Below are 144,179 nucleotides of genomic sequence, written 5' to 3'. Positions count from 1 at the left end.
TCTCTGACCCTAGTAATGAGGTATAAGATTTATTGGGCTACCGCATGTGTTATAGCCCCCCCCTATAATATAAGTAAGGCACAAGTTGCCCCTAAGGAGTCTATATGAAACTGAATAGAGCCTCCAGTCTTTCTTGGTAGTTTTGTAAGCCTTTGTTATTTTTAGTTGCATAACTCTGGGGTCATGGCAGGTGCTTGATATGCTTAGAAAAGTATATCACAAAGGGGACATTGTACTCTGGTGGGAGCAGTGGCGAAGGATAGATTCCGATGTAATACACATGTGAGTTACCAGACATCCCATGAAGTCATAATGTTTTTTATGAGTATTCATTCCATAGTAGATTAAAAGATGTTTAGAATTCCAGATAAAAGGAAATGCAAACATTTGGCTCTCCAGACAGATACTTTTGCCATAACTGAGTTTTATTTGGCTTCATTAGAAATCATGATTGACTCCTTTGCTGTTTTATTTCCAGTTTTGCCACTCTTTGATGTTTAGGCTCATAATGTCATGGTCAAATTGGGTCAGGATAATTTAGTGCTAATCAGACCTCTTATTTTGACTTTTGTTGGGAGCACAGAATCTATGTTTGAAACATTAAAAAGCAGTGGTTGACGTTTTGGGAAATAACAGGACTTTATTTATAAAACCTACTCTCTAGAATTTGGTACTAAAAGAAGAGACCTATAATCCTTGATTGAAGATGTAGACACTTAATTAGAAATTACATATCAGCTTTTACAAATAAATTAAAAGAAATATATTCTAATATGGAAAGAGTTGACATTAAGAATGACACATGTAAAAGAACAACTGCATTTCACATATTGCACTATAGAAAGAATTCCCAGACTGGTTTTGGTAGAGCAAGCAGATAAGCCTTCTTGTTGGTCAAATTAATTCCCAAATAATTAGAAATATTATTTGGCAGGTCCAATGCAATAACAGGGAAATGATGCAACCAGTAGAGAGGACTGATAATTGTATAAGAGAAAACTTTATTTCCTTATACAATTAGCAACAGAAAATTGATAAGACATAACAAAAATCATCACTTAGAAACTGCTCAGAGCTGGATATTGGCAACGTTAGTAGTCTGTTAGTGAACAAAATCTTTATAATTCATTAAAGACCTTTAAGAAATGCAAAATTCCAGGCCCAGATAGCTTTTCCTTAGACATCTATATACCTTTTGCTGACATACTGATGCTAAAAATTCCCAGATATAATTTCTTCCATACTTTGTTAAAATGTAGGCCAGATTAAAAGTTATCAAGAAAGATCGACAATCATTAGTGGAGACATCATTACTACCAAGTATCAATACTAAATAATGATTTTAAAATAAATGTGAAGACACTGAATAGTAAAATAATATAATTCCTCATCTACTATGTTACTGTAAGCCAGGTTAACTTTAATCAAGATATAGGGAAGATCAGAATTCACAATGACCAGTATGAGTTTATTTTTGGCAAAAGAATGATATAAAGAACCATTTTGTTGCAGCCATTTCTGCTGATGGCTGAAGATAGTTTCTGTGATCGCTACAAAGCTTTTCACATGATAAATAGGAATATGTGTACAGTTCTAAACTATTAGAAGAGTCCCTGTAAATAAATGCCATTAATAAAGAGATTATATAGAGTTACACTAGCTCTAATTACTGTGACCAGGCTGAATTGGCATTCTTAGAGATAATAACTACAGTAAGACCCTCCAGCCTAACTTTGTGATGTTGATAAATCCTTAATACGTATTAATTATTGATTACATTCCTGGGAGGTGTCTTTTTGGGTACCCTAGAAGATTAATGTGAATATATTGGATTGACAAGTTTTCATATTCCCCATTCTATTTCAGTTATTAAGAATTACTTCAGGCATGAGAAAAAAATGCTTATAACATTTATTTATTACAGGGTTGGGAATAAATACGTTTCCTTGAGATAGAAGTACAATTAGGGAAAAAGTTACTACTAAGAGAGAGATTTCCCCGGATAAGATTTTAGTGTCCCCACATGCATAGTATTTTTGTTCAGGTTTAGCACCTTGCTGACCCTCTTCGAACCCAACCTGGATCAATGGATGGGTGACCGCAAATTCACTCCTGGGGAGGTGTCCATGTCCGTCCTGTACAGAGGAAGTCAATATTAACTACCATAGAGCCTTACCTCTGTGAACTTCACTCACCTAACCACTGACAATTGGAGTAACATGGGATAAATATGGCCAGGCTTGTAAGGGTTCTAAGGCTGTTAGCCTAGTAACATTCTATGAACCCAAGAGCCTACGATATTGTAACTGAATTGATTGATCCTTTTCAGAATCACTTGTCAGAACAGCTGAACAAAATGTTGATGGACTTCTGAAATGTTATTAATCTTACTTAAGATTTAATTTCACAACTGAATCAGATATACCAGATATATCATATTGGAATTTTCACTTATTTTTTTAAATATTTAAGTAATAAGTTTAAAATAAATTTAAATTATTTTGATGAAAAATGTCCTTTCTATAGCTCCAAAAGATGGGGAATGTGTTATGTCAAACCCTCTGGGGATAACTGGTCTGCTCTGTTTAAAAGTTTTTAAAAAAGTATATATACTCCAAGAAATCATTCAGTTTGGTGCAAATGTCTGAATGAGATTCATTTCTAATAGTGTAATAGATGCTGGTTAGAGAATTTCAAATGTTAGCATTGTAGGGAAGTTAATTCAGACATTGCTCAATGCTTGGTGAATGGGTCTAGAAATTTATGACAGCTGATTTAAAGCAATGTCATTGATACGTTTGGCATTGACCACCTATATTATGCTACATCAAGATGCTTTGTTAATAGGTTATATGGATAATCTTCCCAAACTGCCTGAAATGCAAAAATCCTTTTTGGATTTTCATGAGAAAGACTAATGTGATCTTCTCCAGTTTGCACAATTTAATAACACTTTTCTAAATGGAGTCTTACCTTCTCAATAAGTTGTTTTTTATTGTTTATTATTGAAAAGAATGTTTATTAGAGGATGAATTTGAGTAACAGTTGTAACTGTATTAATTCCCCTTTCACTTGTTTTCGTTTTGTTTCCTTTCACTTTGATAGTGTACACCTCCCTTCCGTATGTGGTGTCCCTTATTTCCTTTTTTCTAGTTACTCCTTTTCAGCAGATTTTTGTCATATAGTTTCCTTTGTTTCTAAAGCAATGCCTAGTCGTTCATCATTATATTTTGTTTCAGAAGTAAAAATTTCTGTGAAAGGAATTTAGAAAAATAATTGTTTGAGTCAGTCATTTATATTAAACATGCTTCAAAAACTGAACTGAGTCTCGGTTTCACTGACCCCAATTACAATAAACAGACAGATTTATTAACGCCTTTGTTAACAAAGTTAGGCTGAGTGAGCCTAACAAAAAGGTCCCTTTTCAATGGAGGCCTGGGGAGAAACACTCTAATACATGACATTAATGACAATGCAGGTTTAGGATCGTAGGATCACAGGAGGTTACTAAGATATTGGTCCTGAGGCCCTTATAAGCCTAACCAAGAGTTTAGCCCATGTTTAGACAAGTCAGCAACCAAAGCCCCTGTCCTGCCGGGACACAGGTGGAATCCCAGGGGTGTATTTTCTGTTTCCCATCCAGTTGTCCAGGTTGTGCTTAAAAAGGAATAATGAGGTACTCTGCTTGACATGGAGAGGGAGTCTATTTCACAGATGGGGGACTCTCTAGGGCATAAATCTGTCCTGCCAACAAGTCCTATTGATATCACAGGCAAGGTTGATGTCGCGCTTATGGGTTACTCGAGTGGAGCTTGACGTGCGGATATGCAGCAGTCCCATCAAGGCAGGGTCTGAGATTGCTTTGTAGGCAGACAGAGGTTACCTCTGAGGAGTCTGTATGAAACTGAGTAGAGGGAGAGGGCTTTTAACATATCTGTGTAGGGTAGATGTTTGAGGCCCTGGATCCTCCTGGTGAAGAACCTCTATGGTCTCTCCAGCTGCTGCATGTGCTTTGCGAGGTATATGCGAAGGGGGCATTGTACTCAATAATAGGCCTTATAAGGGAAGAATACAGGGATGTTATAACCTCTTTGTCCCTGGATGAGATACCCTTACGTATGAGGTGGGCCATGTAGAAAGCTTTCCGTACAATGGAAGCAACATGGTGGTCAAAAGTCAGATTGCTATCAACCTGGGTGCCCAAATCCCTCACTACTGATTGTGTACTTAGGATGTTGTTATTAATTTGATAAGTGGGGACGTCACTCTGCCCAAAGGGGATGATAATGCATTTTTTGGCATTCAGCATGAGGCCATGTTTCTGGCACCAATCATTTGTTTGGGTGAGACCCTCTTGGAGGAAGTTCACATCACTTGGGGAATTGATGACCGCACCCAGCTTGCAGTCATCTGCAAACTTGGTCAGCTATAGCCCACTGGTTTTGGCCTGCACCTTAGAAAAGTATATACTGAATAACAGAGGCCCCAAGACTGATCCCTGGGGTACACTGCTCATTATGAGTCTATTGCTTGAGGTGACCTCCCTTATTTTGATTAGGTTTGATTTGATTAGCAGTGAGCCAGTTTACTATCCATCTGGTAACATATGGATTGATGCCTAGTTGAGAGAGTTTATCTATTATGCCCGAGTGGGGAATAGTATCGAAGGCTTTGGCCAGGCCAAGGTAGGCTGTGTGCACTTTCTTCCCCTCCTTCATGGCTTTGGTGACTGTCTCAAAGAGGTCAACCAGATTTAACAGACATGACCTCTCCTTGACAAAGACAAACTGAGTGGGGTCGAGTGTTTGGAGGTTGCCAATGTCCCTGTTAATAAGGTCCATGATAATCCATTCTATGGCCTTGCAGATCAGGCTAGTTAGGCTGATGGGTCTATAATTTCCTGGATCAGTGGACACTCCACATTTGTGTAAATGGATGACAGTGGCTGTTCTCCACTCGGTTGAGACAAGGCCAATACACAGACTTTGGTTGAATAGGATGCCTAATGATGCTGCAAATTCATGTCTGAGTTCCATGTAGAATGCAGCCTGGGATGTTATCAGGTCCCATGGAGGCTGTATTTTTTTGCCTTTGAGATGGCAGTGATGAAGTGTTCCCTAGAGATAAGGGGTGGGGAGCAGGTACTGGGGATGTCCTGATTTATTGATGGGGGGACAGAGGGGAGAAGTTTCCTCTGAATCTGTCAGCCAGTAGATTGGCTATATCTACAGCATTTTTTGTATGTGGTATCTTTGACCACTAGTTCTGAACAGATGTGGGTGCTTCCTTTGAGATTGTGGGCATATGTGAAGAAGGCCTTATGATTGTCTCTAGTAGTTGTGGCCAATTTGGACTCAAAGTTGGCTTTAGAGGATTTCACTAGTGCTCTTATTTGCTTGTTCAGTCTAAGGAGAGATTGCTTCCAATTGGGCACCTTCTGCTTCTTGGTCCTGGACAGCAATTTTTTCCTTTTGTTATATAGTTTATTTAATGCAGATGTCCACCAGACAGATTTACTCTTCCATGCGGAGGATGATTTTTCCTTTAGGCTATTCATGATTCCATGCATCTATATAAATGCTCACATAGTACTTTTGTGTAGATTTGGATATTGATGCCAGTTCCTACAGAGGGGGAGGGGGCTGTGAAGCTGTTTATACTATCCTTCAGGAGGTTTTAATCCGCTTTGGAGAAGTTTTTTTGTTTGACCCTAGCTAGGGGGGGGGGGGGGGGTCAGGGGAGATGGTGACTTCGAAAGTGACAGTTTATGGTCAGATCTTACCAGGGAGGATGATACTGTAGGGATGAGTATCCAGGTAAGGCTGGGGTGCTCTCCGCAGCTTTGAACCAGGTTTCAGTGACTGCACAAATGTCAGCATCTTCCAGGCTTAAGAATGCTTGCAATGAGTGCAGTTTCCTGTTTAGAATCCTAGCATTTAGCAGCATGACCTTTAATTTGCTTTTTGTTGAATGTTTTTATGTTGGTAGTATCTACCTCATGACTTTTCCTAAAAAAGGGGACTATGGAGGAGGCAAGGACCTTTGCCAGAAGCCTGAAGCCCAGGTGAGACAAAGCATTGTGGTCTGTCAATCATATCTTCCCAGGCTGTCAGATACTGGATCCCCCTGGAATGACACCAGAAACTAAGACAATTGTTAAAGTCAATAATTTTCTGTTTGTATTGAGGCATCATTCTGGGTGATGGTACAATGCTGCTTAAGGCTAGGGACATACCTGCCTGGGCCACACATTCAGCGAATTCAATCAAGTCTCTCTTCAAATAGTTCAGGGAGGTACGTCTCAAGTTCTTCATGCCAACATGGACTATGACAGAGTCATAACAGTACCTGTTGTTGGGAGTCTTGAGTGCGTGTGTGATATGCCAGATTCCGGCACCTGACAAACAACTAACCATGCCTTTCTCCTTATCCAGCCTAGTGGGAGGCACATCTGTGTGTCTCACAATGGAGTCTCCTATGACTAATATGTTAGGTTTATGCTTAGGCCTTATCGGTTGTGAGACACTGGTGTGTGGACTATGCATGGTATGTGGTGTGGAGGGTTGTGTGGTTCGCATGTGTTTTTGCCTCTGAGGTCTCCTTTGTTTGGATTTGTTTTTGTTGAGAACCTCCGCATATGTGGGTGTGTGTTGTGTAGTTGTGGGTGGTATTTAAGGTGTAGTGATTGTGCTGACAACCTTCTCAGTGCCTGATATACTGGCTTGTGAGGGAGAGAGCATAGACTCTAGCTTCTTTATGTAATTGCATCTTTCACAAATTGTGTTCCTAGGTTGCTAATAGTAGGTAGTTGTCGATGTACATGAGGCAGTTGCTGTACTATCTCAGGATGCCCATATCGACCATGCTGGCAGGAGAAACCTTAGGAAATTGTCCATCCATATTTGTCAGAATCTGAGGGACAGAGGCCAAGGAAAGCTAAGGGGTAGGCCTAAAGCCCAAGTGCTTAAACCAAAACTAAGAAGCTTAGAATAACACTTAAAATTTAAACAGGCTAAAAACAAGCAGTAGTAATTGCAGCGGAGAAGATGTACTTGAACACTTTAGAGATCAAGTAGCAGAAAAAACAAGAAGTAGTAATGGAATAGGAGGAGGAAACACAAATACTGTAAAAGCAGCTGAATACAGTTTTTTGGACTTGCATGGACATGCACATACATAAACGTTACAGAGACAGTGCTAGATAATAAGAATATTTTGTGTATATAATATCAGAGTATGACAGCATTACACTTAAATAAGATATGCTGTATGTACTAGCCATCCACATATATCTATATAAAAACAGATGTTATTTGTTTCCTAGTTTTTAGAACATATCTAGGAGGAGAGTTGTTGGTAGGATTAGTGTAATAAAAGGTAAAGAAAGTGTAGATGTGTTAATGGATGAAATAAGAAGAGAGAGGGTGAGACAGGTAGTGAAGAAAGGTGCATACAATTTTGTTAGTAAAAGATATATGGAAAGATGAAAGTAGAGACAAAAACAAGTATAACAATGTTGTCTTCCTGCCCTTCCATCTCCAACCTAGTCAAAAACACTAAATAAAACAAAACAAATAAAAAATTCGCTGTTCCGGCCGTTTGCTATTTTGCCAGTTCGACAATGTTCAACCTAACGGCGTTCGATCATCTGATCATTCGCTGAACTAAAGTAGACCCTTTATTTCACTGAAGTGCATTCCGAAGCGTTCAAGTTTCAGTCTTATAGCAGGTCCTGTCATTTTAATTGAAGTTTCAGGATCATTCTGAAGCCTTCTTCCAAAACCTACTCTACTGTCATGGATGAAATATTTGTGTTCTTTCAGCTGCATATAAAGGGTTTTTACTGAAACATAATGCATCTTTCCCAAATGATCTTTTGAATCAGCCCTCTGTTAAGTATTTAAAACACAGTCCAAAGGACTCTCATGCATACACCTTCAGTGCCATCTAAACATTATTCCTTGTTATACTGTCCTTCAGATATTCAGATGACCATCTTTTACTACAACCACCAATAAAGCCGTCCTAATCTTAGCTGGGTTATGGCACTTGTTTGTTGAATTTGTTGTCTAGCCCTTTAAATATATTTGGATACTGAAAGTTTAGTATAATGGAAGCAAATACGCTGTGCATTTGTTGGTGTATAAGTAGGCTCAAATCTTATGTAATGGGCATTTAAAGTTGTAATTTAATTTTTTTATTACAGGTTCAGCTGATTTACCATGAACTGAAATGAAGCATGAAAGTTGTACATACATTGCATGCTTCCTTTATAACAGATGATATGTAAAATTTTGTTAATGCATGACTGGATCTTCACACTTTTAAAGGCAGAAATTAATACTTCTGATGTACAGACTTAATCATAGGGGAAATGTAAAAAAATATGATTATGGTAAAGTACTTTTTCAGCAGCGTAGATAAAATCACCAGGGACATGTACTCGAGTTCATTGTTACTTGTTTTTTCAGAATATAACACAGATGAAAACAAAGGCTGATTTGTGAACGGTAAAGTGAACATTTTCACTTAAGAGAGCTGAGCATCACCAGATGCTATACATAATAGTACAAAGTGACACTACATTTATGTAGTGATCGAATTACCCCTTATGATGATGGAGATGAGCATTCCAAATAATGATCTGTTGTTGTGACTAGCCAGATGGTAAAGACATGGATGGCACAGTGGCGCAGCAGATAGAATTCTTGCTTCAAAGAAAGAAGTTCCCCGGTTCGATCCTCAGCTGGGGTACCTTCTGTGTGGAATCTGCACATCCTCCCTGTGTTGGTGTGGATTTCCTCCAGTACTCCGGTTTCCTCCCACATTCCAAAGACATACACTAGGTGGACTGGACACTCTAAATTGTCTATAGTTGTGAGTTTGCATGTGTGTGTGTGGTGTCGATGAACTACTTTGGCACGAATAGCCACCCGGTGGCGTAAATTTTGGCTGTAGATGATTGTCACTGTTGAAGTGACACCCCAACCACATGGGAAAAAGGGGTTTTGGATGGATTGATGGACTGATTGTGCCCAAGGTAATGTTATCATCCAAGGAGGACAGATGCCTCTCTCTTATTACTGGCATCAAAGGGACCAAGACAGGTCGGCATGAAAAGGAGTGGGTGTTTGGATGATGTCCCTCTCTACATATTTCCTCAAGGTTAGAAGTTTTGTTGTTGATTTCTGGCATTGACCAGAGCTACCTTAATGTGATCTGTTTTGGATTTGGGATGTTAGTTACGTTGGGATGTCTATCAGCTGGACTGTACCTATAAAAGTCACTGGGGGGGGGGCAGTAAGGGCTTTAGCCAGTATGCTAAACCTTGGAATAAGAGGTGTAGAACATCTTTGGTAAGGCAAGTAGGGCTATCGAATCGTTCCATGCTGAAACTTGCTGTATCCCCCTGAAAAGACGCCAACAATTTATCCAATTTTTGAATCCAATTTTCTCTTAGTAGCTAGGCATCTTTCTGGGAGAAGGAAGGATTCTGCTCAGGAACAGAGTTTTGCGTGCAGTTGTGGCATGCATGGAGAGTTCCAACACATCTCTTGCCCGCCAGGTGATTCACAACCACTTGTTCCATTATCATGTCCTAGTCATATTGGCCAGATGAAAGGCCTTAAGGGCACTTGAGACATCAAAGATTCTGGCAACTGAAAAACAACCCATTGTTCAGATTAGTGAGAGGAGAATTGGTTTCGACTATAGTGACACTGATCACTAACATGTTTTTATTTGTAGAGTGGCTCTGTTTACTGGATCTGGGATGACTTTTGGAAGTAGCAGAAGGTGATGTACAGTTTGATTTTTCACTGAGACAGTCTTCATGGATCTAGGAGGCTTTGGCAAGGACATTTCTTACAGCCTCAGTGAAAGACATTTTATGGACTTCTAAGCAGATTGATGCTGGCATCCTTTATGAAGGTTGTCAGATGTCTTTTTTCTTGTTCTTTCTGTCTTTGCCTTGCAAACATGATAGAGTTTATTTGTGCCATCTGGTGAGTCACTTTTCAGAAGCTGTTGGAGCGTGTCTGACGCCTTGATCTTTGTTATTGTGGATGCTTTCTTAGCTTCTTTATTGGCCAACCAGCATTCCTTCTTAGCCAGATTTGTCTTCTCTGTCTCCTTTTTCCTGCACTTATTTCTTTTTAATAACTTCCTGGACTTCTGTATTCCACCACCCAGTTTTAATTATGCACCTCATTACCATACCTGCTGAACCACATATCAGTTCTGTAGTCCTCACATATTCTTTTTTGAGACATTGCTATTCTTTTTTGACTTCAGCTATTTCTACTTCTTCCTGAGGTACCAGAGCCCTGAGTATTTCCTTGAACTTTTGTGATTTCACTCCAGCCTAGTCTGTGTTGACCTTAGAGCCTTCTCTGACAGAATTACTGACAGCAGTAATAACTTTCCAACCGAGAAAACAGTTCTTGACAGTTAAATCTCATATTTAATCATCTCCAAATTATAATTTGTCATACCTCCAACTCACTCCTAACCTAACCTGACCTTAGCCAGGAGGGGCAATCGCAAACAAGCTTCCACGTCACCTATTTTACGTTAACATACTAGCCAGCCAGTAGCATTCTAATACCTCAATGAATTAATAATCAAGCACTCTAGTGAACACAGCATTAAAAAGCTCAGTAAACTGAAATGCTAATAACTGTTTTAATACAGGGAACTGTGTTTTCCACAAGGGCACATGTGCATGACACAGTCCTGCTAGCCTTTAAAAGTTTCATCTAAAATTGGGGGGAAAAAAACAGTAAGAACATGACCAGTCTTGGGAATGTCATCAGCAAATAATACTGATTACACATCCAACAGCAAAGAAACAGAGACTGACATATAAACAACAAGATTCATACATTCATCATATCAAGTAAACACTGGGCTTCAGGATCTCAATTCAGTGCTGACCCTGCCCTTAGATGAGTCAGATATTTTAGGAGCAACTGGAAAACCAAAAAAAGAAAATGAATCATAACTTGATATATTTTAATGATACTGCCTCGCAGTTAGTGTAGGGGATTAAAAGTCTATGCTGCTAAGGTTCCTGGATAAATACTAGGCTAGCTGCCATTGCAGACAATTTTATGCCTAGACCGTTTCCCTTTTTGTGCTCGAATTAACGTGTCCCATTTGGTTAGAGACTGCCCTTACCCATCCCATAGTCGATAATTATATATTCCACCCTAAAGAGAATAACTGGGATCATACCATAGATAGTTTGAAGGGACCCATGCATGAGATAAAGTATTTGTGGGTTGCCTCTGTCCTTTAGTAGTACAGGGGCAATCCTGGGGTACGTTTTCTGTTTCCCATATATAGATCCAAGTTGTGATTGAAAATGGGCAGGGATGAACTTTTTTCTGGATGGGGAGTCTGTTCTAGAGCAGCAGTATCTTCTTTGAGAGATACGGTTATGGCTCCATAATAGTCTGTGTTGGTGTGAACGACTTGAGACGTACCTCTCTGGACTGTATGAAAAGACAGGACTGAGCTCTTGGACTATGTGTCTCAGGCTGGTATGTCCCTAGCCTTAAGCAGCATTTTACCTTCACCTAGGATGATGCCTCACTACAAACAGAAAATAATTAACTTCAATAATTGGCTTAGCTTCTGGTGTCATTCTAAGGGGATACAGTGTCTGTCAGCCTGGGATGACATGATCGACAGCCCTTGATGCTTTGCCAGAGATAGTCTTCATCTGTCATCCCTGGGATTTCGGCTAATGGCCAAGGCTCTTTCCACACCCATAGTGCCTCCTTTAGGCAGTGTCTCAAGAATAAAATTCCCAACGTAAAAACTCCATCTAAAAACAACCGCAAGGTTATACTGCTAAACCCTAGTAGTCTTAACATGAAACTGCACTCACTGGAAGCAGCCCTCACCTTGGAAGACATAGACATTTGCGCAGTCATGGAGACCTTGTGCAAAGCTGTGGAAAGCACCCCAGCCATATTAGGCTGTACCTTCTTCCACGCATTCAGACCACAAACTGAAGATGTGAAAACTAAAGGAGGCAGTGTATTAATATTCATTAAAGATAAATACACCTCCAGAGTGTTTAGACAGCATGATTCCCTGGAGATACTTTAGGTGCAATTACTGTTGGTAGGACACCTATTCAAGTCATTGCCAGCTACAGGACCCACCTCCATGAATCAGGGCACTCACTCTGCCTATTTGGATCTACTTGAGTCTATTAAGATACACCCAAACACAATGGTTTTGGGCAACTTTAACTACCCATCAATTGACTGGGTAAATTACTTGTGCACAAACTCACTTGCCCAAAGGTTCCTCCACTTCATTAACTCCAATGCTCTGACCACCTGGCTGACACCCCCACAAGGGGTGCCAATATCCTGGATCTGTTTTTTACCAATATGGGGACCACTGTAGCACCCCCACTGTAAAGTCTTCCTTGGTGAGATCTGACCACAAATCAGTCTTATTCGAAGTAACTATCACACCTGACCCCCCTAGCAGCAGCTAAATAAAAAACGTTTCCAAAGCAGATTATAACCTCTTATGGGAGTATAAATAGCTTCACTGCATCTCCCCCCTCAGATGGAATTAGCAACTATGCAGAGTTCTACAAAAGTGCTTTATACAAACACCTGTATAACTGCATTGACTCAGCCGTACCTAACAGGACCAAAACAAGCTCCTCATGGAAGAGCAAACCTGCCTGGTAGACAACTGCCATTAACAGGTTTAGAACAAGAGGAAGAAATGGCTGTCTAAGAGTAAGAGGGAGTGATCCCTAAACTGGAAACACACCCTCCTCAGCTTAAACAAGCAAATAAGACTTCTTGTGAAGTCCTGCAAAGCTAACTATGAATCCAGATTAGCTTCCTCAACTAAGGACAACCATAAGGTGTCCTTTAATTACATCTGTAATATAAAAGGAAAGGCCCAGATTAGTGCCGAACTAGTAGTTAATTAGACTACATATACTAATCCTGTGGACATTGCTAACCTGTTATCTAACAGGTTCTGTGAAAAACGTCACTCTCATGTCTCCACCACACGTACCCTATGACATCCCTACCACCTGTCCTCTACCTTGTATCTCTAAAGAGCAGGTCATGAATGCCCTCTCTAAGGTCAAAAACATAGCATCTATGGGACCTGATAACATCCCAGGCTGCATCCTACATGGGCTCAAATAAAAATTAGCAACACCATTGGGTACTCTTTTCAATCATAGTCTAAGCACCAGCTGAATGGGAAAAGGCAACTGTTATCCCCTTGCCCAAAGGTAGTTCTTCCACTGACCCTGGGAACTATAGACCTATTAGCCTGACTAGCCTTATCTGCAAGGAAATGGAGTGTATCATCATGGACCTTATCAACAAAGATATAGGTAATCTCCTAACACTTGACCCTACTCAGTTTGGATTTGTCAAAGGGAGATCATACCTGTTAAATCTGGTGGACGACTTTGACACATTCACCAAGGCCCTTAACATAGGGAAATCTGTGCATACAGCCTACCTAGACTTAGACAAGGCTTTTGACACTATCCCCCACTCAGGTATCATTGACATACTCCCCCAGCTAGTTATCAATCCTTATATCATTAGATGGGTCACTAACTGGCTCACTGATAGAACCCATATAGTCAAAATAGGGGAATCCACATGCAAGGGATCAGTCCTTGGACCACTCCTTTTTGACATTTACTTCTCAGAAGTCAAGGCCAATGTCATTGGTCTCTGGCTGACTAAATTTGCAGATGATTGCAAATTAGAAGCTGTCATTAAATCTCACACTGACACAAATATTCTCCAGGAGGGGCTGACAGACAAATAACTGGTGGCAGTGGTATGGACTAAAACTAAATGCCAAGAAATGCATAAAAGTATTCTTTGGGAAGTCATCCATCCCTGGTAACTATCATATTGACAACACACCCCTTAGAGTTGACCCAGTAGTCAGGGACTTAGGGACACACACAGATAGTAATCTAGGTTTTGATCATCACGTGCCTACAGTGGTGAGGAAATCATTCTATGTTGCGCAACTTATAAACAAAGGTATGGCATCTAAGTCCAAGGAAGTCATTGTTGCACTGTATTCGGCATTCATCAGACCTATCATTGAGGACAATGCACCCTTTGGTATGTACCTAACCAGGCATCTCCAACAACTGGAACGTCCACAGAGTTTCCTTACTAAAAGAATACAGGGCGTAAGTAATATGTCCTTTGCAGACCACCTCAAGACCCTATCCCTACAGGCTTCTGAGAGGAAAGCTATGCCTGACGTACAGGGCATTGTCAGACCCCACTCTGATGTGCCTCCTGCATATCCACAAAACAAAAAGTAGCAGCATTACCCATTCTAAAGACTTAAACCATACTTGTGATATAAATAGGACCTACTGGAGAGATAGGTATGTATCCCAGAGACTTCCCTATCTATGGAACAGACTCCCCATTCATGCGAAGCAGAGTTCCTCCCTAACCCAGTTCAAGTGTAACTTGGACAATTTGATGAGAAACCGGAAATCCATCCATGGTTTGGCACCTATGTCTCTAATGCAAATAGGTAACCTGTAAATGGTTCATCTCCCAGGCCCATACATACACTTATCAAGGGTATCAGAACTTGTCAGAGATTTGGGATGCATGGCTAGGCTTAAAAACGCCCTTGTGGTTGTTAGCCTAGTAAACACCTATGAACGTATAAACAGCAAACCTGTAACCAGTTGTGTTCCACAGGGATCAGTCCTGGGACATCTACTGTTTGGAATCTATTTCTCCGAAGTACAAGCTAAAACTAAAGGTCTGTGGCTGGCAACCTTTGCTGATGACTGCAAACTGGGAGTGGTCTTAGAATCTCCAAATGATGTCAACATCCTACAAGAAGGTTTTACACAAATAAATGATTGGTGCCAAAGTCGTGGCCTTAAACTTAATGTAAAAAATGTGTTATCATCCATTTCAAGTAAGAGCGATGTTCCTGCTAACTACCACATCAATAACAACACCCTAAGTACACACTCAGTGGTGAGAGACCTGGGCACACAGGTTGACAGCAACTTTACCTTTGATCATCATGTCTCCACAGTGGTAAGAAGGGCATTCTATATTGTTCATCTCATAAGTAAGAGCATTGCCTCCAGAAAAAAAGAAGTTCTAACCTCCCTGTACTCTTCTCTCATCATGCCAATAACTGAGTACAGTGCCCTTTTGGTATGTACCTTTCCAGCACCTGCTGCAATTGGAGAGACCACAAAGGTTCCTCACAAGGAAAATTCAAGGTCTTCAATATCTTTCCTTTGAGGATCGTCTGAAATCTCTGTCACTTTATTCTGTTTCATACAGACTACTCAGAGGAGATCTCTGCCTTGCATACAAGGCAGTCTTTGACCCTGCTTTATTGGAAATGCTGCATATTTGTATGTCAAATGGTACACGGGTTACTTGCTCTAAAGGCCTTAACATGGTATGTGACTTTAATAGAACCTGCTGGAGGGACAGATTCGTCTCCCAGAGGTTGCCGCATCTTTGGAACAGACTCCCTCTTCATGTCAAGCAGAGCACCTCATTAGCTCTCTTGCAGTCTGGATGATTGAATGGGTAACCGTAAATTCACCCCAGGGTTCCACCTGTCTCTCTCATGGACACGGGTGATAGCTGCTGATTGTGGAAATAAGAATAAAACTTGGCTAGGCTTAAAAGAGCCCTAGGGTCATTAGCCTAGTACCCTCCTATGATCCTATACCTGTCCATCCAAAGTTGTTCTGTTGATGTTGCAGAAGAGGTTTAGATCCCTAGACTGAGTATTTCAGATGCCATTTGACTTGCTGACGTGCAATAAATCCATCAGTAATGGGTCAGAGGATGCCTTGTAAGCCACACACAGGTTACCTCTTAGCAGTCTGTAGGTTATTGAGTACAGTGACAGGGCTCTGAGTCAGTTGATGTAGGACATTTAGTTTATGCCTTATATCCTTTAAGTAAGGTATCTCTGTGGGCGTTCCAGTTGTTGCATATGCCTGGACAGATGCATGCCAAAAGGAGAATTATAATCAATGACTGGCCTAAGGAGGGCTGAGTAAGTGGGGCAAGACATCTCAAGACCTAGATACAATCCCACTGTTTATAAGCTGTGCAGTATAGAAGGAATTTCTTTCAACAATGGACACACAGTAAAAAGGTAGGTCACTGTCCATACAAGTTCCCAAACCCAAACAGTGGGGTCAACTCTTGGGGCATTTTGTTGATGTGGTAGTTCCCAAAGTAATGCATTTTTTACATTTAGTTTCAGTCCATGATTTTGGCACCACTTATTTATTTGGGGTAAACCTCCCTGCATGATGGCTAAGACATTTGGGGATTCAGTGACTCCTCCCAGCATGCAGTCATCTGCAAATTTAGTCAGCCAAAGTCCATAGGTATTGGCTTTTACTTCAGAAAAGTTGATGCCAAACAGGAGATGTCCCAGCACAGAATCCAGTGGGACCCCACTGATGACTGTTCTCTTTGTGGCGGTAGATTCCCTTATCTCAATTTCCTGCATCACATCTGTGAGCCAGTTGGCAATCCAGCAGATGACATATGGGTTTATTCCCAGTTTATTTAACTTTTCTACTATGCCTGAGTCAGGAATTGTGTCAGAAGCTTAACCAGGTCGAGTTATGTGGAGTGTACTTGATTTTCCTTTAACTATTGTTTTGGTACCCTTTTAAAAAAAAAAATCCACTAGGTCAAGTAAACATGACCTGCCCTTGATGAATCCATACTCAGTTGCGTCAAGTGTTTGGAGGTTCCTTTTGTCCTGATTAATTGGTTCTTTCTATGACTTTGCATATGAGTCTGGTCAGACATATAGGTCTGTAGTTGTGTGAGTCTGTGGAAGGTCCTCCCTTATGCAGGGAAATGACTGTAGCTGTTCTTGGTTACCTATTAGAAAATCGAAGTTACGGATTTTCAAATACCATATGGTCGACACCATATGATCGAAGTTCTGTAACTTCGAGAAAAAAACAAAAAAACAAAGACAACGTACCTTGATGGGTTAAAGTATGTATTTAAGGAAATCTTACCTGACTGCATTGATGTCTGATGAAGCGTTGATTCCAACGTGAAAGCGCTAACCAACTGCAGTTTACCAGTTTGTCCTTCTGTTTTATCATATTAAATCGTGGATTTTATTGACCTGGAAAGTGTTCTTGATTTTGCAGTTCATGGTGCATCTCTCTGTTACGTTTTTACATTTGTGCTTTTTTACTGAGAGTGCTTCACCCGGCAAGTATTGGTTGTGTTTTGGTCTTCTTGGAGGTCAGTACAAAACCTGCTTCTCACATATCCTCTGAGGCCTTACAAATGTCTTCTGCAGACATTAAGGGGGAACCATGGATGGTCATTTCTGAGGGGCCTAAGGAGATTCCTCAAATTCCTGTAGGGGAAGTGGTGCCGGGTACTTTAATCGAATGTAGTCAGGGGTCCAAAACTCCTCATTTTGTAAGAATGGATGTCCCTATGAAGAAAAGGCAAAATACTAAGCATATGGTGGCTACTCCAAGGAATCCACAAAAGGAATGACAGGACCTTACTCAAGGCTTGTTCAATGCCTTGATGGTGTTGACGTCTCCTCATGGGGTTTCACTTACTACTACTCCTTGATCCTGTACTCCTAAGAGGGCTATGGACCCAAAGTCTTCAGATGGGGATTCTGATTCTGAGGTTGACTCCTTTGTCTGTTCCTTCTGATTCTGAGGTTGACTCCTTTGTCTGTTCCTCCCAGTTACCTTCACCTTTAGAATATGAATCTGTCAGTCCTGATTCTTCTTTGCAGGTGCTTTCCTTTGGTGACAGTCCTGGGCATGACGAAGCATTTCAAATGGGGTTGTTCACAAGTTCTGGATGTGCAGAAGATGTATTATGAGTATAACAAATGCACTGCTGTAAACCTTCAGCTGTCCCTCCTGTGTTGGCTGCTGTATTAGATTCTTTTCTACTGCTTCCCTGACACCACATTCTCAGCCTTCATCTCCTAACAAACCTGATAGGTTCTGTAAGATGCCGGATGCCTCCAGGTTTCTGTATAAATGCCCTTCCCCTGATTCTGTTTCTACTAATAAGCCTTCTAGTTGTTGCCTTTAAAGCTCCTTCCTTCAGATAAGGACAGCAGAGCCATGGAGAGGATTGGTAAAAAGGTATACACTTCTGCTGCCTTAGCCCTTCAGGGCCATCAGTTACCAAATTCATTTGACAAGGTACATACAGTTTTTTCTCTCCCAAGTTGGGAAACTTGTTTCGGTTATGCCTGACTCTGAAGGTAAAGCCTCAGCTCTCTGGGTTCCACCTTTTAGGTTGGCTATCACTCTATCAAATGTATCTATGATGCAGCAGATGCATACTCTAGGACTACTCCCTTGGGCTGTGTGATAAGGCACTACTCCTGGCTTCTCCTTCAGGCCTTGCCGATGATATCAAAGCAAAACATCTGGTTGCTTCCTTGGATAACCAGAATTTGTGTGGTACTGCTGTGTTTGATCTTTTCAGAACCTTACAGGATCAAGGTAAAGTTATGAAAGATTTGAAGCAGATCTTTGTCTCCTCTATTCCTAAATTTCAGCGGAACTATCCTAGTAAGACTGTTTTACATAGGTTGCCTATATAGTCTTCCAAAGGTAAGAATGTTGCTAGGTGAGTTTTCTCTGACAAGCCTACTGAAATGCCCAGAGCCAAGAAGCAGTCCTTTCCTGACAAATCTACATCTATCTAACTCTCTACCCTCCCTTCCTTTGGCCAGGTTCTCTTGTCCCTCAGGCTTTCTCTTTCTCTCCCAGTTTGGCTGCTAATTACCACAGACATCTGGGTTCTGTCTATCATCTGGCAGGGTTACTTCTTGCCATTAAGGGCCCTTCTTTCATTTTCCAGAATTCCTTAACCCCCCGACAGAACAGCTTCCTCATTTTCCAGGGGTATTGCAGGGTCTGTTGGACCAGGGTGCCATTCTGCTAGTTACATAGACAGAGAGAGGCTTGGGTTTTATTCTAGGATGTTTCTAGTCCCCAGGAAAGAAGGATCTTTGAGACCTATTCTAGATCTTTCCTTTCTGAACACCTTTCTCATAGTGCCTTCCTTCTGAATGCTCTCTCTTCAGACTCTGTTTTTTCTGTTGCTCCCCGAAGCAGTTCGGGTTTCTTTGGGGTTGAAGGGCACTTTCCTTTACATTCCCATCCACCCTCTATTCAGGCGATATTTGCGTTTTTTGTTTCTTCCTCTCATTTTCAGTTCTCAGCTTTGCCCTTTTGTCTTTCCACAGCACCAGGGGTGTTTACCAAATGTATAGTCCCTGTAGTTGCCTTTTGCAGGCTGCAGGGCATTCAGATAGTTCCTTATATGGACAACCTCTTGCTGCAGCTCCATCCCATTCCAAGCTGGTGCAGGATCTTCATTTTACACAGCTTCTGTTGCACAGCCTAGGGTTCACTGTCAAGCTTCAGAATTCAGTGCTGACTGCATCTCAGGATCACATTTTCCTAGGCTGCAGGTTCCAGACTATTTCAATGCTGGCATCTCTTCCATCCTCCAATGTTTTGACCCTCACAAATTATTTTCTGTTCCTGCTATCCCTGTCCCCTCTTCCAACTAGGGAGCTCTGGGGTTCATGGCATCCACTTTTCTCCTGCGTCCCTGGGACTGGCTTCATATGAAGAAGTTTCAGTGGCACCTGAAATCAGTCTGGCTTCAACACCTGCACCCACTGGACTATCTCATTCCTCTCCTCCCTTGTCTCAAACTTGAATTTCATTGGTAGGTTTGGCAGCTATCTCTCAATCCAGGTGTCCCTTTTCACCCTCCTCAGCTGTCTCAGGAACTATTTACAGATGCATCAGAGCTGGGGTGGGGAGCTGTTTCAGGCACAGTGAAGGTGCAGGGCCTTTGGTCCTGTCAACAGACGGTGGATCACATCGTCAAGGAAATGTGGGCTCTCATTTCAGCCACTCAGGCTTTCCATGTGCTGTGGTTCCTAGGTCCTTTGAAGGCTTATATGGACAACACCACAGTCATGTGGTATATCAACAAACTGGGGAACACTTTGCAAGTTAACATTTCAGGCATGGGAAATAGCCATCAGTCTGCAGGTCACTCTGAAGGAAGTCTATATACCTTCAGAATGCAATCTTGTGATAGATTCTGTCAGCAGGCCCAGGACACAGCCTAACAAATGGATGCTTCATAGAGATGTGTTTCTGGACATAGTTCATTGGTGAGGTATTTCTCAAGTGGATCACTTTGCCTCCCCTCTGAACAGGCAACTCCCTCAGTTCCAGAGTACCAAGTTCTTTGGCTTGGAAGGTGGATGCCATATCATTCTCTTGGAACGGAATGTTCCTGTACCCCCCCCTTCCTCTTCTTCAAAGGGTCCTTCACAAAATTGTGAAGGACTCTCCAAAAATTTTGTTGGTGACTACCTTTTGACCCAGACAGCACTGGCTACCTTTTGACCCAGACAGCACTGGCTACCAATAGTGTTCCATCTGACAAGGGGCAATCATCACAAGTTACCTCACCCCATGGATCTTTTCACACAGGACAAAGGAACTCTCTTTCACCCTCGTCTGTCTACTCTTCAACTGATGCTTTGGGTGATAGGGTTTTGATTCCTTTCTGACGCCATTTTTCTGAGGACGTGCTTCGGGTCCTTCAGGAGTCCAGGAAACCCAATACCAGAAAATCATATTTGTCCAAATGGAAGAGATTCTTTTGTTTGGTATCTTAAACATCATCTGGACCCGTTTTCAGTGGTGGGCCCACTTGGTTCTTTCTTACCTGCATGAACTGCCACATGCTGGCTTGGCATATTCTTCAGCGAAAGCCCACTTGTCAGCCACTTCTACCTGCCACTTACTCTTCCTTTGGCCTCTAGGTTTGAGGTCAAGCAGTTTCTTAAAGGTGTCCTTCATATTAGACCCCCGAGAAAGCCCATTCCTCCTCCTTGGAATCTTAATTTTGTACTTGAAAAGCTGACTTAGGTTCTTTTTGAGCCTGTTGTTTCTTTTTCTTTGTAAAATTGCACCTGGAAGACTGTTTTAATGGTTGCTTTAACTTCTGCCAGCAGGGTATCTAAACTACAGACCTTGATGGTGGCCCCTCCTTTTTGGGGGGGGTTTCATAAAGACATTGTCTCTGTCTATATGAATGCTTCTTTTCTGATCAAGATGGTTATAAGCTGCCCCTTAGTCAGTCTATCCAGCTTTCTTCCTTCTGTGCAGCCTTCTAGTGAGAAGCTTCTTCATAACTTGGACTTGCATAGACAGATCTGATATTATTTAGACAAAAGAAAGGCCTTTCATAAATCTGATCAACTTTGTGTTTCTTTTCATATCAGGACATTGGGTTTGGCAGTTGCTAAGGAAACAGTCTCAGCCTTGGTTTCCAAGACCATTTCTTTTTGTTATAACATTCATGGCCAACAGTTGTCTGATAATATTCAGGCTCATTGCTGGTGAAGGACACCAACAGGAGTGACTCTGGTGGGGCACGAGTAACAACAACTGGTTCTTTCTGTAGTCAAGGGTACAGGGTTTGAGTCCTTGCCATTTGCCTACTATGTGATTCTTAGCGAGGCATTTAACAAGTGAGTGTTCCTGGGTCACCCCTGAATTGTGGGAAATTGGGCTTAACTGGCTAAAAAAGAAAAACCTTGATAGGTTCCTTAATTACTCACATGGGACTATTTTGTCTTTATGAAAATTTCTCACTAAAAGTCTAAAAAATGTCAACCATGGTGTCCAGATAAGTATTATCATAAATTGTAGTCAGTTGTATGTACAAAAAGCTTTAATACAAGCAAGCTCTTTTATTATGCTTGACAGTCTTCTCTTACTTATCTTCCAGCTAACCTGTTTTATAGTCTTGTACACCAGCTAACCTGCTTATAGCCTTGTACACCAGCTAACCTATTTATAGTCTTGTATACCAGCTAACATGTTTATAGCCTTGTACACCAGCTAACCTGTTTATAGTCTTGTACACCAGCTAACCTGCTTATAGCCTTGTACACCAGCTAACCTATTTATAGTCTTGTATACCAGCTAACATGTTTATAGCCTTGTACACCAGATAACCTGTTTATAGCCTTGTACACCAGCTAACCTGCTTATAGCCTTGTACACCAGCTAACATGTTTATAGCCTTGTACACCAGCTAACCTGTTTATAGTCTTGTACACCAGCTAACCTGCTTATAGCCTTGTACACCAGCTAACCTGTTTATAGTCTTGTATACCAGCTAACATGTTTATAGCCTTGTACACCAGCTAACCTGTTTATAGCCTTGTACACCAGCTAACCTGCTTATAGCCTTGTACACCAGCTAACCTACTTATAGCATTGTGCACCAGCTAACCTGTTTATAGCCTTGTACACCAGCTAACCTGTTTATAGTCTTGTACACATCTAACCTGCTTATAGCCTTGTACACCAGCTAACCTGTTTATAGTCTTGTATACCAGCTAACCTGTTTATAGCCTTGTACACCAGCTAACCTGCTTATAGCCGTGTACACCAGCTAATCTACTTATAGCATTGTGCACCAGCTAACCTGTTTATAGCCTTGTACACCAGCTAACCTGTTTATAGTCTTGTACACCATCTAACCTGCTTATAGCCTTGTACACCAGCTAACCTGTTTATAGTCTTGTACACCATCTAACATGCTTATAGCCTTGTACACCAGTTAACCTGCTTATAGCCTTGCATGCCAGCTAACCTACTTTTAGCATTGTGCACCAGCTAACCTGCTTATAGCCTTGTACAACAGCAAACCTGCTTTTAGCCTTGTACAATAGCTAACCTACTTATAGCATTGTAAACCAGCTATCTTGCTTATAGCCTTGTACACCAGCTAATCTGTTTATAGCCTTGTGCACCAGCTTACCTGTTTATAGCCTTGTACACCAGCTAACCTGCTTATAGCCTTGTACACCAGCTAACCTACTTGTAGCCTTGTACACCAGCTAACCTGTTTATAGCCTTGTACACCAGCTACCTGATTATAGCCTTGTACACCAGTTAACCTTCTTATAGCCTTGTACGCCAGCTAACCTACTTATAGCCTTGTGCAGCAGCTAACCTGCTTATAGCCTTGTACACCAGCTAATCTGCATATAGCCTTGTACACCAGCTAACCTGTTTTATAGCCTTGTACACCAGCTAACATGTTTATAGCCTTGTATACCAGCTAATCTGCTTATAGCCTTGTATACCAGCTAACCTGTTTATAGCCTTGTATACCAGCTAACCTGCTTTTATAGCCTTGTACACCAGCTAACCTGCTTATAGCCTTGTACACCAGCTAATCTCTTTATAGTCTTGTACACCAGCTAACCTGCTTATAGCCTTGTACACCAGCAAACCTGTTTATAGCCTTGTGCACCAGCTAACCTGTTTATAGCCTTGTACACCAGCTAACTTGCTTATAGCCTTGTACACCAGCAAACCTGTTTATAGCCTTGTGCACCAGCTAACCTGTTTATAGCCTTGTGCACCAGCTAACTTGCTTATAGCCTTGTACACCAGTTAATCTGTTTATAGCCTTGTACACCAGCTAACCTGCTTATAGCATTGTATACCAGAAAACCTGTTTATAGCCCTGTATAACAGCTAACCTGTTTCTGTTCATAACCTTGTAAAACAGCTAACCTGTTTCTGTTTATAGCCTTTTATTCATGCTAACCTCTTTATAACCTTGTATACCAGCTAACCTGCGTATAGCCTTGTAAACCAGCTAACCTGTTTATAGCCTTGTACACCAGCTTATAGCCTTGTACACCAGCTAACATACTTATAGTCTTGTAGACCAGCTAACCTGCTTATAGACTTGTACACCAGCTAATCTGCTTATAGCCTTTGTACACCAGCTAACCTGCTTATAGCCTTTGTACACCAGTTAACCTGCTTATAGCCTTTGTATACCAGATAACCTGCTTTATACCCTTGTTCACCAACTAACCTGTTTATATCCTTGTACACCAGCTAACCTGTTTATAGCCTTGTACACCAGCCAACCTGTTTATAGACTTGTATACAAGCTAATCTGCTTATAGCCTTGTCTACAAGCTAATCTGCTTATAGCCTTGTATACCAGCTAACCTGTTTATAGCCTTGTATACCAGCTAACCTGCTTTTATAGCCTTGTACACCAGCTAACCTGCTTATAGCCTTGTACACCAGCTAATCTCTTTATAGTCTTGTACACCAGCTAACCTGCTTATAGCCTTGTACACCAGCTAACCTGTTTATAGCCTTGTACACCAGCTAACCTGCTTATAGCCTTGTACACCAGCAAACCTGTTTATAGCCTTGTACACCAGCTAACCTGTGTATAGCCTTGTGCACCAGCTAACTTGCTTATAGCCTTGTACACCCATTAATCTGTTTATAGCCTTGAACACCAGCTAACCTGCTTATAGCATTGTATACCAGAAAACCTGTTTATAGTCCTGTATAACAGCTAACCTGTTTCTGTTCATAACCTTGTAAAACAGCTAACCTGTTTGTGTTTATAGCCTTTTATTCATGCTAACCTCTTTATAACCTTGTATACCAGCTAACCTGCTTACAGCCTTGTAAACCAGCTAACCTGTTTATAGCCTTGTACACCAGCTTATCAGCTTATAGCCTTGTACACCAGCTAACATACTTATAGTCTTGTAGACCAGCTAACCTGCTTATAGACTTGTACACCAGCTAACCTGGTTATAGTCTTGTACACCAGCTAACCTGCTTATAGTCTTGTACACCAGCTAATCTGCTTATAGCCTTTGTACACCAGTTAACCTGCTTATAGCCTTTGTATACCAGATAACCTGCTTATACCCTTGTTCACCAACTAACCTGTTTATAGCCTTGTACACCAGCTAACTTGTTTATAGCCTTGTATACCAGCTAACCTGTTTATAACCTTTGTATACCAGCTAACCTGCTTATAGCCTTTGTATACCAGCTAACCTGTTTATAGCCTTTGTATACCAGCTAACCTGTTTATAGATTTATATACATCATCCAGTTTTATTTTGGCATTAACTACTCCTCAGATGTTCTTTGTGTTTCACTGTTGCAGTCATTACATTTGGGTTATCTACTTGCAGTAGCCCTCAGTTGGCCTGATTATCAAAGTCTTGGGTCCTGCGTCGGTTGCTGTCTCATCTTCCATGACGTCAGGTAGTCAGGAGTATAAGGCATGCAGCCGACGCCATTACATTAGTTTTTCTTGTGTACTGTTTTTGGTCGAAGTTTCAGTATTTCGAACTTCACTTGTACGAACCTAGTTGTTCGAAGTACTGAAACTTTGAAAACTGACTATGGAGATCACAATACAGTGCGGAATGGAAATATTCCCTTTTCCTCATTGTAGTGCAATCTTGGTGTTGGTATATTTAGGTAGGGGGCACAGCCTCTCACACGGGGGTTGCAGGGGGGCTTGCTCCCCTGCAAAAGCATGTTTTTGTTATATTTTTTTTATTTGTGAGGCGATCGGCCGCCTAGACTTCAGCGAAAGTGTACTTTCGTTGAAGTGCACTTTTGCTGAAGTGGGGTTCTACTTTTTATTTTCGGTTGTGACAATCCGTTGTCAAGTAGTAGACCTATACATATATATATATATATATATATATATATATAACAGCTGAGTCAGCATGGAGGGCCAAATTACATCATACCTCACACATTACATCATACAATTACTCACAGGGTCTGAATGGAGAGATGAAAAGTCAGCAAGCAAAGGAGAGTAGTAGTGCTGAAATTGAATTCATCAAGTCTTGGTGAGTACCTTCACGAGGTGGACCCTGTTTTCACAAAATCTCACCAAGGTGACACCGATATATATACTGTATTTATATAGCATATATCATGGACAGAAGTAGGTCAAAAGCTAAAACAAATAGCTGGGTGCACAAGACCCATGATAAAATAGTGCCCAATCCTGATAGGCGCAGTGGTGGCAAGACTGGAAAAGTTGACAGTGTAGAATCCTCAAAATACGGAAACATTCCTACAATGGGGCCAGGCCAGGCCCAGGGGGAGGATGCCCCCACCCTGTTATAGGAGGAAGCAGCAGTCCACAAAAATCACAAAAACTGATAGGCCAAAGAAGAGCCATAAAGATGATAAAGTGGACTATTGAGGATAAGAAAAAAAGTATGTATTGTTACTATTATGCAAAAGCCCAGACTTTCCAGACACAAAATATACAAAACGATTAAGAGAAATTAGAGGAAAGAAGAATACTTCCACAAGAAAAACTGTCAGAAGCTTCAAATGAAAATTTGTGTTCATCATTAATGCAACAGATTTGTGAAAAACAGTATATAGATCAAGAAACCTTGATCTGTTTGGAAAAAGAGGTATCTGAGGAAGTGCGAAAATATAAGCAACAAAAATCAAGAGCTATTTGAAAAGTATAAAAAAGAAATATGGACATGGGAAAGAAAGAGAGATTTGATATGGTGCAATATTTATGCAAAGAAGATAGCCAAATGAATGAATGTAAAGAAGGCAGCCCCAAAGATATTTGAAGAGAAATACAGGCAAAGGCATCCAGATATGTAAAAATTTCACAATAAAAAAATAACACAAAGATGGAAGGTAGAAAAGAAGCTCAATAAGGCAGAAGTAAAAAAAAAATAGAAGTTGAAGTTATAGGTTCATAGGTGTGTACTAGGCTAATGGCTCTGGCGCCTTTACAAGCCTAGCCCATAGGATTACCCTGGCATCGTACCACCTGACCTTAGTTCCCAGTGCCTCTGTCGAGTAAAACCACTGGAGTGATCCCTGGGGTGAATTTTCTATTTCCCATCCACTCATCAAGATTTCTCTTGGAGAGGGCCAGTGAAGTGCTCTGCTTGACGTGTATGGGAAGTCTATTCCATATCATGGGCAATCTCTGGGTTATGAATCTTCCCCTCCAGCACATTCTGTTGATTGTGGTAGTGAGGTTGAGGTCCCTGGAGTATGCGGTGTGGAGGGATTTCTTTAGATGTAGCATTTGTAACAGAGCTGGGTCAGACATGGCTTTATAAGTCACGCAGAGATCGCTTCTAAGTAGGCGATATAAGACAGAGAATAGTTGAAGTATTTTAGTTTGTCCATATAGGACAAATGTCTAAGGCATAGGAGCCTCTCCAGTTGTTGCAGGTGTTTAGTGAGGTACATGCCAAATGGGGCATTGTACTCAATGATTGGCTTTATGAGGGAAGAGTAGAGGTTGACAATGACCTCTCTCTTCCTGGATGCAAAACCCTTAGTAATGAGATGTGCTACATAGAAGGACTTTCTGACCACAGTGGCAATGTAGTGGTCAAAAGAGAGTTTACTGTCAACCTGTGTTCCTAGATCTCCTATAATGCCTTCTATGTTCAGTGGACTACCATTAATGTGGTAATTCATGTGAACCGGGTTTTTCCCAAAAGGGATGATGACAAAATTTTTTTGCCATTGAGCTTAAGGCCATGATTCTGACACCAGTTGTTAGTCTCAGTGAGGCCTTTCTCTAGGATGTCAACATCACTCTGGGAGTTAATAATAGCTCCCAATTCACAATTGTCTGTGAACTTTGTCAGCCACAGTCCCTTTGTGTTGGCCTGGACTTCAGAGAAGTAGATATCAAATAGGAGAGGACCCAGAACTGAACCCAGAAGGACTCCACTCATGACTGGTCGGCATTCTGACTTGAAGTCAGCTACTTTCACACTGTGTGGGTTCTATCTGTGAGCCAGTTTGCAATCCACCTAGTGATACAGGGGTAGATACTTAGCTTAGTGAATTTTTCTATTATTCCTGAGTGGGAAATGGTATCAAAGGCCTTGGCCAGATCAAGGTAGGCTGTATGAACCACCTTGCCTTCATCCACAGCTCTGGTGACTGACTCAAAGAAGTTGACCAAGTTGAGCAGGCATGATCTGCCCTTTACAAAACCAAACTGCATGTGATCCAGAGTTTGGAGATTCCCTATATCTTTGCTTATTATGTTCATGATGATGCTTTCCATAGCTTTGCATATCAGACTCGTCAGGCTAATGGGGCGATAGTTCCCAGGGTCTGTAGTCCAGTCCCTGCAGGCATTCTATAGAAGGTGAGCGGATTTGTAGAACTAAACTCCTTTATTGGTAAGTGCTTTCATTGGCAAAAGGTAAGCCAACTTCTTCCGACCATCGAAAAACATACAAGATACAATTTTAAATGTGGAAGATGTGCCCAATGTAAACATATTAAAGTGGCTAATAAGGTTAACATCAGAGATAAGACCTATCAAATTTGGAGTAGACATGCATGTGATTCCCAAGGGTTAGTATATGGGGCTGTCTGCAATCAATGCTAAGGTTACTATACTGGAAAAACAGAACGAAAGCTCAAGCAAAGGATATACGAGCATCAATATAACATTGACAGGCAGATCAGTACAAATGCCCTAGCAAGGCATATAATAGAACAACCAGACCATAAGTTCAGTTTTATTGTCTTGCAAAAAGTAGACTGTAGCAGCAGGGGTGGCCCATGGCAACTTAAACTCAAGGAAATAGAATTGGCATGGCAGATCCGTACCATGGCTTATATTATGCCGGGTTTAAATGAATATGTATCTATCAAATGTTTACTCCAAATAAAAGCCTTAGCTAGATAAGCATTACAAGCCTTTTTGAATAAATAGATCCATTTAGGATCTTTTAATATACATGGTTTTAAAAATGTAGTAATTTTAAAGTAAATATGTTACCATCACAAGACTGGGTGATTTGGTATTTTTAATATTGAGATAAATTAGGCTTGAGAAAGTTTATTGTCTAAGGTTTACTGATTTTAGTAAAACTTATGTAAAACAAATCTCTGGTTCAGCAAACAAATGGTTACTTGTGTTTTTTTATTGCTGATTGTTTTTTATTTAATTAATTGATTGCTTGATTAGACTAACACTGTGTATAAAAGGCATTCCTTTTTACATGGGATTGTATCTTGTATGTTTTTCGATGGTCTGAAGAAGTTGGCTTACCTTTTGCCAACGAAAGCGTTTACCAATAAAGGAGTTTAGTTCTACAAATCCGCTCTTTTTTTTGTTTTCACTAGTTTTGTGGGTTTTTTGTCAGTATGTATTCTATAGAAGGTTCTATAGCATTTTCTTGTGATACATTTTCATCAATTTCATCCTGTGCTGTCCGTTGCTCTATCATGGGAACTCGCTGGCCTATCACCCCTCAACATTGCATCAGAGTTTCCACAGTTTCCTGTTCCTTCCATTGCTGAACTTCAGAGAAGTAGATACCAAACAGGAGAGGACCCAGGACTGAACCCTGTGGGACTCAACTCGTGACTCGTCGGCAGTCAGACTTGGAGTCAGCTACATGTGAAGTTGTTCAATCTCGCCTTCATTCTTACTGATGGGTTCGGACCCGATCCTCTGCTCCGACTCGGCCAAAATGCAAAACCTCAAGGTTTTCAAACAGCTGGTGGCCTACTCCCTATCCCATGATGCACTGGTGCTTCCCCCAAATCTCATTTGCTGCTGCAACAGATATCGGAACCGACAGTTGTTGGTAGGATCCGGTCCTCAGTTTTGGAGCCGGTATCTCCTACCATCAAGTCGCCTATTCTCCAGTCAGTGGTGTCATCTGTGACCTCTTCTTGGTCCAGAAGGTTTTCGGACATGGATGTGGATTGTGTGGTGCAGAGGCTTCTGCAGACACCGACGCTGGCCAAAATTTTGTTGGTGCTGACCATCGGAGCTTCAGAACTGTCCAAAACCCTTCCTGCTTCTTCCTTTCTTCCTCCGACCCAGCTCAAGGTTTCGGAGCCAGAGTGTTCAGAGCTGATGATTGTGGAACCGTCGGAACTGACACCTGCTCCACGCCTGTTGGTTCCGACAACTCAGACTTCCTTGGTGCCAACCATAACGTCTAGGAGCCGACACTCGCTGGTCAGGTCTGGAGAGGATAGTCGAACCAACTTTTTGGTTCTGACTTTGCCTCTCGGAACTTCGGCTCGGATGAATTCAGCGCCTACCTTGGGCTCAGAGCCCACCACTTCATTGCGGAGGAAGTCACCTGCCTCTTTGGATTCAAGGGTTCCTTCTCATCAGAGCCAGGGGGCTTTCGATGCCATGAGAAGAGTATTGTTCCCTCGGGACTCCACATAACTAGGACCAGTAACCTCCTCCCCTAAAGAGCCTGTGCTTCACAGATCTCACAAAAGCATAGAGGCCCAGAGCCTCAGGATGCCCCATTGGGCGAACCCTGCTCTTTCAAGACCTCACCAGAAGCCACCACTGATGAGGTTCCCAGAAAGAGGTTATGTAAGAGGAAGCATCTGGATTCCCCACAGGAATCCATCACTTCAGACACTGACTTAGATGAGTCAGAAGGGTCCCCACGGTCCCTCTCGGAGGATAGCTCCTTTGCAGATATCTTGGAAATTCTTAAACAGATGGGTGGCTGGAAGTCCTTTAACCCTACTGAAGATGAGTCAGTCCTCCTGAAGGCTTTCGGGTCTCAGCCCTCCACCACTTGGGTGTCTCTGCCTTTTGATGCTCCGATGGAACTGGTCTCTCGAAAGGCATGGGAGTCCCCGGATACCATGGAACCTGTCCCTCGGAGGCCTAATAAATTTATAACTTCTCCCCAGGACAAGGCCTTTATAACCAAAAGAATACCGGTTGATGCCATGGTGGTAGTGGCGGCAGCCACCAAGAAGAAATTGTCAGAAACTTCTGCATCTGTCCATCCTCCTAATAAGGATTCTAGGATCATGGACAGATATGGAAAGCACATGTTTAGTTCAGCGGCCTTTGCTCTCTGATCGTTGAACTATCTCACACATTTTACTAGACTACAAAGAGATCTCCTAAAAGAGCTAGGAGATACTCTACAGGGTTCAGTAGCTGCGGGGGTATCAGATAAAGTAACTTCCCAGCTTGCTACCCTCAATTCCCTTGTAAACTCTTCCATGCATCTGGTCTCGTACGCAGCTGATAGAATGAGCAGGGCAGTGGGTACAGGAATGGCTCTTAGGAGACATTCCTGGTTGCGCTTATGTTCCTTTGCGGAGCCCTTTAAGTCATCCTTTGTTAACTCCCCTTTCTATAACTTGTCCCTTTGTGGACCCAAACTGAAGGAAATGCTTAGCAGGTGTGAGCAGGACGGAAAGACTCTGTCTGCCGTCGGAGTCCATTTTTCCACTCCTACCAGACCTTACCCCAAAGGTCAGAAGGGAGGGAAGATGTGGCTCCGTAAAACTCAAGGAGCTTTCCAGGACACATGTGGTGAACCCCCCTCTAGAGGCAGAAGAGGGGGTAATAATGGAAGACGCCGTCCACGCGGCACAGGGGGTCCGCAGAATCAGGATGACAAAGATCAGTTCTTTGGAAAGCCCTATCAGTGCTCCTGAAGGAGGCCCGCCTGTCCATCTCTCGAGGCAATCAGGGGAAGCTTATCTTTGTACCCAGATGCCTGGCTAAAAATAACAAAAGATCGCTGGGTACAAAGCATCATATCCAGAGATACTCCATTCCCTTTGCCACCCTACCCCCTCTTGTAAGGAAAATCCCAGATGTTTCACCCAGTCACAGGGACCAAGCAACCATAGAGAATCAAAGGTTGCTGGAAAAAAAGAGTCATCCAACCAGTCCTGGCAGACCAGAGAGGATCCAGAATTTACTCAAGGTTCTTTTTAGTTCCAAAGAAAACAGGGAACTGGAGACCCATCTTGGATCTCGGCAGACTAAACAAATCTGTCAAAAAGACACAGTTCTGGATGGTCACGCTGCAGCTGATATTTCCCTTTTTCAGAAAAGACAATTGGATGTGCTCGATAGATCTCCAGGATGCGTACTACCACATCAAATTGGCAAGACCATCCATAGATCATCTGCGCTATTGGCTGGGAGCCAGTCACTTCCAGTTTCGAGCTGTGCCCTTCGGTCTCACTACAGCCCCCAGAGTGTTCACCAAATGCATGGCAGTAGTCATGGCTCACCTGAGACGTTTAGGATTCCAGGTGTTTCCATACCTAGACGACTGGCTCCTCATCTCCACCACCAGGTATCAACTCATACAAGCAAGGGACACAACCTTAAACCTCTGCAGTCAGTTGGGGATTAACATAAATTCAGAAAAATCTGCCTTGTTGCCATCCAAGCATACCATTTTTATAGGAGCAGATATAGATACCATACTGCTTTTGTCAGATTTGTTTCCCCTTTCTTCAGCTTCATCTGTTGGAAGAACCTTGGATCCTGGACCCAGTTCCAGATCTTCTGATTCATTAATTCATCAGGGGCTGTTCATCCTGCCCTTTATGCCTTCAAATTGACAGCTTGGCTGCTCTAATTCTAAGAATAGCCAGGTTTCAGAACCTCTCAGCTGCAGCTCAGCACATTATAATATCCTCCCATAAATCATCTACCAGGAAGTTGTATATTAGTAAGTGAAAAGGTTTTCGATATGGGCGTGTCACAACAATATTGAACCATATCTAACTTCAGTTCATTCATGTTAGAGATTTTGACCAAACCTTTCAACGAGGGGGCAGCTGCAGCAACTATTAGGGCTCAATTGGCAGCAATTTCTAACTTTCATCTGGGTGATCAGGGGTAGAGTATCACGTCTCACAGGCACTCTAAAGCATTTCTTAAGGGTACTGTTCATTTGAGAACCTCCATTAAATCCACGGCTACACCATGGAATCTAAATTGTTTTCTTTCATGAATCCTCCTACCCCCATTTGAACCAGCCTCATCTTGTGACCTGAAATATCTATCATGGAAAATCATTTTTCTAGTAGCTATTACTTCTACTTGGAGGGTTTCAGAGTTACAGGCCTTATCCATTAAACCCCCATATATGATTTTTCATAATGACAGAGTTTCACTTATGACAAACCTGTCATTTTTACCTAAGGTTTGTTTAGAGACAAATCTCAACTAGACTATAGAATTACCTGTTTTTTTTTTTCCCAAAATATACTAATAAAATGGAACATATGCTGCACAAGCTTATGTCCACAGGCAGCTTCGATTCTATTTACAGAGGACCAAGGACTTTAGAAAAGCAGAACAGCTCTTCGTTTCATTCTCAGATTCAACGAAAGGTGCTCCAGTGCTATAAACCACCTTGTCAAAATGGCGATCAGATTGTATTTCCTTTACTTATAGTTCTGTTTACACGCCATTACATCAAAGAGTAAAGGCCCACTCATCTAGAGCTGTCTGCACATCTTCAACCTTTCTGGCCTAGCTACTAATAGATTCCATTTGTGTAGCAGCCACGTGGTCTAGGCCTCATACCTTCATCACTCATTACAAGGTGGATAGGGCCTCCAGGGACAGGGCCTCCTTTGGTTCCACTGTCTTGAGGAATATACTCCAGTGAGTCACCCAAGAAAGATGGCGGTTGGGATGCTAACCCGTCAGTAAGAATGAAGGCAAGATTGAACAACTTCACATAAAGAAGTTATGTACTCACCATAACGTTCCATGTGAGTTGTTCATCTTGCCTTCATTCTTACGTCCCACCCTCCTAACACCCCTTCCAGTTTTTTCTTGGGGACTGAGAAGTTGGACACTTCATGGCAGTGTTGGACTTTGTCTGGTTTATTCTTGATATTACTATTACAAATTTTTATATGTTATCCTTATGTTAGTTGGCAGCAAACAAGATCTGAGGGAAGTACCAGTGCATCATGGGATAGGAAATAGGCCATGAGCTGGTTGAAAATCTCGAGCTTTTGCATTTTGGCCGAGTTGGCTCCGAACCCATCAGTAAGAATGAAGGCAAGATGAACAACTCACATGGAACGTTATGGTGAGTACATAACTTCTTTTTTCACAATGTGGGTTCTACCTGTGAGCCAGTTTGCAACCCACCGAACCCTGTGGGTCTCCACTCGTGACTGCAAAGTGAAAGATTTGATTTAGAAGAAATGTGGACATGGGAAAGAAAAAGAGATTTAATATGGTGTAATATTTATGCAAAGGAGAAAGCAAAACTAACCAATACAAAAAGAGCAGCACCAAAGATATTTGAAGAGAAATACAGGCAAAGGAATCCGGACATGGAAAACTTTACAGTAGAAAAAATAAGAAGTCAAAGAGGAAAAGTAGAAAAGAAGATCAATAATGGAGAAGTTAAAAGAATAGAAAATGAGGTTATGGAGTACCTGCAAAGTGAAGGATTCAGTGTAGAAAATCTAATTCAGAAAGCACCACAACAGGATAGAGTAATAGATATCCAAATTAAGGGGAAACCAGTGGAACAGGAAGTAATTGGTTAGGTGCCATATGAAGATAATTTGGAGCCTTCCACAGGAAACCAGTATAAATGTTCACTTGAAGCTAGACAGCAAGTGAAGAGGAACAGGAAACTGTGGAATCTCTGATGCAGTCAATGTTGAGGAGTGATAGGCCAGTGAGTTCCCATCTGATAGAGCAACGGATGGCACAGGATGAAATTGATGAGAATGTGTCACAGGAAAATGCTATAGAACCTTCTATAGAATGCCCGCAGGAACTGGAAAACAAGGGATGTGCCTCAGTTTAGAAGAAACTGAGCTAAGAAAAAAATTGCTTGATTTAATAGACATGGACAGATATATCAAGATCAATGAAGGAAATATACTGCAGAAGGTTAATAAAACCCAAAAAGTCAGAAGTCTGATAAAACAAACACAGTAATTAGGACTGTTCATAGCGATCCATGTGATATAAGTAAACAGGATATATTACTGTGCAGCTAAATTAATAACTGATAACGTTTTATGACAAGAGCATAGGGCAGTGAGGGAAAGAAAGGGGAGAAATCAAATACCATCATGGAAGTATCGAATAGAGAAAACTATAAAGCAATTAAGACAAGAAGTGTTACTGTTACAAGACTATAGAAGAGGGAATAGATCAACAAAAATACTAAGGAAGATGGATGTGATAAAAGCAATGCGCAGTATTAGAACAGACCAAGGTCTATCATGTACTATCGCAAATAAGAAACTAAAAATTTTAGCACAGGCGGAAAAACTTAAAATATACGAAGATAAATATAAAGGAAAAATGCAAAATAAGCAATTTATTGATGACCCAAAAAGGTTTTATAGAGAACTGGGAAATAAGGTAAAGGGAATTGAAAGACCACCAAAAAAAGAAGAAATAGATACATTTTGGAGAAGTATCCATGAAGATCCTGTGGAACATAACAAAGAAGCTAAATGGATAGAAGAAGTTAAAGAAAGAAAAAGAAGTTTAAAGGTACAGGATATGAAATGGAATGAAGTAACAGCTAGAGAGATTGAAAAAAATTAAGAAAAACCTCTAATTGGAAAAGCCCAGGCCCAAATGCAGTACCAAACTTCTGGTTAAAAATATTAACATCTTTGCACGAAGACTTAGACATGAGTAAGAACTATCTATATGCGCATCCAGAACAGACACCAACCTGGCTAACGACAGGAAAAACAATGCTTCTACTTAAGAATGAACCTGCAAGCCACCCTAAAAATTATAGACGAATAACTTGCCTTCCGACGACGTATAAACTATACATGTGAATTGATGCTGACAGAGTTTATAGTCACTTAGAAGAAAGTTCAAGTATGGCAATAGAACAAAAGGGCAGTAAAAGAAAGCCATATGGAACAGTGGATCATTTGCTGTTAAATAAAGCCATAGTGGAGAACTGTAAAAAGGTAAAGAATACCACCAGGATGAAAGGAGGCAGATGACCATTTTGTAGAAAATCCGTGTATTTATCGCTTTCGTCCTTATAAAAGAACTTCATCAGAATACTGAAAACACACACAGCTCCATCTTTCATACGCAGCTGGCTGTTGATGTTAAACAGTTAAAAAATGAACATCTTAAAGGGCTATGTCCCAAACTTTCCACATATATACAAAAATTCATTTCACCATGCCAAATTGTTAAAAACATGAAATACTTCTAAAACTAAGGCTGCTTTTAGTCTTAAGACAGGACTGATTGATATATTCTCATTTAATCCAGGGTAGATAGTGGCATTTGTTCGCAGTTGCCGCTGAAGCTCCTTGTATTCAAGGTAGTCATCTGTGGGTCCACCTCTCTGCCCCCCCATCCACCTGGTCAGTAATAATACATTTGAAAAAATGCTCAGTAAACTTCTGAATGTGCATTGATAGTGCATTGTTCATTTCCTTCTTCGCAATGTCATAATTGGGTTGATAAAATCTGCTTTTTAGACAATTCTTCGTTTTTCCAATATAGAAACAGATGCATTTCCGACATGCCGCTAGTTAAACAATGTTTCTACTGTTACAGTTGAACTTCTTTTGAAGTTTGATAGTACCATAATGTTCTAATCTTACTTCAAGTATACATTTACACTGTGTACATCATCCACATTTCTTCATCACCCCCACTTGCTCACAGCTAATTACTCTCTCTGGCATATTTTTTGTACAGATATCGTTTTTGTATATGATGAGTGGGCTTTTCCCAACTGTTTCCTTATATTCTGGTTCAGTGTCAAAGACTCACCAAATTTTACATATCACTTTTTTGATGTCAGTGAAATCACTATTGTATGTTAAAATGAATGCCTTACACATTTTGTTTTCATCAATAACAGTTGTGTTGTTTGTAGGCATTTGTTCCCTATGCATCCTTAATAAAGGTAGGCAGTAACCCCCAGTCCTCTTCTCTTTTACCTCATTGAATATATTGTTCAGAAAGGGGTGGGGTACCCTCTTTTAGTTAACATGTCATGTAAAATGTTGCATTGAACCTCAAATTTACTATGTTCAGATGCCATGCGTGACGAGCATACACACTGCCCTTTCACTAAAGATTTTTTCTAATGGCTGGGATGCCAGCTGCTAAAGTATAGTAACGTACTGGAATATATAGGTTTCCTGTAGATACTAGATTCAAGTTTGGTCTTAGTTTTGTTTTTCCTAATAGTGACATCAAGATAGTTGACCTTTTTTCACATACAGTCATAGTAAACTTTAAGAAGTCAGTGGTGTTGTGTATATACTCAAAACGCTGGTCTAATTTTTCACGTGTCATTCCAAATGTCATGCAAAAAGCGACCATATAAGGCCCAACTTTTTGCAAATTCAGAATTGATGACATAATTAATTTCCCAATAGGCCAGTACAGTGTTGGCAAAAATGGGGGCACAAGTGCTCCCATGGCCCCCTCCTTCTTTTGCCTGAATAGTTGGTGTTCAAAGATGATAAAATTGTTATCTAACACCGCTTCCATTAAAGTCCTTAGGGTCAGAATCTGATTGTGTTGTAGGTTAGTATATTAACATAAGTATAGATAAAACCATTCTGTTCCTATCGTGTGTGGTATCACTGAAAACAAATCTTTGATGTCTATCGTTACAAAAATTTTGTCTGCTTTGAATTTGTCATCGGAAACCTTGGTCAAAAAATCCCACGATCTTTGAAACTGTATATATATTCTTCCAAGACTGCTTTTGTATTGTAGTCTATGTATTTTGCTATCGTAAAGGTTTTGGAAGCCTTAGCGTCCACAATGGGTCTAAGGGGGGGTGGTCACTAAGACCCTTGTGAATCTTTGGTATTCCAAATATTGTAGGGGTCTTGGGACATGTAACTTTAAGGTAATTGTATTCACATGGGGTTAACTGGGTATTCAGTAATAAATCCTCTAATACTAGGTCTGTCTTGTGATAGGCTATATTTAATTCATTCATACTTATTTCTTCATATGTTTTGCTGTAAAGGATAGAGAACATTTTGTTGTTATAGTCATTAGTATTCATAATGACTAGTCCCCCACCTTTGCAAGGTTTCATCACCCTTAATTCAGGGTTTTCACAAGTCTGTCTTAGTACATTTCTTTCTTCAGATGTTAGGTTATCAAGCCTTATGTTTTTTTGCCCATTATGTTTTAGTAATTCTCTGATTTCCCATTCACATAATTTTTCAAAAGTACTGACCATTGGGTGTGTGTGTGTGTTTTACAAGTACTGGGTCGAATAAGGCTCTATTCATATCCATAGGTGCCAAGGAATATTTAAAGTAAAAACCCAGATTCAATTTCCTTGTAAATAGTTTCAAATTAACTAAAACTTCATCAGTCCTTGCCTTCCTAACTGGAACAAAAGTCAAGCCTTTCTCAAAAACATTAGCATAAAAAGAATCAATGCTTACATCACTGTAATTATACACTTTAAAATCACAGTTTTTGTTCTTAATAATAGCACAAGAGTCGTTGTCATGACCATTATATTCACTCAGTTGTTCCAGTGGTAATTGCGTCTCCCCTGGTGGACCCCACCACGGGTCCCATAAAAGTTCTGGTTTGGTGGGTTTGTTTGATTCCTCCTCTGGTTCATCAGGGTCTCGGACCTACTCACAGGGATATATTCTAAAGGGTCAGGGCTATCAGATATAACTGGTTCAGAGGCATGAGAAAAATTGTTGTTAGGCTGTTCATTACTCATATGGTTGTTATTATTGTTCACATGCTTGTTTAATGGAAGCAGTGGATATGCGATACCATTTTAATATTGTCTTTGGTCCCTTAATAATTTCTTTGTTTTTTTAGCCTTTAAATCATCCACTAAATGGTCAACCCTAACAAACAAACAGCAAGATATTCCCCTTATTTACTGTCAAACAACAAGTCAGACTGTAAGCTATCAAGCCTAAATATAGTATCAGATAAAATAGACATTTGTCTTTCATTGTCTTTCAACAGTACCTGTAATAATTCACTGCCATGCTTGTTGAATAAGCTGAAGAGTTCAGTGTGTAAATCTGAGCCTCTCTGTAGACCAGTGGGGTACTTCCACATTCTTAATCCTTTTGGTATTCACTCAGTGCAAATACAATAGCTGATGTGAAGTTGTTCTGTCTCACCGTTCATTCTTTACTGATGGGCTCGGAGCCAATCCCTCTGCTCCGAGTCGGCCAGTTGCAAAGTTCAAGGTCTTCAAATAGCTTGAGGCCAAGTCCCAATCCCATGATGCACCTGGAGTTACCCCAGATCTAGTTTGCCGCTGCAATAGATCGGAGGTTCTGTATTAGCTTGGGCCAGTAAAACTGTTTTTCTGCTTATTACTTACTGATAGTTACATATTTAGATAATTTCTTAAAGCTCTTACAGCTTTATAGTGTGTGTTATTGTATTTTAGGTCCCTTCCCTTAGTCTGTTTTAAATTGTTCTAGTTGGCCTGTTGTTTTAAGCCTAGTTTAAACTCTTTGCTAGTTAATAGAGTATGCTTAGTCAGTGATCTTTTGTCACTATTTTTGCCAAAAACTTATTTAGTGTGTAGTGTGTTTAGCCTTCAGCTTTCTTAGGAAAGGCTTAAATTTATAATTACTGTTAGAATTTTGTAATTAGCAGTAGTTTTGTCTGACTGGATATTTAGACAGTGTATTATATCTTAGCAGCTATTCCCTTTTTTTTGTATAGCCTGCTCTTATTGTGCGTTAGAAAGTTCTGGTGACAGTAAAGGCTTTTCCTGTCACATTTATATTTACATTTGCATTTCTGCGTGTGTGTGTGTGTGTGTGTGTGTGTGTGTGTGTGACTTAGTCTGATTTTGTTAAAGCTTTTGGTAGCTAATTACTGTTAGAATTGTTTTGTGTGACAGTAATTCTTCTCCAAGATTTCCACTGGCTGACCAAGACATGCACCCCAAGTCTGGTTTTAAGAAGTGCCAGTGTGGCCAAAATATGTCTGTAACAAACAGCCACATAAATTGTATATACTGTCTAGGAGTCCTGCGTTTGCAAGACAGCTGTGCTATTTGTCATTCCTTCTCCTCAAGGGTCCTTCAGGAAAGGAAGAGAAAACTTATCGACAGAGGGTTGTTGAAACCTTCGTTTCAAGAAGCTTTGAGTGACCAAGATGGATCCAGGAAGTCCTCAAAGTCTTCTAAGACTTCGACTCTAAGAAATCAAAAAAAATCGTCTTCAGCTCTACTGCCATCAGAACTGACAGTCTTTTCCTTTTGGAGCTGGTCCCCAGTCTTGGAACCAGTGACCAAAGCTCCTAAGAGTCCATTACTTCAGTCGGTACCACCTTCGGTGCGCTCCTCTCGGTCATCTATCAGCCTGTCAGATGTGGATATGGATTGTGTGGTGCAGAAGCTGTTATCGGCACCGGCCTTGGCAAAAATTTTATCGGCTTAGGAGCCGAAGACTCTTCCACCAGCTCAAACTATTCCTCCTCCGAGCCATGCTGTTCCTTCGGAGCCAGAAGAGTCAGACCTGATGATAATGGAGCCCTCGGAGCCGACGCCTGCTCCAGTGTCTTTGGCTCTGTGCACTCTGACGTCCTCAATGCCGATCGAGGACTCTAGGAGCTGACACTCTCTAGTCGGGTCCAGGGAGGATAATCAGATCAACTTGTCTGTTCTGACTCTCCCTCTTGGGGCTTCGGCTCGGAAGAACTCGGCTTCTACCTCTGGTTTGGAACCCACTGTACCAGTGCCGGGGGTATCGACAGTTTCTTCAGCTCTGTCAGTTCCCTCACATCAGAGCAGAGGTGTTTTCTATGCCATGAGGCGAGTCATGTCTCCTAAGACATCCTCGACCTCAGGTCTGCCTTCCTCCTCCCCTAAAGCACCTGTCTCTGCTTCTGCCTCACACATCCTGACCAAGCGTAGAGACTCAGAGCCTCAGGAAGCCCCATTGGGTGGCCCCTGCTCTTCCGAGACCTCACCAGAAGCTCCCACTGATGAGCTTCCCAGGAAGAGATTGTGTAAGAGGAAACATCTAGACTCCCCTTTTGAGTCTTTAACATCAGATACTGACTTAGATGAGTCGGAAGGGTCCCCATGGTCCCCCTCTGAGGATATCTCATTCACTGAGATACTTGAAATCCTTAGGCAGCGGGGTGACTGGCAGTCCAAAAGCTCTACCAAGGATGTGTCAGTTCTCCTGAAGGCTTTCGGGTCTCAGCCCTCCACCTTTTGGGTGTCTCCGCCCTTTGATGAACTGATGCAGTTGGTCTCACAAAGGGCGTAGGAGTCTCCGGATACTATGGAGCCTGTCCCGAGGTGGCCTAATAAATTTATTTCTGGCCCCTCTTGACAAATCATGTTTAATAAAAGGTGTTCCAGTTGATGCCATGGTGGTGGCGGTAGCCACCAAAAAGGAAATGTCTGAGACTTCCTCGTCTATCCATCCTCCTAACAGAGACTCCAGGATTATGGATAGATATGGGAAGCACATGTTTAGTTCCACAACCTTTGCTCTTCGTTCGCTCAACTATTTAACCCATTTTACCAGATTACAAAGAGATCTCCTTAAGGAGCTAGGAGATACACTTCAGGGTACAGTAGCTGCAGGTGTTTCCGACAAAGTTGCCGCCCAGCTTGCTACCCTCAATTCTAAAGTCAACTCATCCATGTGCCTCATCTCTTTATGCAGCTGATGGAATGAGTAGGGCAGCGGGTACAGGAGTTGCTCTTAGGAGACACTCCTGGATGCGCTTGTGTTCCTTCGTGGAGCCCTTCAAGTCATCCTTCGTGAACACTGCCTTTGATGGCTTGTCCCTTTTCGGGCCTAAAGTGAAGGAAATATTAACCAGGTGTGAACAGGACGGAAAGACTCTGTCTGCCATCGGGGTCCATTTTTCCACCCCTATCTGAGCTTACCTAAAGGTCAAAGGGGAGGGAAAATGTGGTTCCAAAAAGCCCAAGGAGCCTTTCAGGACACATGTGGTGAACCCCCTCCAGAGGCAGAGGAGGGGGCAATAATGGAAGATGCAGCCCTTGCGGCAGGGGGGGGTCTGCAACACCAGTGTGACAGAGTTAGTTTCTCTGGGAAGCCCTAACAGCACTCCTGAAAGGAGGCCTGACTGTCCTGCTCTGGAGGCAGTCGGGGGTCGCTTGTCTTTGTATCCAGACGCCTGGCTCAAAATAATAAAAGACAGCTGGGTACAAAGTATCATTTCCAGAGGATGCTTCATCCCATTTACCACATCCCCTCCTCTCATAAGAAAAATCCCGGATGTTCCACCCAGTTACAGGGAACAGGCAACAGTAGAGATCCAAATGTTGCTAACAAAAAGAGTTATCCAGCCAGTCCCAGCAGACCAGACAGAATCCGGAACTTACTCAAGATTCTTTTTGGTTCTAAAAAAGACAGGGGACTGGAGACCCGTACTGGACCTCAGCAGACTGAACAAATATGTAAAGAAAGAGAAGTTCCGGATGGTCATGCTTCAGTCTATACACCCTTTCTTAGGGAAAGACAATTGGATGTGCTTGATAGATCTCAAGAATGTGTACTACCACATAAAATTGGCCAGACCTTCCAGGAATCATCTGCGCTTCCAGCTGGGAGCCAATCATTACCAGTGTTGAGCCCTGCCCTTTGGTCTCACTACAGCCCCCAGAGTGTTCACCAAATGCATGGCAGTGGTCACGGCTCACCTGAGACACCTAAGATTCCAGATGTTTCCATACCTAGACGATTGGCTCTTTTCTGCCACCACCAGGCATCAACTCTTTCAAGCCAGGGAGTCCACTCTGTTACTCTGCAATCAGCTGGGCATTACTATCAACTCAGAAAAATCTGCCTTGTCGCTATCGTGGCATATTGTTTTTATCGGGGCAGAATTGGACACCACCACCACCACACTAAGGCTTCCAATAGAAAGAGTCTTTCTTCTTCTTCACCTTGTCAGCGTTCTGATATCAAAAGACAGAGCAGCAGCATCAGAAGTTCTGAAATTATTAGGCATGATGGCAGCAGCAATTTTAGTCATACCACTGCATCGTATGCACATGCGGATAATACAATGGCTGTTGTTCACTCAGTGGTCTTACCAAGAGCTTTCTATGTCTTACACTATAATGATCACAAATTGTTGCAAAAAAGACCTTCAGTGGTGGCTGACCTCACTTCATGTCATGATAGGACTCCCATTTGTGCTACTCCCTCCAGCGGCCACAGTGACCACGGACACTTCCCTGGTAGGGTGGGGCGGGGCATTTTTCAGGGTAAGACAGCCCAAGGCACATGGACCAATCAAGAGACACAATTACATATAATTGTTCTGGAGATGAAACCAGGTCTTTACCCCCTTTGTCGCAAGGCTCTCAGAGTATGGCAGTGGGCTGTTTCCACCCAGTGCTTTCTGTTGGCTAAGCACATCCCGGGGAAATCCAATGTGACAGCAGACAAGCTGAGCAGGACAATCTTGTTGCCCCACGAGTGGTCCCTCAAGAAAGAAATAGCAGAAAGGATATTCCGCAGGTGGGGCCAGCCTTGCTACGACCTTTTGTCGTTTTTCGTTTTGCTGATTCACTTTTTGCCAGTCACATGAACACCAAATGCAGAAGCTACTTTGCCCTGATTCCCCCTCCAGGAGAAGCCCCAAGGGATGCACTCATTCATGATTGGCCTACGGGTCTCCTCTATGCATTCCCACCAATCCCGTTGATACCCAAGGTGCTACAGAAAGCCAAAGCCCTGGGAAGGACCATTATTCTAATAGCTCCCTATTGGCCTCATCAGATTTGGTTCCCCTTCCTTTGACTTCATCTTTTGGAGGACCCCTGGATTCTGAACTCCATTACAGACCTTCTGACACACCCGTCGGGGGAACTTCATCCCTCTCTGCAGTCCCTGAAGCTGAGAGCTTGGCTGCTCTAGTTCCCATCATAGCTAGGTTCCATAACCTCTCCAATGAGGCAAACCAGATCCTTTTATCTTCTCATAAATCTTCTACTAGGAAGTTATATCTTAGCAAATAGAAAAGATTTTCTATATGGGCCTCTAAAAATAATATTGATCCTTACCCAAGCCCCTATGGCCTCCGTTTTAGAGTTCTTGACTATGATATTTAACAAAGGAGCTGTAGCAGCAACAGTTCGTGTTCAACTGGCTGCTATTTCTAATTTTCATCTTGAATTTGAAGGATTGAATATCATGTTTCACAAGTTATCCAAAGCCTTTCTCAAAGGGACTTTTCATTTTAGTCCACCTGTGAAATCTCCCTATTCTCCATGGAATCTAAATGTTATGCTTTCCTGCATAATTGTTCCGCCATTTGAACCAGCTTCCTCTTGTGACCTCAGATTTTTGTCATGGAAGACCATCTTTCTGGTAGCTATTTCTTCTGCCCGCAGAGTGTCAGAGCTTCAGGCTTTATCCAGCAATCCTCCCTATTTGATATTCCATGCTGAGAGTCTCACTTAGAACAAACCCTTCATTCTTGCCCAAAATTTGCATTGAAACCAATCTCAACCAAATTATTGATTTGCCAGTCTTCTTCCCCAACCATTCGAACAATTTAGAGTATATGCTGCACAAACTTGGTGTTCACAGACAACTCAGATTTTATTTGGATAGAACAAAAGATTTCAGAAAATCAGACCAGCGTTTTGTTTCATTCTCGGACTCCAGGAAGGGTAGATCAGTGGCTAAAACAACTCTGTCTAAATGGTTATCTGATTATATCACCTTTACCTATTCAGCTGCCAATATGCCTTTGCAGTATAAGATTAAAGTTCACTCAATCAGAGCAGTTTCTACATCATCTGCCTTTTCTGCCAGACTTCCCATTGATAACATTGGTGCAGCAGCCACTTGATCAAAACCTCATACCTTTATCACTCATTACAAAGTTGACAAGACCTCCAGGGACAGGGCCTCCTTTGGATCCATGGTCCTGAGAAATATACTCCCGTGAGCCACCTGAGATTGATGGTGCTTGGGACGCTACCCATCAGTAAAGAATGAATGGCGAGAAAGAACAACTTCACATAAAGAAGTTATGTACTTACCATAATGTTCCATGTCAGTTGTTCATCTCGCCTTCATCCTTAATCCCTCCCTCCAACCCCCTCCTGGCTGGTAGATGACCGAGATGCTGGATCCATCCTGGTTGCTCAATCCTTCTATACCCTTTCTTGGGAGTGAAAGAATGACATATGGTATTATTTTACACAGCAAACAAGATCTGAGGTAACTCCAGGTGCATCATGGGATAGGGACTTGGCCTCGAGCTATTTGAAGACCTTGAGCTTTGCAATTGGCCGACTCGGAGCCGAGGGATCGGCTCCGAACCCATCAGTAAAGAATGAAGGCGAGATGAACAACTCTCATGGAACATTATGATAAGTACATAACTTCTTTTTTTCTGGTTGCAGTTTCCAGGATTTTAGTATAGTATCTTCTAGTGTTTTGAGTTGTTTATCAGCTGTTCCTATGTCCAAATTAACACAATGAAAGTCAAAACAATTTTCTGAAGCCTTTTCCACCCACTGTTTCAGTGTAAAGTCGCCATTGTATCAAGCTCCACCCCCTCTGATGATGTCATTTGATCCTCTATGCAGATCGCTGCTTTGTGATTGGTTAATAGGAACTTCGGGTAGCCTTTGAGCTAGAGTAATAAGGCTAACTGCAGAATCTTGAGTTCCCTCACAAAGTAAAAGAGGGGAAAAATTCAGTCCATTTCCATGGAAATTGATAGACTGCTGGGTAAGCTGCTCCACTAAAAGAGTCAAGTTCCCCACTGACTTGTTTAAACTCATTGTAGGCAGATAATGCCCGTGGGGATAGGCAATCAGTCACCTTATTTCCATCCATCCCTCCACAATGGCTAATAAAACTGGAACCCAAACTTGTAAAGAATACCACCAGGATGAAAGGAGGCAGCTGACCACTTTGTAGAACTGTAAAAAGGGGAAGAATCTAAGTATGACATGGATTGACTACAAAAAAAGCATTTGATAGTATCCCTCATTCATATATAAAGGAGTGCTTAAAATGTATAAGATACACCCCACGCTGATAGACTACATTACAGTGACCATGAAACAGTGGCAGACCACTTTGCAATTAAGCCATGATAAAGGACAAATTGTTATCCCAGGGATAAAAATTCAAAGGTGGATATTCCAGAGTGACTGTCACTGTTACTATTCTGCCTTGCTCTTAATCCATTAAGATGGTTACTCAACAGTTTAGGCCATGGCTATAATCTGGCTCCTAGAAAACAACTAAGTTTAAAGATTTCTCACCTTCTCTTTGTAGAGGATTTAAAAATGTATAGCTCAACAGATGAGGAACTGAAAGCACAACTGCAAGTTGTCAAAACTTTTTCAGATGAGATAAGAATGTCATTTGGTCTTGATAAATGTGCAAAAGTAACCTTTAAAGTAGGAAAACTGCAACGCCAGGAAAACATCAGTTTGGGACAAGAATGTGATATAAAAAAACTCAAGCAAGGAGGAGTGTATAAATATTTGGGAATTGATGAAGGGTCAGCAATCAAACACGAACAAATGTGAATAAAATCTAGTAAGGAATACTTCACAAGACTTAAATTAATCCTGAAAACAGCACTGACATCTAGGAACAAAATTCAAGCTATAAACCAATATGCTCTTCCTGTCCTAACTTACAGTTTTGGAGTGATTGACTGGCCCCAAAACGTGTTGGATAGATTAGATAGGAAAACAAGAAAGATGGTTCATGCTCATCAAATGATTTATAAAAATCAATGCATACCAAGATTATATATTCCCCGTTCTGAAGAAGGGATGAGCCTCCTTGAAACTGATTATATGAATAGATCTGCAATCGTGGGACTCCACACATATCTGCTGACCTCACAAGACCCAAACGCAATGAAAGTTTTGAAATATGAGGAGAATAAATCTAAGATGACTTTTCTGCTTAATCTAGCAGAAGTTTATCGGCATCAAACAGGAATGGAAATTAAACCAGAAGTAGATAAAAATCAGGTAGCAACTGAATGTGCCAAAAACAAAAGAAAGAATGTAAGGTGAAGGCAAGAAATGAGGATAAAGCATAAATATAGTTACAAGTATAGAAAACTTCTGGAAGAACCTCATGTTGATAGGAACAAACACAGGAATGGTTAAGGAGAGGCAGATTTAAACCAAGAGATGAAAGGTTAATATTGGCGGCCCAGGATAGTGGGCTGTATACAAATTACTTTATAAAGCCCACTGAACATGTGGGAGAAACAGACAGATGTAGGTTTTGTAAAACTGAATTGGAAACAGTTGCACACCTCATTGCTGGTTGTGACATACTAATGGCAGAAGGACTGTATACTGAAAGGCATAATAATGTGGCGAGACTGTTGCACTAGGGATTGTGCAAACATTATGGTATTGAAGTGGCTGAAAAACACTGGAAATATGATCCACAAAGCATCACAGAAAATTATGAAGTCTATCACATGGGATCACCCATTACCAACAGCTCAAAAGATAGATACTAGAAAACCAGATATAGAGGTCCAAGAAAAGAAGACAAGAGTATCATTGATCATTGAAATTGCCACACCCAGTGACTACAGTATCTTGCGTGCAGAGAGACAAAGTCATAAAATATCAGGATGTGCAGGCACAAATGAGTGCAATGTGGAAGAAAGATACCCAGACAGTTCTAATAGTAGTAGGAGAAACAGGTCTTATAAAAGAGAATTTACAATTGTATTTAGATATGTTACCAATCCATGTAACTCTGTACAAATTGCAGGAGTCATGACTAGGCACATGCTCCAAAGAGCACTTTTGGCTGACATCAAAGATTGAAACAATACTAATTTCAAAAACTTTAATCGTACTTTGACTTAAGAATGGGGTCCATTCCTGTCATGGTATTAGAAGCCCAAAAGACTTGGAGAAAGTAAAAAGATAGTATGAAAGTAATTGAAGGAGATGAAGAGCATGTAGAAGCAGTGCAAGAAATCCTAGACTGAGGTAGATGAATGCCCTTTACTTACACAGTGAACACATGAGTTGGCCCCTTAGGAGGCACAGGCCACAAGCTGTAGAAAGAGAACATATTAGAAGGAAGGAAGGAATTCCTGTGTTTGTTACCACTCTTAAAGGAGACCCAAATTGATTGCATGTGAAATGTCATAGTAACCCCAAAACTGACCATGAAAAATTATACACAAGTTTGATAGCAATCACAGCAATGACAGAGGAGGTGGATGCTATAATTACTTTTAGAAATAAACTAATTCAGAGAGTAGTGCTGTAGAGGAAAGACAAAGCTCCTTATTTGGGGGAAGCTTATTTTCTATTATGAGATATTCTCCAATTAGAGAACAACTCCAAACAAAAACTGAAAAATCATTTATTTTTTTAATTCAATCTTGGTTATTTTGCAGGGCTAGCATTATTTGAATTTTCCTAGATAGTAAGAATTATTTTATAATTCCTTATGCCACCCAAGCCTGCAAATAGCCAGGTGGAGTTTGCCACACTGGCATTTTGGTTTATGCTGTCTTTTTTATTCTCCATGGTATTTTATGCCATATTAATATGACATGGCCAGGACACTTAATTTCAGTTGTGTTGCTTTTGCATTTACTTATAATAGTGGTACAGTGAATCTCCAGCTTCTTAGTTCATCTCTGGCAACACTGTATTTCTTTTTCGCCAATTTATGCTAAAATGTTTTTTCATTGTACATTTGAATCTTCTTCCAGTCAAAGTAACTAAACGTCATGTTTGTGTTTTACCTTGTGGTTATAATTTACAGTAGCCTTTCATACCATCACCTTGACTGTAAGGCTATAGAATGACCTGTTTAGTCATCCCATCCATGATTAATAGTTCGTACTTCAAAATGTGGCACTGTAGGCTACTATCAACTTTCTGGAGTGCAACCTAAACTAGTGACTCGGATATGTCAGGGAGGTGAAGGCAAATTGTTACTTAAGTAATGTGAAATTTCAGATTAAAAAAAAACAAGGTGGGATTGGAATGTATGTTGTTGCATATGAGGGATAATTGGATAATAGACAAATTAAGACACGATTAGTGTTTTAGCAGTGGTTTGGTTAAATAAAGTTGTTATCTTAGGGGAAAAATAGGATAAGTTAAAAAAATGAGAAGGTAGTGATAACATTTAGGATCTTAAATATAGGTGCCACGTGTCTTTGAAGAACATACAGTGTTGCAATGTTGACATAATATGTAGTGTCAGTGATCAAGGGTAAGTAAGACACAACTTTAAAAGCTTAAGAACAGAAGCCGAATCTATGAATACTTAGTGAGTGACCATGCCTGTGTAATGTGTATGTGAAAGGTGGGCTCACTGAGTGACCATACATGTCCAAGGTCACTAGTGAAAGGTGGACTCACTGAGTGACCATACCTATGTAATGTGTACGTGTAAGGTGGGCTCGCTGAGTAACCATACCTGTGTATGTGTAGGTGAAAGGTGGACTCACTGAGTGACCATACCTATGTAATGCGTAGGTGAAAAGTGGGCTCACTGAATGACTGTACCTGTGTAATGTGTAGGTGAAAGGTGGACTCACAGAGAGATGCAGGAAAAGCCAGGCAGACAGGGAGATGATAAATAGAGGGGCAGGCAAAAATGCATTACATCTTATCCTAGACCAGATTGTATTTTTTGTGAACGCACTGTTGTGTTTGTCCACTTTGCTGCTCAGCTAACACACATTGTTTCCCATTGTGAGGTTAGGAAAAGTGGAGCAAATCTTCTCTGGTACTCACAGAGATCAGCTATAATTCTAATCTGTGGCACTTAAAATCCATATAAAACCTATATAGAATGCCTTCATAATAGATATAAGGCAGATTCAGGTTTGGAATAAAGTCAACAGACACTAGGGATGCCATGAATAAACCAGTTATTTTTCTGTTTTTTTTCTATACTTGTCAATTTATTTTTATGATAAACTGGCTTTTTGAATATAATGAGCATATTGTATTAATAATACCTAAGCTGCGGTGGTGCAGCGGAAGCGTTGTTGCCTCACAGCAAGAGGTTGTCCTGTTCGATTCTCGGCTGGAGCGCCTTCTGTGTGGACTCTGCATGTCCTCCCCATGGTTGAGTGGCATTTGAAAGACATGCTTAGAATGGGCGTGCCTTCGTTGAAGGTTGGGCGTTGAGCTGGCACCTCGGCACCCATAAAAAAATCTACTGCCAATCATTAGCGGTACGTAGTTCAGCTGTGGCAACCCCTAACCGGGAAAAGTCGAAAGAAGAAGAACATTGTATTAATGATACCTAACATATAAACAGTATAACATTACACGGTTGTTCAGCTTTTGGCAGGACATGAAATTAACCTTTACATGATGTGAGAGAATAAGCTATTTCACCAGGAGTCTGAAGGCACTAATATTCAGCTTATTTGTAAATGTGTTCTATACCACTGCCATTTTAGGAAGTCTAAAGGCAGAAGAGATATCAATGTTGGGTGAGAAGCTGCTCAAAGAAAGCTACATGCAGATGTCCCTTTTTTCTCACCAGAAAAGGTTCTCCCTTCCCTTTACTCTGACCTTTAGCTTGTCACATATAAAGAAAACATGACTTAAGTAGTTCTTGTGTTTCCTGTCTCTATCTAATTTTGCTAGTCTGCATATAATTTTTGCTTTCTTTGTAATCTGACATTTTTTTTCAAAGGAATATATATTTTTAGTGGTTAAAAGATACTTTCACAAGTTCAGTGCATTCTATTTACAGTGGCTAGTAAGTGAAACCAAAAACTTTACTCAGTAACAATAAAACTCCGGCAAAACTTTCAAACAGGTCATAGGTTCATATTCTCATAGATACTTTCTAGGCTATTAATTTGTGAAGATGTTCAGAAGCTTAACCCTGCATTCCCAAGAGGTTTATTTGCCCAAATATTGTAAGTACAACTAACACAGAGCCCTTAACCAGAGCTGGGCAGACATTTACATGTTTCCCCTATCCCTAATGGACAATGGTGCTAATCTGGGGTGAACTCATAGTTTACTGTCCATTCATCTAGATTACTCATAACTATAGTAATAAACAGACTTTGCTCTAAGTGGAGGGGAAGGCAGTTCCAGAGAAGTGGTATTTTCAATGAAACACACATATCCTTCCAGAATGTTCTGTATAAGTTGCAGAACAGATTAAGGTCTGTTGAGCAACTGTTAAACTTATAGATATGCAGTAGGTCTGAAAAGATGGGTCAGTAGAAACCTCTGTAAGTGAGGCGGAGACCACCCCTCAGTAGACAGTGCAATACTGAGAAGAGGGACAAGGCTTTGAGAAGGTCACTGTAACTTTTGTGACTTAGGCCCTTTTCTTGATGAGAAAACATTGTAGTTGTTCAAGTTGTGCGCCAGGTGTCATACTGAAGGGGGCATTATACTCAATGATTGGCCTGTTAAGTGGAGAATACAGTGGAATAATCACCTCCCTGAACCTGGATGCCATGCCCTTACTAACAAGCTGCACAATGAAAATTGACTCTCTTACAATAATGGATACATGATCAAAGGACAGCTTAGTGTCAACAGGTTTTCCCAAGTCTCTAACTAGTGGATCAATTTTTCAGGGATGTGTTGTTAATGTGATAGTTGCAGCTGATGTTAAAGACAGACAACGACTATTTGTTTGGGAAAGGCCCTTCTGAAGGATCTTGGTTTCTTTTGGAGAATTTATGATAGCACCAAATTTGCAGAGTTAACTGTAAATTCTTGACATTAACTTTGACCTCCAAGAGGTAAATCCCAGCAAGAAGTGCCCAAGGATCAAACCATGAGATACACCACTAGTGACAGGTCTGTTGGTGGCGGTAGAGCTCCACACCCTAATTTCTGGGTTCTATTTGTGAGCCAGTTTGCTATCAAGTGAGTCGCATAGGGATTTACGTTTAGCTGGGTGTGCTTGGGATGGTGTCAAATGTGGTCCAAATATTCAATATGTACAGATTTTCCCTTATACATTGCTTCAGTAACCGTTTGAAGAAGACAAACAGATTAAGTAGACAAGATCTGCCCTTGACAAAACAGAACTGGCTCAGGTTGAGAGTTTGTAGGTTGCCTGTGTCTTTATTTATTAATTCCATAATGATCCCTTCCATAGCCTTACACATGAGCTGTTCAGTTTTATTGGTCTATAATTGCCCTGGTCCTTTGTGCAGGGGGATGACTGTTGCATTTCTCCACTTGTCCAGCTCAAACTCCATTTGGATGCTGATATTAAATAGCCTCTGTAGGTGGTTTGAGATGTCATTGTTTCACACTGATCAATCGGCGGCCTGATATGTTGTTCGGCTGCATAGAAGCAGAGCTGTTGGCTTTGGATAGTATTTTGAGGACTTGATCATGGGAGATTTGAGGGGGAGTAGATGCTGGTATGCGTTTTGGGACTGAGGGGTGTGGAGGGGTGAAGTTGGAGCTAAATTTATCTGCTAGTAAATTGACCATGTTCTCTGTGACCAAGTATGTGATATCATTCAACATTAGCTCTGCACAGTTTTGAACATTCTTTCTAAGGTTTCTAACATAATTAAAGAAGGCTTTATGATTGTCTTTTGCCTGGGTGGCTATTTTTACCTAAAAGCTGGCTGTGGTTGATTGGATCAGGAACTAGAGTTCCCTTTAAAGTTTATCAGCTGTGTTTTTAGCATTTGGAGAGTTACATTTAATTTCACATGCAGTGATCGTTTTCCTTTTATAGTAGAGCCTGTTTATATTTGGGTTCCACCATAGGGATTTATTTTTGAATTTGGCAGTGTATTTATTTTAGGGGGGCAGCGGGGGTGGAACAGATGCATCTGTGCAGCTACTTACATCTGCATAGAATTTTGGAGGTGAAGGATTCCCCATTCAAACAGGAGTATTAGGGTGGAAGGTCATCACTCTGTTTTAGTTGATTAGTTTATTCATAATCTCTGAATATCAAGTTATTGGAGGATGTTTACAGCTTTGGTCTTATGGTAAATGTGACTAATTTATGGTCTGATTTTAGAATGGATGGAGATACAGCTGGTAGGGAAATGAACTGTCTCATATTAGTGAGAACCAAGTCTAGAATTTTATCTTTAATGAACTGTATTCAAACACAGGGTCATTTATTTTTGCTTTAGAAAAAGGGAGATGAAAGAAGTATGTCCTCTTTCTTTAAATTACTGTTGCCACTAGTATGTTGGTTATGTAGTGTGGTTTTCTGTTTACTAGACAGCTTCGAAAATTCACATGTGAAGAGAGGGATTCAGAAAACTGTGTGAAGGGCACATCAAGCATGAAAATAGAGGTGTACCTCCAAAGATAGTGACATCCTGTGCATAGGTAAGTCAGACATAGAGAATGGAACATTCCTCCCAAAGAGTGGCAGTTGAGAGGTCTGCATGTGAGGTTGTTGGAGATACTAGTTACTATAGTTACGATTGGAAGGCATTTGTGGTTTAGATTATTTTTATGAACCTTACCATATGTGGATCTATCTGTTTGGTTTGTAATGTGTGTGATAGATATAGTGTGGTACTGACAAGTTTGGTATTTGCAGTCCCGGTATGAGAGATCCTTGCCTCCAATGCTGTTGTTTAACGAGGAGCTTCTTTAAGTAGTAGGTGGTTGCCAGTAAACATGACACAATTTCTGTATTGTCTCAGGATGTGTATTTCCACCAAGCTGACTATAGTGACAGTTGGAAAGTGCAAATTCATGGTTTCTCTCTCTCTCTTTTTTTTTTTTTTTTTTTTTGCGTAGGCTGTAGTGGGAGTGGTACCATGAGGTTTAGATCTGTTTTATTAGGAAGCTATCTAAGTAAAAATGACAGTCCATGTTGTGCGCCTGCAAAGTACTAAGTACTGAATGTGTTTAAGAGGCTGGTTTTATAGGTAAAGTCAAGGATTTAAGTACCTAGGTGTATGCACAGCACAGCTAAGAACTGGTGTGCAATGAAGAGAGATGCGCCAATGTGACTAATGTATAGAGGCAAGGATATACCAAAAATTTCAAACAGCCCTCTGGTCAATACTCTCAATTTCCAGTAGGGTGTAAACCAAAGTTTTCTAACTGTAAGTTACAAAAAAGCCTAATATAAATGCAAAACAAGCAGTTTTAAACTTTACAAGGCAGAATAAATCCATAAACAGTAAATTAGTACATGGAGAAGTTTTCAGCTTGTAGATTACTTTATTCTTCCTTCTACTCCTTGGGGTTCTGTTATACAGTAAAACTCCTGGTTACTGGTAACATTCTCTGTTTCTTTGCTATGAGACAGTCACCTCACAGGTGTTTGTACATAGTTTCCGTTGTTATGTACCTCTTCTGCTGTAATGCCTAGTATAGACAGCCTAGCACAAAAGCTGCCAGTCCCATGCTTTAAGTCACATTTCATGAAATATAAATACCCTTAAAATAATGCATAGAATAAAAACATATATTTATAGCACAGGTAGCGCTTTTTCAACAAAATCAGCATATTTCTAAGTTTCATATCATCTTGTATGCCACTATAACAATGATGTTAACAATACTAGCAAAACTTCCAAGACTAATTTGTGACTTCGGAATAAGCAAAATGTATTTGCATGGATGAAACTTGACAGCTGAGACAGTGAGGGAACAGGTACGTATGACAAAAACTTCTATAGCCTTCACAAAAACAGTTAACCTTACTGCCATTTCCATTTGCGTAGAAGCTTGCAACTTAGATGAGAGAGAGTAAATTTAAAAAACAAATCACAGAAAGTGCTTATTACTGGTATTCTAAGTCAGTGGAGAAACAGAATGAAATAAATGTAAATACATAGTGGGTGTTATCAGAAGAGAGCAGCCTTGGTCAACATATAAAATGACTTCACTATGGCAGCAGCTGAATGTCAAAAGTAAGGATGCTGAACATGGCAAAAGAAAATTAGTTCCACGCAGAAAAGACAGGCTAATCAAAAATTTTCTTTTTCCATTTTCTGAATATAATTGCACTTTAACAGCATACAGCTTGCTTGTGTGGCTATCACTTCCTGTTTCAAAATGTCATAGTTTGGCCATTGCTTTAATTAGTAAATGATTTAATTATAGCACAGCAGTCATTACAGAAATAAATAGGTTTCACATTTCATCTGAAATATATTTTCAAGGACTTTCTTTGTGAGATGTATAATGCTTGATTCTCTGTTAATCTGTAATTTATTGCGGCTGTTATACTTTGCAATCAGTTCTGCAGTCCATGGAAATGTATTTATTTATTTATTTTTACTTTACATTTATTAACCGGGAAAGTCCACTGGAGACACGTCCTTTTTCATTGGAGGCCCTAGGAGAAAAGCTCCATTAATAAACCAACAGTAAGAGTAGATAATATACAAGAACAGTTTTAAAAACGAATAAAATAAAAAGAAATAATGTGTAAGACATGTAATATTAAAGTATGTTGACTTTAACAGAGTAATAAAACCTTATTTAAGTAGAATACATACAAGATTTAGTTTGTTTTTTTTTTACATTCCTATTTCAGTCTGCCTTTAGAACAAACATAAATAGATGCATCCAAGTCCGATTTCAGACCAGTGACGAGTGGAGTACCACAGGGTTCGGTCCTGGGTCCTCTCCTGTTAGGCATCTACTTCTCTGAAGTGCAGGCCAACACAGAAGGTCTTTGGTTAACAAAGTTCTCAGATGACTGCAAACTGGGAGCCATAATAGAATCACCTAATGATGTAGACATTCCACAAAAGGGCCTCACAGAGACAGATGCTTGGTGTCAAAGTTATGGCTTTAAACTCAATGCCAAGAAGTGCATTTTCATCCCCTTTGGGAAAAACCCGGTACCCATGAACTACCACATAGGCGGTAGCTCACTAAACTCTGAAAGTGTGATAAGAGACCTCGGGACACAGGTGGACAGTAGTTTCTGCTTTGATAACCACATTGCCACACTAGTCAGGAAATCCTTTGTGGAGTGGGATAAACATCGCTGTGCGCCATTCAGTGTGCACAAAGCCTGAGGTGAGGCTATGATTGAATATGGTGGGGTTGCCAGTTCATTCTGTAGTTCATGTAGAACACAGCCTGGGATGTTGTCAGGTCCCATGGATGCTGTGTTCTTGGCTTTGGAGAGTGTGGTTTTTACCTGTGCAGCCGTGACTGCAGGAACTTTGCATTCTTCCGGTATAGAGATGGGCCCTTTAAGGGGTGGCGGGTGGGGGTAAAGTTAGCACTGAACCTGTCTGCCAGGATGTTGGCAATATCAGTTGGTTCTGTATATTTAGTGCCATTGTGCTGTAACTCAGAGCAGATCTGAGTGTTGCCATTGAGATTCTTGACAGCTATAGAATGCTTTGTGGTTGTCTTTAGAATCAGTGGAGATTTTGTTTTCATAACTAGCTTTAGAGGATTTTACGAGGGATCTCAGCATCTTACTGAGGCTGACCAGAGAGTTCTTCCAGTCATGGAATTTTACTGTTTTTTTACAACAGTTTCTTTCTTCTGTTGTAGAGTTTGTTTATGGCAGGGGACCACCAGATTGGCTTCCTTTTTTGGAGAATAGCATCTTGGTTCTGTTAGGGATAGCATGATCCATGCACTCGTGTAAGTGCTTATAAAGTGTATTTGTGTAGGATTCAGCAGTCGTACCTCTATTGTCCATCTGCATGGGTGTCGTGAAGTTTGCCACTTCTGTCTTAAGAAGTGTGAAGCTGGCTTTGGAGAAATATTTTACAGTGGTTTCCCTAATGGGGTGGGGGGTGGGATGTGGATGTCTAGGCTGATTAGCTTGTGGTCAGATCTGACCGAGGAATTGACCTCTGGTGTGGAACATTGGTCGTCCACGTTGGTAATGACCAGGTCTAGGATATTGCTGCACCTGGTGGGGGTATGGATAAGTTGATCCAAGACATTGGAATTTATGAATTCCAGAAAACATTGAGCAAAAGAGTTGGTACATGAGTAGTTTTCCCAGTTAATGGTGGGGTAGTTGAAATATCCCATTATTAGGGTGTTGGGTTGTACCCTAAATTTTCCAGTACATCAAGAAATGAGGAGTGGAAATCCTGGGGCATAGTGGGGGATCTGTAGCAAGTTACAATTTGGATTGCGGTCTTGCCCAGAGTTAGTTGCACTTGGATAATCTCGGATGCATTGTGCTGAGCAACTAGACTGGAGGTGTGGATATCCTTAATGAATATGGACAAGCCTCCACCTTTAGTGTTTCGGTCCAGGTTTGGTGGCCGAAAGGTGTGGTATGAATTATAGCCTGGTAATGCAGGGGTGCTCTCTGGAGCCTTGAACCAGGTCTGTGTCACTGCACAGATGTCGATGTTCTCCATTTTAAGGAGTGCCTCAAGTGAATGCATTTTGAGGTTTAGACTTCTAGCATTGAGTAGCATTACCCTCAGATTTTGCTTGCTTGTTCCTGTTACAGTGGTGAATTTGCCATTTGAACCTTGCCTAAAAAATACTTAATTGTGGGAAATAGCCATTTCAGCATCCCCGCAAACACCAACTCACATGGGGAAACCCATCTAGCAAGGACTCGTCCATATTAGACTACATCCTGGTCAACTCTCACTTCTGATCATCGCTCAAGGATATCCATGCTATGCGATGACCTGACTGTGGCTCCATTCATTACCTCATCCGTGCTGTCGTGCAGCTTCACTTACAGCATGCAAAGTGAAAGTCACCTCTGCCAGCCAGGCTGGACCAAAAGCATTCCAGATTGCACTGTCAAACTGGTTTGCAGCATTGGCTCAAATTGAGGATGTGGATGAGGCAGAAAAGCAGATTATCAGACTCCATCATGGAATGCGCCAAATTGCTATGCCCACCCTTCCGCCACTGAACGCAGTCATGGATATCTGATGAGTTCCTGGATCTCTGTAGGCCAATGGAAGCAGGCAAAGCTGGTCAACTACGGACGATACTGGCAACTCGATCGAGAAGTTTGTTAGAGGCTGAAAGCAGAAAGTGAAGTGTATTGGAACCAGGTGGCAGCCAACCTTGGGGAGGTGGCATCCAGACATGGGTACTGCACCCTGTACAGCACCCTCAAAGACCAAATCCACCGTTCACAATATCAAAAAAGCAGATGGAACATTTGTGCGCTCACCTTGTGAATGCCTGAAATGTTGGAATGAATTCTTTGAAGTGCTTTACAACCATGACTCATCTCATGGACCAGTGGTTGATCTGCCACCCATTGATCTCCCTGATACCCCAATGATTGATGCAAAGTCAACAGGCAAAGAAGTGAAATCTACTTTTAGAACACTGAGAAACAGCAAGGCATCAGGAGTAGATCAGGTCACTGCAGAAGCAATCAGGACTGGAGGCAATATCCTGCTCCACCGACTCCATGCACTGATTGACCTGCTATGGGTTATGGAGTAGATACCATCCACTTGGAAAAAGGCCATCATTGTACCCATCCACAAGAAGGAGGAGTAGATCAGGTCACTGCAGAAGCAATCAAGACTGGAGGCAATATCCTGCTCCACCGACTCCATGATTGATCTGCTATGGGTTATGGAATAGATACCATCCGCTTGGAAGAAGGCCATCATTGTACCCATCCACAAAAAGGAGGACAACAGTGAATGCAAAAACTACTGCATCATCATCCTGATCTCCATCATCGCCAGTTTTTATGAAGAACATACAAGCCAGGCTGCAGAACCACTGTGAGCAAACCAGCAGGGAAGAACAGGCTGGATTCAGACCAAACAGAGGATGCTGCGATCAAATTTTTGCCATCCATCAGCTGATGGAGAATCCAATGTGGGCAATGTAAGTTACTGTCTTTATTAATTTCATGTCCGTATTTGACTGTATCCACTGGCCTGTCCTGTGAAAGAAATTGTAGACTGAGCACGTGCCGAAGAAAATCATCAGTTGTGCAATGGTTCATCCAGTCGGGTGTGCATTCTGAATGAACTGTCTTAAGAGCCTACCATCCAGATTGGGATCCTTCAAGGGGATGTGGTCTCTCCACTGCTCTTCAACATAATGGTGGATACCATCATGAGGAGAGTAATGAGGGTAGGAGCGGAGTTCTGTATGAAGAAGCCCATTCTGTGACTAACCTGATGTTTGCCAATGACAGTGCTATTTGCTATTTTCCCATACAGTGATGCTGAGGCCAAAGATATCCTCTGTGACATTGCCTGCATTGCCCAATTGTATGGCCTACGGATAAATGTGGACAAGACCAAAGTGATGGCAAATGATGGCTCACAAGCCACTGTCCCCCTCCAGATTGAGCAAATGCAAGAATTCAAGTATCTGGGTTTGCTGGTCCAGGAGAAGAAGGTGGCATCAACAGCTGAAGTCCATAGCAGGATTGGACAAGCCACAGCAGCCTTTGCCTTGATTAAGTGGTGTCTATAGAAGAGGACAAACTTCTCTTTCACCACCAAGCTTCACGTTTTCTGGGCATTGATCTTGCCAATTCTCCTATATGGATTGGAAATGTGGATCCTCCTCCAGCCACACCTGAACAAGCTTGAGGTTTTCCAAATGCAATGCCTATGCCAAATCTTGGGAATCTCACTTTGTGACTGCGTTATAAAATGAGAGCATCCAGACCAGATGTGATCAGCAGCCAACAATCAGTGAACAGATCCAGAACAGGAGGTTGCACTGGTTTGGACAACTATTTAGGATGGACACCCCCACTTGCCATATGAATATTATGGGGAGAGTGTCCCCCCCCCCCCCAGAACTGGAAAGGTCACAGATCTGCACCAAAGAATATGTGGGCTAAATAGGTTGAAGAGGACCTGAGAATGTGGCAACTTGACCTACAGAAGCCCAAAAACATTGCCATGGACCGAACAGCATGGAAAGGCATCATGAAGGAAGTCTGGAATCCATCAGCACTTACAGCAGCATACAGACTACAGGGTCAACCACCTCCACTGACCACCAGCTAGGACAAAAGAATAAGAAAAAAAAAGACGGTCTCTAAGAGTAGAAGAATTAATATAAATGGGGAAGGTCGATGGCTATAGATCAAGGACATTGACAGTCGTGCACTATTTACATAATGTTGTACACTTTAAGAAACTGTTGTGTAATAAGATGTGCTAGAATTATTTTATTCATTGGTTAACCAGGTAAACCTACTGGGCACAAATATCCCTTTTCCGAGGTGACCGGAAGCACTGTGTGGTGAAGTGACTTGTTGAGAGTTGCACAGTAAGAAGATGGAGATAGAAAGTGTCAAACCTTGCACTCTTGTCTATGGGAAGCAGTTCATTAACCACTACATGGGCTACATTTTTGAAGCTGGTTTACAATTCCAAAACCTCTGCCTATGCCACTGGAGAGATCCCTTATGGCAATACTTTGTAAGTTGTGATTATGTGAACATGCAAATTAAAAATAGCAATGGAGTATTAAAACCATTTTTTTGACGTTAGAATTCGGAGCAGCATCTGACAGCTAGTCAGGTATAATATTAGTTTTACATTCAGTGACTCTAAAAAAGAATCCTAGAAATCTATTTAGCCATTATTCGATTTCTGTCTTCTCCTTGGAAAAATAAAAACAAATCATGAATTTATTACAGAGTGAATATACAGTGCTAGTACATTATCTTGATATGACCATGCTTTTGAGGATGGGGAAGGAGTGTTTCCGATCTTTTAAAATGTACAGGTTGTGACAACAAAGCTATAGTGGAGAATATTTGGTTACTCATTTAGCCAGTCCTATTTACTCAATAACTGGGAACACCTTAAGCTTCTGATAGATAATTTTTACAAATTACATAGCCACCTGCATGATTGAATGTTGCATGCAACATTCAACATTGATACCTTTTTGCTGATTGTGCTAACCCAACAACACTTAAGGAGGGCTGTCTCTTATGTCTTTTACAGTCTTCGCTTAAAAATTAACTTTTATTTTAATATTTTCTTATTTGATCATTGTTTCTTTGTCTCAGTGTTATAATATTACTATTTCCTCACAGTATGCATGTTACATGTAATTCAATAAAAACATGCTGCCCGTAATTTAAGGACTAGTTGATTGAATGAATACAGCTCAGGGGAAAGTACAAATCAAAACCACTGCCAACAGGTACCACTTTAAGGGTTTTATCCTTTCACCAGAGGAGGAGTAACATAGTACTATACTAAGGCACAGATAATGTACCTCCCTGAATAGCAGGTATGGGAGGCTTTACCGCTATTTAAAAATAATTTCAACCATTTTGTCACTAGCAGCTGCGCGCTCGTGTGTATTTCTGTTTCATCAGTTTGTACATTTGTCTTTGCTTATTTTCATTTAAGTAAGTTTGGCAGTTAGCTTAGAGGTTTAAGCAGCTGTTAACGAGCTGTTTCCTGTGGTCCAGTGGTTCGAGGCTTGATTCCCTATTATCCATTGCCTAACTGTGTGACTGTGAGCAAGTCATTTAACCAGACACCAGTTCTGGAAAGGTCCATGGAGATCAGTGTTCTACCATGGAAAAGAAATACAAATTCAAATAAAATAAAGCAACCGAAATTCCTGTATTTTATGCCAACGTCCCTGTGGTTCGCGGTTGTGTGAATCAGTGTCTGAGTTATCCTTACACTTTCAGTCTTTGCTCTTACAGGTTTGAATGTGTAATTACTGTGATCATTAAAAACTGCACTCAGTTATCTTCATTTTCTGGCCTTCAGATGAAGGAGCAAACTGAATATGTTTGACTTCAGAAATGATTTGGTCAGTTGTTCAGTGTGTTGAAACGGTATTTCATTACTGTCAGAACTTTAAATCAGTTATTTTTTGCTGATATATCAAACTATCCCTCCAAAAACTAGGACTATATGCAGATTCATTTGTTGTATTTGCTGTAAAGTTGTACCGCATTTTACTAATATCGCTTTTATGTCTTATTAGGCAAACAGTAGGATGGAAAGCATTATGCTTCCTGATTGCTGACGGTAGCCTTCATGCAGCCGTATTTTTCCACCAATGTCTTGCTCTGCAGGGTTAGCATTTTTTGTTGATATAAACTGTTCTCTCTTCAGCTAGCTATGCTAAGAGCTCAGTACCTGAGGGTATACACAGCAAAGAACTATTCTACTTTAGTTTGTTACTCCTGCATGACCGTAGTGCTATACCTGACTAACAATAATCTGTCAAGTTGAAATCAAATCCTCCTGCTGTCTTCAGTCCTGCAAAATGCACATTCCTACTACTGAAATCCTTAATAAATTGTCATTTTTAAACGAGTAGGTGGGCCGGATCATAAAACATTTTCAGACATAAATGAGATCACACTTCCTACTTCAGAAAACAACCATCTTTCCAACATGGCAGCCATTCTTGCTAGATTTCTCTACTGACTTCAATTCCTTTTCCCACTTAAGACCCTCATTCTGCTCCAGCTACAGCATTCCCAAGCCCTTCTACAGTGGCGATGTGGTATTTGTATTCTTTGAACTCCTCCCCCTGCTGCTGGATATTCTAGTAGCCTTTGCCACATCTCCCTGTACGCTGCATTACATTATCGAGTTAGTTGCTGTGACTGGTCCATCACTTTTCTCCTCATTGTTCTCGAATGACTTCTCCTAACCTGTGTCACCCCCCCCCCCCATCTGCCCTTCTCCAAAAAAGCTATTTTTTCTGTTTCATTTTTTTTTGGAAAAGTCTGTTTCTGTCTTTTTTCTTTCCTTTTATGGCTTGTTCTAAGTTCTAATCTTCTTCATTTTGTTGCCACATTCTTCTCCCCTAAGCTTGTGAAATAATTACTTATTGTACCCTTCAGGCAGCATTTATGTACTTTCCGGGCACATTGCATATTGTATATAAATGTGTGACATGTCATATGGATTACTTGTTTCCTTGTTAAAATTTCTTCCTGAAATATTCCAAACTAAAGGAGAAGTGAAGTAATCATTAGAAGAATTTCTGTCAAATGATAGAAGTATAGACATTACCTGAGTCACATTCACTGACCGGCGTTATTTGTAAAGTGGTTTCATAACTGTAGCCTCTATGCTTTTCCCATTAACATTTTTGGACTATAAATTTCAATGGAATACTTGAATACATTTGCCCATGTAGCAATTTTACTAGATCTAAACAAAATTGAAAGCTTTAAAAAGGTGCTTACAGAAGACCAGCTGATAGGTCACCAGGCTAAAGCTCAGTGATGGATGCATTCATTTATGTATGAAATTCTGAATCTTCAAGCCACATGTTGGCAAAACTAGATTTCAGTTCCCAGCTACTGCATCACCATTCATAAGTGAGTCTTCATTTTCCATACTTTTGTCAAGCATTCTGATAGGCCTGTTTAGTGGTGTGAAATGATAAAGTGTGTCCTCTGTGTTTAGGTCACTGAATATTTATGAGGCTTTGAATGTTGTTAATGCAGCAGAGTTCTGTCAAACCTTATTAATGAAAGGAGAACTGTAAGAAATTAAGTTCTTGCCAAGACAACGAGAAGTGTAACTGCAGTAAAGGAACTCTAGTTAGCTTTAATTATATTTTTGATTCCATTGATTCAGCTATTTTGCCTGCTAGGAACTTAACAATGTGGATGCGTTTTGGTGTCTCAGATGAAGATTGATATGTATTTGGCACATGTTAACAAGCCCCTTTCAGAGATTTGAAAACTGATGCTATATGTTGTCAACCCATTTAACCTTTAAACTGCTTAACACAGCATCTGTGCCCCAGGGATACTGTGGATTTTGTTGAGTGTGCATAGCCAGGACAGGATTATAATGCCTAGTCCCTCATCCCATGCAAATGACACAGTCCTGATAGCAGCACTATCCCCATAGTTGCTCAACTTCCATCATTTCAAGGCAGCTGTCTCACTATTGTAGTTCCTTCATGTAACACCATTATACCACACATGTAGTATGATCTCTTTTTCATGAAAGAGCAGACACTTCGTACTTACTCCTACCATGTATGCGCAGCAGTTTAAAAATCTAGTATTTAATCTAAATATGAAAAATCAGATTGACAGTGAATGCAGCATGCAGTGTCAGTGTCACTGCAGAGACAAAGATAATAGCACCCACAGTCATTATCACTGCAGAGACAATGTCTACAGCACACAGTGCCCAGTATCACTGCAGTGTGAATGACAATAGCACCCAAAGCCAGTATCACTGCAGAGACCATGACTGCAGCATCCAGTGCCAGTATCACTGCAGAGACCATGACTGTAGTATCCAGTACCAGTATCAGTGCAGAGACCATAACTACAGCATCCAGTGCCAGTATCAGTGCACAGACCATGACTGTAGCATCCAATGCCAGTATCACTGCAAAGACCATGACTGCAGCATTCAGTGCCAGTATCACTGCAGAGACCATGACTGCAGCATTCAGTGCCAGTATCACTGCAGAGACCATGACTGCAGCATTCAGTGCCAGTATCACTGCAGAGACCATGACTATAGAATCCAGTGCCAGTATCACTGCAGAGACCATGGCTGTAGCATCCAGTGCCAGTATCACTTATGAGACAAAGATACTAGCATCCAGAGTCAGTATCACTACAGAGACAATGTGTACAGCACACAGTGCCTAGTATCACTGCATTGTGAATGACAATAGCACCCAAAGGCAGTATCACTGCACATACCATGACTATAGCATCCAGTGCCAGTATCACTGCAGAGACCATGACTGTAGCATCCAATACCACTGCAGAGACCATGACTGTAGCATCCAGTGCCCAGTATCACTGCAGAGACAAATGATTGTAGCACACTGTGCTCAGTATAACTGCAGTAATGACTGTAGCACACTGTGCCCAGTATCATGGCAGACAGTGCCAATGTCACTGCAGGGACATTGACTGTAACACTCAATAGCAATATCACAGCATTGACAGTGATTATGGCACCCATTGCCCAGTATCACTGCAGAGATAATGACTTTAGCAACCAGTATCACTGCAGAGACAATAACTATAACACCCAGTTTTAATATTCTGCTGAGACAGTCACTATAGCACCCAGTGTCCAGTATCACTGCAGAGCCAATGACTGTAGCAACCACTGTCTAGTCTCACTGCAGTGATAGTGACTGTAGCAATCAATGTCCAGTATCACTGCAGCAACAATGGTTTGGCACACAGTGCCCAGTATCACTGCAGGCACAATGGTTTTAGCACTGAGTGCCAATATTATGGCAGAGACAATGTCTATAACACCCAGTTCCAATATCACTGCTCAGACAATCACTATAGCACCCATTGCCCAATATCACTGCAGTAATAATGACTGTAGCACCCTGAACCACTATCATTGCAGAGACAATGACTATAGCATACAGCACCATACCACTATCACTGCAGACACAATGGTTTTGGCACTCAACACACAGTATCACTGTAGACACAATGGATGTGGCACCCAATGGCCAGTATTATTGTAGGCGCAATGATTTTGGTGCCCACTGTCCAATATTAAGGCAGAGACAATGATTGCAGCACCCAGTGTCCAGTATCACTGTGGTGATTAATGACTGCAACACCCTGTGTCCAGTATCATTACAGAGACAATGATAATAGCACCTGGTGCCAGTATCGCTGATGAGACGGTAAATGTGGCACCCAATGACTTTCGCATCCAGTGCCCAGTATCACTGCAGAGACAATGACTGTAGCACCCACTGCCTAGTTTAACTTAAAAGACCGTTACTGTGGCACCCGGTGCCAGTATCACTGGTGAAACAATGATTGTAGTACCCAATGACTGTCGCATCCAGTGCTCAGTATCACTGCAGAGACAATGACTGTAGCACCCAGTGCCCCACTATCTCAGCAGGGACAATGACTGTAGCACCCAGTGCCCAGTATCACTGTACAGACAATGACTGTAGCACCCTGTTCCTAGTATCACCTTAGAGACAATGACCATAGCTCCCAGTGCCCAGTATCAATGTAGAGACAATGACCATAGCCCTCTGCCCAGTATCACTGTAGAGACAATGACCATAGCTCCCAGTGCCCAGTATCAATGTAGAGACAATGACCATAGCCCTCTGCTCAGTATCACTGTAGAGACAATGACTATAGCCCCCAGTGCCCAGTATCACTTCTGGTGGATCTCACTTTGAAGAGCATCTAGGTGGTAGAAGAAAAAGTTGAGTGTTTAAGTCACAGGCCAATGTACTGAAAATGGAATAATTTTTTTATGGGTTGGGAGACAGTGGTTGGAACATGCCAGTTTGTGGGTACCAGGCAAAATATTGAAGATGTACCAAAGACCATGGCTGTGATTTTATTATAATTAATAAGGAGATGTTTCTGCTACAGCCATATAGCTGTGTGGTCTTTACCAGTGTCATACATACAATGAACTCAGATGACTTTAGAAATGGCCACCTTATCAGCATAGACTGAAGCATTACATTTACGGAAGTTGTCAGTCAGTCAGGGAGTCTATAACAGGTATAGAAATGAATAGGCCAAGCAAAGAGTCCTGTGAGGTTTGAAAAGAATCTTTGGTAGAAGGAGATGATGCAAAGCTGGCCAGAAGTTTATAGATATGCTCTGTTAGGAAGCTGGCAAATTGGCATATTATTTGGTTGAGCAGTTTTGCTATGTTTAATCGAATATAAAGCTGAATACAAAAGCCTAGGTCATGACAATAAATATGTCTCCTGTTAGTTTTGCATGATTCATGTTCTTGTAAACTGCATCATCAAAAGAGGAGGGCAGTTCAGTGTCTGTGAAGAAATGTAAAGCCATGTTGTTAAACACAAAAGCAGCTCATGTGTGGATAATTTTTCTTTATGGTCTGTGGTGTTACCTTGAAGTAATATTTGGCTGTGACAAGATTCATTGCACCAAAACAGTTTCATCCCAAACCATAAAAAAATCATCTGTAAATATATATACTAATTCAGAGATTGCACACATTAAAGAAATGAAGCAATTTCTTTACCGAATACACCTCAGTCCTCTAGAGCCATGACTATACCGTACTAAGTATCAAACCACATCACGGAAAAACACAGAAACTCATATCCCACCCCATACTCACATTTCTAAACATAATAACTCTGAGATTATTCAACAGTGGGGTAAAGGAAAACATTTTAATCTCGACTACATCATGACTCCTTCTGTTAAACAGACATGTTTTTCTGAAACAGTGATGCATTTGAACAAAACATCTCATTAAAAAAATTGCCAAAGGTAGAGAACTCACTTCCTGAGTTGTGATATTATTATTTCCAACATTTCTGACAAAGGTAAGACAAATATATTGATAGTTGATAATGATGGAGGTTGCTTTGTTTGGGAAAGGAATTTATATTTCTATCTATAGTTAAGGGAATATCTGAGGATTAGAAAGGGTTATAGATAAAAGCAAAATGGGAAAGAGTTAAATGCATCAAAGGCTTTAAGAAAACATGGTGATAGCTTAGCCTGGCCCTTCCTGCAGGTAACAAATATTTCTAACTGTAGACTTATAGTGTGAGTAGTGTTTAGGGAAAGGAATATGGAGAAAAGGAGAAGAAATGTGGTACAACATGATGCAACATGTGGCTTGAGTGTCTGCAACATATGAATGCACTGGGGATAAGATGGTGTTCCTGAAACCATTAACAATGTCTTGTTTGGGTCTTAGTATTTAAGTCCTATACCTAGGGAGAAGGAATAATGTTTTCTTCTGTTTGCCAATGAAAATGGTCCTACTATTTTAGAATTCACATATTTTGCATACTAGGTTTGTGCCTTATTTTAAATAATGAGATACTTCATGGTTTAGACCATTTTTTTTCAGTCTTAAATGTTAACTGTGTGGTACCAGGTTTGTAAAGTATTTGGGGAGCTCTGCAGGACTCAAGGTCATGACTGGAAATTGAGGTAAAAGTTCAAAAGTATTCTCTGCAAACCTGACCAGGACCCATCACCTGCCCTGACATAATACATCTGCTCATTTTAAAGTAGAAAGTCAACATAAATTCTTTTTAATCAAGACTGCAATTTTTGACATTTGAGGCTATGTTGTAGACCTGAGGGTGAGTATGCCTGGGTTTGGGGGACTGAAAGACTTCTTGGATATGTAGCTGAATTGGCGAATACTGGACATAAACCAGTACAGAGAAGGTAGGTTCAGAGGGCACTGGCTGCCATTATGGAGGATGAAGAAGGACTAGATGAAGGTAGGTTCATAGGGCACTGGCTGCCATTATGGAGGATGAAGGACTAGATAGACTGTCTGACAGAGTCTGCAGAAATCTAATTAGTGTGTTGGCAGATCCCATCATGGAAATTGCGAGCTGATCACAGGCTAATGCAGAAATGCCAGAGGACTGGGAGATAGCAACTGTGGTACCCTTGTACAGGGGGTTATATCCAGGTTACTACAGGCCCGGATGCTTAAAAGTGCATTGGCTGGGAAAGTCATAGAGATAATACTGAGAGGAAGATTGGTAACAGTTCTAGAGGTCAACATTCTCCAAAACATCAAACAACATGGTTTCATGGCACTGAGTAACTGTAGATGTGGAATTCAGCAAGGCCCTTGACTTTGTACCACACAGAAATGAAACTAATAGGATTGGGGCAGAAGTGTAGCAAGAGTAGGGTGAAGGGTACAGCTGCCATGGGTGCAAGCTGTTAAGGGATGCAATTGGGAACTGAAGTTTTGTGTTCTTTTCTCTACTGGCATTTCTGAGTGCTAGTACAGAAATGTAATTCAGTGCTTCATGTGTTTTTATTTTTTTTTTGCTCTCATCCAATGGGCCGGGGGCACTACATGAGGGAGTGCATAGCTGCAATATTGAATGATATGACAATGGGAGTGAGGTGAGACAGCAAATATCAGAAACTAGGGAAATGACTAGTGGAGTCAGGACTCTTCAGTGTACTTGTCTCAGACATGTCTGAGGGAATAGAGAACTAAATGTGCCCATTTGCTGAAGAAACAAGGACGTGCAGTAGTGGACATTGGGGGACACATTCTAGTAGAAGAATTATGAAAGGCTGAAAAGTGGGCAGAAAGGCTGCAACTGAGTTTTATAGCAAAAAATGCAACATACTGCACTCAGACCACAAAGAATCTGGTGTGGCATATCAGGTGGGAGGAAGAGGGGAATTGATGTTAACAGAGCAGAGAGTGGATGTGGGTGTGTGGATTGCACCTGGAATGGACCCCCAGGAGCAACATCACAGGACAGTGGTAGCATAAAACAGAACATGGGGGGTTATCATCAAGGAGACAGATTTCAGAAAATAAATAGGTAATGCCTTCTCTCAATGAGACAGTGGCTGGAGCACATCTTGATTACAGCATGCAATTCTGAAAGCCATGAAAGGGAAAGGACATCAGGCTGCCAGAAGGAATTTAGAGAAATGCTACTGGAAACATCTGTGTGCTTTAGGGGAAGTAATATGACCACAGACTAGAGGAGTTAGAGCTCTTCTGAGGTGAGATCAGAAGTGATGGGGGCACGTTATATTGATGCACAAGATCTTATCTGAGTGATGTAAAAGGATAATTCTGAACAGGAAGAATGAGGGGGCGGGGATAAGTAGCAGATTGTGTGGAATAACTAGACTGTCTAGATCTCCAAAAGTGCTTTTTCACTGAGAAGGTTGGGGAACCCTGGAAGATATTATTGGAATGGTTGGTGGATAGGGAATCCAAAGAGACATTCAAAAGGGTATGGGATAACTGGAGAAACGGTAATGGACAAAGAATGGATGGAGAAAAGTTAAAATGTAAAGGCACTTGTCACTTTCATGTATTTAGTCCATTGTTTATATGTGACTAGCTAATTAAATGCTTCACTTTGCAGGTTTGAAAAAGTGAACAAATAGTGTCATACATCTGTGTGAGGATCAGCTGTAGGATAACACAGAATTGAACAACTCTCAAATTCTTTGGCAGCCATCTCAGAGGTGGTTATATTAAGCTTGTTGGTGAAGGGGGGAAGTCCATTGCATGAGGGAAGGGATTGTGCCACTGTATAAATAATGCTTAAAGTTTATATCAGTTCTCTCTTAAACAACTTTTCCACCTAGAACAACATTCTAACAGCTTATTACTTGCAGGTCCTATACGTGTAAAATAAACATTTTTGACTATTTTTGCTGACTTTAAATAAGGATGGTTAATGTTTACAATGCGTAAAATGTCATCGTAATCCATTTGACAAATATGCATGTAGCAATTTTGAAAGGGTTTTAAGCTAATGCATCCAAGTTTATTGCATCATTTTAGTTAAATGTCTTACATTCTTGCATCATGCAAGTTTGTCTACCGGGCAAACAGATCAACTGCTGATGCCATTTCAGTGGCACTTCACCTCACATTGGAGCATCTTGAAGAGAAGAACTATGCCAGGCTGTTGTTCACATATTTCAGGTTAGCATTTAATATGGTGATTCCAATGCAACATATAGAAAAACTAATCAACCTTGGCATAAATATAGGGCTGTGCAACTGGATCCTCGATTTCCTGACTGGAAGACCACAAAGGACCTGTGCTGGTACCAACACTTCAAGGAGTATTACAATCAACACTGGATTACCCCAGGGTTGTATGCCGAGTCCTCTGCTGTTCACAATCCTTACCCATGAGTGCTCTGCGAAAGCTAACAACAACCACATCATCAAATTCGCAGATGACACCACATTGGTGGGACTCATAAGTGGTGATGATGAGAGTGGGTATAGGAATGATGTCAACTCCCTGACTGAATGGTGCGATATCAACAATTTGGACCTGAACATTAATAAAACAAAAGAAACAATTATTGACTTCAGAAAAATCTCTGCCATGCACCTACCCCTCAAGATCAATGGTGAAGAAGTAGATAGAGTTCAAACTACAAAGTTCCTGGGGGGTACATATATTAGAGGATCTTTCTTGGAGTGCAAACAAAGGCCAACTAATTAAAAAAAACACCAGTGACTACACTTCCTAAGGTGGCTGAGAAAAGCAAAGCTCTCTATGAATGCTCTAAATGCGTTCTACAGAGGAACCATCGAGAGCAGTTATCACCAGCAACTGCACTGTAATGTTCGGTAACAGCACAATGGCCGAAAGGAAGAAGCTGCTAAGAATAATAAGAACAGCAGAAAAGATTTTGGGCATTAGTCTGCCTACCTTACAGGAGCTCTTTGAAATGAGGTGTAAAAAGAGGTCCCACAAAATACTGAGTGACACTTCTCATCCAGCATATGGCTGGTTCACTAAACTTGCATCTGATAGAAGGTTACGGAGTATCTGCTGCAGGACCTTCAGATTCATTAACAGTTTTTATCCAACTGCAATAAGACTCATTGATGCAGACGTAAATCTGGATGTAGCAAAACGATAATAGATTGCTATGCTCTCATTATTTTCCATACAGTAATTCTATTTATTTATACTAAAATTAATATATTCTTATTCAAGTGCAATTCCGATCACTTCCTTATGTGCAATATCACCCAATCTCACCTCTGTGTATAGTATACTTTTCTTTTCATGTGTTAATCATCTAGTATTCAGTGTTGTTCAGTGTATATAAATAGTGTACAAGCATGTGTGTCAGCTATCTAGACCTTTACCTTTTTACTATAGTTATTGTTTATTCTTTAATACCTATCACATTTTGTTGTTTCCTGTAAAAGAGCTGACACTCGAAACTTTGTTTAGGTAGTACTTGTGTTTCCTAAATGACAATAAAGAGTCTTTTGAATCTTTAATCTTGTACTTCATTGTCCATTGACCGTAATTGTAGTTTACCATATTATAAACATGGTTTGCAGTGTCATTTGTTTACAATTAAAGCTGAGATGAAATCACAACTTGCCACAAAAGTATCCAAAAAACGAACCTCCAGCACAATGCCAAAATGCAACTTTATTTCAGTTAAGCGCTTTCATCCCCTATATGGAGACTTAATCAGAACTACATCACATTGCCTACACCACTTTTTATACATAAACCACACCCCAATTACTATCTTAATTAAACAAATCTTTCAATATACAATTTATGTAAAATTTGTTTTAAATGTATATGTATATAAAAAAAAAGAAAAACATATATATATATATTTACGTTATATGTTTCTAAATGTGAATATTAAAACTATGTTACATTTTAAAATCATTATTTATTAACCTAAAATATTCCTAATCTTAAACATACTAGTGATACTGATATTTTTATTCATTCCTGGGTGTACAGTTGCATTTAACCGCAACTGCCATTTAACTTCACATAAATCTAAGTGTGCATCTATCACTCTGCATCTTGTGTAACTTGCTGCAACACCAAAAATTTAAACGCATGATCATTATATACCTGTATATGCCTACTCAGGGCATCGGTGGATTTTTTCTTATTAATGTCACCCAAATTCTCCCCTATTCTTTCTTTTAAGTGTCTACAAGTTTTTCCTATATAAAATACTGGGCATTTTAAACATTTCACCATATATATGACATTTTTGCTTAAACAATTAAAATCTCCATAAATAAATATATTCCTTCCATTTAAAACAAATGTGTCATGTGTTTCTAAAATATGCCCACAAAACTTACACATTCCACACTTATAGTTTCCAATATTTTTGCTACTTCTGCCATTATAATAAATATTGCACATCTCCAAGATGTTTTTGAATGACCTATCTCTCCTGTAAACTATTCTGGGTGTTGGGCCAGCTTTTCTAATTATATCCATGGTTAGGATCTCCAAATTCTTTTTAATTATTTTTCCACAGTTCCAGAATCCTGATTATAGGTAATAATAAAACTTGATCCTCCATCTTCTTTATTGTAAACATTACTATCTCCTTGTATATTAACTATATTAGTTTCATCTCTCCTTAGGATGGGTTTAGATATTCCACCCATACGTTTACTCCTCACTTCTTCTTTTATTAATTCCAATAAATCCAATGGATACCCTCTCCTTTTAAATAAACCTATTATAAATTCTATTTAATCTCTAAACTCCACATCCCCACTTACCATCCTGGCTGCCCGCACCATCTGTCCTTTAACACTTGATCTTTTCTGATGGTGTGGGTGCCAGCTCTCATAATTTAAATAGGTAGTTGAGAATGTAGGTTTCCTGCATATTCTGGATTCTAACCATTTTGCTCTACATTCACTTTTAAATCTACATATAAATATGAAATTCTGTTGTGACTGTATTCATACGTGAACTTAAAAATTCCACGCTACTATTTATATATTCCAAAAATTAATTTAATCTGGCCTCACTACCCTTCCATATTACAAAAATGTCATCCAAAAACCTAGTATATTGCATAATATTGTCATTAAACCTCTCTTCAAAAACATACTTAGCTTCCCAATTGGACATTATGCAGTTTGCATAAATAGGGGCACACACTGCCCCCATTGCTACACCCTTAACTTGCTTATAGTATTGTCCTTCAAAGTACACAAACTTATTTTGTAATACTGCTTCCATTAATGTAATGTACACATTTATTTGATCCAGGTCATACTTGTTAGCTTTAATTAACTGCAATTCCAACCGTGTCAGTTCTATCTCACTTGGTATTACAGAAAAGAGGTTACATACATTTATAGTTACTAACATGATGTCACTGGTCATATTTATATCATTCAACTTCTCCAAAAATTGCCAAGAATCTTTGCATATATAGGGAAACACTTCCAATCCCTTTTTCAAATGAGTGTCCAAAAATTTATTTATAAAACAAGTTTTCGCCCTTTTTCCATCCATTATAGGTCGAAAACTAGGATTTTTCTAACCCTTTGTGGATCTTTGGTATGCCAAAAATATTTGGTACCGTGGGATAGTCATTTTTTAAATAGTCAAGTTCCATTTCACTAATCTGGCCTTGTAATAACATATCTGTTTTTCTATACGATATATGTATTTCATTTAAAGAACTTTCACTATAGGTTTCTTCCATTAAAAGCATATTCATGCTGTTGGAATAATCCCCACTTTCCATTATTACTATCCCGTTGCCTTTATCTGGTCTCTTGCATCGGATGTTTCTATCATTTGTTATATCCAGTAACTTTTGTTTTCATTTAAATCCTCACTTATTTTATACCCATTTAAATTGTATGCCTCCCCTATATCAATTTCACACATTCTTTCATAAATATTTATTAAGTTATTTAATGAGGGGTTAAAAACACCTGGTTTTCTTAATGTCACCTCTTTTTTGTTTGTTGCTTGATTAAACCATACTTGAGTTTCCACTACTTTGCCTCTCCTACTGGGCACAAAGTTAAAACCCTTTGACAACAAATTCATGTGTGCCATACTAACATTTTTAACTGAATAATTATATATTTTAAAATCCCCCAAGTCATTGCATACAACCCTTGGCATACCAATTTCATCCCGTACATAATTTTCAACATTGTTAAAACAATGCATTAATGTTTGTAATTCATCCTGTTCACTGAATTCCAAATCAGTATTGCTAATGCCATTTGTAACATTTTGCAAACAACTGATTAAAATACTTAAATTGTCCTGTTCCATGTAGTCCAAATTTATATATAAACTAAATGCTTGTTCTATTCCATTTACTTCATATGTATTGTCAGTCTGATTTGTATTGCTGTTTGCACTTAAATCATGTATCATGTCAATCGCTAATTCCATTAATTTCCCCTGCTTGTAATAATTCCGCCTGTTGGGTTTCGCCCCTTGTGCTGTGTAATCCATGTTGTCGTAAAGTTTGCTGCTGCCCCTTGCTCCGAATCCTTTCCGACCGCCGAACATTCTCCTCCAAAGGGGGAACCACCTGTTCCTCCTGATAAGCCCTCTGTGTTGACCTCACTTCCTTATATTCTTCCCTTCTCTGATTGGTTCTTCCAAAACCATTGCTATAACGACCCACCGACATTGGTTACACCTTCCCCTGCGAATACTCGTCAGTATCTCTTATCAGTTTATTACTTTTCCTAACCAAAATATCTTTGCAAACATTGTCCACAGTGGAAAACACATTAGAATAATTGGTTCTATAATCATCAAAAAGTAAATCACTGTGAATGAGTGCATTGCATTCATCCAGCTCATTCAGCAAAGTCTCTATTTTCTGTTGATTGTATTTAATTATTAATTTGATAATTTCTAGTCCAGTATTGTCAAGCAATTTATGTAAGTCTCTTAAGAAATTCCGGATTGGCATTCACACCATTTGGGTACTTCCATAGTCGTAAGCCCCATGGTACTTGCTCTAGTTCAATATTTCTTTGTGAATAACTATTTTCCAATTGCAACTTCTTGAATGCCAATAATTTACCATTAAACAGTTTTATCCTCTCTGTTAGGGACACTGGTTGCTGTTGAACAATGTTTATTGCTGCATTCTCAAGACAGAAATTAAAATGATTAACTCTCCATCCTGCCCCTTCATTGTTTTCACCAAATCTATAGTCAATACCAGCATTTTGATTTTGTTGGTTACCTTGATCACTCTGTACCTGCAAAGTTGGTTGTGTAGGCTGAGTTAACGGATAACCAAGGCTTCCAAATACATTGCTGGTTCTATTTTGTCTTTCCATTAAACTTTTTATCTGGGAAGTATGTCCTGCCAGCTGATTGCTAACTTGCTGTAACAGCTCCAATACTTCCCTATTCGTTGCTGCTTCAGTCATTATACTGCACGGTCAGTCTCTGCCACTCTATATATATTTTAGGTTAATAAATAATGATTTTAAAATGTAACATAGTTTTAATATTCACATTTACAAACATGTAAATATATATATATATATATATATATGTATATATATATTTTTTTCTATACATATAACATATATTTTTTAAAACAAATTTTATATAAACTGTATATTGAAAGATATGTTTAAGGTATTAATTGGGGTGCGGTTTATGTATAAAAAGTGGTGTAGGCAATATGATGTAGTTCTAATGAAGTCTCCATATAGGGGATGAAAACGCTTAACTGAAATAAAGTTATATTTTGGCATTGTGCTGGAGGTTCGGTTTCTGGATAAGTTTGTGGCAAAATGTCATTTGTTTGCTTATGCCAATTATCAATGCAGGGGAGAACAGAATATTGTGTGCAAAGCCTGTTATCTATACTTGGTTCAAGTACAAATGATCACATGAATGGATGTGCACTGTGACAACAGATGAATTGTGTAGTTGGTGCTGCTGGGAAAGGCTTGAAAGGTCTGGAATAGAATGATGGTGATGTGAAGAAATATCTTGGGACAAGTTGCAGTACTGTGGTATACAGATCTGTGACAATGCTGTATGTACAAACCAGTCCACTTGTATGTGTGTTAGGAAAGCTTGTTTGTGTAAGATTATCTGAATTAAGGAGATATGTATGTTCTGGGAAAGAGGAAGGTACATGGGGTAAGTAAGGAAGAATGGGTAATAAGGAGGAGGAGTAGGTGGGGTTTTGGAAATGACTCAGTGAGGATAATTAGGGATGAGGTGATGGGATGGAGCCATCAATGTATTCTAGTAATGGCGGCCTTACTAAGTTGCCTAATCAGAAATTTATTGTGCCCCAAAATACTAAAACTTCTTTTTATCTGTATCACTTTTTTGTCTTTCCTATATCTGAGTAGGGGATATGGGCCAGCAACAGTGTACTAAAGCAACAAAAAATGGTTGCAGTTGCATATGAGAACACAAAGTCTATTCTTTGGTGAGTTAAGTTTGTGATATTAGCTATGTGTATAAGCTTATAATGCAGCATTCAGATAAAATTAAATTAAGAATGGCTTTAAACCAAAAAACTTTCAGAGATGAAAAACATGGTTTACACTCACTGTTTGGCTTGGCAATAAATCATAGTATAATTTAAGGAATTTATTTTAATGTTTTAGGTTTTTAAATTGTCAGTGTTAATAAAGGCAAATTATGCCAAAATCGTATTTGCCTATGCATATGTTATATCATACAATAAGTGGCTCTTTCCAAGAGCAAGCAGTGAGCATTATTTGTTCAAGTTAATTTTTTTTTTACAATTGCACAGTTTGTAAGCAGTGATAATGTTGATTAAGTAGGTCAGAACTACAAGATCTCCTTTGAAAACAGGCTTCCACGTTTAAGAGAGTAGATCCAGGTAAATGTTGTAACCATCAAGTCACGACATGCATCATAGTTTTTAGACCAAAGAGTACATATTCCCTGAGCAGTTACTATGCCACAGGATGGAATCTGCATGTACCCCCACAATGGATAACTATTAATCCCTGGTAATTTGTTTCGAATACATACTGGACAAAAATAACTATTCATTCAATCACATCCTGATTTTCTATAGCTTGTAATAAAAAGATTAATATTCCTTAGAGAAAAAATGCAAAAAAGTTATAGATTGAAATAAAGTGAATGACTTTTTAACAAGCAAGCTTTTCTACCGCACAAAATTAGGCATTTCTGAAACGAAGTAAACCTCACTAGAATTAGAGTTTCCAAAAATGGCAGCCTAAAATATCTGAATCTCTCTTAATTTTGTGCTGAAGATGAGAGCAGCAAAGTTATGAAAAGGGAATCTGCATTAGACTGGATCTTCACTAACTGACCCAATACTGCCCACCAGTGTGGCATGCTGGCCAACGCTCGCAGCGACCACAATCCCACTTTTATCCTTAGATACAAACTTAAAACCAACAACTCCCCCTCCCTCCTACAAACTCTCTCCCACAAAAATGTCCCCACTGAGCACTTGAGAGTCTTGAAATGCTGTAACTGGTCTCCCATCAAAACCCTTCCTCTAGACAAAGCAGTTGAATACTTCAGCTCTACATTTCTAAACCTCCTCAACCACCTAGTCCATATTAAAACAATTAGGTTACATAGTAAACCTACCCCCTGGGTCTGGAAAACCACAAGAGCTTTACTCAAAAGCAGGGACAAAGCCTGGAAAACCTGGCACCATCAGAGAACACCCACAACTAGGCAAGCCTTTCTTGAACTTCTAAATAAGGTAAAAACGCAGGTTAAGCTTGACAAGCAAAATTACTACATCTCCCTACAACAGAAACATAATGCTAATCCCCAAAAATTCTGGGTAACAGTGAATAACATCCTCCAGCCTGCCAAATCCACTACAGCACCCCCTCCCCCAATATAACAGGCACATAATTTGACATAGCCTGCAGCTTTAACAACTATTTCACCTCCTCTATACTTAAACTCATAAATGAAACTACTCCCACCAACATCTCACAGCCCCCTAAGGCCCAAAAAAGCACCATCCCCTTCTCACTCCAGCCAGTACCAACAGCCACTATTCAGAAATTCTTAGCTAAAATCAAACCAACCACCCTTGCCACCGACAACCTTCCCACTTAGTACCTCCAACTTGCATCCTCAGCTATAGCCTACCCCATTTCATTACTAATTAATAGATCCATTACCGAACACACCTTTCCATCCTTGTGGAAAATCTCATTTATCATTCCCCTCCACAAAGGTGGCCCCTCTATAGACCTTTCTATCTATCGAACAATTGCAATCCTTTCACCCCTCTCAAAGATCCTAGAAAGGTGCATTCATCACCAATTCCTCTCCCACCTCCTCTCCAACAACCTTCTGTCTATAACCCAACATAGCTTCTGCCCATCCAATAGCACCTCCATTGCCCTACTTAGCTTCACCAACACTATAAACCCCTACAGGAACCAAGGCAAACTAGTTTCAGCTATCTTTCTAGACTTATCCAAAGCATTTGATATGGTTTCAAACAATAAACTTGTAACCTGCCTCTCTGATCTTAGCATTAACAACTCCACTCTGCTCTGGTTCTAAAGATACTTAGACATCCGCCACTAGTCCGTCAAATAGCTCAACTGCCTATCCTCCCCACTCCCCATCACTCTAGGAGTACTGCAAGGTGCAATTCTCAGTCCTCTTCTTTTTAATATCTTCACTAACCAACTCCACTTAGCAACATCAAAAGCCAATATAGTCCAATATACCGATGACACAACTATCATATGCTCTGCATCCAATATCCAACTTCTCCAAAAAAAAGCCCAAGAAGCCTTCACTGAAATAGACAACTGGCTTAATAACTCACAACTGATATTAAATCCCAAGAAAACATAACTTATGCTCTTCCTGCCAGCTAAGACCAATGCCCACTCTTTCTCCATATTCTCTTCCAACAAGACCCAAATCACCTATCTCAGAGTCTAAACTCCTACCATCGACCAGCAGCTCAAATTTAACAAACACATATCAATAACCATTTCTAAAGTCTACAAAAAGTTAGACTCCCTCTACAGATGCAAAAGGTATCTAACCTCCAAATTTTGTTACCATAGCCAGAAATCACCTCCTATCTACACTACTGTATTCTTCCCCCGTACTAGCAAACCTAAATAAAACTGACTTGAATAAACGTTCCACCTGCTACAACAAAATCGCTAGATTTGCTGCCAGTACCAAATTATACTCCTACCATTGCCATGCCCTACACTCCATACATAGGTTAGAATTCCCCTACCTACTAAGGTACCATCAACTCTACCTAGCTCACCAAATACTGTACTATCCCAAGAAGACCCCTGCTCTGATCGGCCTTCTAAACTTCTACAATTCTAATAGACAACTACAGTCCAGCAACAAAGCCTTAATTTAAATCATCTTATGTAAAAACAACTGTGGGGAATCCCTCTTTGCCCATGAAATTGCTAAAACATGGAAAACCTTCCTCCTGACCTAAGACTACAAAAATGCATACCCTCTTTCAAGAGCCTCCTCAAATAATATCTCTACACCAACTATTTATGCAATTGCAATAGACCTCCATAAAGCCACATTTAGCTACAGAGCTATATCTGGACAATACAAGTGTTATGCTCTGCCAAGGCTTCAAGTATATACTTTCTGTATACTGATTTATACTGGGAAATACCTTGTTAGACTGTTCTGTAGCTATGCTCATTGTATATATTGTACATAATGTTGTTTGTTTTTTTCATTCCAGGAATGGGCAAAGCTGCAAATTGGCATTTTAACTACTATAACTTTTCTGCCATTCACTTGTAACCAATTTATGTTTTGTCATTCTATATCTCTGTTGCATTTATTTTGTAACTGTATGCTCATGTAATTATATGCTTTTATTTTGCAATGTTTATGGAGCTTTTCTTCCCAGGATTCCTCTGAAAATGGATACTTGTCAGTTGGACCATCCTGGATAACAAGTGTTAAATAAAAATAAATACAAATAAATAAAAAATAAATAAATACAATGTATAAGGTTAAGGAAATACTCCTGGTGTGGATAACAACTGTTTTTACTTAGGTTTTAATGCGCATATCAATAAATTATGTCTGTCTCTTTAATTTCTCAACTCCTTAAAATGATTTTACTTATTGCTAAGTGATTTACTCATTTTGGTATTTAAGTTACAATGGTCTTGTTTTAAGTAGTCCTGAGTATGGTGAAGAAAGAACTTAACTCTCCTTAAAAAAATCTTTACATCTGCCAACAAATAGTTTTTTTTTGTGAGCACAGGGTTATTTACTTCAACTCTGGCATTCTTTCATGTGGCAACATGAATCCTTGTGTTGTGAAGCTTAAAATGTCTCCTCCTTCTGTATTTAAGTTAGCCCAGTCACTGCTGAACATTGCCAGTGAGAATTCTCCAGTCTTAGTTAAATACTTAAGTTCATTAGCCATAACATTCAGCCACATATAAAATTACTCTAAAGTCAGACATATCCAAATTCTGAAATTCAAAAATCATTTCTGATGTGATCCTCCTGGTGCTTGTGAAAGAAGGTTGTTTCCTTTAACCTCTCTGGTAATTATTGCTTTAAATTATGTTATATAAGTTTTTGTTTTACAGAAATTAATTCAAAGAACTCTGAAAGGTAGCTTATTTGATGTTGGTGTGCTAAAGGGAGAAAGATGAAACCTTTTTAAAACAGGTGTGTATAACAGATGATGTGGAGTAAATGGCAGATTGCATAGTTCCTGTAGTTAGTGAGGATGTTGGTGTTTGAGGTAGTTTAGATATAGCAGTGCTTGGTGTATCTAAAGAGCATTTGCTAATGCTCATGATGATGGACTTGAAAGTGATTATGAATAAACATTCTCTGTTTGTGAAGAGATCAGATGATTAATACACAGTGAGTTTGTGAATGAGATGATGCCATATTTTTATTGAAACAAAAACTGGTTTGCTGAAGAAGCAGTTTATGGAGTTTGACATGGAAATGGCTATGGCAAGACACGTGATGGTTGAGTCAGAGGATAAGGCTTAGAGAAATAATCTGTGAGACATTGGAATGCCAGAAAAGGTAGAAGGATTAACTTGTGTTGACATGAAACATCATGTGACAACTGTTGTCAGGATATCCTTTGATTTAGGCCAGCTAATTGCCAAAGGAATATCATAACGGTGTAAAGAGGTAGTCATGCCCTTAAACTCAGATTGATCATACCAGTTATCGAGTATAGTACCTTCTTTGGAATGTATCTCACTAAACATATCGAAGAATTAGAAAGACCCTAAAGGTTTATAACAAAAAAGATAATAGGTCAAAAGTTCCTGAGCTCCCAAGAGAGGCATGTTTTATCTATTTATTCAGTGTTTTATAGAAGTTTGAAGGGAGCTCTCTGCCTTATTTGCCATATCATTAGAGACCTCATTATTCTCAACCTCTTTTCTCTCCCTAAGTCTGATCTCTCCACCAGTACAAAAAACAGGGACCTAAATCTTCATCAACAGATTAAACCCATTGGAGAGAAGGTTTTATAACCTAGTGCCTCCCAGACCTCTGAAATAAATGTTCTATATGTGAGGTAGTGTGGCTCACTTATCTTCCTTTAAAGATAAACTAGATGACTGGATGGGTAAGATTAACCTATGTGGCCCTCCTTGAGAGAGAAGATATGGCTTAAGGGAGGGTACTTGCATGTCAAGAATGGTCCAGACTCAGTGGCCTTGAAATAGCTATGATTTTTTAAGTCAGTAAAGTAAAGATGGTAAATTGCACTAATTTTAAAGTGGCTGATATTCATATTGTAACAGCATATTGTGAAGAAATTAGACACTGCCATTTGTGCTAGCATGTCTGGCTGAGGTTTTGTGCATACATTTCAGATTAACCTGTGTATTATATGCCAGCATGACTAGCTATGATATTGTAAATAAGTTCTTACATATTTATTTATAATCTGTTTATACAGAATGTTTTAAAGACTTGAACAGTGTTCCTTTACATTTCTAACTGTGCATATTTGTGAAGAAGATTCTAAATGCAGACTGTCTTAGAATCAGCTGATCTGCAGATGATGTCATTGGAATGTTGGCAGTTACTATGTGTTACTTTCAGAGACTGAAACAGAGGAAGGAACTTTAGTAAACAGCTGTTGGATGATTTTCAAAATATGAAATGAAAATTAGAACTGGAGCAGCTGTGACAGTTAAACTAGTCTATAAAAGAGCTTGCTGAAGACAGTTTAAGTCAGCTGTTGTCAGTTAATAGCCAGTTATAGTTGCCAGTTGCATTTGTCAGTTGTTCACAGTTGTACTATGCAGTGGATGCCCAAAAGGACTCACCAAGAAATGTAAGTCTGCCTTTGCTCTGTTGTAATTATTTAGTTTAGATCAGGGACAGTGTTCTTTAGTCAGATAGGAATTTATAACTAATCAGAGTTTTTCTAAATGTGAGATTTCTACCCTAGAGTATTGATTTCATTTTCCTGGTGATTGAGTTCTTTTTTTTATTGGAAATTACTCTTTCATATTTTTAATAATTTTGATCATTAATAAATTTTTTTTAGCTTACATTATGGCTGGTCAGTCAGTGCTTTCTTTGGTGTTTTGAGAGTGCTGCTGCTTTGATAACTTCCTGGGCCACTCCAAAAGCCTTGCTGTTCAGGTCATTTGCTATCATTTGTTTTAATATCTAATTTTCAAAAATGGGCACCCCTTTAAAAGAGCGTGTAGACTCTCTCTGATTGGTGGCAGTGTGTTACCATATTATTTTGGGAAGGGACAGCTGGAAGTCTGTGGCAGGCTTTTCCAGAAGTGTTTGGATTTGAGAGAATTTATTTATTTAAGTGTGAGTGTAGCAGAACTCTTAAACTGGGACAAATTGCTCTGAAGTGTGTAATAAAGAGTTATATTTGGGGTGGACAGAAGTATACAGTTCAGTCACAGATTATAGAGCATGTTCCAGTTGTGCCCTTAGGGGGAATTGTGAAATATTACTCCTATTTAAGTGACAGTCTCCTATTAGAGTCAGTAGTGAGGATTGAAGCTCTTTAGTTATTGACCCAAGGTAGTAAGGGATGTTACATTATTGTTGGCAGTCCTGTGGGGTATAGTCCAGATGTCATAATAACAGTCCCCCTTTTCAATGTAAGACATGACTGTAGGATGCCCAGGCATTGTTGTGATTCAGTAAGAGAATGTGAGGATTATCATGTCAGTATTAACACAATCATTTGGTTGATTGCAAAACGATCACATATGAGCATGACTTTTCTGAGAAAACAAATTAAAATAAGCACACATTTATGATACAGTAAATAAGTGCCACCTGAGGGATTTAAACTATAAACTGTTTTGCTGATTATTTTGGAAACCTTTTAACCCTGATGGGAAGATACTGACTGTAGACTTGACAACATGATGGGGGAGTGTTTCCATTTTTTAGAGTTACATAAGGAGTCCATAAATGGGGTTAATTGCCCTAGACAACTTCAATTCCAAGCAGATGCAAAGTTTAGGAATGTTAAAGGATGAAACTAGTGAGAGCAGTGATAATCCTCCGAAGCAGAACAATGCAGAGGGAAGAATCTTTAAAGACTGCTGACCACTGAACATTTGGATCAATAGACATTGGGATCAAGAATAATGTAACATGAGGGTTCATTGCAAATCATTGCTCTTCAAGTGAATTTTTGATTTGTTATGACATTTATGTGAGATGTTATTAATGCTATTATGCTATAATATGTTATTTAATTAGGATGGAAGTTGTGCTATGTGAAGGGAAAAGTAAAACTGCATAATTAATCTTATTTTTTAATAATTTAAATATTGATGCTTAATTTAACACAAGTGATTCCATTATTAAGGTGGATTTGAGAAGAGTTATTTTATAGCTGTTTTAATATCCTTAATTTCATTAGGTTTTATATTATTTGGAGGGCAAAAAAAGTGATTGATATTAAATGCACAGCTGCAATAGAATGGCTGAAGAAGTTTAGAGATTGTTTTTGGGTTAGATTATTACTTACTGTTTAGATGATTTTTGTCTTGTTCATATTTTCTTGATGGCATGGTAGTTGATCTTGAAATATAATATAATATATGAGTTACTAGCTGGATGATCTGAAAGGTTCTGATAGGTTTACAGAAGTTGTGGGCTTTTCCTCTTGTGGTTTCTTATCTGGAGGGGTATTTGTGAGTCCTTGTTGGGGAGCCTTATGCCCTCACTCTGACAGGGGATACTTGAGCCAGCTCTTGCCAATAAGGGAAAACAATAATTGGCGCATTTTGGCTATGAACTATAGTTGTACTAGAGTTTACCAGTTGCATTTAGCTAGAAAACTGTACAATGTGAAGCCTGGGATAATTTGTTTGGCACCACAGAATAAACGTTTGAAAATCAGAGTTCAGTGTGATTAGATACAGAGGTTTGTGGTAGGCTGAGTTGGATTGACTTTTCTTTGACATTTGATATTAGAAAAAGAAATGATCATGCTAGCATGCTAATGTATTGCAGCTTATGGTGTGCCTGCTACATTATGCAGCTTTATGATATTGAAGGACTTGTGTTTAGGCCTTGCATGGTCTCAGACTGACTGGGGATTGAAATGGCTGGCTCCCACTCATACAGACAGTGTATGGTTAGAATTGGTATGATTTTGAAATGGGGTGTAAAAGAGAAAGCACAGCTGAAAATGTTTTAAATATTGCAAACACAAATATGTTACATAGTCATTTGACACTGTAGAATAAAGCTTTAAAAACAATGTTTACGGTTATTTGAGGGTAAGGCTTCTAACAGGTAAAATTAAAATGATTTTATCAGCTTATATGTTGAGGGCAGTCTTTTTCCCTTGGCTCCCTCTTGCTGCTGAGCAGTAAAATAATTGTTTTCATTGGTTATTTTGCTTTTGTTTTATTAATGTAGAAGAAATGTGATAATGGGTAAGTATTTTGGATGTTATTATTATTTAAGATACATGTATATATTCCCACCATTTTTTTATTTTTTGAATATCAAGACATCTAATTTACCAGTGGATCTGGAGATAGTATTACAAATGTATATATAATATGCTGCTTTAAACTTTACTAGGGGGTTATTGCAAATTCACTGGATCATTAAAAAAGTAATAACTATAGACTCTAAAATATTCTATTGAAATATGTTTATTAATAATTTTAACAATGTAATATGTTAATTTGATTGAAAATAACTGAAGTGGATGAGTAGACATATGTCCATATGCAGTTACTAGGCTATTGGCCTAAGAGCCATTTTTAACCTTAGTCACGTTTACCCCCCCCCCCCAAAAATAAAAAAATTAGCTAGCCAAGGCTTGAACCTGACACTTGCTGCATTAAAAACAGCAGGTGCCACCACATCACTGACACAGTGAAAGTACAACATTTGAATCATGTTATGATAATAGTGCAAGGCAGTGTCCGTAAGCTGCATATTGAAAAGTTTTCCCTTTTTTAAAGTTGCTTTGATTTAGCATTTGCTTGTAGACCACACAATGTATGCTGGCTTAAATTCTACAGGCGTCTCTGTTTTAGAGGTGATGTTTGCTCAAATTTGAGATTAGTAATAAATGTAAAATGCATCATGATCAAGGCGCACGGTTATATTTATGATTGTTAAATTAGTGACCTTAACCTCAAGATGTCTCTTAAGATTAGCTGCATGAGAATGTTAAATCTACCTTTGTGAAAGATAACTAAAAAGGTGATACCAACATTCATTATTGGTGAAATTGATAAACTATAAGATCATCTCATAACACACAGCCCACCAGCATTTGACAGTCTCTCTCCATGCTTCATTATTTTATTGTCCAACCTTTCCTAAACATCATCCAAAAATATTTCCCAAACATTTTGAAAAATGCAATTATCTAAACCATTGCTGAAGAATCACCAACCCCATTGTACTGCAGAATTCAGAACCATCTCTGTCTTACCGGTCTTGCAGCTAGCCAATCATCAAGTTTGTATTAAAGGAAGTGAGGGTATGAAACTGTTCCATATCTAATGAAAGATTCTTCCAGAGATAGGAGAAGCATTTGATAATAAATTTGTCTACCCAGTGTGTCTTATTTATTTATTGATGGAGATTCAAGTCCTTAGCTTAAGTGTTTGTGAAGCCTTTTGTTCAATGGAGGTGTTAAAGATCAACAATGTTTGGGTGCTTAACAACATGGAATACTGGGCATAAATCACCTTGCCTGGCTCTATAAGAGACAGAGCACAGAGATAGAGCTTCAAGCCTGTCTTGCTACCTGAAAATCTTTACTCCAATAATCTTTTTAGTTAAGAATCTCTGAGGTCTTTCTAATTGTGTGATATGTTTGCATAGCTACGTACTAAAAGGGGCATTGTATTCTAAAATTGCTTTTATCAGGGGCAGAGTACAGAGAAATTATAATTTCTTTTGACATGGATGATACACCTTGAGTTAATAATTGGGCTGAATAGGAAGAGTTTCTGATGGCTGTGGCTATGTGTTAGTCAGAAGACAGGGAGTAGTCTACATAAGTAGAGAGATCTCTGATTAATGTATTAGTATGGAATTGGGTGTTATAAGCTGCCAGGTGATGATGCTGCCCATGTTTACATTTAGTTTAAGTCCATTTATAATACACCACTGATAATTATGGTTTAGCAATAATAAATAGGATAAACTACCGTGCAGCTAAACTAATAAAAAAGTGCTACTTCAAAAACTGAGCGTAACAAAGAAAAAGATGGGAACAATTAGAATGCCATGATGAAAACATTCAATAAAGAAAACTATGCAGTAACTAAGACAAGCAGTATCACTTAAAAGAATATGTAATGAACAGATAATCAAAACTTCTTAGAAAGATAGATTTGGTAAACGCAAGACACACACAGTATTAAAACTGACCAGGATTTGCCATACGCTATTTCCAATAATAAACTAAAAGTAGTGCAAGCAGAAAAGTGTAGAAGGCATGCAGATAAATATAAAGCGAAAGTACAAAAGCAGTGCGTTGATGATAGGTAAAGGTTTTACAGATACATGGGAAAAAAGCAATAGAAACATCACCCAAAAAGAAATAAAAGTAGCTACAATTTGGAGTATGAAGACTCTGTTGAACATAAAGATGCCAAATGGATAGAAGTATTAAAAGAAAAGCTCTAACACAGAGGGTGGTAAATGGGAGGAAGTAACAGCTAGAGAAATGGAGACAACATTAAGAAAAGCTCTTAAATGGAAAATCCAAGGTCCAGATGAAGTACCTAACTTCTGCCTAAAGGTATTAACATCTTTATACAAAAGTTTAGCTCTGAGTACACATTACTTATAATCTCAAACAAATACCAGCCTGCTTTAGAACAGGAAAGCATAATCCTCCTCCAAAAAAAGTTAACCTATAGGCTATCCTTAGAACTATAGATTGATAACTTTCCTGCTGACAATATATAAACTGTATACTAGAAATGATGCAGAGTTTATAGCCATCTAGAAAAAAATTCAGTCATGGCAATACAACAAAAAGGAAATAAAAGAAAGTTATATAGAATAAAGGATCATCTATGGTTAAAGAAAGAGAAAAAAATACGACATGCATAGAGTACAGAAAAGCATTCGATAATATCCCAAATTCATACATTATGAAATGCTTAATTTGTGGGATACATCAATCAGTTACATTGCAGCTATGATGAAATAGTGGTAAACCATTTTGAAGATGAGTCATGATAAAGGGATAATCACTATTCAGAGAGGGATACTTGGGGTAATTCTTTGTCACCCTTGTAGTTTTGCCTTGCCCTTAACCCATTAAGCTGCTTATTTAATAGAATAGACTATGGTTACAACTTAACTTCCAGAAAGCAACTTTGTTCAAATACATCTCATCTACTTTTTGTGGAAGATTTAACACTGTATAGCTCATCATATGAGGATTTGAAACTACAAATGGTTAAAACATTCTCAGATTATATGTGAATGACATTTGTTTTTTTATAAATATATAATAGCAACATTTATAAAAGGAAAGCTGCAGCACCAAGAAAATTTCAACATGGGATAGGACTGTGTTATAAAGGACCTTATATGGAGAGAATGTATAAATAAGTGAAAAAAGATAAAGGGTCAGCCATAAGGAGCACTTCAGAAGACTATAGCTAATATTGATAACTGCCTTGACTGCTAGGAATAATGTTCAAGATAAAAATCAATTTGCTCTTCCTGTTATAACTTACAGCTTTGGAGTAACTGACCCCAAATAACACTGAATCATTTGGATGAGAAAAAAGAACAATGATTCATGCTTATTAAATTATTTACAAAAACCAGTGCATACCAAGATGATATATACATTGTTAAAAAGAGCTATGTGCCTACATGCATAGGTCAGCAGTCACGGGACTGCAAACATATTTGTTGACCTCATCAAATCCCAACATAGTGAAGGTTCTAAAGCATGACAAGAAGAAGTCTAAGATAACATGTTTTGCTTTGTTTAGCAAAAGCATTTCAGAATGGAGAGGGAATGATCTGAATCAGGCAGCGACTGAACATGCCATAAAAACAAATATATAGATATATATATATATATATAGATATATATATATATATATATATATATATATAGATATATATATATATATCAAGAAAAGAAGAAGGAAATGAAAAAAAAAATGGAAAGTTCACAAATACAGTGTCAAATATGAAAACTCCTTGAACAGTGACTTGTTGACCAAGATGTGATACAGCAATGGTTAAGAGGAGGTGAATTTAAACCAGAAGATGAAAGACTAATAATGCCTGCCCAAGATAGTGGGCTACATAAATTTTGGTTTTACAAAAGCTATATTAAAAGTGGAAGAAACAGACAATGCAGGTTTTATAAAACAGAACTGGAAATGGCTGTGTGTGATACAATTATGGCTGGGGTCTGTATGCTGAAAGACATAATAATGTGGCTGTTACCCTGGGGATTATGTAAACACTGCAGCATAGAACTAACTGTGAAGCATTGGAAACATTAACCACAAAGCATTATTGATATTGATGTTCAGTCACATGGTATCACCCAGTACCAACAGCTTAAAAAAATAGATACAAAAAATATATAAAGAAAACATCTATAGTGGTTCAAGAAAGAAATGACAAAAAAAGAAGCATTAATTACTGAAATTGCTACACTAGTAATTACAGTGTCTTATAAAAGACTCAAAGTCATAAAAATACCAGGATTTGTAAGCAGAAATGACAGTAATGAAGAAGGAAGATTCACAAATAATTTCAAAAGTTGTTGTATCTTTTGGCTTTTCCCGGTTAGGGGTCGCCACAGCGGAACTCCGGTCCGCTAATGATTGGCAGTAGATTTTTACGTACAGAGTTGCCAGCCCTGACGCATAGCCTTCAACGAAAGTACGCCCATTCACGCATGTCTCCACACAGAAGACGCTTTAGCTGAGAATCGAACAGGACAACGTCTTACTGTGAGGCGACAACGCTACAGCACCACCACCACCGCAGCTTGGACTAAAAGGACTGATGAGAAATAATGTACAATCATAATTACATATGGTACTAATACATGTAACCCTATATGAACTGTAGAAGGAGGCAATCTTGGTCACATTTTGGATGTTGAGGAGAGCACTGTTGGCAGTCATCAATGATTGAAGCAATACTAATTTCATAAACTCTGATCAGACCCTGATTTAGGAAAGGGGTCCATTCTTGTCATAGTAGTTTCCACACTCGCACAGTACACCAGTGCAGTGCAGAAGAGGTAATGGAGAAAAAGACCCTGCATTGCTGTTTTTTCCCCGATATAATCTTAATGCAAGAAATTTGGACAAAGCCCAACATAATGGAGGAACAAAGGTCCAAAAATAAGGGCAGATTTTAAATATTGCTCTTATAAACCTAGAAAGTTGCTAGAATAAGACGTTTTGTGTTATCATGCATTTTCAGAAAGATATGAAGCCTGAACCTGAAATGTCTGTCATGATTTAATAACTTTAGTCCCTTAGTAGCCTACCAAGAAACTTCAATTTTTATGAGGATCATAACAAAACTGTAAGGCAAAAATCTGGACTTTTAAGAGGTATGACTGGAAAGATTTTGTGAGGGACAGTGCAGAAATAGAAGGAAAATCATGTGCATTTCTAATTTTTTAGTTTGGCAGAAAGTCAGATTATATATGATTTTTCTTGTATTTTGCTCTGTTCCTCAGCAGTAACTAATAGAAAGTCTAGCTGATCAATGGTATTTCAGCTTTTGAACTTTATCTATTGGTATATGCTTAATTTACAACAGGCGTGGACACTGGTCTGCCCAATCAGTGTTTTTGCTTTTGAATACTAATGAACAGTCATTGCATAATTTGCAGTTTTGATGGTTGGCCATACTTCCACATCCATATGTTACGATACAGATATATACTCAGACACACACACACACACACACACACACACACACACACACACACCGTAGAGTAGAAGAATTACCTGTCTGTTTCTGGAATTTATCCACCTGGGGATAGACTTTAGCACTGTGTTTGCTGCTACCCTGTCCTTTCACTCTATTTCCAGTAGTTCAATCAAGGTCAGTCACATTTCCTTTCCCTGTCCTGTCACCATCAGTGGGCAACCCCAGCTGGTACTGCACACTAGGATAGTTGTGAGTAAAGCAGAAGACTTTACATTTGTTTGTGTGTGCAGCATTATCCCTGTTGTATACGTTTCTGTCCACATAAGATGTAGTTCTCACTAACATAGTGCTCTTATTAGTTTACTTGTTCTGTTTTGACTTTGCCTTGTTTACATACGCTATAATTAATTCATTAATATAGTTCTTCTTGTCTCAGCACCTGCAGCAAATTGCATATACATTATATATATATATATATATATATATATATATATATATATATATATATATACACGTACACACACACACACACACACACATGCATGCACAAATGTTAAGACTATGGGTTCATAGGTGTGTATTAGGCTGATGGCCCTGGAGCTTTTACAAACCTAGCCCATAGGATTACCCTGGCATCATGCCACCCGACCTTAATTCCTAGTACCTCTGTCGAATAGAGCCACTGGAGTGATCCCCGGGGTGAATTTTCTATTTTCCATCCACTCATCAAGATTCCTCTTGAAGAAGGCCAGTGAGGTGCTCTGCTTGACATGTATGGGAAGTCTATTCCATACTAGCATGGGGAGTCTCTGGGTTATGAACCTGTCCCTCCAGCATGTTCTATTGATTGTGGTAATGAGGTTGAGGTCTCTGGAGCATGTGGTGCAAAGGGATTGGGATTTCTTTAGATGTAGCATTTCTAGCAGAGCTGGGTCAGACATGGCTTTGTAAGTCAAGCAGAGATCGCCTCTAAGTAGGCGATATGAGACAGAGAATAGTTGGAGTTTTTTGAGTCTGTGCATATAGGACAAGTATTTAAGGCCTACGATCCTCTTTGTGAGGTACTTTTGTGTCCTCTCTAGTTGTTGCAGGTTTCTAGTGAGGTACATGCCAAATGGGGCATTGTACTCTATGATTGGCCTAATGAGGGAAGAGTAGAGGGAGACAATGACCTCTTTCTTTCTGGATGCAAAACCCTTAGTAATGAGATGTGCCACATAGAAGGACCTTCTGACCACAGTGGCAATGTGGTGGTCAAAAGAGAGATTGCTGTCAACCTGTGTTCCTAGACCTCTTATAACACCTTATGTGTTCAGTGGACTACCATCGATGTGGTAATTCAAGGGAACCTGTTTTTTCTCAAAGGGGAATGACGACACATTTTTTGGCATTGAACTTAAGGCCACGGTTCTTGTACCAGTCATTGGTCTCATTGAGGCCTTTCTGTAGGATGTCAACATTACTTGGGGAGTTAATAATAGCTCCCAACTTGCAATCGTCTACAAACTTTCTCAGCCAGAGTCTCTTCGTGTTGGCCTGGACTTCAGAGAAGTAGATACCAAACAGGAGAGGACCCAAGACCGAACCCTGTGGGGACTCCAGTCGTGACTGGTCGACAATCTGTCTTGGAGCAGCTACTTTCACACTGTGGGTTCTATCTGTGAGCCAGTTTGCAACCCACCTAGTGATATAGGGGTTGATGCCTAGCTTAGTGAGTTTTTCTATGATTCCTGAGTGGGGAATGGTATCAAAGGCCTTGGCCAGATCAAGGTAGGCTGTATGAACCACCTTGCCTTCATCCACAGCTCTGGTGACTGACTTAAAGAAGTTGACCAAGTTGAGCAGGCATGATCTATCCTTCACAAAACCAAACTGTGTGGGATCCAGAGTTTGGAGATTCCCTATATCCTTGTTTATTATATCTATGATGATGCATTCCATAGCTTTGCATATCAGACTCATCAGGCTAATGGTGCAATAGTTCCCAAGGTCTGTAGTCGCTCCTCCCTTGTGAAGAGGGATGACTGTAGCAGTGCACCATTTGGTAGGGGCAAAGCCTGAGGTGAGGCTGTGATTGAACAGGGCACACAGGTGGGGTTCCAGTTAACTCTGTAGTTCATGTAGAACACAGCCAGGGATATTGTCAGGTCCCATAGAAGCTGTATTCTTGGCCTTGGACAGTGCTGTTTTAACCTGTGCAGCAGTAATACTGGGTGCCTGGCAATCTAGTGGTATTGTGATTGGTCCTTAGGGGGGGAGGGATAAATTTGGCACTGAATCTGTCGGCCAGTATATTGGCAATATCTGTTGGCTCGGTATAGGAGGTACCATTGTGCAGTAGCTCAGAGCAAATCTGGGTATTGCCATGCAGATTCTTTACATGACTATAGAAGGCCTTGTGGTTGTCTTTACTATCTGCTGCAATTCTCTTCTCATAGCTAGCTTTAGAGGATTTGATGAGGGATCTCAACCTTTTGTTGAGGCTGATAAGGGAGTTTTTCCAGTCTTGGGACTTCAGCTTATTCCACATCAGTTTCCTCCTCCTGGTGTAGAGTTTGTTTATGGCAGAGGACCACCAGATTGGCTTCCTTTTTTTGAGGAGAGTGTCTTGGCTCTATTGGTTATGGCGAGATCCATGCATTTGTCTATGTGTTTGTACAGTGCATTGGTGTATGATTCGGCAGTCATGCAACTATTCTCCATTTGCATGGGTGCCGTGAAATTAGCCACCTCTGTTTTTAGGTTTCAAGTTGTACAGGGTTTCATTCCCTTTTGTGCTGTGTGATATTGAGTCACTTAACCAGACAGTGCTTTGGGCAGTTTGGGAATTAGGCTAAAACTCTCAGTGGTCTCATGGACTGCATGCCTAATAAGGAATGAGTTTCTGAGAATTGCAAATATGGTTCGTATGCTCTTTTCCATCTGTCAGTTTTCATGATTTGCCTTAAATTAAAATGTAATAACCAACATATCTTATTGCTGGCAGTTAATAAATAATCTTTTGGACAACGATACCAATGGTGACAAATGTTAATATCTATAATCGGTTGATATATAATTTGGAAACAGGGATATCATCTGTCTCCTATTTGTGTATGAAAAACATTTACTCAAAAAGTTAAAATAGAAGATCAAATTAACTTTTGTGAAACAGAAAATACAACTGTATAATGACTAACTAGTGAGAGATTTCATAAGCAAGAGGAAATAACTGTGCCTGTAGTGGGTGAGGGGCACTTGTGGGTAGTCACAGTAGACTGTTAGAAAGGTCATGCTTGTCTGTAAATGTCTGCTGTAGCGAAATATCAGTAGCCGTGCTACACATCTGAGAAAGCAAAAATGCAGAGAGCAGCCAGCCAGTCGACGGTATGCTCAAAGGCTACTAGTTCTGAAATAACTCAGTACGATTCCTCACTAGGCTTTTATATGGAATAAAAGCAAAAAATAAAAAATGTTAGCTTAAACAGGTCTACTTTATATATTTAATATTATTTTAACTGGTTTTAACTGTTGTTTGGTGCACATTTCCTGAAGAGTTGATCAGTGATTTCCTATGGCTGTTACTTTCAAGTAAATTAGGCTTTCTTGAAAGTATCTAATCCTGCTTTTTATTGCAGTCACCTTGTAGGGAATTAGTCTAGGAATAAGTGCTTTGTTCCTGACTCTGTTGCTCTGTGACAGTGAAAATATAATACTTTTGACTCTAGTGGCATTGATATAGTGTGAGGCCAGTCACCCTTAGGGTGGGAGGATCTAATCTAGGGGCAGACCAAACAAGTCTAAAAATGTTGCATAATTAAAAGGTTAATTGAGTATTAAGCTTATGTAAGCTCAGGCAATACGCAAAATATGAGAGTCACTTAATATGGATATTTGATTACAAATCAATAATAAATGAATAATGCATGAAGCCATATATTCAGTACTTTGTCTACGTGTGTGTGCGCACACGTGTACCTGTGTACATCTGTGTATACATGCATGTGTGTCTGTGTTCATGCTTGCACATCCACCTGTGCACATCTGTGTGTATGCATGCATGTGTGTCTGTGCGCATTTGCGTGCACATACATCTGCATATGAACCGTTTGTCTATATGCATGCATGTATGTGTGTAAGTATGTCTGCATGTAAACCCATGTATGCCTGTGTATGCATGCATACATGCATGTTTGTGCATTTGTGTGTGTGTGTGTGTGTGTGTGTGTGTGTGTGTGTGTGCGCTCACGCAATCTAACCAAGGTGCTGTAGAGTAGAAGAATTACTTCTCTGGTTCTGGAATTTATCCACCTGGAGATAACTCTTCAGCCCTGTGTTTGCTGCTGCCCTGTCCTTTCACTCTGGGCATGTCCAACAGTCGCATTTTGTTTCCCTGTCCTGTCTCCATCAGTGGGCCACCCTAGCTGATACTGCACACCAGGATTTTGGTGACGAAAGCAGAGTACTTTACATTTGCTTGTGTTGAACCTCCATTTCTACCTTTATGCCAACATCTTCATCCTTTCCAAATCCGCCCCTTGATTCTTCTCCGTCATTCAGTGCTGTCCCTACATCTGTGTCATCACAAAGGGGTACATACCATTAACAACTTCTTCAGAGATCCCTACATCTGTGTCATCAGCAAAGGGGTACATACTGTTAACAACTTCTTCAGAGATCCCTACATCTGTGTCATCAGCAAAGGGGTACATACTGTTAACAACTTCTTCAGAGATCCCTACATCTGTGTCATCAGCAAAGGGGTACATACCGTTAACAACTTCTTCAGAGACGCACTGTAAATAACACTGGATATCCCTAAGATTATTTTCATATAAATAGTTATGTTAATCTCTACATTTTAGTACATCTCATTTGATGTTATCCTTTTCTGCACAATTTGTTTCCTTTTCTCATGTGCTTCCTTGTACTGCTTACTACTCAGACAGGGTCATGGCTGAAAAGGGACTTGTGCCATGTCCACTTACATAGATAACTAACAAACTAACTTGTAACCAACAACAACTATCTAACTGAATAAGAGTGCTTGTTGCATCCCGATCCTACTTCACTAGTCAATTCCCTAATTCTGGTATTATGCTTCTCCCCACAGTCCGCTTCATTTAACCATTTAACCACACTCATATCTATTTCCTCGGTCTTCATCCTGCTCCAGCTCTTCTAGTTTTACTGTCGGTCTTCTGTGTGGGTCAGAATCAAAGATGTTATTAAAAATGCAGGTAGATTAAGCAAGTCTACTGATAACCCAGTCATAAAACTGGATCTGATTTGATTGACCATGAGTCAATATCATTTGATGTCTTTGGTATTGTTGTCTTATAAAATGTTATTAGACTTACCCTCATGATTTTCTCCATGACTTTTGCTAACAGTTCTGTATTTCCACAGACTGCCTCACTTGCTGTCGTCCAGCCTCCTGGCACTTCTCAGGACCTCTGTCTGTCTGGGGATGTGCCTGCATACTGTCCGGATTTCAGAGGATTCCATTTGGCAGGCCATCTAGTTGTGATTGGTCTTCCCTGAAAGCCGCTAGTTACTAACAAACCACCTTGCCCTCTATTCTGACGTCTGGGAAATACACTTCCCAGTCTGCATTGCCTCCATCTTTCTTTCCAGACCTTTGAAGCAAAGTATTCATTCAGCACCTTTGCTTTATCCCAGTTTTCTATGATCTTTCTCCCATCTTTTGATCAGTCAGAAAGCAGAAGCAAGGAAAATGTTTGGTTCCTCAGTGGTGTCCACGTTTCCAGAAGATCACTCTTATTTCTGGTCCTGCAGATGCTGACATGAACTACTGTAATGCCATTTCCCTGTTTTAGGGGTACAATATATAGACATGGGATGACAAGGAGCTGAATGAGAACCCATTATTAAATTCAGTGTCTCATCACAATAGGAGTTTCTGAGAAGTTAGAAGGAGGGCAAAAAACAGGCCTGTCAGTGGAGGAGTTGACAACATGAGTCTGCATCTCAGTGTACACCTTGTGTCATGTGATAATGGGAAGAAGAAGAGGAGCAGGAATAATTAATGCACCACATGGGGTAAGTGTGATAAAGCTGTATGAGGACTCCATGGAGTTAGTCAAGGCATGCTTAGAGCGCAAGTCATCTTAACTATGAATGCAAACACAGTTGAATTCAACAGGTCCAGGACAACATTAAAATGTAAGACAAAGAGAGAGAGAGGGGATTACAGTTATGAGGACAGCAGCTCTTAGAAATGCATGGTTACATCAGCAGGTGAACCAAGTGATATTAACACAGAAGACTCTGACCACCGGAATCCAAAATAACTGAGAATCAAAAACCTCCAGTGATACCGAGCAGAACAGCAGACCACAGAAGGGGGCAATGAGGTCAGTGCTAAACAGTTTACTAGACCTCATTATCCCCTTCTGTGGTCCCTTGTTCTGCTCATTAACATTGGAGGATTTTAGTTCTCCGTTATTTTGACCCAGGTGATTTGCAAGTAAAATAATGAATACAGTGGAACAGGGAAAGTCCATAAGGGGGAGAGAAAGGGGTCCACACAGAAAGAGGGGGGCAGGGTGAGAGAGAGAGGTAGAGAATACTAGACACAATGGTGCAACAAGCTAATAGGCAACAGCATTGGACATCAGGGCAAAATATCAAAATGGCATCATAGCATAACTATTGCACTTACCACGATCAAATCGGCTGTGGGAGAGAAATCTGAGAATCTCAGGAACAGTTTTCAGATTTTCAAACAGAAAAACATGATTTCAGTTAAAACCAGTAAGTGTCAAAACATAATTATATGTAAATCATTTTTGTAAGGGAGATTCACCTCTGTACCCCAACGTGGGACCAGAAGCTGCACTCTTCACATCCTTGCTAATTATACATGATAACACTGAGATCATTGTGCCTTTCAGTCAAAGGACATTTGTGATGGTATTCAGTCTTAGACTTAGTGTGTATAAATTAACAGATTCCATTTCCTTTTGATGTTTAAAGGGTCATGGCTGCATTCCTTGCACTTCAACCTTGCTGTTGACCAATGTTATTTGCATGTTATTCTGTATGCTTAAATGTGGATGATCTTGACTGTTGGGATCTACATTGTCAAGCACAACTCACTTGTGCTGCTGCTGCCTTTTGAATTATATTCCAGTTATTGCACAGAAAACAGGATGTGTCAGTGAGTCAGGGTAACACGTGGTCAAGTCTGACTGAGTAGGGGTGCTGGAGGTGTGGCCCAAAGTTCTATTAGGTTCCCATGTTTGACCTCACTGTAGGGAGTGCAAAATATGCAATGACTGTTTCTGTATTTTATGATGTACAGCATTTTTTGCTTTAACCAAAATTACTACTAGATAATGTATCCTCTTCATGTGCCCCCCCCCCCAAAGAGGATGCCATTAGCTAATCAACCCGTAGTCCAGTTCCCAAACAAGGCAATAGTCCATGAGATAATCATTTTACATATGCCTTGACCACCTCTTTCACAGTTATGGCTTTTTTATGAGCTCAGATACTAACAAAGATGTTTAATTCTATGGAATTTGTGGATATCGACTAATAAAGAACACTACCAACAGTAAATGTTTTTATTCTACTGTAGCTGTACTAGCATTGCCAATATATAACAGTAACAGCATGCTGGAAGCAACGTGTGTAGTGCCTCATTAAAGCATGTTTCAGTCCAGGCCCCATACTGGCATGTTTTGTGTATTTTGTGGGTAACAGAAAGGTCACTAGTTTATCATTTACATTTTTGTGGCAGAAAAGCTACCAGAAAGTTGAATATACTTAAGACGAATAACTGAAGGAGCTATACTTGGCTGGAATTAGAAAAGCAGGCCTAGCTCATAAACTAATAATATACAGGATGAATGCTCTCTCCCTGTTACTACAGACCACCTTTCCTTTATTTACTGCCAGTAAAGAACAGTTTTTAGCACCAGTTTTCTTGAACAGGTTAATCCTGCAAGTTTCTTAGAAGAGAACAACAAATACTAATTACTATTATTTTATTTTATTCTACCTAAATATTTTTTCTAAAGGTAAAAAATGTTGACTATTTTTTTCATAAGCTAGTGATTTCAGGCAGATGGTATTTTCTGCTCATGTTGCAGAGTATTACCCTGGTTTATTACCTTATTTAATCCCCTCCTTTGTGGAGAGAGTGCTTATGAATTCATTCTGCTCTTAAAAAGTCATTACTTTAAAATAAGTCATTAAAAATTAAAAAGTCGTTATGTGGAAATTTTCTAAACCATTTTTAACACAGAGACCTTAAAAATGTTTTCTCATAAAAGCCAGTTTTTTGTAATGTAGTTAGATGAAATGATCTCCATGTGTATGACTCCATTTGTTAAGGTTCACAACTCTGAAATCTTTTATTGTGTCAGTAGGGATAATTATTTCTACCTTAGAGTTTATTGTGCAAGTTGTCATTCAGGTTAAGTCTTTGCTGAGTCATTCTAAACAAGTGCTTTGGCAGAACAAAATGCGTTTGAATACCATCAAATCTTACGATGCTGCAATTCTTTTGCCTAAAATAAGTTTCTGTTCATTTTTTCCTGCACACCAGAACAAAAACACTGAAACTTGTTGCAAAATGTGTTAAGATGGTGTAACGTTTTTCCGATAACTGATTTGTAAACAGTTTCTTTTCACCGTACTTCTTTTATTTATAACTGATGTCTTGTTCCATAACAGTAACAAACATAATTAATCATAGTTCACAGATACAAAAACTTAATGAAGCAATACTATTTTTTGGAGTAAATAATATTTATTTTGCTGTAGCATCAGTGTGATGTGAGTTATAAAACACTCTTTTGGATTTTATGCGCATTCAACAATAAACTCAAAAAATATATCCAGAAGTCCATTTGCAGCTACTGCACGCACAACAAATTATACTGTACTAGAATATTCCATATATATATAATGATACAGTTGCTTAGTGTTGTACTCCAGCTTGTGAGTATACATCCGGGAACACTGACATGAACATTCGAGCAAAAAAAAGTTAAGATGTATTCCTGTTGTAAAATGGCAATACTACTGTCCATTTTTGGTGTAAGTTTGCACAGCTGCAACCCTCTTCCCAAATTATTGGAAAACTTAAATTAGTAATTTATTCAATCATAGCTGTTGCACAGCAACCTGAAGGACTAAGGGTTCATTCTGTAGGGAATTTTGTACTATGTGTTTCCACTTCCCAATATCATTTGGTTCTGTGAGGATAAATGTATCAGAACATTTGCAGAGACAAGTGGGGAGGAAGAAAGATTAAAACCCTCTTACTCACAAGGACTTACAATATGGGATGAAGAGCACCAGATACAATGTATCTAGTTAATAAGCTAGTCTTATTTCTTTAGTTTCCTTGTGACTGCTAGTAACACATTATGCTGTTTCAAGGAAATTTAAACCCACAACCACAGCCAATGAACAAGTCTTGGGAGTATTTGTTAGAATGTGTATGTTTATAAGCATGTGTGTTGGTATGTCCATATATGTATGCATGTGTGTAGTATACATATGTAGATGTTGTGTGTATGTACGTATATATTTGCATACAGTACTACTGAGCTGTCCTCAGTTAGAGCGTCTTCTGTGTGGCGACATGCGTGAATGGGTGTTCCTTCGTTGAAGGTTGTGCGTTAGGCCCGGCAAGCCAGCATGTAAAAATCTACTGCCAATCATTAGCGGACCGGAGTTCCGCTGTGGCGTCCCCTAACCGGGAAAAGACAAAAGACACAAACAAACTACTGAGCTGTCTTCCCCAACTTTAGTGAGCTGGTGAAAAAAATTTCACAGTTTAAACAGCAAAATCAACATTGTACTCCATATCTATGTCAGTTAGAAGGCTTTATTGCAACAAAATATGATCTTTTAAAATTATTTGTGAAAAGAAAATGTTATGCTGAGATCATCTTATTTATTTCTTTATTATCTAAATAATGTACTGATAAAATGCCAAAACATCAAATTCATGGACCTTAAACAGATGCAAGACTTAAGAAAATCCAGAAGGCTGGCCTCTTCGGGCTAGCCTTAGATTTGCAAATCTCTACGTGATGCATAAGAAAGACCTGGTCTCTTCAGGATAGTTTTACATTTACAGATCTCTACATGATGCATAAGAAGGACCTGGCTTCTTCAGCTTAGCCTTAGATTTGCAGATCTCTACATGATGAATAAGAAAGACCTGGCCTCTTCAGCCTAGCCTTAGATTTGCTGATCTCTACATGATGCATAAGAAGGACCTGGCCTCTTCAGCCTAGCCGTAGATTTGCAGATCACTACATGATGCATAAGAAGGACCTGGCCTCTTCAGCCTAGCCTTAGATTTGCAGATCTCTACATGATGCATAAGAAGGACCTGGCCTCTTCAGCCTAGCCGTAGATTTGCAGATCACTGCATGATGCATAAGAAGGACCTGGCCTCTTCAGCCTAGCCGTAGATTTGCAGATCACTGCATGATGCATAAGAAGGACCTGGCCTCTTTAGACTTGCCTTAGATTTGCAGATCTCTACATGATGCATAAGAAGGATGTGTTTTTTTTTGACATGAGAGAATAACTGTCAGCGAAGGTCTCGAAGTTTGGCCCACGTAAAATGCGGAGCATGGACAAGTGGCCAAATATATTACCCAACTTTTGCTGCAATTTACCAGAGAAGAGATCTCAAAGACTACGGATGTATTTTTACTGGTAAATTCCTTAGTTTTATTCAGCCTGTGACAATGGGAACAATGTCCACAAGGGACACATCCCACCAATGTATCCCCCGTGAGGGGTCTATGTTGAAAGCCCTAATAACTGAATACAAAAACACTGACATCTATTCCATGAACCGTGAATACATCAAACGCCCTAAACTGCGAAATTCAAAACCTAGAACCATCATACGTGTTACACCCCACCACCCACTACATACTACTTACCCAAACTAAATAAATACATGCATACACTAACCAAAACCCTGCTTCTAACCCTAAACTAAACCCTACTTCTAACCCTACACTACATCTTGCATATACTACCATCTATGCACTTACCTTAACCCACACCCTAACCCTAAGGTCCGTAACTATCGCACACTTACCTTAACAAGCTATACTCAAACAAAATAAATAATCCACGCACATACAAGTAACAAAACCTACTTCTAACCCTACACTAAATCTCACATACATTACCATCTATGCACTTACCTTAACCCACACCCTAACCCTAAGGTCCGTAACTATCGCACACTTACCTTACAGAACTATACCACGGAAGGGCCAACCATGATGATTTGATGTTTCAGATTTCCCGCTTCAGGATGATCGATGTTTACGCGGTTTGATGGAGACGTGTTGGCATTCGGGTAAGTGCGTCTTTGAGGATGTTGGATGGGAGAAATCCCCCTATGGTCAAACCATTTGTAATGACTAAATAAAGAACCCAATGTACGGCCCCTGCGGAAGGAGAAAGAACATCTATCCCCCAAACTCAATAAAAGTAACCCAAAGCTTGTCTGCCAATATTAAATAAGGCATTTGAACAGACTGAGGCTAGGAAACTGTATTTATTTTGTTACCTGCAGCTTAATTCTCTTCCTCCCTACATTACAGAAAAGGATGGAATACCAAGAGCATTATACTTAGATGTCCGGCTGTTCTGAAGTTGGCTAAAGTGGGCATCTCACTGGAATACGACTTAATGATATGGCAAAAGTATTTGACCTCATTAGGTATTAGTTTTAACTTCAGTGCTAACTTAGACCTCTCTGTAGATACTTTGAAATGATTTTCATATTATGAAAAGTATGCTTTAAGAGACTATAATTAGACCTATACTTTCCAAAAACTTCCCAGTTAAAAAGGGCATATACCCCAAAGTCTGTATTTGGACATCTTGTACCATACGTACACTTCAATAATCTATGTAATATAAGAACAATAAGACAGGCTGTGGTATACTGTACAGATATCACCTTTTACCCAAGATGCCAGGCACTATAGTGCATGAACACAAGGGTAAGTCAAAGATGGTTGTGCAGTAATATCTCCGCTATGCCTATCTCACATACCACCACCACTACACCTATCCCCCACATAACACCACCACACCAGTCCCTACATACCATCACCACACCAGTCCCCACACACCACCACTACATCTACCCCCCACATACAGCCACCACCAGGCTACATGCCACCACACTTATTCTCACATACCACCCCACACCTATCCCCACATACCACTGTTACATCTATTCCTACATACCACCACCACACCTATCCCCAAATAGCACCAACCTCACCTCACATACCATCACCATGCCTGTCCCCACATACCACCACCATGCCTATTCCCACATACCACCACACTTGTTCCCACATACCACTATGTCTGCCCCCACATACCACTATGCCTATCCCCAAATACCACCGTAGCACTTATCCCTACATACCATCACCACACATATCCCCAGATGCCATCAGCACACTTATCCCTGCAGATCATCACACTTATTCTCACATACCATCAACACACTTATCCCCACATACCACCATCACACTTATCACCACACTTTTCCCCACATACCATCACCGCACTTATCCCCACATACCACTACCATGTCTATTCCCACATACCACCACCAAACCTATTCTAACATGCCACCACACATACCACCATCACACATATCCCCACATACCATCACCACACTTCTCTCCACACACCACCACCATGACTGTTCCCATATATCACTACCAAACGTATCCTAACATGCCACCACACATCCCCACATATGACCACCATGCCTGTCCTCACATCCCACCACACCCATCCCAACTTATTTACAAAACTGGTGTGGAGTTGGTTAATTTTTAATAATAGAACAGCAAAGAACATCAATGGCTATTTTGACATAATGTATTTTGTTTTCATTTATGGTTGGTCTAGTAAAATAGTTTTCACTTTAACAATTGTAATAAACTTCATCACAGCTTTCTTTCTGCTGAACTTAAATGATGGTAGAAAGTAGCTTTTACACAATCGGTATTCCAAAATACTAAATGAGTATACATATCAGACAGCATTTTTCCAACTACAAAAATAGCCTGCTTGATTTTCTATTATTTTACTGAAAATTCCCAGTTGCTTAACATATTTTGGCACTCTGAGTAATTTAATAAAGTAATGTTTAGCAACATTATGGGGACTGATGACATCGTAGACAGTGAAACTGTCGGTTTTAACTCCTCTGGTCTTGTTTAAGTGAGACAGAAGCCATCTCAATTTCCTTTTTAGATGAATGCTTGTTTGAACTGCAATAATTAGGGTTAATTTAGCTTACAGTATAGAATGTGACAAGTCACCAGCGTAATATTTGAATATGATGGTACCATAGACTGATGTTAAAGATTTTGTGCTTCTTATTTCAAGAAGAGGAGTGAAGTTATTTTTATTTCTTTGCAATTCAGTGGATAAAGAAGATCATAGAAAGCAAAGGCGTATAAAATGACATACAGTATTGTCTAACACTTAAATTATAACATTTAGCAAACAAAATATATACAGCAGGTTCCAAATAAACAATTTAAAATGAAAACAATAAACACATTATGTAATCGAATTTATGTAAACAAATATTCCTACATGCTATAATATGAAAAGCAAAGAAGCCAAAGAAAACAAACATTTCAGAGCAAAATGGTAAAACTAGATTAAATTCCTCTGTTGTTAATATAAAATATCGTAACATTATTCAGACAATACCCTGAGTCTTTACAATGTTATCACCCTCTCATTACTATTTAATTATTACTTTACACAGCAATTTTCATGAATCCCTTATTAAATCAAAATGTTATACACTCGAGCCTTGAAACAATAAATAAAATGATACACAGTTTAGTACTTTACCTCTATGAATCCAATATAGTATTTCCAGAATTTCCTCTTTTACTATCGTAAATTCTATTATAGTTCCATTAAACATAATTATTAATAGCAAACATATCCATATTCTATTATCTTCCTGTTCTCCAAAACCTTATATAATATATGTAGATATCATCATTTGGGCCCTGTTTCTTCTCATAAACGCATACTTCACGAGAAAATGTTGTTGGGGCATTATCACGTACTATAATCCTTCATGCAATATTTTTTCTACCACATCCTTGGTCATGTGATTTACACAGACATTTAGACTAATAACATTCCGTTGTTGTAAACCAAACTACCTCCAGAAATACCTTAAACTTATTTTAAAAAACTTATTTTTATGTGTGATGTCTTTGGCATTTTATCTTATTTTTAAAAGCTTAACATTACAGTAACATATGTATGTAGAAAAAAATTTTTTTTATAGAGATAAGAGAGGTAGCGTAGCTCCCCTGTGTGACCTGTGATTCCTAGCAATTTCAAACCTGTTAGACATTATTGCTTATTTATATATGGTAACGTAGGGATCATTTTCTAGAGAGAACTCTAAGATGAGAAAAATAGTTCTTAGCCTGTAGTTGTCTTTAATGAAATCCATTTTTTTTGCTTTTCTGAATCATTATGGCATGGTATGCTGGTTTATTTAAAAAATGTAACCTAGCCACGTACAGTGACTTGTGAAATGTTCACATTTTAATTGTTTTTGTAATTGAAAAACATGCCATTGTATATACATATGAAGATTGAGCTGAATATTGTGCAGCAACTACTATTAGAGGTTTAAGAAGAACACTTTGAAGGGGCTAACGTTAGGATCAAATATCGGGTTTAGAAGTGCATTTATATCGGGTGATAAGTATTACGAAAGTAAGAGATAACATCTGAATAGGAGACAGGGGCATTAATTTGATTTGAATACATACACATTCTGATCATGTTTATGAGTAAAGTACTTTAGAATTGAATATGTCCAGAAAACAATTAAATTGTGACATATTTTGGTGAATGTGACAGTTTCATTATGTATTTTGGTTAAGGATTAGCAGTTGCATAGGGTTTATTTTTTAAATAGTTTGATTTGATTTTTAAATGATGTCTGGTTTGTATGTTTGTATGTATGTGTGTATATAATATGTGTGTGTGTGTGTGTGTGTGTGTGTGTGTGTACACCTTAATAGGTTGTCATACCACAATGTCAACAGCAAGAAAATCAGCAGTAAAAGGTCGACAGATGTGTGAGATGATCAATCCCCGAGTAAAGGAATATTCTGTTTCCCATGGGAGTTATGTGATCTCAGAGTTAGTACATATAATCATCTTTGAAGAAACCATCCTAGAATCTCAGTTTAGATTCAGACTGTTTTGTGGGATGAGTCACAGTGTAATCCCATAATTCATCCCATTATACTTTGAGACAGTGTGTGTGTGTGTGTGTGTGTGTGTGTGTGTGTGTGTGTGAGACAGAGCATCTGCCAATGTGTATTGCAACAACATGACTTCTAAGCCAGGGAAACACACTGTTGCAATATAATTAACATTGCTTTTTAACAGGAACAGGCAGAAAATTACTGGAGTCACCTGCCTTTCACCTCTATTACAGTCATTACCCCAACAGATTCTGATGCATGACCTATAACCTTAGATGTGATATGTTAGAATAATATTGAGAGGGTTGCATTTTTGTTAAGGAGAAAGGCATCTTGACATTCATGGCTGGAAGTATTCAAATGCAGAGAAGAAGCAAAGGTTAAAGCTTAGTGAAAGGCACTGATGATGGCAGTTTTTTCCCCTGTAAACCATGGGTGTCAAGAATCCAAAACTGTTGAAAAAGTCTGATAAATTGGTAAATCTTGGTCTGTTATAAACTCTGTGTGTAAAATAATCTAAGATAGCAGCAAACCACGAAAAAAGCAAATAAAAAATAACTACCAAAAGGCTACTGATCCAATAAAGACGAATTTAATAAAACTCTTGGAAGGCTTCTGCAAGCCCAGGCACTAAGGTTTGTTAAACTCGTCTTTCTTGTATCAGTAACCTTTTGGTAGTTATTTTTAAAATAATCTAATATCCCTGATAGAAATGCTCTGCATTTGTTTTTTCTAATACATCATTATTTACTGCAAAGAAGTATGCTTTTTCATTATCCTGTAAATAAAGATCTTAAAAGATAGAACTGATGCTGCAGACTGTTGTTTGCTGCATTGGTGGCTGTAACTCGCAGGCAAAACAGTTTGTTACATACAAACTATGTAACTTCCTGACAGCTACTTATAAAGGGTTTTCCTTAGTTGTTCCCACCCCAAAACATGCACTGCCCAAAGAGAAATTAATAACTTAACTCCAGGTACTTGCATGCACTGCCCAAAAAAGAAATTAACAACTTAACTCCAGGGTACTTGCTAACTGTTAGAATGATATAAACCTGTGCTGTGTTACTAGAACAACTTTACAAAACTGAAGAACTGGTAAACCCTTGTATCCAAATGGAGATTCACCCTGATGCAAAACCACATGATAAGAAAAAGGGTTAGTTTAAGGAACTAGTTAAACCCAAGTGCTCATACAGGGAATTGGTTCATAGGTGTATACCAGGCTAATGGCCCTGGAGCCTGTACAAACCTAGCCCATAGGATTACCCTGCCATCATGCCACCCAACCTTAGTTCCCAGTACCTCTGTCAAGTAGAGCCACTGGAGTGATACCCGGGGTGAATTTTCTATTTCCCATCCACTCGTCAAGATTTCTCTTGAAGCGGGCCAGTGAGGTGCTCTGTTTGACATGTATGGGAAATCTATTCTATAGCATGGGAACTCTCTGAGTTATGAACCTGTCTCTCCTGCATGTTCTGTTGATTGTGGCATTGAGGTTGAAGTCTCTGGAGCGTGTAGTGCAGAGGGATTGGGATTTCTTTAGATGTAGTATTTCTAACAGAGCTGGGTCAGACATGGCTTTGTAAGTCGAGCAGAGATCGCCTCTAAGTAGGTGATATGAGACAGAGAATAGTTAGAGTTTTTTGAGTCTGTCCATATAGGACAAGTGTTTAAGTCCTAGGATCCTCATTGTGAGGTACTTTTGTGGCCTCTCCAGTTGTTGCAGATGTCTAGTGAGGTACATGCCAAATGGGGGCATTGTAGTCGATGATTGGCCTAATGAGGGAAGAGTAGAGGGAAACAATTTATTTATTTATTTTTATTTATTTTACATTTGTTTACCGGGCTAGTCCAACTGGATACATTTCCATTTTCAGCAGAGGCCCGGGGAGAAAAGCTCCACATTGAAGTTAATACAAACAAGTCATTTACATCAAGAAAATAAGTAGTTAGTAAAATACCAACAGAAATAAGGTTTAATCTAGATTATAGTAGTTGAAAATATATATTAGTAAGGACATTTACTCTAATTTTCTTTACTCTAATTTTCTTTACAGTGCAAGATTGGGGAGTTATACTTTAGTAAAACATTCATGAAGAGTGTAATTAATTAAGTATAAACCATAGGGAGTTCTATATAAATTCATAACAGAGACTAATTAACAAGGGTGATTTAGAGAATGTCTACTCAAGGAGAGTGAGTAGAAAGAGGTGAGAGAGGGTGATTCACAGAAGAGTAATTAGTAGAATCATAAGATTAGTCAGGATTGATGCATGGGCATAGCCAGAGTGTTTTAGATGTTGTTGGGTCAGACAATGACCTCTTTCTTCCTGGATGCAAAACCATTAGTAATGAGATGTGCCACATAGAAGGACTTTCTGACCACAGTGGCAATGTGATGGTCAAAAGAGAAGTTGGTGTCAACCTGTGTTCCCAGATCTCTTATAACGCCTTCTGTGTTCAGTGGACTGCCATCAATGTGGTAATTCATGGGCACTGGGTTTTTCCCAATGGGGATGACTACACATTTTTTGGCATTGAGCTTAAAGCCATGTTTCTGTCACCAGTCGTCGGTCTTGACAAAACTTCTTTTTTGCAGTATAATTGACTTGTCTTGTAGCTGTTATTTGCTTGAGAAAGCAAAGCCATATGTTTATTCGAGCCGTAGCTGAATCCTACACTAAACGGAAAGATTTTCAAGACCTTGGTAAATCTGTGACAATTCCCCGAGAATATTGTGCAGCTACTGACCAGCAATTGCTTAACTAACAACCACAGAATTACTCTTGTGAACTCCTACCTCACTAGGAATACTAAAAGCTAGTGGCCTTATCAATACTAAAAGCTAGTGGACCTATGAATAAACTAAGCAAGGAAGATGATGTTGAGACCAGTTCAGTTACTCAATAAAGTATAACTCAATCAATCAATCAGTCTCTGTGAAAAGTATTACACGGATATCCTTATCATCACCCCTGAGTCAGTCAAACCTCGTGCTGGTGTTTGGGGTAGTCCTTTACCACCTCTCCCAGTAGACAATAATTAACTTTAACTTAACTTGCATCATGGACACTAAAGAAAGGCAATTGGGTGAACTTGTCAGTAATCGGTAACTAGGAATTATGAAACCAGCCAAGGGGGGTGGGATAGTACTTTTGAATTCTGTTGATTATTCCACCAAAATTCTTGCTAATTTAATGAATTGCAGAATGAAATGGTCTCAAAAAATGAGGTCATTATAGCCTGTCACAAAAACTGACATTTTTCTGAAAGATATATTGGACCAAGGCTTGATTGCGTACAAACTTTATAAATTTCTTAAGGTTGACCACACGTTGGTGCCAACTTTATTTGGTATCTCCAAAATCCATAAAAATCCTTTAGAGTCACCATTTCATCCTATTGTTGCTGCGGGTGGTTCCAAGCCTGACACCCTGGCTTTGTTTGTGGCCAGAATCATTTTATCAGGAATTGTGATTACATCCTTAAAGATTCCTGGGACTTTCTTATGAACATTCACAATGAATTGTTCAAACCCAAATGGCTGTTTGTTATGGTGGATGTCATTGATTTGTTTTCCTGTATTCCCCATACTTTGGGTATGGAGTGGTTTACAGCAGTGTTATTACTATGTGACTTTTTGACACATAATGAGATTAATCGTATATATGTCCTTTAAAATAACTTTGAAAGAATGCCTCTACAAATCTTGGTCCTACCCATGCAATGACTCTACTTAACATAGCTTTAACTTTCTATGGTTGCTTCCTCTATGATTTGAATTACTATACCTTCCCTCTTTTACAACCTTGTATCCTATTCTCTCATCTTCTCTGCTGCTTCTTTATACTCTGCTAATCAGTTTCCTGTGCTCCCTAACCTGTTGACTGCTTGCTGGCCTCTTACAAAAGGTTGCAATTTTCCTGTTTACATCACAGGTCCTAACAGACTTACTGTTCCTGTTGCTTTCGTCTACCCTGTTGACCTTCTTCTACCCTGTTGACCTCTAGTGCTCTCTCTATTTTTGTATATATTGTACAGTTTTAGTATGTTGTCTCTTGCTTGCTGCATCTGTCACTGTTGTACCTTGTACTGTGTGTGTATGCTTAGCCTTGATTCAACTTGCTCATAGTAATTTATTTTAGTCATGTAAATTACTCTTTGTATTCTTTTATTATTTGTATTATCTTTGGAGCTTTTCTCCTCGGGCCTCCTCTTTAAAACGGCTTATTGCCCAGGCAGACTAACCCGGTTAACAAATATCAAATAAATAAATAAGATTTTATGGAACTTTCTTTATATAATAATTATGTTTACTTTGAGAGAGAATATTTTAAACAGGTGACAGGTGTAGCTATGGGTGCAGCCTGTGCCCCTTTGTATGCAAACATCATTTTATGGTTTTGGGAGTAGCATTATGTATTCAGTTCTGTGCAAGTGAAACATATGGCTGCATTTCTAAGGTACCTGGATGATATTTTTGTTATTTGGAAAGGAAGTTACAACAAATTAGAATTTATAACTTTTTTTAAATTCCACCACTGATTTTTTGAGGTTTACTTTTGCCCACTCCAACGAAGTTATACATTATTTAAATGTTTCTGTTATTAAAAAAATGTTTGCCAAAGATTTGAGTCAAAACTGTACAGGAAACCAACTTTTTCTAACAGCTTTTTACACTTTGACAGTAAACCACTCATTTAGTCAAAAATGGGGGTTGGTTAAGTGACAGATGGTTAGGGTGTCTCCCATTATTTCTGACAATGATGAATTCAACAGAGAATTACTTAGGTTAATGGCTATGTTTAAAATTAGGAGATACCCAGACAAGTTGTTACTTGACATTAAGGAAGAAGTGGTGAAAAAAAGACCAAACTGTTTTCCCCCACTGTTGGGTAAAAAAAGCCAGTTGGCCTTAAAAACTCAGACAGACAAATGTAATTTTGAAGAAACTATGTTATTAAGGTTTGGTAGCCAGACCCCAGTGGTAAGACAACTTATCAAAAACAACTGGAAATTCTTTGAGGTGGATACTAAGCTTTTTCAATGTCTTTGTCCCGAGCCTTGTTTTGTGCACAAAAGACATCAAAACTTAAAAGAAAAGTTTGAGGGAACCGATTCCATTACCCCACTAGTTGCAAATAACACTTATCTGAAGTGTTTAAAAAATGTGGCATGTATAAACAATGTACATATTCAGATGAGGGGAAGGAGCTAAAACTTAGTGCTATCTCTTATGAGCTCTGATTAAATTATTCATGTGATTTTAATTTCAAAGGGGTGATATACATAGCATATTGTGATTTTTGCCATGCATTCTTCATTAGTAAAATGGAGAGTTGTTGTTGTTGTCTTTCGGATTTTCCCAGTTAGGGGTCGCCACAGCGGAACTCCAGTCCGCTAATGATTGGCAGTAGATTTTCATGAACGCCAAGGTGCCAGCTTAACGTTCAACCTTCAGCGAAGGCACGCCCATTTATGCATGTGTTTCGAATGCCCACCCAACCGCGGGGAGGACATGCAGACTCCACACAGAAGACACTCCCGCACTCCAGCCGAGAATCGAATGGGAGAACCTCTTGCTGTGAGGCAACAATACTACCGCTGCACCACCATTACGTACACTCCGTAAAAGGATTTATGAAGATTATTATGATATTAAGATGAGGAACATTAACTGTGCACTATTCAAACCCCAAATTATGTGTACGAAAAATACTAAATTTTGTTTATTTATTTTGGACTAGGTTCTATACAATCCCAGTGGTGGTCCATGAGAATTTAGAATATTTCATAAAGAGCTACTATGGCAGGGTAGACTGAATGCATGCACACCCACAGGTTTAAATGATAGTATATCTTGAAAAAGTGTGCTATGACTATGGACTGCCAAGTTGTAAATATGTTTCAGATTAGTATATTCCTTTTTTGTATTTTTTATTACAATATTGGTTCAACTTTCTTTCTTTTAATTGCATTTACCCCCTAGTGTTATGAAACTTGCTTTTAACCACTTTTATAACGAGTCATTCTAAACTCGATTTTAAGCTGCAACAAAGCTCTATTTATTGCTTAATTAACCTTTACTGTGATTGTTTTATTGTATTTTGTATTTCATTGGCCCTATTTGACCACATGGTTTTTGATTGTGTATTTAAACTTGATTTAATTAAATAACACCAGTTCTGATGAAGTCGTGTTCAACTGGATCGGACGAAAGTGGTCAACTTGTGTTTAAAGTTTTGCTTCTAGTGTATGGGGCTTGTTGTGCGTGTTTCCCGAAGACATCAGTGGTTCCTGTAGTTTTGTTTTGGTGAGTCTCATCATAAGCAACTGAGCCTTATAGTAAGGTTAATGCTTTTGTCAGGGTCAGGTGTGGAATGGACTAGAACAAGAAACCACTTTACTTTGCTAGGCCTTTCTACATGTATAGGTGTTTTATGTTTTGCATTTACTGCATTTGCAAGTGCGACTTGATTTTTTTTTTTAATTTATCTTCTTAACTCTTTACCTCCTTTGACGAACTCTTAACTTAAGGAAGAACTTCAATGAGAAAAGTGGAACACATATAAACTTTTTTATCATTTACTGATAGATTAACTGCAAAGTGTTAATCTCAAATGTATGTACCTAAATTATAGTGTTGATCAGCCATTATTTGAAACATTACAGGGACTGGCAATAGAGTTAAAAGACCAGCAGCCTTTGCTGATGTACTCCAAACGATTCACACCTAAAAGAGAAGTAGTTGTCAATGACAATGGGTCAGTCAGTCACATTTAAGAAGATAAGATGTCTGGACACAAAAAAGCATTCAGTATCTTCTGTCCTTGAAATTTCACTTCATATATTTATTGCTGTTTCTTATTACTTTCTCTGTCTGCTGCTTACCTTGTCTTCTTACTGTCTCCAATTTACTTTAATATTAAAGACAGTTATGTGCATACTGAGTTGTGACCCAACAAATAACTATCCTTTCTAAACATATCGTATACAAACACACACACACACACACACACACACACACACACACACACACACACACACACACACACACACACATGTGTTGTCCAGGAGGGCCATTGTCATGACCCCTTTCCCCTTTTATCATATCACACTACAAGCAGCCTGAGCAATCTGGTGCATCCAGGGTACAGTCATGGGATAATCTTAAATGAGATGACCATACTTCTACCATATGATAGCTACAGCTAAGCAGTCACACTGTTCTAAAGCTTGATTTTAACAACTATAATGAATTTTGTACAGCTGTTGTATACATTAATATGCAGCTTTTGAAATCTAATAATGAAAATTCTTTACTTAAAGAAATTATATAAATATATAATATAGTTTAAAATATTTAAATATACAAACAAATAAGTACTTGCACAAAGAAGTATAAATTCACTGCGGTAGCGTTGTCGCCTCACAGTAAAACGTTGTCCTGTTCGATTCTCAGCTAGAGTGTTTTCTGTGTGGAGACATGCGTGAATGGGCGTACCTTCATTGAAGGTTGTATGTCAGGGCCGGCAACTCGGCATGTAAAAATCTACTGCCAATCATTAGCGGACCAGAGTTCCACTGTGGCGACCCCTAACCGGGAAAAGCCGAAAGACGCAACAACGAAGAAGTATAAATACAAAATTAATTAAAAATTTTTGAACAGACAGATGATATTAGAAAATAACCACAAATGGCAAATGTTTTTCCACTACTCATTGTGCTAGCCAGGAACCAAATAATAAAATATCAAAACTAATAAGATGAGGTACAGGAGGATAACCCAAGTAAAACCACGTTTTATTAAGACTGAGCACTTTCGTGTGTATACAAATTAAATCAGCTAAGCACTCTATTTAAAGCAGTTAAAATGATCATATGACATCTGACCCTTTTTTAAAGATACACACACACACACACACACACACACACACACACACACACACACACACATATACATATATATATCTGGGCCCTAGTCTGAACATTGAAAGTACGTTGAATCAAAACGTACTACAGCGACCTCACTTTCTCAAAAGTGCATTTTAGCAAAAAAAAAAAAAATAGGCAGTTTGCATGTAGATTCAGTTGTACATCAACATGTACTGTTGATTGTACAACTAAGCAAACTGTTGCTTAGATCTTGGTACAGTGGGATAAGGAATATTCCCTTTTCCCCACTGTAGTGGATCTCGGAGTGAGAATATTAAAGTTAGGGGGTGTGTGGGGGCACAGGGGGGCTTGCTCCCTGCATAAACGTGAGTAGTGTTTTTTTGTAGTTTTTTTGGCGTTTTTTTTTTTTTTTTTTTGCGCGAAAGTTCAGTTTCACTAAAATGAACTTTTGCAAAAGTGAGTTCGCTGTAGTACGTTCCAATTAAACATACTTTTGATGTAACAACATAGATCCATATATATATATATATATATATATATATATATATATATATATGGATCTATGTTGTTACATCAATATATATATATATATATATATATATATATATATATATATATATATATATATATATATATATAGCTAGACACACACACACACACACATACAAATACAAACACACGTGCAAATAAATAATGAAAAATGCATAGATATGCATGAACTCCTAAATAAATGTGGTGTAATAATATAAAAAATATATAATAATGAAAAAAATGTATGTATATAAAAAAGTTTTCTTGCAACTATATAACAAACTAGTATTTTCATATAGTTTCTCATCCAAGTTTTAACCCGACCGAAGCCTGCTTAGCTTCCAGGATCAGAAATGATCAGGCACCTTCAAAGTAATGTGGCCTTAAACTAATATTTATCAGAATGGTCTAAGCACTGATTAGCTACGTGTTATAATTTAGCTGCCCTCAACTTCAAAATACTGGCAGCAGACATAACACTATTAACACCAGGAGATTAAGTTGCATTTAATATTAGCTGTCTCCTTAATTCCTTATATTCTGGTGCATTCTCCCAACTCCATCCCTTGGGAAAATGTCAACTTTATCTATAATAAATACCAAAAATATTTTAAAAATGTCACATTGAGTGAAATATTTATAAAGTACATTACTAGTAACTTTCTTTTTTAGATCATTCTGATGCTCACATATCCTTTGACTCAGCTGCCACTCTCTTTTGCATACATAGAAAGTATCAGAGGAGAGTCAGCTTGCTAAATAATCTATTGCTTTACTTTTACAGTTGCATGCTTCAAGGCAGGATATGATTAGTGGGTAGTTATGGGGCAGCATCAGCCCCAGTATATGTCTGTGTGGTACTGCAGTAATGGGAAAGGCCTTATTTGTTTGAATCACCTTATCAACACCATATTATATTATATATACATTTTTGGATGACTTTTTTATTGTGCTCAGACAACAAAATGATCTTAGCAGAAAATTTTCTTACTCTGAGTCAATCAGGCTCTTTTTTAAATTTTGTATGCAGTTTATCCAAGATGAAGATTGATCATTTGTATGTAACATTGTATAAGGACTTGAAAGAAAATAGATTCTTATCCTTAGTATACAGAAAAAGTACACCTCCTTAGTAAACAAAAATGGAAAAAAACTAAGGGTAATGCTGCTCAACGCCAGAAGTCTAAATCTCAAGATGCAGGCACTCGATGCACTCCTTAGTATGGAGAACATCGACGTCTGTGCAGTAACTGAAACCTGGTTCAAGGCTTCTGAGAGCACCCCAGTGCTACCAGGCTATACCTCGTATCATGCTTTTCGGCCCCAAAACCTGGGCCGAACCACAAAGGGAGGGGGAGTGTCCATATTCATCAAGGACACCCACACCTCCAGGTTAGTAGCAACACATGAAGCATCAGAGACCATACAGGTGTAACTAACCATAGGCAAAACTGCTATACAACTGGTAACATGTTACAGACCACCCTCCCAATCTCAGGAACCCCACTCAGCCTTCCTGAAGACATTGGAGGATATGAATGTATCACAAAATACCATCATACTGGGAGACTTCAACTACCCAAACATAGATTGGGTACATTATTCTGGCCCTAACACCCTAGCCCAAAGGTTCCTGGAATTCATAAATTCAAATGCACTGGAACAACTAGTCACCTCTCCCACTAGGGGAGATAATATACTAGACCTGATCATCACAAACATGGAGACAAAATGCTCCACACCGGAGGTATACCCCTCACTAGTGAGATCTGACCACAAACTAATCACCCTGGATATACATATCCCACCTCCACCCCAGCACAAAAGACCACAGTGAAAAACTTCTCAAAAGCAGACTTCACTCTTCTTAAGACTGAGATGGTATCCTTTAAGCCCACTGGGCCAGTGGATACCACATCCCACAATGCCGAATCCTTCACAAATGCTTTCTATGGACATCTCCAAGAATGCATGGATAATGCAATCCCAAATAAATCCAAGTCCCTCTCCACCAAAGGCAAGCGTCCTGTCTGGTGGACCTCAGCCATTAACAAATTGTATAACAAAAGAAGGAAGCTACTGCATGACAGAGCAAAATCCCATAAAGGGAAGACATCTCTGATCAACACTAGCAGAAAACTACGTTCTCTCATAAAAACATCCAAGGCCAACTTTGAGAGAAAAATTGCTAAGGACACTAAAGATAACCACAAAGCCTTCTTCAGCTATGTTAGAAACCTGGGTGGAAACCCTCAGATATGCTCAGAGTTAGTTCACAACAACAAAAAATACACTGAACCCACAGATATTTCCAACATTCTGGCTGACAGGTTCAGTGCAAATTTCTCCCCTCCCTCACCCCCAAAAGAAGAAATACTTATCCCAGCTGAAGGTAATCTCCCTGTCATCTCAGATGTCCAAGTGAGAGCCGCCCTCAACAAAGCTAAAAACACAGCATCAATGGGACCTGACAGTATCCCGGGTTGCGTGCTACGTGAACTCCAAGAGGAGCTAGGGTTGCGTGCTACGTGAACTCCAAGAGGAGCTAAACCCGCACATAAAAATGCTATTTAACCTTAGCCTTACTACAGGATATGTACCTGAACACTGGCGTACAGCAACAGTGGTCCCACTCCACAAAGGGGGTACCTCTACAGACCCTGGGAACTACCGCCCCATAAGCTTAACCAGCCTGGTCTGCAAAGCTATGGAAAGAATCATTATGGAACTCATAAACAGAGACATTGGGGACCTACAGACACTTGACCCCACCCAGTTCGGCTTTGTGAAGGGCAGATCCTGCCTTTTGAACCTGGTTGACTTTTTCGAAACAGTCACTAGAGCCATTGATGAGGGCAAAGCAGTCCATACAGCCTACCTGGACTTGGCTAAGGCCTTCGACACAATACCCCACTCAGGCATCATAGATAAGCTCAACAGCTTAAAGGTAAACCCTTATGTCACTAGATGGGTTGCAAACTGGCTAAAGGACAGAACCCATAAAGTTAAAATCGCTGGAGCAATGTCAGACTCAAAGCCAGTCACAAGTGGTGTCCCACAGGGATCTGTCCTGGGACCCCTCTTGTTCGGCATTTATTTCTCAGATGTTAAAGCAAACATGGGAGGGTTGTGGCTGACAAAGTTTGCAAATGACTGCAAACTAGGCGCCATAGTCGATACACCAGCGGACACATACATCCTACAGAAAGGCCTCACAGAAACGGACTACTGGTGCCGGAGTCATGGCCTTAAACTAAATGCCAAAAAATGTATAGTCATCCCCTTTGGGAAAAACAAAGTACCCACAAATTATCACATCGACAGCAATCCACTGAGTATGGAAAAAGTAATCAGAGACCTAGGGACCCAAGTCGACAGCGACCTCTCATTTGACACCCACGTTGCCAAAGTGGTTATAAAAACATTCTACCTTGCACACCTTATCATGAAGGGATTCACATCCAGATCCAAAGATGTCATTGTACCCCTATACTCCTCCCTCATCAGACCCATGATTGAGTATAATGCCCCATTTGGTATGTACCTCACCCGGCATTTGCAGCAGCTGGAGAGACCACAAAAGTACCTCACCAAGAGGATCAAGGGTCTCCAACATATTTCTTATTCTGCCAGACTAAAGAAACTCCAGCTCTATTTAGTAGCATACCGCCTGCTCAGAGGTGATCTCTGCCTGACGTACAAGCCCATGTCCAATCAGGAACTGATGGACATGCTCCACCTCAAAAAATCCAAATCCATCAGAACCACGAGAGCTAAAGACTTAAACCTTGGCACAAGTATGAATATGACATGCTGGAGGGATAGATTCATAACCCAGAGGCTTCCCATGCTCTGGAACAAGATCCCAGTTCATGTTAGGCAGAGCCCCTCACTGACTCTCTTCAAGAGAAATCTTGATGAGTGGATGGGAGGTTGTAAGTTTACCCCAGGGGTCACGTCTGTGTCACTACTAGACAGGGGCACAGTAAACTAATTCTGTTATATAAGGGGACCTTCATTGTGTCACTACTAGACAGAGGCACAGTATTCTAAATCTATTCTGTGCATTTTTGTACCATTTCATGGGGTGGCAAAAGCCACATCACTATGGCTAGGCTTACAAATGCCCCAGGGCAGATAGCCTAGTACTAAACTATGAAACTATATTCCAATACCTTCCTATATTTCTCTAGTAACTACCTTACATGGCTGAAGAAGAACCTAATCAAAGGACAAATGATTAGGTTATCAAGGCAAGTGACTGAAGACCGAATATTTTTGGAAGAGATGGTACAATGATATAAATGTTTATTGCAGTGGACTATCTGCACAAAACTTGTAGAACTGTTATCAACTAGATGAAAATAGGAATAAGGGTTTCCCACTTTATTAAGTAACATTGAAATTAGGCAGTGAACACTAAACCATAGCATCAACAATAATTGTGCTAACCATGTGATTGTTCCAGTTATGCATAGTGAAGCAAATTCTGTAGTAATGGAAATTAGGGTCTATATTAGAACATTGAAGTTTCAAAACTTCGGATGTTCTAATATCGACCCCTATTCAGCGAAAGCTGAAAACATCAAACATACAGAACAGCAAATTTTTTCCTAGGGAAAAATTTGCTGTTCCAAAACACACACACACACACACACACAACACAAGCACACCAAACAAACAGCAATCCACACACATACACCTAAAATCTTACACCTAACCCTACACTAAACTATACACACACCACTTACCTTAACCCAAACCCTAACCCTAAGGTCTGTCACTATCGCACAGTCACCTCACCTGTGCCCTAACCCTAACTAACCTACCCCGCCCTAACCCTCACGCCCACACAATCGCACACATACCTAACCCGCGCCCTAACCCTAACTCACCTAACCCACCCTAACCCTCACGTCCACACAATCGCACACATACCTAACCCACACCCTAACCCTAACTAACCTAACCCGCACTCAATCGCACACTTACCTGAACCCGACCTGTAACTTTCCACCACAGTGCTGAAAATACTGAAGCAAAAGAAACGGACAACCGAATTCTTTCCCTAGGAAAAAATTTGGTTTTCTTTTACTTCGATATTTTCAGCTTTTGCTGAATAGGGGTCGATATTAGAACATTCGAAGTTTTGAAATTTCGATGTTCTAATATAGACCCTGGAAATTATCAGAAAAAAATTGGAGACATACAGTGAAAAGAGACACTGAAAGTATGGCTTTATTTAAAAAAACCTAGATTTGTTTAGAAAAGAAACATGAATATGAAAGAGATACACATACAAGCAAGCGATTTCTACCCAGTCAGTTTTACAAGATAATAAGTAAGCAATTTACATATCAATAGTTTCAGTTTATGATCTTTCAAGCACAGTGCTTAAGGCAGTTGAACAGACATCACATTATATTGTGCTCTAGTGTTTAGTCTAGACATCACACTTGGTTATTAATTTTAAGCTTTTTCTTTTCAGATTTCTGTATGATTCCAAGTATTACCTCTTCTGCTCTTTTTTCTAATACACTTTACTTTGTGCATATTCTCAGCACATACTGTGTCCTCAAACAACAATGTTTTATGTGTTCATTGTAATACAGTCCATCTCTGTGAATAAAACTGAATTTCTTTCATTTTACAGCCATTAGCAAATTGACTTCACTTTCCACATTCCGTACACATTTGATTATTCATAAGACATTTGTTTACATTTATTGCCACAGCTCCTGCAAAATTTATCTGTGACATTTTGCTAATCATTTTAATGTTGAGAAAAATTTTTATAACTTATTTTACTCTCTTTTGATTCTGCTTTCTTGCATATAACTTTACACACATTGACCTCTTTTTTTATTTCTTTTAATTGTGAAGAAATAATTGCACCCACTCTGCATACATTAGTTTCTTTTTTTAACATTAACTCTGTTTCTCTCCTAATCTGTCTCTTCTTGGTCCATTTCAAATATCACATAGAATTCTTCTTTATGCTAGTGAAGTATACAATTTACCAATTTCACAATCTTTGGTTTTATTCCTTAGTTCAATAACATATGCAGTAGCAGACCCAGTTGGACCTTGTTCCTTCTGAAGAACAAATTGCAGATATATGGTAGAATTTTCTTTATTTTCCAGAACTCTGAAATGCATTTCTCATTATAACACTATCCTCTATTTATTCATTATTCATTTTCCTCCTCCAAAATGTAGAAATGTAGTACTTTCAAACTGTACAACAAATACTGGATAGCAGAAGGAATGAGTTATTTGTATATCCGGAATCCTGACAAAGTCTAAAATCACCAGTACTTTCAAAGATATAAACTTATATGTTACAAGTCCAAAACATTTTAGAAATTAGAACAGCAATCTGATCACAGCACTTTGACTTTGTTTTAAGCAGACTCCTCCTTAATGTTCACTCCAAGTAATGGCACCAAAGCTGCATCTTATGTGTGTGTGTTTGTATCTATCTAGCTATATATATATATATATATATATATATATATATATACATATATATATATATATATATGTGTGTGTGTGTGTGTGTGTGTGTGTGTATATATATATATATATATATATCTTGTGCGTACTGCCTTGCATAGCATATCATCCTTATTCTATCTGCAACTGGCTTATATAGTGCATAAAATATTATGATGAAGCATAGCCTACCAGCATATATCATCTATAACAATGGCTGTTGCAAATGTTGATGAGGGCAAAAAAAGACAACACTTTCTTCAGTTGAGATTACTGAGGGGGAAATTATTTTTCTTCATGGTGCTGGAGCCTTGAAATTGATTATATGAAGTAAAGAGGTATAGGTGGTTAATGGCTCCTGTGTAGTGTGTTGGATTTTACCTCTCATGTGAAAACAGGATTTATAGTCACCTCAAATTATTTTTTTAATGGAAACTGTTAGCCTCATTGCAAGCTATTTATATTCAGTGCAACAGTCTTATATAGGAAATATATTTATGAACCCTCTATTGCTTTTAGCTTCCTGTCCTATGTTGTGAATGAACTCATAGCCAGACTAATACATGTATTTAATATCTCTATTGTTCATATGATATTTGTAATTATGCATACAAGCGTATGAGCACTTGGCATATTTCTTAACTAAGGCTTAGTACATTTTTGCCGACCAAAGTAAAAATTAAATCAAGAGATGTCAACATACTAATACTTATTAAAATGTAACTCCTTTGAACCGTTAGTTAGAAACAAATTCAACAATACTTGAACAGTGGCAAGCGTAAAAACAATTCCGCAGCAGTTATCCAAGGCGCCAAAGGAGTGTAGCTCTTCACTCGAACCCAAGGGACATAAACGAACCAAAACGTTAATCAAATGGAGTCAAATATAATATCAAAGATACTTTAAAAATCACAAGGTTTACGAGGGAGAGACATCACTAATCACACAGAGGAGTGTGAATTGAGATGGATGGTTAGGCTGAGAGCTGATGTCCCCCCCGGGACTTAACGACAAGGTTCCCCTTAAACCTACCCTTATGAACAGGAGATTGTCCGTGAAAAAAAGGAAATAATATTAAATGGTTTTATGCTGTATATGTTTTTGTTCTTCTACATTGTTGTACATGGATTTAGGATGTATCTATGTATGTGCATTTAAAGTTTTTATGTTTTTTAAGGATCTTTAAAAAGGGATGTGATGTCATCATTTGATTGTCCTATCATTGAAGTTTGCACGTTATTTAAATGCTATATTTAATATGTTTTTATAAGTCTGATGAAGCCTGTGGGTGAAAGCGCTAACTGATATTAAAGTTTTATATTATATACGAGAGTCAACGTATGTGATTTTTAAAGTATCTTTGATATTATATTTGACTCCATTTGATTAACGTTTTGGTTCGTTTATGTCCTTTGAGTTCGAGTGAAGAGCTACACTCCTATGGCGCCTTGGATAACTGCTGCGGAATTGTTTTTATGCTTGCCATTTTACATTCTGTTTTTTCGCAGTGGATTTAACTGTTTGGTGGTGCTTTTTGTTTATAATACTTGAACAGTGTTTGACCCCTATGTCACTAGTTTTCAGACATTTTCAACCAAAAAATAATTCAAAGCAGACACCTAAGCAGTAAATTACACTTTATTAAATAGTAAGCGCTTTCATCCCGTAAATACTGGCCTTCATCAGACATTATTTAGTAGGTTATATGACTCTATTTAAATAAAATCATCATATGACATAATTCAATTTAAAAAGCCAAATGCATATGTACATTACTAAATACATTTCTAAGTACACAAATTAACCACTGCAACCTTAAAATTGTGAGTATTAATTAAAAAACCAAGCAGCAAAATGCATACTTAAAGTAAAACAATTAAAAATAAGGAATATAAAAAAATATAATAGTATTTGTAGCTGTTTTCAGACATTTTACCATTCACTTTCTCCCTAGTATTTTTATTCCACAACCACCTATAAATTTATGTCATTATATCATCAATTTCCAGCAGTTCATCTAACTTTTATATTAATGTTATGTAAGTAATCAAAAGCTTGAGGAACATTCAATGGAAAAACAGTTTAGCATCCAGTGATTCATGAACACATTCCCAAAATAGAATTTCATTAGTTACTGTAGGTAATTGATTTATAAATGTAGCACACTATATAGAGAAGGAACAATGAAAGGGGTACCAAAGGAGGAAATGCAAATACTTATATTGGAAAAAGTAAAATTCAACATTTTAGAAATGCTAATTTGCTTTTCTGAAGTTATCAAATAAAGGAAAAAGGGTAGATTTTGTGAAACAGTGAATATATGCTTTTCTGTTATAAATAAAATAAATAAAAATATGTTGCCTCTGAATTGTAATTACATATACTCTGTATTATATATACTTTGTATTACCTAGTTCACCACCTGTCTTACTCTTCCACTTACTTTTATTAATTAAGCAGATTGGTCTTACACTGTCAGGTTTATATCTTTTTCTGTATACTGTGTTGTTAAATTGGAGCTTTTCTCCTCGGGTCTCCACTGAAAATGGGGCACAAACCCAGCTGGACTAACCCGGTTAACAAATGTCAATAAATAAATAAATAAATATTGATAACCTTGGAGATGATTATAATTAGTAATCTAGGGATGGTAGAGAGGTTGTGGTGATCTTTTCCCCACAAAAAACACAGATTTCAGACAAACGTTTGCAATCTTCTGATCCCTGTTTTGTTGACTCATTGTGATATATTCGCAGTTTCTTAGGAGACCTGCTCCTATGACTTGTCTGACATCTGGAGCACACAGAGTAGATACACCCAGAGTAGATGCATTACTACAGTACCTCCAACAGACACTTAGTGTATATGTATTGCTACAGTACCTCAGGGTAGATGTTATTACTACAGCACCTCCAACAGGCACTCCGTGTATATCTATTGCTACAGTACCTCAGGGTAGATGTTATTACTACAGCACCTCCAACAGGCACTCAGGCTAGATGTACACTACAGAACATCCAGCAAACACTCACGGTAGATACATTACTATAGCACCCCAAGGTAGATGTATAGTATAGCACCTCAGGGTAGAAGTATTACTACAGCACCTCAGGGTAGATGAATTAGTATAGCACCTCAAACAAACACTCAGGGTAGATGTATGACTACAGCACCTCAGGGTAGATGTATTACTACAGCACCTGAGAGGAGATGTATTACTATATAGCACCTGAGGATAGATGTATTACTACAGTTCCTCCGGGTAACAGTATTACAACAGCACCTGAGGGTACATGTATTACTACAACACCTCAGGGGAGCTGGATTACTACAGCATCTGAGGGTAGATGTATTACTATAGGACCTCATGGTAGATGTATTAGTACTGCACCTCAGGATAGATGTGTTACTACAGCACCTCAGGGTAGACATATTACTACAGCACTTCAGGGTATATGTATTACTACAGCACATGCGAGAAGGCGTATTACTACAGCATCTCCAATGAACACTCAGGGTAGACATATTACTACAGTACCTCATGGTATATGTATTGCTACAACATCTCAGGGTAGACATATTACTATAGCAGGTAAAGGTAGATGTATTACAACAGCACCTCAGTGCAGATGTATTGCTACAGCACCTCAGGGTAGATGTATTACTACAACACCTCAGAGGAGCTGGACTACTACAGCACCTGAGGGTAGATGTATTACTATAGGGCCTCATGGTAGATGCATTAGTACTGCACCTCAGGGTAGATGTATGACTACAGCACCTCAGGGTAGATGTATTACTACAGCACCTGAGAGTAGATGTATTACTGTATAGCACCTGAGGATAAATGTATTACTACAGTTCCTTGGGGTAGCCGTATTACAACAGCACCTGAGGGTAGATGTATTACTATAGTACCTGAGGGTAGATGCATTACTATAGGACCTCATGGTAGATATATTAGTACTGCACCTCAGGATAGATGTATTACTACAGCACCTCAGGGTAGACGTATTACTACAGCACCTCAGGGTAGATGTATTACTACAGCACACGAGAGAAGGTGTATTACTACAGCACCTCCAATGAACACTCGGGGTAGACATATTACTACAGTACCTCATGGTATATGTATTACTACAGCATCTCAGGGCAGACATATTACTATAGCAGCTGAAGGTAGATGTATTACAGCAGCACCTCTGGGTAGATGTATTACTACAGCACCTGAGGGTCAACGCATTACAATAGCACCTCAGTGCAGATGTATTACTACAGCACCCCAGGGTAGATATATTACTACAGCATCCCAGGGTAGATGTATTACTACAGCACCTCATGGTATATGTATTACTACAGCATCTCAGGGTGGACATATTACTATAGCAGCTGAAGGACAATGTATTACAACAGCAGCTTAGGGTAGACGTATTACAACAGCACCTCAGTGCAGATGTATTACTACAGCACCTCAGCATAGATGTATTACTACAGTATCTCGGGTTAGATATATTTCTACAGCACCTGATGGTAGATATATTACTACAGCACATGAGGATAGATGTATTATTACAGCACCTGATGGTAGATATATTACTACAGCACCTGAGGATAGATGTATTATTACAGCACCTCAGGGTAGATGTATTACTACAGTACCTGAGTGTAGGTGTATTACTACAGCACCTCACAGTAAACGTATTACTGCAGCTACTCAGGGTAGATGTATTACTACAGCACCTCCAACAGACACTCAAGGTTGATGTATTACTATAGCACCTCAGGGCCGATGTATCACTACAGCACTTCATGGTACATATATTTCTACAGCACTCCAGGGTAGATGTATTACTACGGCCCCTGAGGGCAGATGTATTACTACAGCACCTCATGATAGATGTATTACTACAGCACCTCAGGTTAGATGTATTACTGCAACACCTGAGAGTAGATGGATTACTGCAGGATCTCAGGGTAGATGTATTCTTACAGCACTTCAGGGTAGATGTATTCTTGCAGCACCTCAGGTTAGATGTATAACTGCAACACCTCAGGGTAGATATAGTTCTACAGCACCTCAGGGTAGATGCATTACCACAGCACCTGAGGGTAGATAGATTACCTCAGCAGCTCAGGGTAGATATATTACTATAGCAGCTGAAGGTAGATGTATTACAGAAGCACCTCAGGGTAGATGCATTACCACAGCACCTGAGGGTAGATAGATTACCTCAGCAGCTCAGGATAGATATATTACTATAGCAGCTGAAGGTAGATGTATTACAGCAGCACCTCAGTGCAGATGTATTACTACAGCACCTCAGCATAGATGATTACTACAGTATCTCAGGTTAGATATATTTCTACAGCACCTGATGGTAGATATATTACTACAGCACCTGAGGATAGATGTATTATTACAGCACCTCAGGGTAGATGTATTACTACGGTACCTGAGTGTAGGTGTATTACTACAGCACCTCACAGTAAACGTATTACTGCAGCAACTCAGGGTAGATGTATTACTACAGCACCTCCAACAGACACTCAAGGTTGATGTATTACTATAGCACCTCAGGGCCGATGTATCACTACAGCACTTCATGGTACATATATTTCTACAGCACTCCAGGGTAGATGTATTACTACGGCCCCTGAGGGCAGATGTATTACTACAGCACCTCATGATAGATGTATTACTACAGCACCTCAGGTTAGATGTATTACTGCAACACCTGAGAGTAGATGGATTACTGCAGGATCTCAGGGTAGATGTATTCTTACAGCACTTCAGGGTAGATGTATTCTTGCAGCACCTCAGGTTAGATGTATGACTGCAACACCTCAGGGTAGATATAGTTCTACAGCACCTCAAGGTAGATGCATTACCACAGCACCTGAGGGTAGATAGATTACCTCAGCAGCTCAGGGTAGATATATTACTATAGCAGCTGAAGGTAGATGTATTACAGCAGCACCTCAGGGTAGATGCATTACCACAGCACCTGAGGGTAGATAGATTACCTCAGCAGCTCAGGATAGATATATTACTATAGCAGCTGAAGGTAGATGTATTACAGCAGCACCTCAGTGCAGATGTATTACTACAGCACCTCAGCATAGATGATTACTACAGTATCTCAGGTTAGATATATTTCTACAGCACCTAATGGTAGATATATTACTACAGCACCTGAGGATAGATGTATTATTACAGCACCTCAGGGTAGATGTATTACTACAGTACCTGAGTGTAGGTGTATTACTACAGCACCTCACAGTAAACGTATTACTGCAGCAACTCAGGGTAGATGTATTACTACAGCACCTCCAACAGACACTCAAGGTTGATGTATTACTATAGCACCTCAGGGCCGATGTATCACTACAGCACTTCATGGTACATATATTTCTACAGCACTCCAGGGTAGATGTATTACTACGGCCCCTGAGGGCAGATGTATTACTACAGCACCTTATGATAGATGTATTACTACAGCACCTCAGGTTAGATGTATTACTGCAACACCTGAGAGTAGATGGATTACTGCAGGATCTCAGGGTAGATGTATTCTTACAGCACTTCTGGGTAGATGAATTCTTATAGCACCTCAGGTTAGATGTATGACTGCAACACCTCAGGGTAGATATATTACCACAGCACCTGAGGGTAGATAGATTACCTCAGCAGCTCAGGGTAGATATATTACTATAACACCTGAGGGGGAATGTATTACTATAGCACTCCAGGGTAGATGTATTACTACACAAACTCCAACAAACACTCACGGTAAATGTATTACTACAGCACCTCAGAGTAGATGTATTACTATAGCACCTCAGGACAGATGTATTACTACAGCACCTGGGGGTAGATATATTACTATAGCACCTCAGGGTAGATGTATTGCTACAGCACCTCAGGGTAGATGGGGTATAACAGCACCTCCAACAGACACTCAGGGTAGATCTCTTACTACAGCACTTCCAGCAAACACTGACAGATGTATTATTTACTCTAGCACCTCAGGGTAGATGTATTACTAGAGCACCTCAGGGTAGATGTATTATTATAGCACCTCAGAGTAGATAGATGTATTTCTGCATCACCTCAGAGTAGATGTATTACTACAACACCTCAGGGTAGATGTATTACACCACCACCTCAGGGTAGATTTATTACTACAGTAGCTCAGGGTAAATGTATTACTGTAGCAACTCAGGATACCTCCAACAGACACTCAAGGTACTTGTATTATTACAGCTCCTGAGGGTAGATGTATTAGTATAGCATGTGAGGATAGATGTATTACTACAGCACCTCCAAGAGTTGGTAATTGTAGATGTATTACTACAGCACCTCCGGGTACATGTATTAGTATAGCACCTCAGAGTAGATGTATTACTGTAGCACCTAAGTGTAGCTGTATTAGTACAGTACCTCAGGGTAGACATATTACTACAGCACCTTTAAGAGGCAGTCAGGGTAGATGTATTACTACAGCACCTCATGGTATAAGTATTAATCTAGCACCTCAGGGTAGATGTAATACTATAGCATCTGAGTGTGAATGTATTACTACAGCACCTCCAACAGATGCTAATGGTAGAGGTATTACTGGAACACCTCAGGGTACATGTTTTAGTATAGCACCTCAAGTTAGATGTATTAGTGTAGCACCTGAGTACCTCAGGATAGACGTATTACTACATCACTTCAGGGTAGATTTATTACTACAGCACCTCCAAGAGGCATTCAGGGTAGATGTATTACTGCAGCACCTCATGGCATATGTATTACTATACCATCTCCTGGCAGATGTATTACTACAGCACCACTAACAGACACTGAGTGTAGATGTATTACTACAGCACCTCAGGGTAGAAATACTGCTACAGGACATCAGGGTAGGTGTATTACTACAGCACCACATGGTAAATGTATTATTACACCACCTGAGGGGAGATTTCTTGCTAGAGCACCTCAGGGTAGATGTATTACTGCTGGACCTGAGTGTAGATGGATTACTGGTGTACCTCAGGGTAGATGTATTACTAGGACACTTCAGGGTAGATGTGTTATTATAGCATCTCAGGGTAGATATTACTGCAGCACCTCAGAGCAGATGTATTACTACAGCACCAGAGGGTAAATGTATTACTACAGTACCTCATGATAGATGTATCCCCGCAGCTCCTCAGGGTAGATGTATTATTACAGTAGCTGAGGGTAGAAGGATTATATAGCACCTCATGGTAGGTGTATTACCACAACACCCTACAGAAGATGTATTATTACAGCACCTCCAACAGATGCTCATGGTAGATATATTACTAGAGCATCTCAGGGTACATGTATTATTATAGCACCTCAGGATAGATGTATTACTATAGCACCTGAGAGTAGATGTATTAGTACAGTACCTCAGAGTAGACGTATTACTACAGCACCTCTAAGAGGCACTCAGGGTAGATGTATTACTACAGCACCTCATGCTTTATGCATTACTATAACACCTCAGGGTAGATGTATTACTATAGCACCCAGGGTAAACATATTACTGCATCACTTCAGGGTAGATTTATAACTACAGCTCCTCCAAAACGCATTCAGGGTAGGTGTATTATTACAGCACCTCATGCTATATGTATTACTATAGCACGTCAGGGTAGATGTATTACTACAGCAGCTGATGGTAGATGTGTTGCTACAGTACCTCAGGGTAGATGTATTACTACAGCACCTACAACAGACACTGAGTGTAGAAGTAGTACTACAGCAGCTCAGGGTAGAAATATTGCTACAACACATCAGGGTAGACATATACTACAGCATCACACGGTACTTGTTATTACTACACCACCTGAGGGGTGATTTATTACTAGAACACCTTAGGGTAGATGTATTACTACTGCATCTGAGTGTAGACGGATTACTAAAGCACCACAGTGTATATGTATTATTATTATAGTACCTCAGGGTAGATGTATTACTGCAGCACCTCAGAGTAGATGTATTAGTATAGCACATTAGGGTAGATGTATTGCTACAGCACCTCTGGGTAGATGTATTACTATCACACATGAGGGTAGATGTATTACTATAGCACTTCAGGATAGATGTATTACTACAACAGCTGAGGGTAGATGCATTACTGCAGCACCCGAGGGTAGATGCATTACTGCAGCACCTGAGGGTAGATGCATTACTGCAGCACCTGAGGGTAGATGCATTACTGCAGCACCTGAGGGTAGATGCATTACTGCAGCACCTGAGGGTAGATGCATTACTGCAGCACCTGAGGGTAGATGCATTATTGCAGCACCTGAGGGTAGATGCATTACTGCAGCACCTCAGGGTCGATGTATTACTACAGCTCTTCAGGGTAGATGTATCACTGTAGCACCTCAGGGTAGATGTATTACTGTAGCTCCTGAGGGAAGATATATTACTACAACACATCAGGGTAGATGTATTACTGCAACACCTCCAACAGTCTCGTTTAACTTTACACTAGAACTTTACCACCTGACACTATGAGATCACACTTTCAAAGTGTTTGGGATAAGCAACACTTTTAAGTGCTTCCTTTTGAGAGTGGATCTGCAGTGAACAGAGATTTTAAGTACATTTTATTTATAAAGGTGATTTATGTGAATTTAAACAAATGACACTCTCAAGCATTTTTTTCTCTAAAAAGACAGATGGATGGAGTGCTGTCTAGTTCTGTTGCATTAGCCAGAGAAAATGTGAGATGGCAGTTGGTGCAGGAACATATCACACCAACACAGTGTTCAGGAAACTTGGTAGACTATAGACAAAAATAGTATACATTTATTGTGTTAAGTGTGCACATATAAGCTACAGGTTGTGAACTCTGGAATGGGGCGAGGGAGTACAACAATGAGTTGGGGGAGTTTGGTCTGTTATGTAGGTCCAGTGTAGCAACATGGCTAAGAGAGGCAGGGGGGGAGGAGGCTTCAGCATTTGCTGGATGTCAACTGGTAAAAGGAAAGTTTTTCTATTTAGTTGATGTTATTTTGATTATGCCTAATCCATGCCCAGGTCTTTGTAAGTCTACATCCTCCGTGTCTCTTATTTATTGATTTCTTTTTGTGCAATTAGTAGTTAAAAGAAAAACATATCTACTTTTTAGGTACAGATTAAAAATTGTCTCATAATTCTTCAATAAGCTACATTAGACTCTGGTTAGATAACATTTCTGTCACTATAATAATGATTGGAAACTATTGCCTCGCAGATTTAAACAAGTTATAGCACTTTACTTTTTTCTTTATTCACTATATACCATCCAGGCAGCCATACACAAGTTACTGATACTTTGCTTTTTTTCTTTTTATTACACTTGCTTAACATGTTCCTGCAGAGTTCAGTGTATGACAGGAGGCAGAGCAGAAAAGAAGTTCTATAATACAATGTTCGGCTAAAAATAAATAAATAAAATGTAAGAAGTTCCTTCTTTAAATAGTGGCATTTGTATAATACAATAGCTTATGTGTGGGTGTGGGTAATGTCAAGCTTTCCGTGACACTGTATCACCGAACTTCAATTCTCTTGTCTTCTCATTACATTGTACTGTTTAGGCACAACTCCCAGATGCATTGTACATGCATATGCCCATGTATACGATGCCGCTTGCCCAGTACATCTATATACTGCTATAAATTTAGGTGTAATCAGCGTGTTCTCCTGCCCTCCCTAGCCTAGATTTAATCTCAAATGATTGCACTTAAACCCCACACAAAAGTAGCACCAGAATATGGCAATGACATTTGTAAGCACTCCAAAATTCTTCTGTACTGCTGAATCTCGCGCTGGTATTTATTTCATTTACAAGAATTCTAGTATTTGTAGTAAAAGAAATAGGTTATTTGCCATTATGTAAAATGTGTCTCTACACCTTTGTTTAGGTAAAAAAATAAGGAAACCATAAGATTTCTGCAGAATATTTGCAATTTTAGATCAGCCACACATTTAAATATTTGAGATGCGCTTGCTTGTCATAACAAGAATTTTATGATCTTGATTCTCTCGAAGTTCACAAGGCAGAGACCTCAAATGTAATACTGCTGAAACCGTTGCATAAAAGACGGTACACATCCTGTATGAATATGATGAAGCAGTTGAAATTTGTTACTGAAAATGTTATAACGTGTTTTTCTTTCTTGAACAAAACTCTTATTAATTGGTATATCTGACTTTGGAAAAATGTATGTGATTCGACAGTAGCCTTTCACCTTGCAAAAACAATCTGCCTAGGTCCTGTCTGTGTCTCTTTGAACTGTTCTTTTTATCTGATGGTCTGCACTTTTCAGCCATGGTGGCCTTGTAACCCACATTGTTACCCACCAATCAGTGCTTTCACCAGAGGAGCAATTACTAGTTGATTTTTTTGATAAATGGTATAGCTTGGAAAAAATGTGCACACCATAAACTGTGGGTGGTCCCACAGGCAAGTTAATGACTTAACTCTGTATGTAGCTCTCCTGCCTTTTGAGTTACTATTTAGTCTATATAATGTAACAGGAGAAATTATAACAATATTCCGTTTTACAGCCGTGCGTGCGCCTACTGTTATACCTGCTATTTAAATCCTGTATGCCTTACTATAGTTAGGAAAAAGTAAGATACATTTCTATTTATTTGCTTACTGTTTGTTGACTAGTAATATCACAGTCAGCAGAAGCTTGTTTATGTGGGATGTCCAGAGAGAAAGCTCCCAGTATGATAGAATAACAATTTTAATAGTACACAGTTTAAATAAAAGATGACAGTATTCATCAGAATAGTGTAAAGTATTCTAACGCAATGCACAAAGCTCTCTGCTCTATGATTACACTCCAAAATTGGCAAAACACATGCTTGTTAGGCATGTTTCTGATGTCAGAAACAAGCTTTTATTATGCACCCCTCACCACTATAAAGCACTTGTCTCATGCTAAAGCATTAACAGTGGTGCGTGGTCATCAGTGGGGAATGACAAACCTTAAACACTTCTCCAGCCCTTTTTCTGGTGGGGGGAGGTTGAATTGTTTACCTAGTTAAGGTGTTTCTTCTTCACGCCACTGTTTAGGAGTGACCACCATAGTTCTCAACCAATCAGACAAATTTAAGCAAAATCAAGGACAAGTCTAGAAATAATCCGGGGCAAGCAGGGATCCTTTTAAAATATTAGTACTATTAAACCGAGACATTGACAGAATAAGAGAATGTTAATTACTAATATACATTTTCTGAAACAAAAGAGCTGTATAATGATGATTACCATCATTATTAAGTTTAATTCAACACCTTTTCTCCAAAAGTAATCAGCTTTAGCAGGGTTTAAGAGGGGCAGAGATAAATTGTGAGTCAGAATCCGGAATACTCCTGAAAATCAGGGAACAATTGAGAGATATGGTGCCAGCAGCCTGTTTCAGTACTCTATATAACTGTGCTCCTGCACTTTCTTTTAACTATTGTAGTACAGTGAAGCCGTTTACGTTCCAAGCATGCGAAGATTTATGATCAGGTCTGTCCAATCATAACCCTTTTTATTATGTGCTCGTTAGATGTATGTCAAGACTCCACAGGTGAATTTTTTTATTTCCATGTCTAGTTCACACAAACTATTTATGATCTATGACTCAGTAATAATGCTGTATATAAATTGACAGTGTACAGTATATCTAAAGAAAAAAAGAATGTAGTAATATCCACATATTCAATGCAAGTTATAAAACAATGTGTGAACTGTCACAATGCAGTTTGTACCACATCATCCTGATCAGACAAAAAACTGTCTGCATAGTCCCTACAGGCAGAATATAAGCATCCAGAGTACCAATCATGTATATCTACTTAGAAATAGCTAAAATATTTTTCTTCTGTTCTTCACTGGAGCATAGGTGTATTTACTATTTGGCAAATTTTATTTTACACCTTATATTTCACTGAAATTATGTAATACTGATGCAGGAGTGTAGCTAGCTAATTTTGCACCCCGATCTGGCACCAACTCACGTTAAGATGAGGAAAAAAATCATCTCTCATTTTAAACTGCAAGAGTTTATGCCACACACAGAGTATAACAGCTCGAATGAAATATTGGCAATTATTTCTGAATGCTGATATTACAGTGAAGACACTCAATGGTTCAGTTATGGCAGCCAATGCAAGACCTGTATTCAACGCTGGTCCTGCACTGTACAGGGATCAGGATCTGCCAGTTGTGCTCCTTAACACTTTGAGACAAGTGGGGCTGCACCTTATGCCACTGTATCAATGTAACTCTCTGCTGGTCTTTGTACTGCACCTCATGTAATATTTATAATATTCCTCTATGTAATATATTCTTTGTTTGCAATTGTCTTTGCCCTAGTAGCTGAAGTTGCCACTGAAAAGAATCTTTGGACCAGTTCAGTTACTCAGTTAATAAAGCATAACTCAATCAATCAATCGGTCTCTGTGAAAAGTATTACACAGATCTCCTTATCACCACCCCTGAGTCAGTCAAACCTCGTGCTAGTGTTTGGGGTAGTCCTTTCCCACCTCTCCCAGTAGAAAATAATTAACTTTAACTTAACTTGCATCAGAGATATTTCCACTCCTGTCTCATACTTTATTGAACACATTTAACTTCTTTTGTCTCAGGATGTCCCCCCATCCTTTTTCTCTTTTGTTGTCATGTTTCCAGTAGCAGTACAAGGGTATAAAACCTCACTCCAGAGTTGTGAGACTGCAAAACTACAACTTAATTCTTCTACCCCCCCCCCATATATATTTGTTCTTATTTAGGGTAGGACCCCATGCTGCCTGACTGTAGTGGTACCATTATTAATAATCTCATATCTAGGGCTGCCACCGTCTCACTTCTCTTCTTCAACTATTAAATACACATGCAAGTGTCAAATTTTAGCTTCTGCCATATTTCAACAACAAATGTTATAGAGGCAAGCTTATGTCTACACCTTAGGAGGAGTTCTAGTCCTAAATATCAGATCAATATGGTTGTGTCTACGGCTGTCCTCTCCGTTATCTCAGTCATAAATGCTAAATAAATATGTTTGTATCTCTGGTAGCTCCCGTTCCAATAGGTGAGTCGATCACCTTTCATTTAGTCATGACCCCTCTTCATCTCATACCCTGGGCGCAGATTTCAGCTGCTTCTGTATATGGGACCCTGCTTGGTAATACTGTGCATTACTGGCATGTACCCAAATGATCCATCTCAGTTATATAATATATGCATTCTGGCAGGTTGCCAGTGTTTAAGTACAGCGAATAAATGCATTGCATCTATGCCAAAGGCAGAGCGGCAGAAGAACTACTGTAACTCTGTAGTTGGTTAGATAACTAGGCAGTAAGAAACTGAGGTGGACTGAATAGGGGACATCAGGAGAAGACAAGACAGTATGGGACTGGAAAAGTTAGGAAATGGAAATAGAAAGAACAGTAACTCATGGCAGATGTTGGAGAAATAGGAATAAAAACAGCAACATGCAGGGTAGGTGTTAAGCAGGACTCATCCAGTGAGGGGAAGGATGGTTGGAAGAAATGGGACATGAACCAGACAGCTGAGTCAGATGAGCCAGGACATGTGTGAGGTAACAAGAAAGGTAAAGATGTCCAGGTCACGTGGCTGGGCATGAAAGAGCAGCAGAAGAGGAATAGCACTGATTGCATTCTGCAGTACCATCTCATGCCCCTCCTCATATTACACACACATATGCATACACACATGCGCGTACACACACACACACACACACACACACACACACACAGAGACGCACATCAATGGCAAGTGTTGGAATTCACATTGATACATTGGATAATAATAGGCCTTTATCCTATCTTTGAAGTGGACGAACATGTGACTCATCTCAGCTTATAGATGGAATTAACAATACAGGTACAAAGCCGAGACAAGTCTGAGGCACAAAGTCACCAGAACCATGCTTTGCACAGGCGAAATCTGTAATGATAATGTACCATGTGCTTCAAACATGACAGCAAGTACCTCTGTGGAAACTGTACATTCTAAAGCTGTGGATAAGTTTATTTTGTTTATTTATGCAACTGTATTTCGAATTTGTTAACTGGGATAGGCACTGATCCTACTGGACCTATTTCAGTCTCAGCCTGGAGTAAATGCAACAGATACATGACATTATTTACAAAGTGAATGACAAAATGTGATATGTACAAATATTATATACAAAGTGAATATCAGAGTTGGCTTTAGGATATAAAGGCAATAGATAAATTACATTATTACACAATTACAATCTACATAACCAAGACTCACTCCTCTAAGAGAAGGAAACCAGTGTGGTGGACCCCTGCCATAAACAGGTTACGCAACAAAAGGAGGAAACTAGTTCAGAAAAAAAGCAAATCCCAAGAAGGAAAGACATCCCTGATCAGTATCAGTAAGAAACTAAGGTCCCTCATAAAATCATCCAAGGCTAACCCGAAGAAAAATAGCCAAGGATTCGAAAGATAGCCACAAAGCCTTCTTTAGCTATGTCAAGAATCTAAGTGGCAACTCGCAGATATGCTCTGTGCTAGTGCAAAATAGCACAAAATATGCTGAATCTACTGATATTGCCAACATCCTGGCAGATAGATTCAGTGCAAACTTCACCTCCCTCTCACCTTCAAAAGGGCCCACAACAATACCGGAAAAGTTGTCCCCTCAAAATGAACAGTTTTTTGTATTTTGTGACAATGTATTGTTGCTTACTTGGGAATCCAATCTTTTGTATCATAAGATGCTTTAGTTGTGATTAATTGCTTGTTGATTAAATGACACATTTAATCATAGTGAATCCCTGAGATAACATGTTGCCTAAGCGTAGATGTGGTCAGAAGTGATATATATAAAGTCTGTATCCAGTATTCACACACATATATAATGTGCCTATTGCTGTAAGAAAGTCCTTGTGTGCTGCACAGCTTATAAACAAAGGGGTTATGTTTAGAACTAGGGATGGCATTCTCCTCCTTCGATCAGCCCACATTAGGCCAATCATTGAATGTAATGCACCCTTTGCCATGTACCTGTCTACACACATTCAACAACTGTATCGCCCACAGAGATAACCTTACCAAAAGGGTACAAGGTCTAATCAACGTGTCCTACATGGACTGACTCGAAGCCCTGTCACTATATTCTATAGGTGACCTGTTTCTGACATACAAGAAATCCTCAGACCCATTACTGATGAATTTACCGCATAGCAGCAAGTCAAATGGCATCAGAAATACTCAGTCTAAGGATTTGAACCTCTTCTGCAACATCAACAGAACAGTTTAGAGGGACAGCTGTATTTTGTAGAGGATGCTGCTGATGTGGAACAGAGTTCTCATCCACATAAAACCAATTTCATCCCTGTCCATTTTCAAGCACAACTTAGATTTAGGGTTGGGAAACAGAAAATTTATCCTTGGATTGCCCCATGTTCTACTAATGGACAGAGGCAACTCCTAAATGCTTTATCCCATGCATGGGTGCCCTCAAGTTATCTATGGTACGATCCCAGTTATTCTCATCATGGGTAATATATAATAATTGACATGGGATGGGTAAGGCCAGTCTTTAACCAAATACGTTAGGTTATTTTGAACACAAAAAGGGAAATTGGCTAGGCTTAAAATGGCTTGAAAGGGCAGCTAGCCTAGTACTTACCCATGAGGCTATTAACATGAATCCATGCTACATATGGACCTGTCAACATGAATCTATGCTACATATGGACCTGTGAACACGAATGCATGCTGCATTTGGACCTGTGAACACGAATCCATGCTGCATTTGGACCTGTGAACATGAATGCATGCTGCATGCTAGAAAGAACAAGATTAGAATTGAGCTAAGCAGCTATTTTAAAACTAATTTTTAAATATTTTTTACTGAGTATGCAAATGGTTCTGTAGCCTGTAACAAAGCCACAATGCCCTTCTTTACACAAGGGTATAAAAGCACTGTCCTTCCATAGTTATGACCTGACCTTTCTTTAAGTTTCTATCTTATTATAAGTTGTTTAATTCTTGCAGCACTGCTGACTGACACATAGATGACATTTGGAGAAAGTCCACTGCTAGAAGGAGACCCTCTTTCATTTATTATAATACGTCTTTCAGTGAGGTTAATGCCAGTATAAAAGAAAAAGTGAAAAAGAGCGGAGATGTAAGTATGTATGTATTTAGTTTGGTAACAGGGTAATAACACTGATCTAGAAGCCATTTACAACCACAACCCATTTAAAACCAATAAACCAAAACTGCATTACATCATCCTAACCTAAAATATGACTAGTCAAAGTAATATAAATAAGCAACAGGAAGTAGCAAATTTATACACAGCTAAATAATATACAGTATAACTGCTCTCTCTCTCTGATAAATTATACAGCCATTAACAGATAAAATACCAAGTAATATAATCTCATAATAAAAGAATATTCCAAGCCAAAGTACACCTATAAAACAATAGTTTTAGCAAGAGAGGATAGAATGAAGCATGGAAAAGAAGAAAGGTAAGAAGAGAGAGGTAGGGAAGATTGTACATAGCAGTACAGAAGTAACAAGCCCTGTAGAAGTGATCACATTGAACTAACAAGACTAGTGCAAAACAGAAAATAAAATTCATTGAGTGACACTCTAGAAACCTAACATTTAGTTAAGTGAAGTAAATGTGGGTCTCAAACTATAGAGTAACATTTACAGAAGAAGCATATGCTAATTTATTTCTAAAGCCTGGATTTATAGCAGTGGCTGTCTGTGCAGATGTCAAAGCATTGAAGTCAGGCAAAAGTCTAGAGAAGGTTTCTCACTAGAAGTGAGTAGTCTGGGTAAGTAGTTTGGGGAGCAGCATCTGTTGGACTGAATGAGGAGAGCATAGACACCCACTAGGCTTCCAAACAGAAGCAACCATTGTTCCATATTCCAAGAATAAAAGCTAAAAGGCTATATGCCAAGGAATTCAGCAGAAAAGTAACATAGTCTTTTCTGGGGTAGCAGTTACTCATGTTAGCATAACAGTGCCATTCATTTTGGCTGGATGTAGAATACAATTGCAGACTCTTACAGAGTTTGTAATTTATTGGTTTTCTTTATGACAAAATGTAAAAGGGGTAAGACATGTTCCATGTTTGGAATTACTGTATTTTTACATATAGCCTTTCTTCACACTTCTCAACTTCATAGTGCAAGAAATCTGGACAAACCCTGACATTACGGGGTTACAAAGGCCCAAAATAGGGACAGATTTAAATATTGCTTTTATAAACTTCAAAAGTTGATAGAATAACAGGATTTGTCTTGGCATGTATTTTTCTGAAGGATATGAAGTCTTAAACTCAAATGTATTTCATTAGTTACTGACCTCAATCCTCATATCATCCCAATGATTTGCCAGAAAATCACAAATTTTATGAGACATAGACCAAAAAAACTTTCTAAGCCATCTTAAACTGAGTAGAGTTTTCTTGTACCTTGTAAACCTGGCTGCATAAAATGTGAAACACATAAGTCAGTCAAACCAGATTCTAAGATATCTGTGATGCAGAATCTTATGAATTTGCACACTGAAAAGATAGCCAAAAGATAAAGTGGGGAGTTGGAAAGCTTTTGTAGTATTCCAAGCAACAGATATTCATTTTTTCAGAATTTATTAGTAGTCATTTATCTAGTACAGAATCTTATGAATTTGCACACTGAAAATATAGCCAAAAGATAAAGTAGGGAGTTGGAAAGCTTTTGTAGCATTCCAAGCAGCACATATTCATTTTTTCAGAATTTATTAGTAGGCATTTATCTAGTGTAGATCAATAATAAAACAGGCTGCAACAACATCTGAATATCAGATGAAATTTGACCTGAACAAAAAAAGGATAAAGCTATCTACATAGAGAAAGTCATAGTGATTGCGGAAATGAAGACTGAGATTGGGAGTAAAGAGAAAATAAAGGACCTCAAAACAGACCTCAGCAATGAACCACAGTAATTTTGACAGCTGTAGTTGAGAAACCTCATTCACTTATAACAACTTCATGGGCTTCAGAAAGATTATTAGGGAAACAATTCACAGGCTTTTCTGCAAAACCTAGGGCAGTAGATGATTAACTATGTCCAGCAATTAACGAATTTAAGTGCATATTTAATATTGATCAAGTAAAGCATCGGTAAAATGATCAGGCTCCATGTTACACAGAATAAACAAATATGAAATATTAAAATAAAATGCTTTAAAGTAAAATAACTATTAATAGACCATTACAAGAGAAAGTTCTGCTGCAATACCATATTGTTTTCAAGTAAGGATAACATCCTTGTTAACAATCTCCAATATTTTGGACTATAGTGTCCTCTGTAATACTTTTTGCCAGAGGTGGAAGTGTAGAGAAGAGGTCTGTTATCAGAAAGATTCATAAATGAAGACAGTTTAGGAAAGGGTAAGATAATAACATGCATCCATGTAAAAGGAATAAAACCAGCAGTAAATAAAAAGTTGAAAATGTAAGCTGATGATTGGCAAATGGAAGAAGCAGCAAGTTTTAGGAAGAATCAGTAGAGAGACTGAATCAACTGAGAGGCTTTATATAGTCTGGAACATCAATTAAGAGGGAATGAACTCATCAACTGCAAAATGAGACAACTTCCATGGCACACCATATAACAACTAACCTTTGGTAGTGGAAGATCAGAAAGCAGTTAGTTCTATTCCCACCCCAGGTGATTGGATTCAGTTGTTCTGGCAGTTGGCAAAGAAGACTAAGGTTGTGACCTACAAACAACCTACTTCCTGTGGTACACGGTTGTCTTCATTTGCCTACTTTGTTGCCTTGACCGAGTCACTTAACGTGCTTTGGAGCAACTGGGAATTTGGGCTAGGCTCATTAATGGTCTCCTGGCCTGTAGGCTTATTAACTGCCAATGAAACTATGAGCCATTGACTTAATGGGAATCTATGAGTAAAAATGCCCTGGGAGTTATAGGTGAAGATGAAAGTAATAATAGAAGAATGTTCATAGTTTGTTACAGGCCATGTTGCTCAATTTTCCAGTTGCTGTGAAGCACTTTCTGGTTATTGTTTAGAGTCATTAGGAAAAAGGAGGCTAAAGAAATCAAATTCTGGGCTGCAGAAAGCACCATGCTAACAGCTTATAGCTTTAATTCTCTGCCAGTCATAGTCGTATCACTCTGTATTAACTGCCAGAAGTGATATAAGGGTGTCAAAGTCCTGAGTGGGAAGAAGGAACTGTTTCATAATTTTGTTAGCAGTGTCAGAAACATTTCAAGGAGGAGTGCAAGGTAAAGAGACATTTGTGGAAAAAAATTACCTGAAATGGATAGTGATTTAATTTCATGCCAACATATCCTAGATTGGCTAAAGATGGCTTTTAGACCTCAACATATCCTAGATTGGCTAAAGATGGCTTTTAGACCTCATAATATCTCTTTAGCTGCCTTCCTTCAGTTCATACAGATCCTTTTGAAATTAGGAAGGTTTTAAATGATCCTTTGCAGTATCTCTGCATTTCCAAAGCTTGGCTTCTGCAGGTTATCTTTGGTTCTGTTGCTTTGACAAACCAGTTAGTTTTGTTAATTTTGAATTTTGTTTTTGGTTAAAGGAAAAGTCATGTCATAGATTTAAGGGTTAGAGCACATTAGTAAGGTGGCCCAGGGTTGGCTAATCATGCCCCTAACACTGCACCTTACATTAGAAACACTTTTTTCATAATACCACATTTCAGACAAACCATTTTATAGAAATGTAAGATGGAGGAGGAGTAAAGATATATCAGTAAACAGTGTGTAGATTCTACAATTTGTTCTCAAGTACAACAGATTGTAGACATGTGACCAAGGCCATTGACAAGGGCAAATCTGTGCACATAGCATACATCGACCTGGCAAAGTCTTTCAACACAATCCCACATTCAGGCATTACCGATAAATTTAACAAACTGAATGTAAACCCTTTCATTGTAAGATGGGTTGACAACTGGCTCACAAACCAGACACACACTATAAAAGTAGGTGACTCCACATCAACCAGCAGACCTGTTACCAGTGGGTGCAACAAGGGTCAGTGCTGGGCTCTCTACTGTTTGGTACATATTTCTCAGAAGTTCAGATAAAAACTAAGGGGTTGTGAATGACTGTGTTTATAGACGACTGCAAACTAGGTCCAGTCATTGAATTCCCGAATGATGTCAGTATACTCCAGGAGAGTCTCACACAGACCAACGACTGGTGTATTAGTCATAGTCCCAAACTGAATGCAAAGAAATACATTATTGTTCCCTTTGGCACAAACAGTGTCGCCTCACACTATCACATCAACAGCAATACCCTAAGTACCCATGAAGTGGTAAGGGACCTGGGATCACAAGTTTACTGTGACCTTAACTTTGACCACCATGTGTCTACTGTAGTAAGGAAAGCTTTCTATGTAGCACACTTGATTAGTAAAGGCATCACCTTGAGAGCAGAAGAAGCTGTAACCCCCCCTTATACTTGGCACTTATCTGGCCCATAATTGAGTATAATGCCCCATTTGTCATGTACCATAGTAAGCAGCTGCAGCAATGAGAGAGACCTCAGAGGTTTCTAACAAAGGAGATCAAGGGGCTCCAGAATGTGCCTTACACAGACCAACCAAAGTCCGTCACTATACTCAGTATCATATAGACTTCTTAGAGGAAGCTTATGGTTGGCTTACAGAGCAATCCAAGACCAAAACCTAATGAACTTACTGCATATCTATAAATCAAGCAGGACTAAGGATACCCATTCTAGGAACCTAAATATGACCCTGAGACTTAAATAGGACATGCCGGAGGGACAGATTTATCCCCCAGTGACTGCCACATCTTTAGAACAGGCTATCAATTCATGTGAAAAAGAGCTGTGACATTGTTCAAGAGGAACTTGGACGAGTGGAAGCATGGTAAATTCTTACCAGGGATAGAGCCCACAACCCTCCTAGACATGGGCAGTTATTACTAAATTCACTCTTGGGTATTGATTAGCATTTCTATTCTATTACATTGGGATGAAATGGCTAGGCTTTAAATGACATGCGGGTCAATAGCCTAGTAATCTCCTAGGATCCAATGATTTACAAAATCCTATGCAAAAAAGTTTGGATCCACATGGAATTGCTATGATTTAGGGGGTTTAGTTTGTTTTATTTTATTGTATTTGTAGTGTAAAGGGATCACAGAATGAGTGTTTGTCTATGTTTTGTGATTTATTTTATATGTGATTTTAGTGTTGTTTTAGTAGTTTGATGTGCTGATATTATGAACTGTCAAGATTGCAGTTTTAGTATTTTGAGTGCCAATGTTTTGATGCTCCAGTATAGTGAACTAGACCCTTTTTGATTTATTGAACAGTGTTTTGTGTATGACTCACTCAAAGGTTGAAGACAGTTCTACAAAAATGACATCACATCAAACTTTTTTCATTTATAATTTTTTTTTTATATATATTATTGTAGAACATCATGGTACAGGTAGTTATAGACCTAATTTCAGCATATGCATGCTGATACATGGTTTCAAATCCCAATCTTTGTACAACAAGAAAGTTGATTTATGAGTTTACACGGCACTGAGCGTGTCCTATTCTCCTTTCTCTTAAAGCTGGGTTAACACATGCATGTCTCTAATCTTGAGGAATCTCTCCATACGTAAATAACCTAGTGAATAAGAGATGAGAAGATGCTGTAAGTTCTTGCCGAAGTGCTTTCAAGCCCTTGCTACTAATTCTGTCTTCTTTGTGTGCTTAGCTTTGGTCCAGTTTATGTTCTTCATCTTCAACATAATCTAACTTAACTTCAGCAGCTAAAGTGACTTGGATGTTACTGGCACAAATTACCTCTATTTTTTGCACAAGATTTGGTAAAATCTATCTACTATCTGATGCATTTGAGAATAAATTTTAGAATCTACACAGTTTATTGATTCCCATGTCTTTACGCCTTCTACATCTTATATATATATATATATATATATATATATATATATATATATATATATATATATATATATATATATATATATATATATATATATATATATATATATATATATATAAAAGGGTTTCATGTTAGGCCCCACATCATTATATAAATTTTCTCCAAATTTTTCCTGACCTTATCTCACACTGTGTTTAAATTTTCTGTCCAGTTTATTTCAGATTTCAATTTTGTACTTTAGCCATTTTATTTTTTATTATTTTTCTCTGTCTCTCATCTTACATATCTTGTTCTTATGGAAATATATCTTACTGACCTTGCATGCATAGATCCTGACATTAAACTTGCTTTTTTTTTGCATTCAAACAGTTTATATTCAAAAACTTTCTACCTTACTTCTGATGTCTTTTGAAGGAATGCATCACTTCAATGAGTTTTATACAGTGACTGATTTGCTTCCATATAGTCTATTATTAACCTGTGCAATTGTGTATATTTCAGTTTGGCAGAATTATTTAGCCATAGTTTATCCTTTATAGCTTGTGATCACTGCACATCAAAGGTGGTAAACCTGACATAAAGTAACAGACATGTCCTTATGTTCACAAAAACTATCTAGTGTGTTCTGTTCCCTGCCAGGTTTGTGTACAATCTGTA

This window comes from Protopterus annectens, chromosome 13.part0 (assembly GCF_019279795.1).
Source record: "Protopterus annectens isolate FY-2018-M chromosome 13.part0, PAN1.0, whole genome shotgun sequence".
NCBI classification, from domain to species: domain Eukaryota; kingdom Metazoa; phylum Chordata; order Ceratodontiformes; family Protopteridae; genus Protopterus; species Protopterus annectens.
This window is presented reverse-complemented; position numbering follows the sequence as displayed.